At 38.3% G+C, this 144,179-nt stretch overlaps 1 protein-coding gene across 6 annotated transcripts; it reads left to right on the top strand.

Annotated features, from left to right (window-relative positions):
* The first annotated feature begins 40,312 nt into the window (after positions 1 to 40,312).
* strbp (spermatid perinuclear RNA binding protein) lies at positions 40,313 to 140,785 on the top strand. Of its 6 annotated transcripts, none has more exons than XM_084401071.1 (19): positions 40,313 to 40,452; positions 76,645 to 76,712; positions 98,603 to 98,728; positions 107,664 to 107,908; positions 108,025 to 108,214; positions 111,939 to 112,083; positions 117,705 to 117,796; positions 118,214 to 118,309; positions 119,417 to 119,528; positions 121,017 to 121,114; positions 124,407 to 124,512; positions 124,989 to 125,072; positions 126,040 to 126,251; positions 129,194 to 129,343; positions 129,628 to 129,762; positions 130,726 to 130,866; positions 131,129 to 131,261; positions 133,353 to 133,403; positions 137,525 to 138,032. In XM_084401071.1, exons 3-19 carry the CDS (start codon positions 98,726 to 98,728, stop codon positions 137,599 to 137,601), a joined length of 2,070 nt encoding a protein of 689 aa, XP_084257197.1. In that variant the 5' UTR covers positions 40,313 to 40,452; positions 76,645 to 76,712; positions 98,603 to 98,725; the 3' UTR covers positions 137,602 to 138,032. The 6 variants fall into 6 exon arrangements, with proteins under 6 accessions (XP_084257197.1, XP_084257194.1, XP_084257193.1 ...); XM_084401068.1 differs by lacking the exon at positions 137,525 to 138,032 and adding an exon at positions 140,099 to 140,785 and having other exon boundaries at positions 40,351 to 40,452; XM_084401067.1 differs by lacking the exons at positions 40,313 to 40,452; positions 137,525 to 138,032 and adding exons at positions 42,176 to 42,338; positions 140,099 to 140,785.
* Positions 140,786 to 144,179: the final 3,394 nt, after the last annotated feature.

Genomic DNA, 144,179 nt, shown 5'->3' with positions numbered 1-144,179 from the left:
TACACAATTTGTGTTTGTTTTTAAAAAAAATGGGCTGTAATTCACCTAAAGGTTTTTTTTTTCATGTCCCAAAGACATGATTTTTATTTTTATTTATCAAATTATATTATAATAAATTATAGGTTTTAACCACTTGGTGGAATTGCCAGACGTTGCCTTAGGGATGCGCTGTTGCAGCGCGTCAAAGCATTCTCCAGTATAAATACGCAGCTATAATTCATGTAGGTGATTTTGAAGTATATTTTATGTCGATATACAATGGTTACACTGTAAAAACTAATCCCTTTAAGACTGCCGGAAAACTAACTTTACCGCAATCCGAGAGCCCTCTAGTGGTCGGGGGCATTTCAGTTGTGTTGCGGCTTTATTTCGTTGTGTTGTACATTTTCCGTTGTATTGTGGCTTATTTCCGTTGTGTTGTGGCTCATTTCCGTTGTGTTGTGGATTCATTTCGTTGTGTTGTGGCTTAATTTCGTTGTGTTATGAACTTATGTTTGCTTTTTAAATTTTGTTGTGTTGTGCACTACTGGGCCACCGTAGTAGACAGCCCAGGCTACACAAACGGCAAGAAAAACAAACTGGCCCAGCCTTGGCCACGAAACATAACAGTGTTCCAGCCAATAATCGACAAGAATGATTTGGTTGGGGGGTTAGTGCACGTGCACATGAAGGGGGGTGTGGGGAGTGGAGGAGGGAGAAGCATGAAGAGGGAAGTTAGCTAGAGGAGAGATGTCCTAGACAACGACTAACGTTAAAATGGTATATTCTTGAGAATTTTTATACGACGACGACGACGTTACGATGAACAAATAACAAAGAATAGGGAAAAGGAGAAGGGACGCAAAGTCCTGAATTTACATCGGAAAAGCGTTCAAAAGGTGGCGAGAACCCCGCCGGCAGAAGGACTTCCAATCCGACATTCAGGTGGCTCTGTTTTTGCTGGACAGGGTAAATCCAGTTTGGTTTTTCTAAATGGTTCATGACTGTTTCAGGAAGCACGGAAAGGAGGGGGAGGGGACGGGATGAGGAGGAGGGAGGGTCGAGCTAGCCTCCATTTTGTTTGACAATACTTCGAACGTCAACAAGAAGTGACGTCACCCAGCATCGCTTAGAGCACCTTTAATGGAGTCCATGCTAAGTTTTAATATTATGCAACTCTCAGCCCAACAGAAAAACAGAGCTTCTCTCTAATTATTATTTTATTTTTTATTTTTTTTATCTGTGGGAATATTATGAGAATCTATTGGAAATCTAGTACACAATATGCTTTGAGGTAGCCTGGGTTTCCCCATGCTGCCTTGCGCGCAGTGCGATTTTATTCATGCTGCTAGGCAGCCTGGACACCATGGACCAGATTTTCCCCTCAAAAAGGGAACCAATCACAGAACGGGCAGGGAGCAGCAAGACGATGACGACGTCTGTGCGACACACCGAACGTCCATACGTCATCTGGTATAATTGAAACGATTGGCTATGAGCTACGTACAGGCGCATTTGATAGACATTCGTAGTGCCCAATAAACGGCTCTGGGCATTCGTAAACCACGCCTCAAATACGAGAAAATGAACATGTGGTTCCCAGACCACGTCTCACTGAGAAGAGGTCTGACGTTAGCCAGGCTAGCTTTGAGGCGGATTTTGGCAAAGATTTGAGACCTAATTACCTTATTTTTATGTTCCACAGAAGAAATCATATAGGTTTGAATAAAACGGGTTGAATAAATGACAACTTTTCTTTTGGGAAGCACTATCCCTTTAATCATATAGTTATTTTTATTCAAATTTCTTCTCATCAAGTGCTTATTCCAAAGTCACCCGCAATGTCATGATAATAATGGGGAAAAAACGCAACCATGAATTGCGTTCTGAAGCTCGTGATTAAAAATTCATGAGGTTCAAATAAAAAAAGCATTAAACAAGGAAATAATAAAGATTACATATTTATCACAAGTAGCTGTAAAACAGTAAGTGTCAGAAAAGTGGTTACAATGTCAGTCATAAAAAGATTAAAAAGCTGCTTGTCTATATTCTCTCTCTTTCTCTCTGTTTCATTTTCTCGTAACGAGCAGCAGGCACTAATGAATCCCTGGAGATGCGCAGAGACCTTGAGGAATCCGTCAAGGTCAAGCCCTGATAAAGTCATAACCAACACGTGATAGAAGGAGATGGAAAGTTTGGCAGAGAAGGTGGAAGAAGTGGAACGGAAATCAAATCCTCCCGTCTAATGCATTTTACATTAGACTGTCAGAAATACAAGCACTAGACTGTCCAGGTTTTTTTACACTCTTTGCATGGTAAGCAGGTAAAAACAGTCAGGCACATATAGAGTTAAGGCCCGTTCACACCAAGCACGATAACTATAAAGATAAAGATAAAGATAACTATATATGCGTCCACACCAACGACCGATAACGGTCTTTTTATTCTAAGCACGCGCGCGCCCGGATGATCCAGATCCATTTTAAATGCGCGAGACCTTTAAATTAGAATGGATTCTGATTGGCTGTCAGTGTTTTATCGTTCGACAGCTGAAAAAAAATCGTTCTGAAAGTGATCCCAACGATATCGTTCCTCATATCTTTATCGTTATAGTTGTGGTGTGAACTCTGTTATTCTTTAATATGGAGAACGATTTTTAGAATTATATCTTTATCATTATCTTTATAGTTATCGTCCTTGGTGTGAACGGGCCTTTACTCTAAAGGCCCCTGCACACTGAGTCCGAAATTCGGATCCGAAATTTTCGCACGTTAAAAAATAAATACGACCCCACGTTATGTCAATCACGCTTGCACACTGCCTCCGAAACTTTCGTCCGTCATAATTTTTTTTGGATCAGGTTCGATTTTCTGCATTTTTCGCATCCGTAGCAAGCATTTTGAATGGTGTTTTGACAATTCAGAGCCACCGAATCACGAATATGAAAAAACGCATGCAGACTCAGTGTGCAAGGACCTTAACTAAAAATCCCATTCTTTTTCTCAATAAAGAAATTGATTTTATAGATACACCTTTCTATACATTTTTAGTGAGATTTATTTTGTTTGTTTAGCAACAATATACTCAACGGTTATTTGGAAGCGACAAGACAGAGTGATTTCAGCTTAATTTTAAACAAAAAACGTGTTAAATTACAGAATTTCTAGTGAAAAAATACACTACCCATAATCCTAAAGAGAGAGATCCACCAATCAGAGGCCATGGATATAAGAATCGTCCACAAAAATTGCGAATTTAGTGTTTACGCTCTCCAACTACTTGTATAGTTGCAAATATTCTGAATATTTTACATTCTATGAAATGCAATTTGAGTTTGCAGCTTTTAATTAATGTTCGTTAGCTTTGAGGCTAACATCTACAGTATATGCTAATATACTCCGAAATGCTGACAAAATAAGCTTTTGGCAGATATATGCATTTAAAATGAATTTTTTTATACCGTATTAAATTGCTTTGGCCTTTGGGTGTACAGTAGTACATATTAAAGTGCTATATAAATGCCTAATTTTATTTCATCATCGTTTTTCTTATTCAGTTATGGCATTTGCAGTGCTTCACGAGTGCATTCCCTCATAAAGAAAGTTAGTAATGTTGTTTTTCATCTCAGCGCTTGTTGGTTTGGTCCATGGCTTTGACTTATTATTATTAAAGGATGTTTTGAAATCCTTGTGGAGAATATGAATGGGAAAATTGCTAGCAAACCAAGGCAGCAAAAGCAGTGGGTGGATAGTGTTGCGCATCAAATGTCTGTCTGTTTACTTATTTTCTCTCTCTGTAATTTTCAGTCTTGCCTCTTCACAGGTTTTTCACCTTGCGTTTTACAAACCCCGGCTCAATCGCATCCGAGACCTTCGCCAAACCAATCCAACTGATGCTAATTGTGTGAGAGTGATAACATTGGCAGGGAGCAATGACGCCTCAGACTTTAAGAAAAGTAAATGAGGAAGAAGCTCCTGCCGAAAGTGACAACGAGAATCGCAAAAGGTGTGAGATTCGGCAGAGCACTGGTATTGAAATAAACCTAAGGATTTTAAAGCAAAATATCATCTGCCATTGCGCTGGCTCACACCTTAATGTGTGAATAATGTGTTGTGCAGGGCTATAATTAGCCGTCTCACCTCTCTCTTCCCTCTCAGGGAGAAACGGAGCGATAAGGAGAACACAGCTGTTCTCAGACTGGATGAATAAAAGCACAGGGCAGCAGGCGGCCGCCCTCTGACTGCTCACTCCGTCGAGGAATAGTTCAACCCAAAATAACATTTCTCTCATTATTCCTTCCTAGGAACGCGAAAGGATAGATTTAGCAGAAACTTACAATACAAACATGTGAATGATGTAAATGAAGTGAATGATTCATAAATAATGAGAATAAAGCGCTGTCTAACATTCAGCTTTCTGTGCGTGTGCTTAGGGTGTGTGCGCTCGGAGCGTCCCGTTAGAATTAAACTAAGTTCTGTTTCACGTCTTATTGCGCTTAAACTGTCAAAATCACAATAAGTTCACATAAACACAGGTGGTTATGTCCGTGAATGTAAACGGCAAGTAAAGAAATCAAGTGTTTATTAGATCTGGTGTATTAAAGTGAAAGCAGCGTAATATACAGTACCTACTGCTGTATATGCTGGTATATGCTAATAGGGCATAGTCGTGGGCGGAGCCTGTGCAATGTGACATCAAACTGCAGAAACGGCTTATTCTGATGCACTGCTTATGATTTATGGGGATTAAAAAGGAGTGGGTGAATTTTTGCCATTATAGTGTCCACACACTGCCGACACACATTTATGTTCAAACTGAATTTTGCATAATAGGTCCCCTTTAATTACCTCACCTGTCGACATGATGCTGGTGAATTGCAGAACTGGTGCAAACATATCCACGTAAGGGTTAATGCCTGACGAGGTGTCCATTGTCAGGTATTAATGGACGACGGCGAGGCGTGAACCGTCTGACGCGCAGCGGAGGGCATTAACCCGCTTATACCATGGTCACTTGCCAAATAACACATTTTTAAAACATTAGTTTATATTTTAATTAGTTTTACAATCGAAATCTAAAGTTTTTACAAACAATAACTTGGTTTCCCTGGTTACGCCTGGCGGTTTATTTAGCAAGCGGAGATATTTATAGTCCGCTCAGCTCGTAGAACCCTTCAGTTTACGGCCTGTTGCTATGGTTACTCACAGCTGATGTAGCCAGCGCATTTATTTATTAATTTCGAACGGTAAACAGTCAGGTTCACCAGAACTCCTTTACTAGGTGTCCTCTATCACTTTTTAATGGACACCCTGCAGCCAATCAGAATCGAGTATTCACCCAGACCATGGTATAAATCACTATAATCAGATGCTTTCTTAACTGCTGCTTTCTCATCACTGTTATTTTTATTGTGTGTTTATTTTGCTATTGAGTGGAAAGCACGCAAGCACGTGCAATGGCATTTTCAACTTCTTTTTAATAAGCGAAGAACGAAAAAGAACTTCGCCGTGAGTATATCGGGGGACTGAATCACGTTCAGTCTCTTGTATGTTACGCCACGAGTTGGAGGACAAGCAGTAAGTTCTGGCGTCAGTTCACTTAACGGCCACCGGTGTCGCTAATAACACAGGTTTCTGAATTCTACATATAGCCCCTTTAAATCACACACAGAGATAGGCTATAGTAGTGAGGCAAAATTACATAAATTTAAATGAATGAATTATAGCATTTATTTATTTCAATTAATGAGAGAGAGAGAGAGAGAGAGAGAGAGAGAGAGAGAGAGAGAGAGAGAGATGCATCTGTGCAGTGTCTCTCCAAAAATATACAACAGAAAACTTCAACAAAAATTCAATGAAAACAGCGCATTAATATAGACCGGTGATTAAACTGACTGGAACTACACGTTCATTAAAGGGTTTTAATGCACACCTTCCAGCCAATCAGAGTTGAGTATTAAGACAGACATTTTATAATCAACATACCTTCTTGAAATAGTACATATCTGACCCAGTAATCCTCACATTCCTCTTGGTAACATGACTGCACACTTCATTATTTTTAGTGACGCTGATTATTTCCCATGACGCCAATCTGTAAAGCTGCCTCTCTCACCTGTGAAAGTAATATGAGCACAGTTACTATGATATACGGCCACTGAGAGAGTTTGTTTCTTCATTCTGTTATTCTTTCACTGTTTAATGTGTTTAACAGCTGCGTCTGTGCTGTGTCTCGTCCTCCATTTCACTCTGCCTTCCTTCTCACACTTTTGGAGACAAATCATGTGTTATTCTTTGCTCTTAGAAATTACACCCTTTATTCAGTGGCAAAAAATTTGAATAATTGGTGCGCGACATTTGTTTAATTCAGAAAATGGTGCCAGTAATCATTTTATGAGTTTAATTTGGAACTATATTTATGTAAATATAATTTAAAATCTGTATTATCCATATATTATTAGCCATTTTTTTTGTATATTTTGAAATATTTATGATATTATGCCATTATGCAATAGTGAAATCCTATGACATCTGCAAATGGCAACTTGTGTATAATGATTTATGTTTGGTTGATTCAGACTGTCAAAACAATGACAAGAGAGATATTTGTATGTGGGGTTTATAGCAGGCGAAACTAAAATGACTTTACTGTTCTGCCCCATGTACTGTCGGTTACCTGAACAGATCATGTGAAAGTAGATAGCCATTTGCAATTGTGTTGTGACACCAAACACTGTAAAAAATAACATTGGACTTGCTCACTCTTGCCATACTGTAAGTTCTGATGTCTTTGCTGTCTGACATTTTGTCAAGTCAGGATATATTGCCCTGTCTTGAGATGTTGTGTTATTAGGTGTGTTTGACTTAAAGCTGCACTGTGCACACCGGTCGGTGTATGACATCAAATCGCCTGCCATTATCATTCATCAGCCCACAGCCGTGCTTCCCCATAGCTCTCTCATAGCTGTTGTTTGCCCCAACCTTAGCATTCATATCTCCCATGATCAGCAGTGTATTATGTTGGGACTTTAGAAACAAGAGTAATTGAATACTTGCGTGTAATGATGTGTGTTACTCACTCTGCTGTTCCACTTGCCTGGTTAACAAAACATATTTAAGGCTACCAAAGTTATTTCCAGAATGTGCATTATATGACCAAAACTGCTGTGTGAGGTTACACCCATTGTTTCACACCTCTGCACAAATCCTGCATGTTTGCAGTGCAATTATGTCAGTGCCTTTGTCTTTATCTGAAATTCAAATACCTGACTATTTTAAAATATTCTTATGTAGGAGATTGTAAGTAGCATTAAGAAACTGAACTCCCTGTATGACGCAGAAAGCATAACCCAATGCACATGGATGTCATTCACACCGACACACACATTTTCTCTTTTCAACACTCAGTGCCACATTTTGTGTCTGTTTCTGTTAGATGGTGGACCATATTGTGTTTGGAGGTGTAGTGATTATGAGCTGTCTAGGGGTCCTGAGGGTGAAAAGAAACAGTTGAGTAAGAACGCCTACTATAGCAACCAACAGCACAGCGATTTCATCACGTCTGTGTGGAAGCGCTTTGAGGGTCCTCGTGTGACTGTGGAGAGCTACAGCTATGGACCATTTCATGTACGTGGATAGTTTAATTGGATTCGTTCTGATAAATTATGCTTAACAGCCCTCTAATTGACTAATTAGCAATTAATGCTTTTATCCAAGCACTTATAATTGGAACAATCCCTCTGGAGAAACCTGAATTGAACATTCTGGTCCAGACGTCATGAATGGTGCCTACTCAGGAACAATTATATACATAAAGTCACCTTTATTATCTACAGCTCTAAAAGCAAATAGTGTCATTGTTCAGCTGAAGTCAGTTCAGTGTTGATTCAGTTCTGTTGTATTATATAAATGCAGGTGAATAAATAAACTGACGAACACTTCAATCCCAAGATCATTGCACTGCATCAGAACTTGTGAAGGTAACAATGACTTCTTTGGTAAGGAAAGATGACTTTACGGTTTGTTTGAAATAAGCATTCATTTTGACCCAAGCAACATCCATCAGTGATGCTGTGAAGGGAGAAGCATGGACTAGGACGCTTCAGAAAGGGACACACTGTGGGTGTAGATAGAAGGACACACTGATGGTGATTCATTAGTCATCCCTTGCGGGCTTTGAACCTACAACCTCTCGGTTACCAGCGTGGATCTTTAACCACTCGATTACAACACATTAAATATCAGGACACTCTCCACAAAGTTCCCGAGTTGAAAGAATACTGTATATTTAGTCTCACCTTGAAGACGTGTTTTAGCTCAAAACTTTCTCTTTTATTGTCTCAGGAGGTTCTGTGAGACGTATCAGCTATGTCTCAGATATTTCTCCTAAAATGAAGAACAGAAATAGAAAAGCAGCAGACTTAAAAGAATAGTTCTTTGATAAAAATCTTTGTGTTACACAGAAGAAAACAACAACACAAGGGTGAGTAAATTACAGAATTTTCTTTTTTGTAGTATGCCTATAAGCGAAAGTATTTGCCCCCCCTCCCATTTCATCTCATTGCTGTATAGTAGAAACAGTTTAGATATTTAATGGTTTTAATTTGTGATTTTATGTTGTTCCTTATGCAGTTTATATGTGATCAGGTCCTGTAGGTGTAAGCCATAATTAGCATGACAGCCATGTATCCTGTGCTTGTGTTCACACTGTTTATTTATATTAAGCATACTCTTTGCAAATAACAGAATGCACTTTGTGTGCTTGAGTTCTTTAAATTACAGAGATTAATTCATGTTTGGTAATGAGAATCATCAAACACTAAAACATGTCGAATTAATAATAACATTCATGAAGAGTCAAGTCACCTTTATTTATATAGTGCTTTATATACAGATTGTTTCAAAGCAACGTCACAGTAATAAACAGGAAAACAGAATCAATTATGCAAACTTCATCAAATGTGAGACAAGTTATTATTCTGCTGTAGCAGCTCTAAAAAACAATCGTGTCATTATTCAGCTCAAGTCGGTTCAGTGTTGGTTCAGTTCCATTGGGCTGATGAATTTTTGAATCCAGGCTGCATCACAAGTCAGATTTGTGGATTGATATTATTCACACATTTTGCATACAGCTCCTTCTGCATGAAGATCTGGATTCGACACAGCAGCATTAGGTGGAATTATATAATGTCATCTGCATCCTAAAGCACCTAAAATGAGCACTAGATGCCATATAAATTAATTTAGACTAGATTCACACATTTTCTGAAGAATCAATATAGGTGAATCTTGCATAGACAAAACTTGATGCCAGAATAATCTCATGGGAAAACGTAATTTCGTATTAATTAGAATGATGTGAATAGTACAAAAATGTACAGTTATTAGAAAAAACTAAAGATCCCATCCTAAAGACCTGTTCACACCAAGGTACCTACTGTTTGAGCTACAACAATATTTAAGAATATGATATTTGTCTGCCGTTTATTATGCATTGGTCTGAACAGACAAATCGCATGCGAGAATCAGACCGAATGTTCATGCCAAACATTTGTGTTGGTGTGAACAGGCCTTAAAGGGGTGGTTGATTATGATTTCACTTTTATAACTTTAGTTTAGTATATAATGTTGCTGTTTGAGCATAAACAACATCTGCAAAGTTCCAACGCTCAAAGTTCAAAGCAAAAGGAGATATTTGCTTTTAAAGAAATAGCTTTTTAAGGACTACAACAAACAGCTGGTAGGCTGAACACGACATTCCTCCCAGGTTAGTGACATTACTAACCCTAGAATTTACATTAACCCCGCCCCCTGAACACGATTTATAGATTGAGACAGAATATGCTTATCAATGTCTAGAAGATAACTACCCATCAGCTACATACATTCATCAACTAGCCATTCAGAAATGTCTAAATGCATTCTACATGTCACTTCTTCTTGAGTCTCTCCATCATTGTCTGACTCCTGTTTGAACATAAAAGGTGCATGGCTGAGTCCCAATTCGCCTACTTATACTACGACCTAAAAGTATGTACTTTTTTTGTGAGGAAAAAGTACATACTTTTGAGTGTGTAGCAAAAGAGTATGCACGTTCTGGGACATACCAGAGCCCGTCTACGGAGAGCCTGTCCACTCCCTATTAAGCCCTATTGTACCGAATTTTGGTTGTAGTACCACCAGAGTTCCACTGGGGGGGCTCGCCATGAGTGCAAAATGAATGGGAGTCAATGGGGCTAGACGGCTAAATTTGTCTCTTTCACCCGATTGCCGTTGAGAAATCTCAGATGTGATTGTAGATTTTGCAAGTTCAACATGGGTTTTAGGTCGAAAGTTGAATGAACGAGTACTTATGTCGTTTTGATTTCTTACAGGTTGAGTTGTTGTTGCCCATAACACGCTAGCATTCTGCTAATGACGTCAGCATTCTGACGTCATTGACATTTTGAAAGACTTTTTTAAAGCAAATAAGTGACTCTAAAAAATCTAACACCCAGCAATGTGTAATTTCTTTGCATCTCCTTTCGAATACAACATTCAAATTACTAGACAAAAAATTATATCCTGAGAAAAGTGGATTTTGAGGGGTATACCGCCATTGACCTCCATTCATTCTGCACTCGTCCTGTGAGCGCCCTCATATGGAATCAGAGTGGAACTGCAACCAGTTCAGAAGCCGGAAGTGTAGTGAGAGTGAAACTTCTCGCCATATTAGACATTCTCTGGACATACTTCGATGACGTCATGCAACATGAACGTGGTTGCCTAGTTACGCACACCGCGACTACAAAACATTTTACATTTCATTCATTCTTATATGTCCAATATAATTTATTTACTATTCCCATCTTTTTTTCCACAATACATTTACAATGTGTTCTACCAAATTGAGGAGTGAAGCAGGGCGTCGTCGTAGATCAACCAAACGCAGGTCGTTTGTGAGGCGGCTGGTTCTGACGTTCATGTGCAATATGTGTCACGAAAGCTACTTATTTTCTGAGTTAAAATATTTAAAGTTTATAGTATAACTATTGTTTAACGTATTTTATACTTATGTATAATACTCAAAAATACCCCGATGAAAATGAACCATGCTTTTACTATAGTAAAAGTGTAGTAACCATGATTTGGTTGGACTGATAAAGTTAACATTTGTACACCCACAGTATTACTACAAATAAGTCAGTGTGGTTAAACTATGGTTAGTGTAGTAAAAGGTGTTTATTTTCATAAGAGTTTATAGTAAGGTATAAATCTAAGACAGAAACATCAAAAGAAATACAACTTGATGACACTGTACTAGAGCCTTTTTATTTACCCTACAAGATAAACACGGTACTTTTTTGGCACAACATAAACCCATTAATATTACGAGACAATAAAATATAACTTTAATTAGGGTTAAACATTTGAATTCTTACACTTAAAAACTGTGGCGCATCTCCGCTGCTGCATCCAGTGTGTAAAAAAATTGTCGTATTTTTAAATTTCGCGGTCTTTCTCCTCTGCTATTGACGCAGCTCGGACTCGATTGTTCACCACCGTTTATATACTGTCTATGTTCACCACACCGGCTGCCATGTTTACATCACCACAAAGCTCCTCCCTCCCGCACGCAATGGGTTGTGGGCAATATTAGCCGTGAGAGTGTGCATTGACAGAGCCCGTCTACGGAGAGCCTGCCCACTCCCTATTAAGCCCTATTGTACCGAATTTTGGTTGTAGTACCACCAGAGTTCCACTGGGGGCGATCGCCCATGAGTGCAGAATGAATGGGAGTCTATGGGGCTAGACGGCTAAATTTGCCTCTTTCACCCAATTGCCGTTGAGAAATCTCAGATTCGATAGTAGGTTTTGCAAGTTCAACATGGGTTATAGGTCGAAAGTTGAATGAACGAGTACTTATGTCTCGATTTCTTACAGGTTGAGTTGTTGTTGCTCTTAACACGCTAGCATTCTGCTAATGAACGCTGATTGGTCAGTGAAGGACTGATTACGGCCAGAGATACCGCTTGATGGCATCGTGGCATCCGAAGCGGGACCAGAAACAAACAAAACAAAAACTCGTCTAGCACGTGTATTTACCTGTGTCAGCTGTGTTGTCGATGCCTCGAGTGAAAAGAAAGTGCAGAGCGCGAAAGCACCAAAGTGACTGAAGGATTGCCGTTAAGCAGTATCTCTGGTCGTACGATGTGTATGACGTCATTGACACTTTAAAATACTTTTTAAATCAAATAAGTGACTCTAAAAAATCTAACACCCAGAAATGTGTAATTTCTTTGCATCTCCTTTCGAATACAATATTCAAATTACTAGACAAAAAATTATATCCTGAGAAAAGTGGATTTTGATGGGTATACTGCCATAGACCTCCATTCATTCTGCACTCGTCCTGTGAGCGCCCTCATATGGAACAAGAGTGGAACTGCAACCAGTTCAGAAGCCGGAAGTGTACTGAGAGTGAAACTTCTCGCCTTATTAGACATTCTCTGGCATTGATCTGCACTTCGAATTCTAACCGGAAATAGTAGACCATCCGGGTATCTTTGGAATACTCATTTCAACATACTACGATTTGGGACGTACTAATTCTAGTTTCACATACTATTTAGGACGGATAGTATGCGAATTGGGACTCAGCCCATGTATGTTCAGTGCATGTGTGTGTGAGGTAAAAGGACATGAGGTGCTGAAGCTCCGCCCTCTGTGCGCGAGCAGCAGCTCATTTGCATTTAAAGGAACAGACACAAAAACGAGTGCGTTTTTGCTCACCCTTTTAACATGCTATATAAAAATATCTGTGGGGTATTTTGAGCTAAAACTTCACATACACACTCTGGGGACATCAAAGACATATTTCACATCTTGTGAAAAGGGCATTATACCACCGCTTTAAGTCTCTGTATTTTGGTCGCTATGCTTAGGTCCACAAATCATGAGCAACAGTAACAGTGATGCTTGATTTAGCAAACACCACTTACAACAGCAAGCTAATGTGGATAGTAGCCTACATGAGTGTCTGAAAACACAATTATCACCTTTTCACCCTTTGTGATCTAAACAAGTGGTGCTGACAGGGTGTGCAGACTGAACATGTTATGGCTATTCAGCACGACAGAAGTGTGAGAGGCGGTTTAGCAGAGGTGTCACTGAGACTGTTCACTGTCATTATTTAGCTATGAAAATGGCAGTAAATGTTTTTTATTTCTGTCTTTGACCTTCTACGGAACCACAGCAGGTCTATCCCTCGCTGTCTCGTCTGTGGATTCCTGCCATTCCTGTGTATCATTTATGTTTATGAGAGAACATTCTTTGGCTTTCTATGTGTCGATATTCTGGCCGCTCTGCTCTCCCTTGAGAGTATATGTAAAACTTGCCTAGTCGTTTTGGTCTAATAAAAGAATTTCCTCATTAACACTTTCTGTAAAAGCATGTGTTTATGCTGATGGCTTCCTGTATGAGTGCTGTACTCTTAAAAAAGCACACCCTGCTGCTTAGAGATTTGGTTTTGGTGGGAAACTGCTATCGCTGCTTAAATGTGCTTGCTCTTCTTTGTTTTTTGTATGTTTTGGAGACTATATTTTCTTATTGAATACCTTTTGAAATATCATGTTAAATATATGAATATTATTTACACTACCTGATGTTTATATTTGTAAATTACTATGTTTTTTGCACGTAGCATTGCTAATTGGAACGTTCTAGATTGTTGTGCCACATATTTTGTGGTGCACGTAGCATTGCTAATTGGAACGTTCTAGATTGTTGTGCCACATATTTTGTGGTGCACGTAGCATTGCTAATTGGAACGTTCTAGATTGTTGTGCCACATATTTTGTGGTGCACGTAGCATTGCTAATTGGAACGTTCTAGATTGTTGTGCCACATATTTTGTGGTGCACGTAGCATTGCTAATTGGAACGTTCTAGATTGTTGTGCCACATATTTTGTGGTGCACGTAGCATTGCTAATTGGAACGTTCTAGATTGTTGTGCCACATATTTTGTGGTGCACGTAGCATTGCTAATTGGAACGTTCTAGTTTGTTGTATCACATTTCGTTTTTTTGCACGCAGCATTGCTAATCAGGACATTGTAGTTCACCCTGGTTTTTAGTACGGAGCAATCAGCCAAAATTACTTTAGATGAAAACTTAAACGAAAACTTCACTATTAAGATGATAAAAGCTAATTCAAAATATCAATAAATAATATAATAGATTAGAAATAATTCTAAAATATGTAACCATAGGCTTTTGTGTTGCACAGCTCAGTAGATATTAACTTTGTTTTGCTGTCATTTCTTGCATGGCTTGCTAATGGAACCCTCTAGTTACTTAGCATTGTTAATTGAGAGCATTTGCTTTGTCATGTTGTGTTTAATTGGGTTGCCGTTTTTAATGCTGCTTTGTCACTAACTAATGGAATTATCACACTAGTTTGTGATAATGATACGGTAAGCCAATGCTTTATAAGTCCATTTGACTACAAACCAGTGAGTGTACCCATTGGAAGAAAACATCACAAATAAGATCTCCATCATAATTACATTTTTCACCACTGAGGAAATGAGGCAAATATGGCTAAATTTCATTTTACTACATTTTTTTCATTATTTTTGAATTAGTTAACACTTAAGTGAACTGAGATCTCTTCTGGGCTGTAAAGCTCTCCTCTGGGCGCTGCAGTGTGTATGTACTGTAAGCTTGTCTCCTGTCTGTATATTCTGTCCTGTCTCTCATTAGGGGCCAGTGCTCTGACCTCATGGCCCGTCTCTTGTGTTTAATGATAGTTTCTCTGGGCTCTTCCTCAGCAGCCCTGCAGCACAGATGCAGTTCTCAGCACTTCAGATGTTATCTGCTGTCCTTTCTTATCTCACTCTCCCTCTCTTATTCTCAACTTCAGCCTGTCATATTAGCAGCTCTGCACTGAAGTGTATGAGTGTTTCTCTCTCTCTCTCTCTGCAGTACCTAGAGATTGATGGAGCGCTGTTCTCACTGATATTCACACTACCTGTCTATGTATATGCTGAGAAATATAATAAAGAAAAAAAATTGTGCATTTAAAGTTCCGTGTTGTGAATTTTATGAGTGGGTGCCAAAGTGATTTTAACATGCTTTTAGTTGCTAGACATGCTACATTTTCAGATTGTTTTAGTGTGTTGCTAGGTGGTTGCTACTTGCTAGCATGTTCAGAGTATTTTTTGCCATGTTGCTATGCTGTGTTTTGGGCGGTTGCCAGGGGGTTGCTATGTGTTTTTTTCAGTATTCTGCACCGCAATTTCTAAAGCATTGCTTGGTGGTTGTTAACATATTGAGTCACCTAGTGGTGTAACAATGTAATTGATACAGTGTTTATTTGAAGCATCAAGTTACATTCAAATGGTGATTTATTCTATTTTGATAACTACACAGTAGACATCATTGTTTATATCCGAACAATAAACTTTTATCCCAGCACTTCTGAGATAATATGAATTATTGTAATACAGAAATAATGATATTTTGTGGTTGAAAAGATTGTTTGTGAAGCTGATTCATAACTAACATGACAACGTCTCACATTACGCATATGTTCTGGTGTGATTTTGTCAAAGGTTTAAAGGGGTGGTATAATGCTTTTTTTTCACAAGATGTGAAATATGTCTTTGATGTCCCCAGAGTGTGTATGTGAAGTTTTAGCTCAAAATACCCCGTCAGATATTTTTATATAGCATGCTGAAGTTGTCACTTTTTGAGGGTGAGCAAAAACGCACCATTTTGTGTCTGTTCCTTTAAATGCAAATGAGCTGCTGCTCCCGGCACAGAGGGCGGAGCTTCAAGAGCTTCCTTTTACCTCACACCAAAATGCAGTGAAAATTGTAGCCTTTCATGTTCAAACCGGAGTCAGACAATGATGGAGAGACTCAAGAAGACAACATGTAGAAGCAACAGGACACTTCTGAATGGTTAGTTGATGAATTTATGTAGCTGATGGGTAGTTGTCTTCTAGACATTGATTAGCATATTCTGTCTTGATAATCTAGAAATCGTGTTCAGGGGGCGGGGTTTATGTAAATTCTAGGGTTGGTGATGTCACTAACCCGGGAGGAATGTCGTGTAGGTTTGTTGTAGTCCTTAAAAAGCTATTTCTTTAAAAGCAAATATCTCCCTTTGCTTTGAACTTTGAGCGTTGAAACGTTGCAGATGTTGTTTATGCTCAAACAGCAACATTACACACTAACTAAAGTTAGAAAAGTGAAATCTTAATCAACCACCCCTTTAATAGACACAGGCGAATCGTTGTCATTTAGGAATGAGATTGTATGGATTGGGAACGTGATTTTTAACGATTAATCGTGCAGATCTACTAAAACGCGCATGTTGCTACATTGAGTATTGTTACTGCCACGCAAAATCGCATGTTAAGTGTGTACAAAAGTACTTGTTCACAAAGAGTAAATTAAATATATTTTAGAAATAGCTTTAATCATAATAAAAATAATGGGGTAAGAAAAAAACCTCATTTAACATACTATTATTCCCTGAAAACATGTCATCTGACAACTATCCTTCTCAGGTAAATTTATCTTGTGCTTGTTTTAGGAATGTTTCATTCTATATTTTTTTTTCTTCTTGTTTTGCAGTGAAGAAGAGGGCTGAAGCAGATTGTGTCAGAGAGGAAGAGGAGTGAAGGAGAGAGACAGGAACTGATGAGGTAACACAACTCAGTGTCAGCTCCAGATAGAGTCATCACCAGAAGGTGTGAATTGAACCTCAGAGTGTCTGTCCATCTCTGATACTCCACGACACATACGCTGTGTTTCTCTCCCCGCTCCATCTCACTCTCTCCACTATCTCTCTCTCCTCCCAGTCCTACCCGTCTCCCTCTCTTGCATCTGTTTTGGTGCAGCAGGCCAGATGTTGCCCTTGTCAAACTCAATATCAGATTTCCGTAGTTTTCTGTTGCAACAGCTGAGCTAAGTGGGTCACTGCCCTTCCCCATTAGTCTGAGTCTTAATTGATTTACCCATAATTCTTTCAACAAACATCTCACTTAATTTTCATGCTCAAATAATCCATAAGAGGGACATGGGAATAGGAAGACGAGTTTATCAAGCATGAGACAATACGTCAAACTCAGAGATTCCTAGACAGTGGAGAGAAAAGGTGGAGTTGGAGGACGTCAGGATAAGTGAGTTAAGCAAGTGGAGACACTTCTGTGTTGATTAGTGAGATTATATGAATATGCTTGTAATGAACTTTGATTGGCTAGTCCACTCTGAAAAGAAATTGTCAAATTAGTTAGTACATTTTAAAGAATTATATTTAATAATCTTTTGTCATGCTTTAAGAAGCACACTTATTTTGATGTGTTGACTAACATACTAAAGCACATGTACAGTACTTGATCATAATTTCAACTGTAGTGTGTTCGATTTGATATAACATTTAAAGTCAATGTATTTTAAGGAAGAGGCTATAGCAGTATTTCCTTTGCACTTAGTCTAATTAGTTGTTATTTATGCTATTTATACTTAGTGCAAACAGTGACAGATACTGTTTGCACCTCAATGTATTGTAGTACATTATAAGAAAAGTATGCAATAACATATACAGTGTATATGATTATATTTATTAAAATCAAAAATGGATGCCACCTCATAGGGACATAACTTGTCCCCATTCCTAAAGCCCACCCCTTCACCTACCCCTATCCCTACCCGCTAAACACTTTTTTCCCACTACTCGTTTGGCATTTTATAGGAAGAATGAGTTCAGAAAAAGGTGGATTCGAACTTGGGTTTATCATGTCAAATGTTAACGCCACCCACGTTACTTTCCACACCACTGCTCCTGTTATCAGATGGGTGTCTTTTGTCATTTTGTTTTTCTCAACCAGACATTGGTGGGCGGACTATACTATTATATTAGTACTTCTTTTTCATAAAGGCATGTTGCAGCAGACTTGATGCGACCAAACGTTGCCACAATGGTTCTTGTGAGCTTTGGAATCAAGGTTTAAATATGAGGAAGTGCGATAGAGAATTGGGAACTATGGAGGAGAGCAATAACGGCTACAATTTTGGAACAAGGAAATGAGGTCGAGGAAATGATGACCCAATTAAAGTTTTGTTTAACTGTTAAATATTCAATTCAGTTTATTTATAAAGCACATTTAAAATCAACCTTGGTTGGCCAAAGTGCTGTATCATTGTAACCTTCGTTATTTAATATTTATGTATATACTACGAGGCTGTTGAATGCTTGAATCTGATTAGTTGAGGAACGTTCTAAGGTGTGCATCTGTGCAATTGTTTTCAGGGAAACGCTCGGCTAAAGTAGTTCCAGAAAGGTCTTGACCGCATTACAGTTCCATATCACTTCGCCAAATGATTTCAGTCATTTCAAAGGTCTTTACAGCCTACACAGCAAAATAACCAAAAACCCACAACAACTCAACAAATAAATGTAGTACACAATAGGATGAAAAAGACACATTATCTCCATGTTTTGACATGTATGGAAAGCACATACTCTCTTTCTCCCGCTATCTCTCCCACTCAAACACACACACACACACACACACACACAGTAATTCGCACAGAAACATGTCAGCGTTGTTCTAAAGATTTTATCAGTAAAATAGTTTAGTAACATAAAAGCTACATGACATTTCTCACTAGCAAGGTAATTATTGCGCTGTTCTTTGAACAGATAAACTTACAGTTTCCATGCATAAAAACGCATGTACATGATTAGGTACAACAAATATTGAGACTTTACCCTGTTTGGGAGTCTGAAAATCCATGCGTTTCCAAGGTTTCCATGATCCTTGCATTTCTGATCCACCATAACTAAATAAACTGTAACACTTTATTTCGATGGTCCACTTTAGACATTCTACTAACTACAAGTAACTTTGCAACTATACGGCCCTGTTTACACCTGGCATTAAAGGTCCCATATTGTCAAAACTGAAATTTCCTGGCTTTTTTCATGATAACAGAGGTCTGTGGGCTATGTAACTACCATATAAGTTAGGGCTGCACGATTATGACAAAAATCATAATTGACGATTATTCCCTTGAAATTGTAATTGCGATTATTAATTACGATTATCACAATTTACATTGAATATGTATATATATATATATATATATATATATATATATATATATGCATATTATAATACATGTTTACACAAAAATTGCTAACACACAGACACAAGTAGGCTACTGTCCCCCTTTACTTAACATACACATAAATTGTAAGATTATGACTAATAGTAAAGACTACTAATAAATAAACATTAGGCCTATGCTAAAGCAATTAAATAGCAGTCCCAGACTAGTTTTTGTTAATACAATGTTAGTATGAGCCACCACAGTCATTTAAAAATAAAAAAAATAACACAAAGTAAAAATAAAGTGGCATTTTAGGGTTAACATAGAAACGACAGTTACCATGGTGAATACACAATACTAACAAGAACTGTTAATGAAACATGGAAACTGCTCCTCTCAGCTAACACACGACGTACCAGTAATGTGACTTATTGGTATTCTACTTTTATTTCGTGACTTACTAATTTACAACGTAACGACGTTGCATGCTCGTAGTTTCTTTTGCACTTTATATACAGTGAAGCGATACACAGCGCTCGCCGCCGCATTTGCGCGTGCAAATTGAAGAGTGTGCGCTACGAGCACAGTATAACGGCTGACATGACAAGTAAGTCCATTTTTCTGAGGTGAAATACTTTTTATTTCAGCGTACACTTACGTCACTGCCTGGTAGTTCCTATTGTGCTGGGTTTTCTGAAGTAGTCATGATTCGCCTCTCATAACATAACATGCTCTAAACACAATCACTCAGAGTGGATTTTCTTTTGTAATCGCGGCTTTGAACGATTACGTAATCGTGACATCCGTAATCGCGATTAGAAATTCGATTAATTGTGCAGCCCTAGTATAAGTAGAAGCTGTGCCTTTTCACGAGCCGCTGTGACTTCCGTAAAAATGTGACGTCAGAACTGCTCAGTCACCGCCTTCAGTCCCACCCTGAGCACCGCCCACCGTCCCTCTCTCCTTTTGCCCAAACCCAGACAACATCGCATCCATGCCGTTGTGCAACAACAACACACGGACAATTGTCGAGAAAATGCTGTTCAGTCGATGGATGTCAGGAAACTACATCATTGCACAGGCTTCTGAACAACATTAATATAAGAGACGAGTGGCTAATGTTTATTTATTCAGAAATACCACAGCAATTTAGTTCGACCTTAACCATCTGTTCTGCACATTTCACAAGTGAATGCTTCGTCAGTCAGGCACAGTTCAATGCCGGTTTTTCAAAGAAGCTTCTCATCAAAGATGCTGCAGTCCCTACATTGTTGGGTCCGACCTCAAATTCACAACCCATAAATAAACTTTATGTTACATTGTGGAGCCAGCATAATCTGAAATTATAGATTGTAAACGGATATGCAACACTAACGTGTTGCTAAGTTGATGCTGACGTGTTGTTTTGTACAGTCTATGGTTGCCACAAGCTTTGATAGAATATCTGTTGGAAATAAGACAAAATACATTGTTTGTTTTCCTATTCTGTTGTTTTTATTGAGTTAAAGACGGTGAGATTGAGTTCACTCAGCCTGTGTGTCCTTTGTTTTGCTAACGGAAACTAACGTTTAGTGTACTTGCATAAGTCTGAGTTTGTTTACAGACAGTTTAAATTAGCGTCAACATTAAATCTGCGAGCAGCATTGATGTAATGGTAATTATAATACTCTTACAATAACGGCGAAAGTAAAAAAACAAAAAAAAAACATGAATTACCATACTGAACCATCCTTTTGTAAGCGCGTTTGAGGAGGTGGTTGGTTGTCTCCTGTCGTCGCCAATTCGGGGTCTGAGTCTGGCTCGAACATATAAGGCCAGATAACATTTCCCTCAGCAATGTCCATCATTACAGGTGTTTTATTTACCATACTTGTGAGTATCACCAAGCCACAGCAGGCTACAGCATACATGACTCTAGTTACCTGTGGTTGGCCTGGCCGGGCGTCACTCAGAAAACAACAGGCCAATCAGAAGAGAGGCTCATGAATATTAATTAGACAGGCCAAAATCGACCTGTTCTCAGCAGAGCTCCTGAGAAAGGAGCTGTAAAAATATATTGAGATGGTTTTTGGTACTTATACCGCAAATATACAGTGGGTACGGAAAGTATTCAGACCCCCTTAAATTTTTCACTCTTTGTTATATTGCAGCCATTTGCTAAAATCATTTAAGTTCATTTTTTTTCCTCATTATTGTACACACAGCACCCCATATTGACAGAAAAAACACAGAATTGTTGACATTTTTGCACATTTATTAAAAAAGAAAAACTGAAATATCACATGGTCCTAAGTATTCAGACCAGTATTTAGTAGAAGCACCCTTTTGATCTAATACAGCCATGAGTCTTTTTGGGAAAGATGCAACAAGGTTTTCACACCTGGATTTGGGTATCCTCTGCCATTCCTCCTTGCAGATCCTCTCCAGTTCTGTCAAGTTGGATGGTAAACGTTGGTGGACAGCCATTTTCAGGTCTCTCCAGAGATGCTCAATTGGGTTTAAGTCAGGGCTCTGGCTGGGCCATTCAAGAACAGTCACGGAGTTGTTGTGAAGCCACTCCTTCGTTATTTTAGCTGTGTGCTTAGGGTCATTGTCTTGTTGGAAGGTGAACCTTCGGCCCAGTCTGAGGTCCAGAGCACTCTGGAGAAGGTTTTGTCCAGGATATCCCTGTACTTGGCCGCATTCATCTTTCCCTCGATTGCAACCAGTCGTCCTGTCCCTGCAGCTGAAAAACACCCCCACAGCATGATGCTGCCACCACCATGCTTCACTGTTGAGACTGTATTGGACAGGTGATGAGCAGTGCCTGGTTTTCTCCACACATACCGCTTAGAATTAAGGCCAAAAAGTTCTATCTTGGTCTCATCAGACCAGAGAATCTTATTTATCACCATCTTGGAGTCCTTCAGGTGTGCTTTCATGTGTCTTGCACTGAGGAGAGGCTTCCGTCAGGCCACTCTGCCATAAAGCCCCGACTGGTGGATGGCTGCAGTGATGGTTGACTTACTACAACTTTCTCCCATCTCCCGACTGCATCTCTGGAGCTCAGCCACAGTGATCTTTGGGTTCTTCTTTACCTCTCTCACCAAGGCTCTTCTCCCCCGATAGCTCAGTTTGGCCGGACGGCCAGCTCTAGGAAGGGTTCTGGTCGTCCCAAACGTCTTCCATTTAAGGATTATGGAGGCCACTGTGCTCTTAGGAACCTTAAGTGCAGCAGAAATTTTTTTGTAACCTTGGCCAGATCTGTGTCTTGCCACAATTCTGTCTCTGAGCTCTTCAGGCAGTTCCTTTGACCTCATGATTCTCATTTGCTCTGACATGCACTGTGAGCTGTAAGGTCTTATATAGACGGGTGTGTGGCTTTCCTAATCAAGTCCAATCAGTATAATCAAACACAGCTGGACTCAAATGAAGGTGTAGAACCATCTCAAGGATGATCAGAAGAAATGGACAGCACCTGAGTTAAATATATGAGTGTCACAGCAAAGGGTCTGAATACTTAGGACCATGTGATATTTCAGTTTTTCTTTTTTAATAAATGTGCAAAAATGTCAACAATTCTGTGTTTTTCTGTCAATATGGGGTGCTGTGTGTACAATAATGAGAAAAAAAAAAGAACTTAAATGATTTTAGCAAATGGCTGCAATATAACAAAGAGTGAAAAATGTAAGGGGGTCTGAATACTTTCTGTACCCACTGTATATTCTTAAGGAAATCAAAAAATAAAACTCCAGAAAGGTGTACAATATGGGACCTTTAAGAAGCATTTTCAATGCTAAATCCAGGTGTAAACGGGGTCTAAAACGTTTTGAGCTTGTCCCCTTTCAACCACTTCCAGAGGTAGTCGAAAACACATTTGACCAGATTGCTTTCGAAGTGTGAACGCTCATGTGGTCGAATGCATTCGAACAGACACAAAAGACGCCTACTCTCCGCCTACTGACCAAATGCGTAAACATTATGGGAAGTTTATTTCATTCATTAGATTGAAAGATCCCATACATTAACCCACACATAGACCCTCCCCTCAAAGAAATCAGGACAGAAGTGGTCAAAAGTGGACAAAAGAGACGGATTAAAACACCATATGTAAACGGGAATGTGTCTCCATCGTCTACTTGTGATCCAAATAACCAAAACGCCAAATCTTAATACCAGGTGTAAACAGGGCGTACATGTCAACTACCACTCATGAGAGTATTAGCACACTGTCTGCTTAATATATGCTAACACTTTATTTTGATTGTCCCCCAACAGACATTCACTATAAGTAATGTCTAACTACATCACCTTACCCAAACCCTAACTTACTACACTCTACTAACACTGTAATGAGAGTTAGTTGACATGTAGTTGCAAAGTTACTTATAGTTAGTAGAATGTCTAAAGTGGACCATCAAAACAAAGTGTAATCAAATGAAGTACAGTGTAGATGGACACCTCCATCCGGTGTGATTATGGTGGCGTCATGGGCAGAGGGGTCAGACAGCGGTGGGCTGGAGGGCGGCTATGTTTAGCTTCCAGACACACGGCGGGTCCTGAGGATAATGGAGGAGATAGGCACACGTCTGAGAGCGTGTGTTAGCGGGATTACAGTCAATTCCCCCTGATGCTCATCTGGGAATTCGGATGAGTCTGGGAACGTTGAGGGAGCATTGCGTGCAGGTTATGATGGAGAAAACCTATCAGTTGCTAATATGGCACAATATGCTCACAGACAGGCACGAACGCAAGCTTCCTTCTGTTTGCCGTGAGCGTTTGACTGATGGGAATTCATTTGTTTATTTCTTTTCTCTGGCACAGACACTTGAAAGAGGCATAGGATGAGAGCTTGAGAGAGAAGCAGAGGGTAGAAGAGGAAGAGAAGGAGTGTGTGAAAGGGAAAAATGAGATGAATCCCATTTGAATGAAAATCATATTCAAATCCAGGGTGAGGAATGAGCTGCGAAAAGCGAGCGGCCTTGAGGGTTTTGCATAATGGCCGCCAAAGCTAACGTTACAAAGCTGCTCTGCTGGAGTAAACAAATGCTGAAAGAGACTTAATATTGAGGTGCAAGTGTAAGACCTGTCTTACCTGTGTGATCGTGAAACCTGACAAACAAGCTGTTTTCTCTTCTGAAGCGTGCATTTTGGATTCGTGCCTCGCTCAATTAAAGCATGTCTACTGCCGTTTCTCCATCATCGTCAGTAGAGGATATGCACATGCCATTCTAAATATGGGGGTAATTAGCGCGTTTAAACAAGGCAAGCAAGTCACACAAATAAAGCTAGCCGATTAAAGGTCCAGCCACATTAAAAGTGGATTATCTTGTGTATGTAAATATCCATGCTCATTTTCTTCAAAGTGTAAGGGATCCAAAGCCAGAGCTGCCATTAGTGAGCTCAGGTGTGTCTGTGTGTGTGTGTATGTGTGTGTGGCCAGGCTGGGGATAAAAGAGTGTTGAGATATTGCTTTGGCATGAGATTACAAGAAATCATTCTCACTTTTCAATAGAGCAAATGTTGATTGAAAGAACGAGTGCTGTCCAAATACTGAAAATAACCCCAAACATAATTATCGAAATGGGGACATGCCATAGACAAGGCTTGATTAAAAAAAAAAAAAAAAAATTAATTAGGTGAATTTCACAAAACCTGTCAACTTGTTTTGAAAAATAAACAATATTTAGCATAATGCAAATTAACTCTATTTTAGCACCATTAATATTTTCTTCACTGCCAGTTTTTGTAAAACTGCCACTGTGTGTAAATATATATAACTTTGTGTATTCATTATAAAGTATTCATAATATATATTCATTTTATATATTTTTTTATTAAAATATAATATTTTATTTTTTGCATCACAATCATTTAATGAGAATCACATGGAATATAAAGATATTACGGTAAAACTTTTGAGGGAAAATATGCTTAATTTCTCATGAAAATAAATTATATTTAATATAATAATAACAATAATAATATAAATAATAAATAATAAAATAAATGAAAATAATTTCACAGTTTAAAATGGAAAGCAATTTATAGCAATTGATTAGAACCAGTTACCTAGACTAACGCTAACTCAAACCATTCCTTTAAAAGAAAATGTTTTGTGTGTATTCACGTATGCCACGTCAAAACGTGACATGCCCATTTTGGCCCTAATGATGACAAACGCCATTGGATCAAATGTACCTGGCCTGTTTAAATATGCACAAGTACAATATTTGAAAGTTACAGCCCGAGGGGAATATTTTCTGTGAATAACGGCTTGAATATCAGTCTGTTCCTTACATAAAGCTTTCATATAAGAAAACTCAATAATTAAAAATACATTGATAGTCCAGGCAAAGTAACTCATTTTGGAGCCAAAAATAGAACTAATTGTAAAATATTTTTTTTCAGCTTAGATCATTTCTATGAGGTGTCCAGAACAACATACTAAAAGTCCTAAGAAATCCTAGTTGAGGAAATATGTTAAATTCTCATCAATCCGAGATGTGTGCCAATAAGGCCAAGCAACAATACACCCCAATGGGGCTATTTTTTTCCTTTACTCCTATCAAAATGAAACTTTACACAATGAAAGTACCCATGAAAAGTAAAAATTGTTGTATTACAAGTTTCTTTGAAAATGAATTTTAATATGCAAATGAGCTATACACTAATCGAATATAGGCTACCCGAAATACACCCGCATAGGCTTAATTTCTTCCTTTACTCCTACCACAATAAAACTTTACACAATGAAAGTCTACAAGAAAAGTAAAACATTTTGTATTAGAAGTTTCTTTGAAAATGAATTTGAATATGCAAATGAGCAATATACTAATCGAATATGCCCAAAATACACCCTAATGGACTTATTTTTTCCTTTACTCCTATCACAATCAAACCTCACACAGTGAAAGTATACATGAAAAGTAACATTTTTGTTTTACAAGTTTCTTTGAAAAATCTATTTTAAATATGCAAATGAGCTCAACACTAGGCCTAATTGACTTATGGCCAAGAATACATAAAGTGGGAGAGAGGCCGCACTATGCTTAAATATATTTTTTCTTTTTCTTTGCAAATAAAAATAAAATAAAAAATATATTTAAGCATAGTGCGGCCTCTCTCCCACTTTATGTATTCTAATTATCTAGGCCAGCACTCTTAAAGTTGACAGGTATACACATTGAGTGAAGCCTGCTCCTATCCACATTTACTTATGGCCAAGAAACCATGAAGTCACAAGTAGAAAAAACAGGGGCCAAATAACTAACACATTCATGTCCATTCGGTAAGTTAACCTATGCATAAACAGTCACTTGCCACACTTACCTGGGTTACTTGCCACAAAAATACTTATATTGACCTTAAGAATTGATTGCACAATCTTGCCTCCAGTTGCTTTCTAAAATCTTTTTTTCTTTTTCTTTTTTTCTTTTGCGAACAAGCCTTACCTAATGACATTCCCCCACAAATAACATCAGAAGAAAGTCAGAATAGCCATCTTAGTCATTAGTAACGTAGTGAGATTAAATTTTGGGCTGGTAGATTTACAAATGATTGGTATTGTTGGTAAGATTACGAGATTACAGGCAGAAGTCATTCTTACCAACTGAACGTTTCACTCTCACACAGAAAGATGAAAAACCAGATAGACACACTTTCCAGACATTCCGGCTCTTTAAAATAATTTTGCCAGACACCAAAACTGCTTCTCTTTTTGTAGTTAGCCAGTATTTCAGACCAGGCGGGCCACACATCAGACTTCCACCGTTTATAAAGTAGCTTTGCAGTGTTATGAGAAGCTAGCAACAGCAATATCTAGGTTAGTTAAAGAAAAACTAAAAAAAAAAAAAAAAAAAAAAAACACCAAAAAGAAACCTCCCCTGTTGTTGCTACCTTGTCGTGGTGGAGAGGCTTGTGTGCCTCCGTGACCCTGAAGACTATACCGGCGGGGGTTATAGTATACCCCTGGCAGGTACTACCTAGCCAGGCAGTTTTCAGGTTAGAGGCCAGTCTAAAAGCAGCATTGCCATCACCCATTGGCAGTAGGATGATTGAATAAAGATTGGGCCGATGTATTTGTCATATATGAATGGTGTTTCTGCCTATATGCAAATTAGGACATATTCAATAAGTGTGGCGCTCAATTTTTACTTTTCATGGGTACTTTCATTGTGTAAAGTTTCATTTTGATAGGAGTAAAGGAAAAAAATAGCCCCATTGGGGTGTATCGTTGCCTGGCCTTATTGGCACACATCTCGGATTGATGAGAATTTAACATATTTCCTCAACTAGGATTTCTTAGGACTTTTAGTATGTTGTTCTGGACACCTCATAGTAATGATCTAAGCTGAAAAAAAATATTTTACAATTAGTCTGTCGTAAAACACTACTTTGCCTGGACTATGAATCAATTTACACTTTAAGGGTTTTGTCACCAGAAATTTTTGGTAGGTTAAACACCCACGCACAAACACACAGTGTCAAATGTTCCACACCAAAGGTGCCAATTGTCTCTTGTCTTCTTTTCTCATTTCCATTCTAGCTCCCTGTCACTGGATAATACCTGCAGTTGTCCCCAGAGGGCCACAGGATTCACTCCTCATTTGAGCAGCCACACAAAACACCAACACTCACCAGAACTCAATTAGAGCAGGTCTCTACACAGAAAACCTGTGAAGCAACCAGAGATCCAAGAGAATAGGGCAGAAGTGAACATGTGAATCATGGAGCACTTATATAATCCCTATATGAAACACCCCCTAGAGTGCAAATCATTGTTGCTCTTGATTCCTTGATGTGAAATAGGTATTCATGTACGTCACATACAGTATATGCACACGTGGGTGGAGGGCGATTGCTTCCTATATATAGAATATTCTGCTGTATTCTGTTGAAACCTTATGAAATTACCAACAGACTGGCACCAAGTGAGCAATCATTGTCCCACACTCACGTCATTCCAACCCTGTATTACTTAGTAATAGTAGGGACTATATTTGGTTCTGGCGTTCTACATCCACCATGTCATGTGACCTACGGCATCAGTTGAGTTCACAGGTCCTCTCTCCCGGGGCCTCATGGGATAGTAAAGTGTCCATCATGTGCACTTCAGAATCTCGACGGAGATAGTAGGTCATCCGGATACTTTACGCCCACTGTTTGATGAAAATGAATTCAGACACACTACTTGGCTCACACACTGTTTTAAACTTACTATAGTAGGAGGAGGCATAGTCGAAACGCAGGGTCAGTGATTTTTGTCTATACAGTGAAAGTCAATGGGATCCAATCTTGTTTTGGACCCCATTGACTTTCATTGTATGAACAAAAACAGTTCTTCAAAATACTTTCTTTTCTGTTCCACAGAAGAAAGCAAGTCAAACATGTTTTTAATGGCATTTACATTGTGTAAATGGCAATTTAATTTGAAATTTAATTTGAAAAATGTAATGAATTATCCCTTTAAATGGAGATATGACATCATGAACTTCAAGTACTTCTTCTTCACAAGTGCTGATTGTAGCAACCTTGTAAACACAACTTGGTGGCCTGATAAAAAAACGTGCATCATGAAAATTGTGCCGAAGCCAGACAATCAGATCTGAAGATTTCAGTCAGCTCTTGGCATGATGTGTGTAAAAGGCATCAGACAAAGACAGTCTGTGAACTGTCGGCGGGCGGCTCGTAGGCGTCCCATCTGAAGGTGAAGCTAGGTGGAACATAATGTGACCTTGTGAGTGTGTGTCTGTGTATCTGGAAGAGAATTGTTTGATGAGAGTCTGGTGTGTATCTGGCGGATGGATATTCACAGACGGCAAGATTAAGTGCAACACATGCAATTCCAGTTTGGGGTTTACACACACTCACAGCCTGATTTGTGCTCTCAACAGCTTCATTGAGGTTTAAGATAATTGGTTTGTGTGAAGATGTCATCTCATTACAGTAAAGTGGTTGTGCAGTGTGGTTGTACAAACTGGTTTGAGAAAGATCATGAATTAAATTGAACAGAAACGGTTTGTATTTATGGTTGCTAATGGATGAAGGTTAACGTGTGAGGGAAAAATAAAAGAGAAATGGTGGTTCACCACTGACCACATGTTGCCCTCAACTAGCACATTAAATATTTGATTGGCAAAGTAACAGTACAGCTCTAATAACGAATTTCTCCACCTTTAATGCACATGCTGGGGCCGTTTTTAGTGCTTTAGAGGGTGCTAGGGGTCTGTCAAAAATAGGTCACTGTGATTTTGCCAAGACGTTCCTGGATCAACATTCCTGTCTGAAAATTTAGTTCTAACCCTATCCCAACCCCTCAACCTAACCATAACCATAACTTCTTCCAGAAATAAGAGTGAAACGAAAGGTGAATAACACTGATGTAGAAGGACCTAAACCTGGTTGTAAGCCTAAACTTGACATAAACTGGGAACTCCCTTAAATCTGATTGGTTGATTGAAATGTTGTTACAGGATCAACAAAGATGTTGATCCAGAAACATGTTGTACTTGGTGAAATCAGGTTCACCTCAAAAATATAATAGAGAAAAAAATGACAAATGTGTTTTAACTATAAAAATATAAAAACCCAAATATGAATTTAGCTTTAATAATAGCTTTATTATTAAATAATATATTATTATTATTATTATACAAATATTTGTCATAATAATCTTTCATTAAAATGAAAGGCTATAAAACTGGCTATAAAACATCTTTCCTTTTTTTCCAGCCTTTCCCCTCCATTCTGTTGTAATGCCCACTTTTCACAATCCATTAAATTCCCTGGGGATATAATCAATCGCTGTCTAAGTTTTTATTGAATATTCTTTTTGAATATTTGGTTTTAATTAGAAATATGTCTCATTACTGATGTAAAATGACAGGTTTCACTTGTGTTTCAGTGTTTGGCTTTAGTAAAAACACAGATAAGTTGTTCTCTTTGGATTAAGAGTAGATTACGTGTCGTCCACTCTGAAAATTGAGTTTGTTTGTGAAACTAAAGTAATGGGCTTTTTATTGTGCGTTTTTTTTTTATTGTCTTATTTCCGGCATGTCTGTCAGATCAAAATCACTTTCTCTCTCACTCGCCCTCCCCCATCCTCTTCCTCTTTCCTCTTTCCTGTTTACTCTTCCTTTGAAGTGATAGAGTGTGGGCTTGAGGGCCGAAGTGACTCCTGAGAGAAAGACAGCGATGGAGGATGAAAAAGAGAAGATGAAAGGATCTTTTGGTCTTGTAGAATAGGGGAGATGTGAAGGGGGGGTTTGCTGGTGGTCTTACATTTTTGTTCCTTGACAGTTGAGGGTAAGCTAAGCCAAAGGGGGGGGTCAAGGAAATACTGACATGCTCAGGAAAAATCTCTGTCAAACTATGAGCTCCTCAGTCCCATCAATCCAGCACTTCCTGCAGGAAACAGATTCAAACTTTCTCAGTATTATACGCTACTAACTTATCCACAATTTTCAGTAACGTTGTAGTAGCTAAATTTTTTAACAATGGTATAAAGGTACTGTTTATAATATATTATAAATATAGAAAATAGTAGTTAGCTACTTTTTGTGAGTATGACTGTAGTTTAACGTTGCACATTCTTTCCAGGTCTGTTTGTTTCCTCATCTAAACAGAAACTCACCCCTTTAGCAGAATCTGGCCCAACAGGAAAGTCCAGACTACAGTGGATGCCTTCTGGTGTTGTTGTTTTTTTCCCCTTTATTCTGCCCAAGAAACTAAAATCCCAAAATTAAAAGCATTCCTCTAGCACAAACAGAAGAGCATGGCACTATAGCAACAACAAGGTCATGGGTTCGTTTCCCAGGGAATGCATGAGCTGATCAAATGCAATGTAAAGTCGCTTTGGATAAAGGTGTCTGCCAAATGCATAAATTTCAATGTAAATTCCTAGTTTGTTTGGTGAAAACATGTATCCAATATAGCAGAAATGTTGAAAATATATAAACATATAATATGTACATTACCGTTTTAATGTTTTTGAAAGAAGTGTCTTCTGCTCACCAAGGCTGTATTTACTTGATGAAAAATACAGTAAAAACAGTAATATTGTTGCAATTTAACTATTTTTTTTAAATATATTCTATATTCTATTCTATTGAATATATAATTGAATATACATTAAAATGTCATTTATTCCTGAGATCAAAGCTGAATTTTCAGCATCATTACTCCAGTCTTCAGTGTCACATGATCCTTCAGAAATCATTCTAATATGATGATTTGATGCTCAAGACACATATCTGATTATCAATGTTGAAAACAGTTATTAACCTTTTCACGTTACAGGTTTTTATGGCAAAGTTGCACATCAACCTCTTCATTGGACCCTGGTGCATCATCCTATAAATTGCAACCAAGTGGCAAGCCGTTGTGTTTCGATTTTTTTCCCCCTCCAAACCAAGATGGCCAAGGGTCAGTCAGACATGCAAAGTTGCTCTGGAATACCCACCCATTTCTTCTATCCTAGGAGACTCTTGTAGGTAAAAAAAAATATTGCAGCATCAAGCAATATCTAATGAGTCATATCACAGTTAAATTTTCCAAGTTTTGATTTTAGATTGAGAGAAAACTCTGATTAATCACATGTCCACTGTAGTGGACGTCATGCATCAATCGCTATATTTCAGCTACAATTCATAATTATAATGTGAATATTGTTTTTGAAGTTTAAAACTTAAAACCTTAATCTACAGTGACTTTTTTTACTGTAAATTAATGTATTTGTATTATTAGAATGTAATTGTCATTGACATCGAAAAAAGTCATGTGATTACATAATGTATGACACTTGTAATGCATTACTTTACTTGTTAGATCAAAAAGTAATCTGATTTCGTAATGCACGTTATTGTAATGCGTTTTTTTACTCATAACATCAAAAAGTAATCTGATTACGTAATGCATGTTACTTGTAATGCGTTTCTTTACTTATAACATCAGAAAAGTAATCTGATTACGTAATGCATGTTACTTGTAATGCGTTTCCTTACTCATAACATCAAAAAGTAATCTGATTACGTAATGCATGTTACTTGTAATGCGTTTCCTTACTCATAACATCAAAAAGTAATCTGATTACGTAATGCACGTTATTGTAATGCGTTTCTTTACTCATAACATCAAAAAGTAATCTGATTACGTAATGCATGTTACTTGTAATGCGTTTCTTTACTCAACATCAAAAAGTAATCTGATTACGTAATGCATGTTACTTGTAATGCGTTTCTTTACTCGTTACATCAAAAAGTAATCTGATTACGTAATGCACATTACTTGTAGTTAATTACTTGTTAGATCAAAAAGTAATCTGATTAGGTAATGCATGTTACAATACATTACTCGTAACATTAAAACAAATCTGATTACGTAATGCATGTTAATTGTAACACATTACTTTACTTGTAACATCAAAAAAGTAATCTGAATGGGTTATGCATGTTACTTGTAATGCATTACCCCCAACACTGATCATTTCAGATGAGATTGAAAAAACGTATCGCTAGGTTTTCTCAGAGGAGGGCTATGATAGAAATGTGCTTGTCCATCTTGAACATAATCAGAATTATCAGCTAATAAGGGTAAATATCCATACTCTGGTACACTGGAGGGAGCATCTGAGTGGTTTCCACAGTTGTACCTTGACAGGCTGTAGAAAATTCTGATGGAATCACGTCCTCATGTTCTGATATCAAAGATACGCGAAGTGCAACTTGTATGAAGTTGTATGAAGCCTTTGCAATATTTCGCATTTTTATTTTTTGTATATATTTTTCACATGATTTGATATAATTGTATTGATTAGTTTGTTAAATACACATACTTTATCTGTTTGATTATTGGATTATATTTAATACAGTATATCTTCAGTTTAAACCATCACTGCATGCTGTCCAGTGTCCACTCAAGTGGACATCTGAAGATCTCTTTGAAATTTGTAAAAAACAAACAACAAAAAAAATCTTGTTTTTCATGCCCTAGGAGCAATACAATCACATAGGAAAAAATTCCTGACTGAGGTTATCATAATTCATGCATGAAAGGGTTAATAATAAAAAAAATAAAAATCTTACTGACCCCAGACTATTGACCAGTAGTGTATTTATTTCATTCAATCCCATTTTTTTGTTAAATCTAAATAATAACATAGCAACAGGCTAACGTCAAAATATTGATAGCCTCAGCCCCAGACGTTATTGTCCATGATCCTTCAGAAATCACACACTCAGACGTCATGCCCATGGAGTTTTGGTTTTGGTCAGGACATCTGATGCATATGGCACACTTAACTAGAAACACTTCAGGCTTTTCGAAGTCATCATCTGATTGGATGAATTCTATAGGATTTCCATGAGATGTGTGTGTCGCGTTCTTTAATGGTCCGCCTGGAAACAAACCGGCCTTGAAGGCAAACCCCCTCATGGAAGAACGCTTATCATGATCAACTAAATGCTGGATTTTCAACAAAAGTATGTGAAGTTTGTGGCATAGACTCTAAAATACATTCAAGAGTTTTGCACACCGATCTATTATTGTAGGTGCATCGACATTTTCACTCACCTAAACATGATGCTGAACAAAATAAACTGTGATTGGTTGCTTTACATGTCAGTCAGACTGCCTCTTGTGCGGTCCTTGGCCAATGAAAGCTGTGATGGAGTCTGAAGATTGATATCTCTATTGATAATGATATCTCTACTAAGCCCAGCCTCTCAAGTGCTTTTTATAAGGAACACTATTTGTGTTGCTTTTTGCATAGAGTGTTCCAAATCAGAGGTTCAATTCCCTGTTATGATGCTGCCAGTGAAAGCCGGCTGCCTATGTAGACAGTAGACAACAAGGTGGCTCAGTAAGATTTAGAACATAGTGAACATGGGAACATGGGATTGGTCAGTTTGAGATGTCACTCAAATGGGGTCATTGATAGACAATAGGGAGGAGCTAATGAGAATGTTCTGAAATATAATGTCCGTGTTAGAATGAAAGAGATGTGAGAAGATCTGAGCTCTCAACTCGTTTTTATCCATTAATGGTGACAGATGTTCATTATGAAGGTTTACTCAATAACCAGACTGTTTATAAGGAAGTTGACAGGTGTGTTTGTGTGTGTGTTTGTAAATGTTTGAACAGGAATGAAGAAGAACAGAAAGAAAAAAGAGACAGAGAGAGAGAAAGGAGAATTAAATAAGAAAACACAGACAAAGCCGGTATCCAAAAATAAACGTCTCATCTAACACCCACACACAGGAACGCATGCACCGAATAACCCACTAAAAACAGCCCCGTTTCTCTTTCCATTGGTCTTACCACCCTATAAGACAAGAGATTCATCAATCATGTCGAGACAAAGTAGTGTCCGTTTACTGCTGACAGCTGACACTGTGTATCAGACCTGTTGAATGGGAAGGTTGTTGACATTGTGCATCTGCTGGAAATTAAAAACAGAGACTGATGAGGAGATCAGACGAGTGTTGTTGTTTTCTCACGCACACAGTCTGTCTGTGCTGCCCAGTGGACCTTCGCTCCCCCTCGTCCATGTCTCCATCTCAACGCTCCACCACCTGCTGGGCTCGTCGGCACCTCTCCGCTGCTGGTGCCCGCAGCCCGTGCCACGCTGGCCACTACCATCTGCTGAACGTCAGCATGACTCCTGCCGCCCTGGCACAGAGTGGATGGCCAGGTGGTGCTTGTGCCACCCCTCCCCCAACAACCTCTCTTTCTTATTACAAGAATACAGATATGGTTACGGGATTGTCATAAAAGTCACCTTAAACTTGTTTATACTTCTCTTGAGCATATGTATAACTAAAGTATGTTAAAGTCATAACGAAATCAAAATGTACCCTTTTGACTTTTGTATCGCATGCACGTTCCTGGTCTTCTTCCAACTAAATGTTTGTCACTGTAACCTTTCATCGAAATGTCATAACTTCTCCTCTGAAATTACTTTCTTTTCAGATGACATCACCAAGGCCACTTCAGTTTAAACCAACGTGTGCTGCTGATGTTTCAGGAGGAGAGTGGTCTGCAAACACATTAGGTTCTGGCTCAAACACCACAATCCAATCAATTCCTAAAGGATAAAAGTCCCGCTCTATATTTGTCATGTTGGATATCCTGTTTCACGTGGAAATATGTCGCATTATGGAAGTAAAATGAGTTGCAAAATGAATTTATAATAGCATTGGAGTCAAGTTTGAATGTTGAAGCTGGAAATGTCCAAGGCCCTGTTTACACCTGGTATTAAGATACGTTTTGGTCGATCGAAGTAGATGAGATAGACACGTTGGCGTTAACACATGGCATTTTAATCCGTCTCCTTTGTCCCATTTCATCCACTTCTGTCCTGATTTCTTTGAAGGGACGGTCTATGAGGGTCTATCGTCTTCAAACCAAACTTGGGTCTCCAGCCGACAGTTTAAATCCCGTCCGACTATCGCGCTTCTCATAATTTTTACTCATTAGGTCAGGCAGAGAAAAGATGTTCTTTTGAGGCTGTTAAAATGCATTAGACCAAATGAGCGTTCACACTTCTAGTGCAATCCGGTCGATTGAGTTTTCAACTACCTCTGGAAGTGGTCGAAAGTGGACAAGCTCAAAACGTTTTAGATCCCGTTTACACCTGTATTTAGCCTCTTCCACTTGCGATCGACCAAAACGCATCTTAACACCAGATGTAAACAGAGACACACCAATACCCTGCAGGAAAATCCAGCTAAAACTAGCTTAAGGTCAGGCGTTGTCATTGATGATCAGTATAGCAGGTCCAGTCTAGTTTATTTAGTTGATCAGCTGGACTTACCTGGAGGACCTGGTGGTTAATCATAGTCAAGTTGATCATGGCTGGTAGACCATCTTTGGGGCTGTTTACACCTGTCCACTTCATGCGTTTTCTCAGATCGGATAGCTATCCGATCGTGAAAAGACAAGGTGTAAATGCCCTCCGAAACGCATTCGAGACGGATTTGAATCCGATCGCTCAAACCACTTCAGGAGGTGGTCTGGGCCGCATTCCAGACAAAACTGGACAAGTGTAAATGCATCTGGTTGTTGAAACCACATATGTAAATTGTACTCCTCCCAAAAATGCTAAAAAATAAACGTGTGAGAGCGTGTTATAGGCTATATGTAATGTTATAGCCAAATATGACGATGCTACTGGAACATGCATAATGAGAAGCTGAGCATCTATTCATCAAGCCAACGTGCAAACTATCGCAAATCAAAGTGAAAGTAAGTCGCAGACGCTTAAGACACAATCATCATCATTAAAATTAAAGAAACGAAATGATCTTACCAGGGCTGTTGCTGCTCTCTCTTATTGCGGTCTTTGATTTTTAAATTTTAGCTGATGATCAAAAAAATGCAGCTCATATCTGTTGCTTCCGTGACGTGCACTCCATTAAATCTGCATATTGCGCGGGAACTGAAGATCGGATTTAAATCCGTTTCGCAAAAACACATTTATGTGACCAGGTGTAAATGGAATCGTTTTGATAAATCAGATAGCTATCCGATCTGAGAAAACACATGAAGTGGCCAGGTGTAAATAGCCCCTTTGACAAACCAAAAAAAAAAAAAAAAAAAAATTCCTTAAAGGGTTAGTTCACTAAATATGTGTTACACAGAAGAAAGAAAATCAAATGGATCATTTGACATACATAAATGATGACTGAATCTTAATTTTTTGGTCAACCAGTACTTTTAGATCTGTGTTTCCCAGTGGGGTAAGTTGTATGAACATCAGATTTGTCCATTTAATATGTGGAAGTGCTGCTGCTTCTGTTCAGGTAAAGAAGTTGTTGCCGCCTGTATATTGACTTGATTCCTCTTAGATATGTCCTCCAGCTAGTTCCCTGGTTGTCTGAACACTCTCAGGTTCAAATTGGCCACCTGTCATTAAGGTCAGGGGCCTGCAACCCAGCTGTCAGCCTTACCCCTTACTCAGTCTTTCTCTCTCTCTCTCTCTCTCTCTCTCTCTCTCTCTCTCTCTCTCTCTCTCTCTCTCTCTCTCTCTCTCTCATTTATCTCCTCCTCTGAAGGTCTAACATCACCAGTACTTCCAGGCCCCTGGGGGCCAGTCATCTGGAATGGCTCTAACACAACTGGAAAATTGGCAAGTTTGGCTAGATCATCGACTGAACTGAAGAAGACCCTTATGTGAAAACCCTCTTAGTGCTTTTACTTGAACTGGCGTCAGCAGGGGTGCAGGAAGTGCACTAGCACCTATAGCTTTCAAATCCTATCCTCCTCAAGAAGGACAGATAAAAGCTAACTCCTGAGGTCGGTGTTGAATGTCAGGCTTGTTGTGATACGATTGAAGAGAGAAGCGGTCATATTGAGAGAAAGAGAAAGAGGTTGGGAAGGGGGAGGTAGGGGGATGGAGAGAGTGCTGGCCATCTGTGCCGCTTTTGTCCTGCTGTGTTTCAGGTAGGGGTGAGAGGGAGACTGTATGTTCTGGGTTTGGCAGGTCAGGATGGAAGCCCCATAGGGGACAGACAACCCAATTGTCGGTCTTGGGCATCCAGTCATGTACGTGTGGTGGAGAGAGCGGCACTGCCATTCACATATGGATGCAGACATGAACACACACATTCACAGGACTTGCAAAGTAACCAGTTGATTGGATCTTGAACGCTTCCTTGAGGGGAACTGTTCAACTTCGAAAAGGTAACTGGACTTTTATATTGTACAAGTACCTGCAGCCACAATGCCAAGGTGTGGGTGGTTGCAAGAATGCAAGAATGGTTCATGTCAAACCCCAAGTCTCTATTCCTGGTCTCTAGATATGGGTCTGGTCCCTTCAGCTATGTAAGTCTATCAGACTTTCTTTTGTCCACCTGGTTGTTAGTCCGATCATTTCAAAATGTAATAACCCACCTATCCTCCAAAAGCCATGCAATTTGAGATATCATACATGTCTGTAGCACAATGAACAAGTTCATTACTCGGAGTAGGCTGTTACGATATCCGAATTTTCACTACGAGGGTATATCATGGCCAAAATAATTCACTATAATGATATATATTGCAATATCTATTGAAATCTTGAAAAAAAAAATGTAATAATGCTATCTGTCAAATAGAAATTCAATTATTTTATAGTAATATATGGAGTGATAAAGGCTATGTCGATTGGCAATGCATTGGCATAGGATTATACATTATCCTTATGAAAATACCCGAGATGTCTTGAAGAACACAGAAAACTATAATACTGTTGCAATGGTGTGTTCATTTTCTTCATGTTTAATAAGTCAAAATGTCTCTATCTGTGTTTTATTCAGCTACAGCGATCACTGGATGTCTTTGTCCATATTAGGGATTTCCTGGAACGTCATAAGTTTTATTACTCATGATGAGTCTCACTTGTGGACTTTCTGCGCAGTCACCAAGGTCAGGCAAAATGACGAAATCCTAAGAAATCATACGCGTTAAGTTGTAAAAAATAAATAAATGCAGTCATACGTTTTTGTTTAAGCCGAGGCGTACAATATTACGATTTCGTCTTGTCATACAAATTATTTTAAGTTGCCATGAGAATATGGGGCGGATCCAATGAAAGATCATTCAAATGCTGATGCAAATTGTTTGTAATATTCGTGGGGTGATTATTTAGCTGATTCTATATTATCCAAAGCAGTTTACAAGAGGCACAATTTGCATGGGTTACTAGTACCAATTTTTTATCACTAAGCTACCAGCAGCGACATCAACCAATCAGATAGGGATTTAAAAAAGGAAAATCTGGATGATAGGAATGTTGTTCCAGGAGCATATGATAATTGGCAAAATCTTTATGATACTTATCATATTTTCATCAGTCCGTCTTTGTGGACGGATAGTTACATTGTGAATACATTGTGATGCTCTGAGTCAGTTTAAAAGCAGTTTTGGCACTGCAGAGGGAGGATCTGGTGTAACATCTAATTATAATATTGCAGGCTGAAGCTCACTAATGTATGCAAAAACATGCATATTTATTAGATTATGCCACCTCTTATATAGATGACTAGGGACATTATGTTGTTCTAGGGGAGGGGTGTCTGTTTAATAAAGAGTTGTATTAATGTTTAATTTTATTTAATGAAATCCAGCTGTGTACGTTTATGATGAAACATAGAAAAGAGTATTTGTCCTTTCAGGACAGTATGCCCTGTTGTTCTGGTGCGTAAGCAGAGACACTAAGTTTCACACAAACACACCCTTAAAATGAACAGGAATTTACTGTGAGCTGTGTGTGTGTGTGTGTGCGTGTGTATGTGTGTGTGGAGACTGTTCCTGGCATGTTGTTCTACAGGAGAGACCAGACTAATGTGTTCGGCCTTGCTTTGAAACTGGCGTAGAGGTGTTTCTCTGAAAGACTCCTCTTAGAGCCGGAGTATTCTGCATTCCTCGTGGCCTTGGCTTCCATACTACAACAATCACAGCACTGAATTACTGTCACTCCACACATACCTGTTTTCATACCCTTGATTGGATTATACAGTTCAGCTCTGCGTGGAACAGATTCATGCGCTTGTCTGGGAGCCGATTGATAAACATTGAAGTCACACTGTATCTCGTCAATCAGACTCACCTTGCTGGATTGTTATATAGCTATTTGACAAGATGTACTATATTATATATGGCCAGCAACAAAAGAAGAGCGAATCTGAGACCTCTCGTCCAATCTGAGGAGGCTGCAAGAAGATGATAGTGTCTTATAAATTACAAATGTATTTTATATTTCAGTCAATTATTTCAAAAGTGGTGAAGTTCAATACATGGTGTTTCAAATTACATTACAAGATTAAAGGTGTTTCAAATCTATCTATCTATCTATCTATCTATCTATCTATCTATCTATCTATCTATCTATCTATCTGTTTGCCTGTCTCTCATCTATCTATCTATCTATCTATCTATCTATCTATCTATCTATCTATCTATCTATCTATCTATCTATCTATCAAAACATATTGTACCTCAGGTTATCTCTGCATTCTTTGTGGATTCTTTGAGTAAGCTCTGTAATAACTAATCATGCGCTGACAATATTTGATAAAAATAGGTGCAATGACAAAATGGTCTGGGCTCTTCCTATTTGGATATTTTCCAGAACACAAGTCACAGATAAACTTAGCCTCGAGACTTAATAATTCGAAAGATAACACTGTAAGACAGTCAGATGTTTCGCCAGGTGAAACAGTGTAACACTGTATCAGTTATTGCAGAGCAGCAGCCCTCCAATTAGAGCGCGCGCATATCATGACGTGAACGCGCCCGTGGTCCAAATACTTGAGACAGTTGGAAAGCAGAAAGAGAGAGACAGCCGGAGAAAGAAACACTTGACTGGAGGTATATCGGTCCAGCGGGGGATTACGGCCAACGAGACCACGGTAATTAATCTCGTTCAGGACGCTTTAAAACCCTACCATGCCGATAGAAACACCATTATGGTTTTAAAGCGTATCGTGTTGTTGCGATGACTGTTTCATGTGTTCATGAAGGACATCATCTGTGTCTATCCGCATATGTGCTGCTGTTATTAGTTAATGTACAGTATCTGCGGATCCAAGCACATCTATTCGTAGTTTTACCTGCAAATGCCTTCGTATCTTTCTTTGATGCTTTCAGGCACGGCAGTGCAGTCGCCTCTCGGACGATGGGTTTTGTATCGGCTTTCAAATGGATGAATTACATGCACGCGCGTGTATTTAACTTAACCTCGCGCTTTCAGATGCTGCATTTGGGTATATTGAGGTTGTGCTGGTGCATCTGCTGTAGTTGAATAATTTATTAGGCTGTATCTGGGGCTGGAGGAGAGAAACAAACACTGGCTTGTTATGTGAGACTATTTTAATTGAGGCGAAGGAATCAGTCGCTTAGCCAATATAAACTTTGGTTGTTCATTTGTGTAGCCAAATTTTGCTGTGAGCGTGCCATCAAGTGTGTGAAGAGATGGTTTGTTTGCATTAACCGTTTCTATTGTCCTTTAGAAACTGTTACTGCATCACCTGTGATCCATGGTTCAGATCTGACCTGAATTAATTATTCTAGATTAGGGTAAAGCAGACCACCTTATATATTTCAATTTGTTCTTAATGTAGCCTAGTTAAAAAAAATAGAAAATAAACAATTTAATGGAGTAAAACTCAATTTGAGTTCTTTGGGACACAACTGTGACATAAGTGTTCCGTTTTCTCTTTGATTCATGTTTGGCATTTCATAAAATCTTACGTTTTTATCAAATAAGATTTGTATTATTCTGCTTTTAGGGCCTTATCGCCAACCTCTTTTAGTTTGTGTTGGCCTATATATTTTACAAATCTGTATTGTGACAGGAGTCATCAATATGGAAACACTTTGCATATTCACCACATCCAATTTCTCACAACTTATTCAAGACTATTTGTTGCAGAATTTAGGAAGATGATGCAGTGGTCTTGTTGTTATATAATACAGCCTATTAAGAGAAAATAATAATATAAGGGTCTTTTACACCAGGACATTTAGTCCTCTTGTAGGCCTATCCTCACTGTAAAAAATATTTTCATGATTTATCACAACTTTTTATCATTTGTCAAATCAACTTAGACAATTAGTGTGGTTCAGATAACATAATATTTTGAGTTTCTATTTATTAAACAAATCTCCTATTAACTCAAATTTTCTAATTTAAAGCAACCATGTAACTTACCTTTTTAAGTTAAACCAACAATATGTTTTACAGTTAGTATATGTGTGTTGTAATTCCAAGAAAATGTCAAATATTTGGGGGTCAGTTCTTTTTTCTTCTCCCATTTATCATTAATTTATTTTCATGAAAACGTCTAAAAAATCTTGTCATGTTTGTTTAGCTATATTTATCGTGTTTGTCTGTCTTGCTATTTTAAATAGCCTATTTTTCTTACTCTGGGGTAAACAGTAAAGGTTTGGTGTTAAATATGAGTAACGTTAGGTTCCCTAGCTTTAGGCTAGGGCATTTGCATGCAGTTTGATAGCAAGTCAAAACTCCACTAAAATGATCCCGGTAAATATTTTCATGCAAAATATATAACCACGAAAGATCGATGTTGGGAAACTTGGGCAGTTCACTGTCCTCCGCGTGAATAATGAATTGAGCTCGTGCACGCTTCTGCGCGTTCCTCATTCATCTGAGTGCGCGTGAGTGAGGCAGCAGGCGGAGAAGAGCGAGTCCCGCTGACACCACGATATTAGTCTGAACCTCGATTCCTACACATTCAGGATACTCTTGGATTATTTAACATTTCGTCTTTCACCAGTAAGTAGCGCTTCTGAGTCTTTCTGAGCTCGTGTTTGCGGCTTTTTCTCCTCCAGCCCTGGATGTTCGCGTTTAAACGCGTTTGAGACTCGTTTGGCTCAACGGTTGCGACAAGTTCCATTTAAAAAGTTGCTTTCTCTTTCTCCAGCTCTGAAAACAGCTTCCCACTCCCTCGTTTAGATTTTTTTTGCAAACACATGCTTGGTGTTGTTTTATTAACTGCACGTGATTCTTGTTTTGAATGTTGTAAGAAACTGAAACGTTGTTGTTTTATTTGTCTCAGTTAACCTGTCAGTGCGGTGAATGTTACATGTTACATGTGGCATTCATTGATGGTTAGTACTGTGGGTTTGTTTTGTTATCTTTTTCCAACAGACACAGTCATGTAGAGGCGGTTAAGTAAGGGTTGATAATCATCTTGCTGCAGGTGTCTTGTAGAGAGACTTCCGCAGTTTCACGGTCTATTCTGTGATAGCGACGCGAACGAATTGTTCATGTGAGTCGGATCTTTCAATGAATCTATTGAATCGGCTCACTTAACCGTTTGTTACGATACACCTGCGAATCGAATTGAATCGGTCCGAACGGTTCTGGAGTCAATAGCTGACCGATTCATTTGAACCGAAAATAGTCATAATGAGCATGGAACAGATGAGTGAACTGATTAGAGTAAACTGAAGAATTGATTCAAGGGGCAGAATATTAGGCTACTTTAATAGACGAATAGCAGACATGGGACTGCACGTGGGAAGTATCGTTCACTCTATTTGGTTAAAATACTCTCCAAAATATTGATGTTTTTTCTTACACATATTTAGCCTACACGGTAACAACCACAGCCATGAAAAACCTGGAAGTATCACGAGTCATGGACGTTTATAAATGTATTAATACAAATATAAAGATGAATAATGAACTATTTAGATGTAGTTAATATATTTATAATACTATTTATTTAGCAATAAAATCTCCATAAAATTATTAGTAGTAGTAGTAGTAGTATTATTAAATAGTACAGTACATGCATGAACCACTGGAACAATTATGGAAAATTCATGGCAATTCATTGACCAAAAAGTGTGGTAACCAAAGTCTTTAGCTTGCCAAAATACCATACTTACTGTAAAACCATGAATTTTGTTATATATTTAGAATTCTGTTATATCACTTATTTTTATTACTTTGGATAAGTTACCACAATTTTATTTTACAACTGGAGTAACTAATATTTTTACAGAAATACCATGGTTACATTTGTGTAAAGGTGTAGGCTACATAAATCTGTTTTTGCTTCCTCCTAATGTTAACTTGTTAGGCTACACAAGTATGGTGAAGTTATGTTTGACTTCATCTATGTGTGATCTATACGATCCTGAATATCCACTTTCCTTTCACAAGAACAAAGAGCATAACTGATGCTTTTTTCCTCATGCGATCAGCTCATGCGTCGCTTCCGTCCCTCACACACATGCACACACTGTTCTCCCTCCGCGACACACACTGCTGTGAGCCCAGCATCTGAAATGCTTTGGAAATTGCTTGGCACATTGTCTGAAAATAGCTTGTGGCTATCACATATTGCCTCAGGTTGAAATGCGAAAGATTGCACTTGTTTTGTAAGGACTGAATTCCCTTGAGAGAGAGAGAGAGAGAGAGAGAGAGAGAGAGAGAGAGAGAGAGAGAGAGAGAGAGAGAGAGAGAGGGTGAAACGTATAACTTATTTTTTTTTCATTTCTGTGCGGGTCCAAGGTGTTTGTGCCAAAACAAAAGGATGAAAACACATATATAAACTGCGGTGTGTGTTACCTGGTGATGTTCATTGTGTTGACCATAAGATGTTATGGAGTCTAAAACGGTGTTTCTCAACCAGTGACCCAGAGTGTGTAGTCAAAGAACTAAATTTAGGGTCCGTTTACACCACACTGTTTTCAACTAAAAACTGAAACCTTTCTAATTAATTTTGGCCATTCATTCACACAACAACAGCATTTTCGTGGCCTTAAAACGCAAACTAAAAAACGTTTGAAAACGTCTAAAACGTAATTTGTGAAAACTGTGATGTCATGCGCATGTAGCCTATATTACTTGCTCAGTCTATAGGGGCGTATAGTGTTTCTTTACAAAGTGACATTGTCTTGACTACGTTGTCGTCTGTACACGAAAAGCGCAAAGAAAAACGTTTCCGTTTTAAGTATTGTCATGTAAGTGTGCTTGACAGCTGTTGACTCTTTGCTCTTCTGTCAGACAGAATGTGCTTTTTCTATTCCACTGCACTATTTTGACTTAGTTTTCTATGGAAATGCGTTAAACAAACGTGTTTGACTGTTGCCTTTGCATCTTTTGCAGCGTCTCACGCATGACATTGTACTCTATAAACAGGGCACTCAAGTTAAAAGAAGTTCAATATTTAAAAAACTTATCAGGGCCGGTTCACACAAAAGCCGTTTTTGCGGTTAAAATATGAGCATGCAACGTTGTAGTTACGATGTCCCAAAAAATACCAATATATTACTATTATAGGGATGCAGGATATATCGGCCACCATATCGGTATCTGACAATATATGTTCATTTTTAATGTTATCGGTCCAATAAGAAAATTTGGCCGATATATTAAAGCCGATAAATAATGGATTATTCCCTTCGGATGTGCACTGATTAACATGATGGTTTTGAATGGCTTGAAATATGATTGAAATTACTTCAAAAAGGAAAATATGGTTAAGTGTAACATGCAGTGCAGATCTGTCAGATAATTAGGCTCTCAAAACTTATATCAAAATTTGGATTTAGATTTATCGGCCAATAAATCAGCTTATCGGCTTTGAAATATAGGCTAAAGAATTATCGGTTACGACCAAAATGTTAATATCGGTGCATACCTAACTATTACTGTTAGTGTGGTACGTTGTGTGTTTGCTGGGAAGGATTTGCATATCCATGAGTTATTGTGGGTCCCATGGCCAAACTAGTTTGAGAACCACTGGTCTAAAATATTGTTGGTTTAAAATCTCCACTGTACAGTGTGACATACGAGACAGATGTCGCACAGTCTGTCTGCCTTCTTCCCCAAGATGTTATGGGGTCATATCGTAGAGGACAGAACAGAAATATAGACCTGTCTGAAGATATATTCCACCCAGAGAAGAGATGACAGATGCTCGGGTCGGGAGGTCAGAGTGCGAATGTCTCTTGTCTCTGGTCACTCTTTGTCTTTGTTTCTCCCAGGCTTAAGGCCCGTTCACACCAAGGACGATAACTATAAAAAAAAACAATAGAGATATAGTTCTAAAAATCGTTCTCAATATTAAAGAATAGTTCACACCACAGCTAACTATAACGGCACAGAGAAACGACATCTTTGTAATCACTTTCAGAACGATTTTATCCAGCTGATGAACGATAAAAACATTGTCAGCCAATCAGAATGCATCCTGCTGTCACGAGCTCGAGCATTTAAAGTGACAGACAAACACGCGCTTAGAATAAACAGAACGATATCGTCCGCTGGTGTGTGGACTCTAATATATTTATCTTTATAGTTATCGTTCTTGTTGTGAACGGGCCTTAAGTCTCTCGGTTATGGCCCACATCGGCCCCAGAGGCCTTAATTTGACTCTCACGGCCTGTTGCAAGGATTTAGCACTTGAATAATCGTTTAAGAGTTGTGTGTGTGGCATTTCCTGAGGGCATAGGGAGTCAACGGTGGCAGATGTAGCTGACTTTCAGCATCGTTAGGTCACACCGGCTGTCTGTGGAGATTTAGAGGGGTATAATAAACCTGAGAATGGATTTTTCTTTCTCTTTATGGCTTTATTGACATTCCTCCACATGCGGTCTTAATCTTACAATCAACATCAAATCAGAATGGACCTTGTTTAATTTCTTAATGCATGTTCCTGGTCTCATTGTGCACAGTTAATTGGTGCATGTTGTTCCGAATAAAAAGAAATTGTTTGTCTATGTAATCTTTCATAACTCGCTCTGCCTCTTTGTCCGACACCACAGACTCAAACACGTCCTCTCAGCTTATTTATCTTATTTGAAATGGATACATTTCATTTCTAGTGATTATTCACTTTGCCTGCTAGAGTTTGAGTAAGGTGATATTGAGAATGTATGGTTTGGGATTCTTTTTAGTGCAATTTGCTTTGTTTTTAAATTCTCTCACACACACACACACACACACACACACACACACACACACACACACACACACACACACACACACACACACACACACACACACACACACACACACACACACACACACACACACACACACACACACACACACACACTATCATGCAAAATCAGATTTTTGTTGTATGTTTTTTAAATAAGTTTTATGAAATGTTCACGAAGGCTGCATTTATTTGACCAAAATATAGGCCTAGTAATAAAAGTAATATTGTTAAATATTATTACAATTTAAAATAACTGTGTTCTAATGTGTATATATATATATTTAAAAATGTAATTTATTCCTGTGATCAAAGCTGAATTTTCAGCATCATTACTGGTACGTTGATCATCACACTATCATTAGTGTGGACATGATCCTTCAGAAATCAGTCTAATATGATTTGATGATCAATAAAAAAACATTTCTTATTATCAATGTAGAAAACAATTAAATATTGTGCTTGTTTTTTTTTTTTCAGCTATAAATAGCTATGCATGCATAATATACAATTACTTAAATTGATTGGAAAAGTCTTGGAAATTGGTCAAAAAGATTGTAAACATTTCATTATATTTATGTATTGGTATTTTTGCCTGTATATTCTATAAAATGCCAATATAGTGCCTAATAGATTTGCAGAATATTGGCCGTTTGACAGAATGAGGTGATATTCAGCTGATGAAGTGTTTCTTCATCTTTCTCCCTTGTTCTCTCACTCTTTCACCTTTTTCCCCTCCATCGCTCTCCAACCGATCGGAGCTATTCTTGGCCTGCTCTCTTGCTGATGGGAAAAGCTGACATTGCTAACAGAGGGGGAATTTGAGCTCGACTCAAGCCAAAGCCCGCTTCCTCCTCCTGAGCCTGTGCACCCGTCTGCCACTGCGCCATCAGGACATCTGATTTACTGTCTGCTGTTTGCATGACAAAGAAAGCCTTTCTGGGGAGAGTGTTTGAGAAAGGGAGAACCACACAGAGAGGAAGAAGCTTTCCTTTTTCCCGAAAGGAGAAGTATTTTAAACAAGTTTCTTGAGGTCATTACCCATTGTACATTGTTTATTGCTGGTTTGGCAATAATCGAATATCAACCAGTTTACAGGCATTACGTCCCACTGTGCCAGCTGATTTTGGCCCGTGACTTGGTTGCATCTTGGCCGCCGAATTTAACTCTGTCTGACTAATGAGAGGTGAACAATCCCATAAAAGAACTGGCACGTTGTGCAAAGTCAGAATCTAGCAAACAGCAAAGCAACTACAAAGACATCTGTGCTGGTTTAATAATTTATTTATTTATTTGGTTTATGCCTTTATTAGGCAACAGTGGGGAATTGACAGAAAAGTACAGGACGAGTGAAGAGGGACGGGTAAAAGATAGACCAAGGCCAGACTCGGAGCACAACAGACCTTCATATGTCTGTGTACATAATAGTGTACATAATTGGGCTAAACGAAGGCAATTTTAAACAAAATTATTTTACTATATTATTATACTTTTAATATGTGATAATAGAAATAGAAACATTTGAATGGTTTTATAATTAAAGGTAGAGATGCACCGATTACAATTTTCTGGGCCGATTCCGATTTCCGATTTTTCATTAAGTTTGACCTGCCGATACCGATTTTAGCCGATTCCGATTTCATTTTTTCTAACCACTTTACAGCACACACAAATATTTATTTTATATCTTTTCTGTAATAGAACATTTTACAATTTGCATAGTACATCTTTTTTTGAACAGATAAACACTATAAAATAGAACTATATAAATTACTCCAGGTGTGGGTAATTCACACACATCTAAAGCGCAGTGTTATGGAAGAACCATTTCCTTTTCACATTCAATATCCAATAATTTTTTTATATATGTATTTAGCAAACTAAACGTCTGTATGAAAACAGGGAATGGCAATAAAATAATATATAAATAAAAAATCAAATAAATATAGCCTTGCAGTATAAAGATATTTCTCAAAGTACACACACACACACACACAGGCCTATTGCAATCACTTGTACAAACTGAATAATAAAACAAGTTTAAATGGGTACATTTTCTATAAATATTAGTCTTCGGTTTCTTTTCTGACATAGCCTACTCCAGTTCTTGTTAAAACACGCAAATTCTGTGCATTTTGTGCACTTTTTTTGTGAAACCCTATTTAGGCTATTTTGTCCATCAAAAGTGTGTTTTCCCTTTAATTGAGCGTGAGCAGTGCAGCAAATAGACTCGGCGCCGAAACACGCGCTTCACTGCTCGCGACGCTCCTGCTTGACGCTCACGCGCTGCTCCTGCTCCCGTTGTGACAATGCACTCATTGATTAACATGCATGCCGAATAAAAATACGCGCTTGCGGTCTGAACGGACGTAATTCATGAGGTTTCCTACATGTGTGTTCCGTGTGATGCTGATGTTGCGCGATGTTAATCATGCGGCGCCCGAGTGCATTTGACCGGCATAAAATCGGCATTTGTCAGACTGACCGGCCGGTCGCCGGTCACGGCCGATCACGTGAAAATCGGCCAATTCCGGTCACCAGCCGATCAATCGGTGCATCTCTAATTAAAGGCCCACTGAAGTGCCTTGGAATGCGCAGCTTTGTTTGATGCGCTGACGTAATTTCCACTGAAACAGGAAGCTAGGGCGGGACATATTGAATGGCTCCGCCCCCTTTTCAAATAGCCAATAGCGTGTAGTTTACCGCACAGACTGCAAGTCGTACTTGACAGCACCATGGAAGCGAATCCGAGCGCTGATGATACGTTGGATTCAATAGTAGAGGTGTGAATAAATTCTAGCTATTTCATTCTTAACAACGTTGGAAAATGTAATAAATCTCGAGGGTTTGAGCAACCGAACACACATCTCCAGCTCATATTGCTCCGTGACGTGTCAGTGGTCGCTTTGGCCATTTATAGCATAGGGGGCGGAGCTTTAGATTCTAGAGAGCATTTGATTGGACAGAAGATGTGATGAGAAGCGGAAGTCCGCGGTGATGTCATAAAAATCCGTGATCATTTTAGTGGAAGTGAGAAGTTTTAGATGCTTATATCTCCTAAATGCGAATTTTGTCATTGTTTTGGAACACACCAGCTTATTCATAACCTTAAGGCTAACATTCGTACTAAAAGCTAAAAAAATCGTACATTTTTATTTCAGGCGGCCTTTAAAGTGCTTGCAAAAGTTTAAAATGTTTTAAAGCACTTGATCCAGTAATACTAACACTTTCTCTTCTCTTCTAAAAAATAAATTACATGCACTACGTTAGGGAAGGGTGATAGCACTTGCATATTGTCGTCCTACTGTTAGTTGAACTGCTTCTATTGTTCTCATTTGTAAGTCGCTTTGGATAAAAGCGTCTGCTAAATAAATGTAAATGATTCATTAAATAAACTTGATCATTAAAGTGATTTGTTCATAAATCATACTATATGAATCGTAAGAATGTCTTTGAATTTGTGCTTAATCAAACCTTTATATCGCACTACATTCAGACTGCAAACTTACAACTAAGGTCAAATGTATCTTTCTAGCATGACGCTGTAGATCTATAAGCGGCAGCACTAACAGCAGGAAACGCTGGTCCATGCTCAATTTGCTAGATAATTGTTAGTTGTCCAATCTAGTAAGCTGCACTGTTGCAAAAGACCTTAAAGTGACATTGTGTGACCCTTGTCTGATAAATGGTTTGTCTGTTTTGGGGTCGAAGGGAGCAAGTGAAGAGCTGGGTACAAGTGTGCATTTGGTTGTGAGTGCATACTGGAGGAAGGGCACCATGGGACTGGAACTCCTGAGGGGGTGTGCAGTGGAAAAGTGCCCTGCGCTGTGTCAACAGGCAGTTTGTGTAGACGTGCGTGCGTATGTGGTTTTATGGCAGCTGATGTGCCGACAGGAGCGGCGGAAATGGATCCAGCGATGAGCAGAAACCAGATCTAACGCACACACAGGGAAGGAATGGCCTTGTAAGGCATGTGAGAGTCAGAGAGAGAGACAGTGGGTCACCACCATTTCCTGAGACGGACACACACAGACACACACATTCAGTGAAACAGCAGCATTTCTAAACGAATCATTATATGCACCACACAGGCTATAAAATAATAAATGTAGCATTATAAAGCTATCAAGGTGTTTAAAACCAAAGATGATTAGTGTTGATAGGAAACCATGTGCTGTTGATTTTGATTTATTGAATTTGGCAAGCGTAGTAATTAAACGCTGACCTGGGAACTGTTCCTCTTATAATTTAATCTTACAAATCCTAATCTTTTATGGAAAGTATTGTCTTACAGTCTTAAATGGTCAGAATTGAAACACATGGACACATTGGACAGTGTCTTTTATGCTCTTGGGAATAATTGAAATTCTGTGGTTTACGGTGCAGATCATGAATTAAAAAAACAAAACAATTATTTGGGAGCTATTTTTCAAGAGATTGTAACAAGTTTTTGCTTTGCCTATTGTGCTTTCTCATTCAACCCTCGTTGCCTGGTGGTTAAAACGTTTGCTGGTTTTATCCTGCCAATTTTGCGGTTCTCGAGTCGGTACCAGTTTTAGTACCAGAGCAAAAGCTGTTCAATTAAGTATACGTAATTTTTTTGTTGTTGTATCGTCTGTTGGTTATCATTGCAGTTTCCGATTCAGTCGATTTAAATGTGGTTGTCAATCCAGAAACTTTGCAGTGTACTTATTAAGCCCTATTCGGACGAGACTAGTTTTCCAAACGACGTTTGAGTTACAATTCTTATCAACCTACGTCTGTGATTTCATGTACGGATTCGGACGGGACTAACATCTCCGTGTTTATTACCGAGGTAGAAGTGTCTGTGTTTTACATGTGGGCATCGCAGAAGATCACGTGTTCAGAATGCGTGGATTGCGTATGAAATTTGATCAAATGTATTTTGAAATTAAGTACTTTTAAAATTAAGCACTTTGAAATATAAAGTAAAACGTTTAGTGTTTTGTAAACATTTTATAAAAATTGTAGTATAAAAAAACATACATTTATCATCATGATTTTATAGAACTGGGTTCTTATAATAAATAAACCCACTGGAATAAAAAGTTTTAACTTATATAATTTGCACGTTATGTAATTAAGTGCAGAAATGAAAGTAATCTTACCTGAAACTGATATTACAGTAGCCAGTCTTAACAGTTTACGTGATTTGGCTCTTCTTGTTGAGTGTACCGAACACATCTACATCCATTATCGGAGCGCACAAAGCAGAAACTTGAATACCGGCGCGATAGCGAGAGATTGTACGGTAGTTCACGTTGACCAAAACACACAAGAAAAAGCGTTTTGGAAATTTTTTTTTTACCAAAACACACAAGAAAAAGCGTTTTGGAAAAAAATTTTTTCCGGCAATCACAGACATTCGCATTCGGACGGGATTAGATTTCTCTGAGGAACGCCGAGTTTGACGAAAAACAGTAGGTAATTTGCTCTGGAATTTTTACAGAGGTCGTGTGACGGACATGGCAGATTCGGACAGGATTAAAATCTCAAAGTACGTCTATGAAACAGAAATTTCTCTAACGTCCCCCTGTGAAACTAGTCCCGTCCGAATAGGGCTTAAAGGGATACTCCACTTTTTTTGGAAATAGGCTCATTTTACAACTCCCCCAGAGTTAAACAGTTGAGTTTTACCGCTTTCGAATCCATTCAGCCGATCTCCGGGTCTGGCGGTACCACTTTTAGCATAGCTTAGCATAGATCATTGAATCAGACAAGACCATTAGCATCTCTCTCAAAAAAATGACCAAAGAGTTTCGATATTTTTCCTATTTAAAACTTGACTCTTCTGTAGTTACATCGTGTACTAAGACCGACGGAAAATGAAAAGTTGCGATTTTCTAGGCTGATATGGCTAGGAACTATACTCTCATTCCTGCGTAATAATCGAGAAACTTTGCTGCCGTACCATGAGTCCAGCAGGTGTAATGATATGACGCAGCGCCTGAAAATAGTCCCCAGCTCTGTAACTTCCAACGTGACCGGGACTAAGTTTGTCTAACCTATTAGACCTATTTTCAGGCGCTGCATGGATTCGAAAACGGTAAAACTCAACTGTTTAACACTGGGGGAGTTGTAAAATGAGCCTATTTCCAAAAAAAGTGGAGTATCCCTTTAAGCTGCATAAAAAACTAAACTTATGTTGAGATTGTGAATAGGTTATAAGCAGAAAGCAAGAGAAGAGCCTCCCTTTAATCATATATATATATATATATATACAACCAGTAATTATTATAATTTTTTTGTTTTTTTACTTACTGGTAGTGTATGGCGACCCTAGTATGAATAGTAAAATAGTAATGTACTGTAAATGCATTTTAATGCGCAGTGATGAATGAGGCAGAACTTGTGTTCAAGGATGATGTCTGCCTCTGCAAGAGGATCACAAATACACACAAATTCCTCAGTGGATTTGGTCTAAACTTATTCGAGTATTTTAGGATGCACATTTGTTTCTATCAGGAAGACAAACTAACTGCCTCTCTCGAAGCACCTGTGTTTCTATTAGTCTGATAAGATTTTGCAGATTATAAGATTTGTATGGTGTGACAAATATCCTAGGAGGCATGCGTTCGGGATGGGTTTTTGCGTTAAAAACATCTAGGCAGAGCACAGTGGGATCAAAAAGGCACTCATGTACACAAAATCTAATTTTTAACTTGAATAAATTAATTGCAATAGAGTTTTATGTTAGCAACAGCATGTTACAAAGCTACCAGAGACTCTTGTAGTTATAACACACATTTATACTTTTCAAGATTGAATAAAATCAATAAATTTTTTGAAGCAGTGCATTGTGGGATTGCATTATCATTAAGCATGCATGCTACGTTGCCTTTTATTTTGATTATTTTTTGCTTTCTAGGTGGGCAGCTCTAAGTTTTGAACAGCGCTCTGGTCACTTGTGTTATTGCATGTAGCAATTAATTCCTATTTGACTTCCTTGTCATGGCTGAGATAGATATTCAATTAAAGACTGGAAGGCAGAGTGCTTCCCCATCTGATAGTGTGTGTAATTTAATAAGGGAGGTTTCCAGCACAGTGGTATCACCGTGATGATTTTTATGAGCGATATAGAGAGATAGAAAGAAAAAGAGAAGGGTAGATGAAGAGAAAGAAGGAGGGGGTGTAGGACACTTTGATTTGTTCTGCCTTGATGGTCATCACCCCTTTGCCTCCACGGAGAATTAACCAATTAGACAGTGCCTGGTGCGTATGCTGGCCACACACTATTAGATAGATGAAAGGAGCCCTCTGTTTAGCCTATAAATGAGTGAGCAGAATATTGATAAAGACAAGTGAGGGTTATTACGTTCGCCCCGCCACGTTTGTTCCTTTGTGCCGTAATACAGTACTGAACGGTTCTTTTTAACCCACAATGGCGTGTGTGTGTGAGTTATGGTAGCGATAATTAAGCTGCCAGACGTAATTGTAGGAAGCGACTCCCTCTGAATTGTACTTTTGTGACAGAACTGCACTTATCTGACACCGATCGTATTCACTGTTCTCAGAACGGTTGTAGCGGCTGTTGAAAGCCCCATAATGACTGTCGGTCTGTTCATTAAGGATAATTGGTAATGTTGCTCAGGTCTGGGCGTGTGTGGGTGTGTTGAAGTCATAAGTGTATGGGTTATAAATAAAGACTTGGCTTTCAGTGATGTATTCTTGATATGAAACCCTATACAAAAATTCCATCATAAAGCAAATGCATGTGTGTGTGTACTTTAGGGCTGCAGAATTAATCTTATTAAATATGAATGCATTGGCGAATCAGAGGCATTTAAATGAATCCGTATTCCAGTCCTAGCTGGTTGTATTGAGTCCATTTTTTTTATTATTTCTTACAGTGTTATTTTACTTTGTGGTTCAATTGTTTGGGTGGTGGCAATTTGCTCCAGTACTTAGTAAACATGACCAAAATGCACATTGTTAATTTCTGTTCCTCCTGCCAAATTTAGCCAACAACCCCCTCACTTACACTCCCATGATTATTAGTCTGTGTGAACGTGTTGATTCATAATTACAGATAGAGCCTTCATGGATTCAGAGTTTTCACAAAGCGAGTGGCATGTTACCCCTGCAAAACACAAACCACATTTGGAAAACACATTAAAAATAAATAAATAAAATTCTTCTGTAATTATTATTTTTATTTCACATGCCTAATATAGTCCTGCAAACAATGTTCATTTTGAAGGTTTTGGAAACTAATATATTTAATGTACCCATGTAGGCTATTCTATATATAATGTGCAAATCACATTATAGTCTAACATTGTTACAACATTACAATTTAAAAACAAAAACAATGCTTTTATAGAAGATTAAAAATAAAAGCACAGACTAAATGTTAGCTGGTAAGAGAAACACACATTCACTCATCTGAGCTTAGTGATAATATTAAGCCGGGTGCACGCTGTACGATTTATTATAGTCCTTTACGATTGTTTCTTGTGAGACTGTACGAACATGATCCCCACTGTAAGCCTTGTCACACTAAGATCTCGGTTGTCATCAGACTGTACAGCATTCAAGACGGGTTAAAAACGGACGTACACAAGAAAACTCTTTTTTTTTTACTTCATCAGTCAGTGACAGTGAGCTGCGTTACACGTGGGATTGAACCGGTAAGCTACAAAGAAATCTCTAACGTTAATTTTGGTCATGGCTTGTCTTGAAAAACGAAGAAAATTTGACAGTCGTCATGTAGAAGTCACACTGCAGGAGTGCGAGTCAAATCTTCGGACGCTGACAGAATTTCGTCGGAGGTCAAATTTGATCGCAACGGTCATTAATCTTCTGTTGGTGAGTCAAACTAACGATCAAAGATTTTAGTCTAGGATTAGAGGAATCTTTTAGGATTTGCTAAATTTGTCCCAGACTGTGAAATCGTACAGTGTGAACCCGGCTTTGGCCTACATTTGATTACCCCTTTACAAGAGACACTTTGCAGTTACTACTATCAAAAAATATATACTTGCTTGTGACATTTAATGTCCATCATATAATTTATCAATGTTTATTTGAGTAAGAATTATTGCGCTCCGTCTGTTTGTCGTGCCATGCATGTGGTGGCTCTGGTTCAGTGAAGTCTGGGAAGTTTAGCGGAGACTTGTTTGCATGATGCTGGTCCAGTCCTTACAGTAAAATTAAGATATTTGCATGGCTTTCTAACACGTTATCCTCTGATGAAAACACCACATCTCAAACGCATTAAAAAGCACAAGTACCTGTTAGATCACCTGACGGGGTAAGCCACGTTAAACTATACGCGTTAACTATATCTTAAGAGTTATTTTGAAAGCCTTAATATAAATCATGTCTCATGTTTAGGAAAAATTGTATTTCCTTACAGCAGCTCACTGTGTGTCCTCTGCTGTTTTTCTGATGCGCTCGTAAACTGTGTATCGATAAACGGTATTGCTTCATCCTATGTTGTTTATAAAAATACATCAATATATTGTACAAACTCGATATACCACCCAGTCCTAGTTTTTGCTTCGGGAGAGTGACAAGAAATGACTGGTAGAGTGGGAGAATGTGAACGTATTGCAGGTCAGACTCAAACCTGCATCACCCACATGAGCACCACAGTTAAATATATCTTGAGCACATGTGTAACCTGTTTTATATTTATTTTTTCTTTTAGTTTTTTGGATAGAAGTAGAGAATGATGAAACAATTTTTTTGAAGATGGGCTGAATGGTATTGGACCTGCAGATGTGAGACTTTCGAGAAAGCTCTAGCAAATAGTGAAGTCAATTTAGCTTTGTCATAAAGTGATGATTATGTAATTGCTTTCTCGAAGCAACAGCATTTAGATGTGTGCAAGAAAGATGAAGAGACAAAAGGGTGAATTGATTGAGATTAGCACCAAATGAATAATCTTTAATGATGTCCAGAACCTCACGTAACATCTGTCCAGCGTGAACTTTCCACCGTGCTCATTAACACCAGCCAGTGTCCACCGAACACACTGTCACCTGCTGCTCTTCATTACGATAATCATTTCTAACTTCCATTTCTCAGTTGGATTTTTGGATTATTTTTTTTTTTTGGCTCTTGAATATTGATTTCTCTAAAAAGAGCATTCTCCATGCTGAAGTTGTCTTTCTTACCCTTCATGGCTGTGGCCGCCTGCTAAGCTCTCAGGCGCAGTGAGTAATTGGAAATCTCCTTTGTGCCAAGGGACACCCTGTGCTGCATATCTTTCCTTCATTCCTTGGGTTTGACAAATCCCAGAGATTTCTCTCTGCTTCCTTGCACTCATACAGTATTGTAAGTGTACACATACCTCCTGGCCTTCAGCTAAGAGAGTTGAGGGATGTTTTCAGGATGAGGTGAACTAGGAAACTGGAGGACAGTGTGAGTGTCAAAAGCTGCCTGAGGGTCTTTGAGGGATGGTAATTGAAGTTACACTCACACTGACACAAATATGCAATGCCAAGGTGACCAGAAGTCGTTCATTTTTGATACACTTGGATACTGAGTTTGAGTAGGATGATCTACATTTACTTGACTGCAAATGATGACAGCAAAAAAGCAATTTTCAACGACAGTTGACGATTCTTTGCCAACATCAGTGACGGCAACAGTTGAGGATATATAAAGTTGCACAACTGTAAATAGTGTAGACAGTGATCCGCTGCAGGTTAGACACCGAGGTCATGTATGAAGGACAGAACAGAAGGTGTGTTTGACTTCATGCGGCGCTGCGCTGACCGATCGGAGAGAGCTGCCGCTTGCTGTCGGGGGCGGAATTGAAAACGAAGCCGTCAAGTTGGAGACTTTCTGCTTCCCGTAGTGACGCTTGCAAGGTGTTAGCGTACTTTATCACAGACAAAGTGGATTAGATGCAATATTTATCAAATACACGGGCGTTTCAGACGTTTTCATGAAGCAACAGAAACACTTTTCATGCTTAATACAGCACCATCTGTTCAAGAATAAAGTTCTACATAAGCCTATATATTTAAATACCAATAAAGTGGATATATTTTTATGGAAAAGGGAAGCGTGATCTCCGCACACTGAAAATAACAGCTCCAAACAACTTTTTAATTGAAAGCGCTACATTTCGACCATCTGGCACAATTCTCTGATTCTAGCTATATATTTCTTTGTCAGTGTTATTTTGATAAACATGATGCAGTATAACATTATGGTTAAATGAAAAGTTTTTACTGTTATAAAATCACTGTTTAAACACGTCACTGATGTCAGCAGTGAATCCGGCCAATCGGGAAACGGCTGCGCTGTCATCAGGGCTTGTGCAGCCGCTCTCGCTGTACTTTGATGCCGTACGTCACAGTGACGTGTCTCGTCTTCTAGTCGGTCGGTCTGCGCGGCGCCACGTGAAGTCGAACACACCTAGTGACTCTGTAACCTCAGCGATTTACTCGCAGTCAGTGCGAGCGTACCTTAGAGCGTTGAAAGGACTCGGCACCCTTAGTCCTTCTATTTGCTGAGCCCCATGTATTGATACAGCTGTGTCTCTTTCTCAGCCTCCTCAATGCCACAGTTGCTGCACTGTAAATCTTGGCTGAATTGGCAAGTCATGCCTTCCTCTCTCTCTGGAGACCAGAATGTCTCTTTCCCATAAGACTCTGGGGTGCTCCCTAACAACAGGGATCTAATGATGTATCACACTGTGTTGTCTGAGCTAGATTATATCTTTACAGAGAGAATCACTATTTCCTGGAGGTTTTTTTTTGTAACCAAATTTTTCGCAGTGCTGCTAGATTGGTCCTTAATTTTTTTTCCCATTGTGTATGTTTGCACCCTCCTATATGCATAAGACGGTCTGACCCTGACTGACCCCACGGGAACACCCTTTAATCTGTGCGGTGGATGTGTTATATCCTGGCTGGATTACTTTTAAGTCTCTTCTGATTAGTATTCACTGATCAGGCTTAACGTGGGCAGCAGTAGCCGGGTTATCTTTGCTAGCATGGTAAATCATCTGTGGCTTACTGTATGTAGAGCAGTAAACCTGGCTTCGGCCCTCAGTTTTTTTTCAGGTCGAACCCTGATTGCGTCACAGATAGCTTGTCAGCTGCTGCTAATTTTGACCTGCTCCCAGTCTCTTGTCTATTTACAGAGCAGAGCAGTCTTCAACTGGCTGTCACTCTCAGGAAATAAACAAACATGTTGGACGTGAACAGCAATGCCAATATAAACAGCAGCTCTGTTATTGCACCTATAATTGATTTAAGAGGGTAAATGCACATGTTAGCCATTCTTTTGGGCCTTGGTTAGCAGAGGATTTAACAGAGACATCCTCCCCTGAACATTCAGATTAGTCGCTGACCAATATGGACATTTCAATGGTTGAATCTTAAATTAGTCCCCTGAATCTTGAATATGTGGTTACATGTACATGATACAGTTTTTGGCTAAATTTGATTCAGTTGTAGTAGATAAATGTTCAAATATTGGAGATGACTTTTCTTAATATGAAATTGCCATGTAAATTTAACTCATTCAATTTGACTGGGTTGAATTGAGCCAATAAAATGAAATGTCAATGAACTGAAATCTTTGTTCACTACTAGTTAGCGAGAGCCATACTAACAAAAAAATAAAATAAAAATTAAGATGGGATTTGCATAATAATGGCTTATTGATTAAAGCAACAACGTACGGTATAGCCTTTTGTGCTTGGGTTGAGGATATAAGCTTCACTCTTCAGCACAGTGGTAACCCCCCAAATTAACAATATAACATAAACGGTTCTAAATCCCAACAGAACATTAAACACTAATGGCTGTTTTCACAGACAAGGCTTAAGCTAGTCCCAGACTATTATGCATGTTTGAGCTGTCTGAACTGAAAGCAACTTGCACTGACAAATCTTAAAATATGTCAGTGTCATTGTTTTTGTCTCAATATGCACACCAGTAATGTGTGTTTTTCTAAGGCAGTTTTATAAAAGCTACTTGAATATCCTATTTGAACTAAGGTCTAATCCTTCCTGGCTTAATCTAAGCCCTGTCTGTGGAACCGGCCCTCAGTTTACCCCTTTTTTTCCATCCTTCTGAAAAACACACAAAATATCACTTAATTTCAACATTTACTCTCTCCATCCAGTCCTAAAGCATGCTGGGAACTAGAAATCCCCTGCCCCAGGTTAATGCCAACAAAAATGATTCATGTAGTCTCATCACAAATGGTTTGAGAATTTCTATTTTGCATATATAAGTGGATTTCACACAATTTTGCATATTTAAGTGGATTTCACACTATTTAAGTTGGGACAACAAAAAAATCAAGAATCGTTGAATTAGCTAATTTTAAGTTAACCAAGCTAGTTTCGGTTCAGGCTGTTTTCCTATACTTTATCTTTGTCTTCTGTTTGTAACTGACCTCTAATGATCATCTGACCTCCATGTACCAAGATAACTCGCATGTTGGTCATCAGAATGGACTGTGGCATAGGTATTTACTATTTACTTTTGGTAACGCTTTATTTTTTTAGGTGACATAGTTATACATTACTATAATAATAACAGTAAATTATGCATAATTACAACTAACGCTAAACCAAACTGTAACACTATAATAAGTACATGTAGTTAATTAATATTACTTAGTACTTATTTGAGTAAGTACAATGTAACTGTCACCTTCAAATAAATTGTAACCTTACTTTTTTTGTACCCTATTTTCTGTAAATGACCTTGATGGAGTCGGTAGGAAGCTTTGCATTTTGAGAACCGTAGAATATATATAGTATCATAGTAGACTGTGCAAAGAAGATCCTGTTTTCCAATATATGCCCCCTTCAACAGTAATATTCACTCGAACAAAGCCTTTAGGAATGACCGGTGTGTAATATGGTTTCATATACTCATATGGCTGTCTAGGTCTGAGAGCCTCGAGCTGGGATGGGCTGAGCTCTGTTTCTGCTGTGAAACGACTGGCTGCCTCTCTGCGGTACCTGGGGAATTCTCTGACCCACTTTGCCTTTCGGTTGGAGTTATTTTTTACATATTAGAAGAATAAAACAATGGCAGGCCTCACAATGTCTTTGCCTCTTTCTTCTTCCTTTGTCACTGTCTATTTTGCACCAAATTTGATGAGGTGCTGGTGAAGGGGGAATGGAAGGAGTAGTTAGTTTCCTTTAAAAAAAAAAAAAAAAAAAAAAAAGCTGTGAGGAAGATGGGAGTCAAATGCTACTTTAAAACGTTGCTATTTTGTCAGCCATCCTGCAACGTGACAAACATTGCTCCACGTGACGATCCAAGATTGCAGTGAAACTGATCAATTGCACTGACAGTAAGCTCGCACGCATACGTAAGCTTGCACACACAGTCGCATGCGCACAAAAATTGTCTTTGTCAGCGGATGCTCTCTCAGCAATATTTGTAGAGGATAGTGCAGTCTCTGGAGATCCAAGTCTGAACTGATGCAAACCTCGATCGTTATTCCTCGCATCCTCTTTCACAGAGAGGTCACAGGGGCTGCATTCGCCCTGGAAGGCCACGTTCAGATTCGATATTTTGACACTCGTTCGATTTTTATATTTTTTTCCTAGCTGTTTACATTTACTTAAGACATTACTGACTGTGTTAACTTGAGTACCCTGCCAAAATGTGCAGTGCTGGCGCCCTAATTCGATTGGTCAAAACTAGTCTGCGGCACAGAAATGAGAATTGTATGACCAGGTGCACGCAGCCTTTGTGGCCTCGTGTACGGGCCTCGAGCATCTCAGCAGGCGGTTTAGGACACCGAGACCTCACTGATTATAAGCCTTTAATGTTAAGCTGATTAGAGGCTTTTGGTATCTCCGTGCTTTCTGCTGGTAATGCCGGTGTCAAGTACCAGAATCGCAGAAACTTGCAAATGTTATCCGTTAGAGAGACAGTTGCTCTCACTTTCTCACCTTAGGCAAGCAAATTTCATAACGTAGTGATGCTACTCAACCCTCAACGCACAAACTGTAGCTCGAGTCGCCATTGGCTAGTAAAAGATTTATTTTTCACTCCAGACTTTTTACATGAAACACAAGAACAGTGTAAATGAAAACATTCTGCATAAATATAATATTAAATCTAAACATTAAATACAAATTTCAAACACTATTAAAGGAAACCGTCTAATAAAATGAAACAAAAATCAAACTACAAGCAAAAGCACAAACACAATAGAACAAAGATGCAAATGAAATAAACAGTGCATTTCAGGTTTTTCCGGTAGATCTAAGAGTAGAAATTGAATAAAGTAACCAAATGTAAAATAACATTGCATAGTCTTCACTGTAAATGAAATATACATGAATCCTTATTAAAGTTACAAAAGTTATTCAGCCAAGAGCATTGAGTGAATTTTATTTATTTATTTTAGGGTTTTTTGCATTGAGTTAACATTAAAAACACTGGTGGCAGCAGCAGGTATATTAGGCTGCTGTCACTTTAAGACAATGCACGGATCATAATGATACTATACACAAGTTTTATTTCTCAACTGTATCACTCAACACATAACCAAACATGTTTATTGGGATTCTCGCCAAGACGGGCATTTTGACATCATTTTGTGTGAAATTGTCAGATCAAGCAAAAAAAAAAAAAACAAGAGAAAAGAAATCGTCGTCTTGCCCTTCAGTGTTTAAATTGTCAAAGGCTTGAAAATGATACACTTTCATGACAATGCAGCACTGGTCCGATTGGGTTCAGTCAACGAGCCCTGCATGTGCTCTCTCTTTCTCTCACGGTGAGTGTGTGTGTGTGTGAGAGAGAAAGCATCAGAGGGCGCTCTCAGCCAAGCGACAGTGCATAAAGCTCAACAGGCAATGAAACTCTATCTGCGCTAAACTTATTTTTTGCTTCTAACTCAATTACAGGCGACAGTAATCGTACAATTTACTAGTCATTGCCTAGTTAGAGACTTTTTTTTTTTTTTTTGTCGTCTCTCATGAAATTTGGTCGCATATGCGAGTGATTTACTCACGTTGTAGAGGGTTGCTACTAACTTAACTACTGTGTGACTATAGCTCAACAATTTTCATAATAGTGTAGTTTTTCTATCAAATTTCCCCATCAAGTATGAACATAGCATTACTCCTTCATTAGTGAGATGGAGAAATCGATTAATTTTAGTGACAGTTCAGTTGAACCGTTTGTGCAGTTGAACAATAAAAAAAAAAAAAAAAATCAGGATCTAAAGTCTTTTTGTTGTGAAATGTTTATAGTTAAACTCTGATGTCTGACAGGGTTTTTAAAAATAAATGAAGGTGTTTATAATTATTACTTGTATTTTATGTAAAAAATCTGTGTTCATGTTTAATACTGTCACCATAATTAAGATTAACTACGTTTTGTTAGAAACTTGTGTTGTCACTGTAACAAGTTTTTCAGCTGGGTAGTTTTGACCAACTATTTTACATTTTAAAATGTTAGCTTTCAAAGTTACAAGCGTTTGTACAGTGGTCCAGTGTGTCTCTTAAGTCCAGGACCCACGAAATAGATTTCACGGTGTCCATTACCACTATCTGTCACCCTCCGTACACCTCGAGATGAGCTCAGCTTCTCGTGGATCTTTTGAAAGAATAAGGTGCCATTGACCGACTCAACCTATGCTTATTAGCGAGTTTGCAGTTAAAAACAAGTGAGGTGACAACACAAACTGCACTGCGCGTCAGGCTTGGCCTCCGATCGCAATGTCTCTTAAAGGAGTCATAATGTTGTGTTACCTTGGATACCCAAATGCTCTATTATAGTATTTTAGGCACTTCTAAAAAAGAAAAGTGGAAAAAAAATCAACACAGAGCCCCTCAGACCCTTATTTCTAAAGGCATTATTGTCTCGCGAGATCTGATGCGATGTTTTGGCTGTCGTGGACGGTCATTATAATAATGCAAATGAGGGGCGCGTTGATTGGTTGCAGGAAGGAGGGGGGTTGACACCGCAGCTAACTGAAAGCTATTTTCAAACTGCATGTTTTGCATGAGTTTGGCTAATAATGTTTAGTGGTATATTGTTTTCATACTTGCATTTAAACAGTTTTAGCCACTGAGCATGGACTCCTGTACCGTCACTACTGTAGCTGCTAGTGTAAAACAAAGTCGAAAGATGTGGCCAGTGTTGGGAAAGTTCACTTTCTACATGAACTAGTTCAAAGTTCAGTTCACAAATTTTAAAATGAACTAGTTCAGTTCATAGTTCATATACTCAAAATTTTGAACTAAGTTCACAGTTCCAAAAATCAACTAGTTCATAGTTCTTTTTTTCCATGTTGTTGCGAGATATTATTTTTCAAAATGATTACCACAGCCCCCACAGACAATTATTTTATCAGTTTTAACCTTCATATGCGTCAGATTTTTTCCCATCTTCACCGACCTTATCATAAAACTCGTTTAAATGATCATACGACGCCTCCTTGCTGCTTTTTGTTTTGATTTGTAACGTAAGTGATGAGTCGTTCATGAAAGACTCGAGGTTAAGTAATTATTTATGTTCCCTGTAAACGATTTTTGACTGCATTATAATGATTTCTTAATTCAGAATATGATCAAGATTGCGTAGGTGGATGTGTTCGGGGAATTTGCCAGTTAATAGTAACATTTAAAGCCCCTTAAATGAACGAAATGACTCGAAAAAAGATTTGTTCATTTTGATGAACGAGATCGAAGAGGTCGAACACGGGTGGCTGGTGTTGCCAGATTGGGTGTTTTTTCCGCTACATATTAAGGGCGGTTTACGGTGGGTTTTAGGTGGGTTTTCGCCTGGAAGGCTTTATAGAAATCTGGCATCATACTGAACGAAGTTAAACTGAGAGAGCGTGGCGTTCACAGACACCAGAATGAACGAGTTTACAGTAACGTTCATCAGGCAGTAATGCGGTACGTTCAGTTCACGTTCGCCCAAAATATGAACGAGTTCATGAACTATCGTTCAATGAACGCGTTCAGGCACAACACTGGATGTGGCTAGCATTCGTAGAGTCCATTCCCCGTGTTTACCTCGAAGGTAAATTGTTAACCAGTAGAGCAATAAAAACACAGTCTTACCTTTTCAATTTCTGGCAAGTCCCTGATGGTTGGGATGGCACCTTTTCCCAAACGGAGCTTCGAGGCCAAGTTCGCCTGATACTGCCCCAAATTTGTAAAAGATTCCGGTGTAAAATGTTTAGCACACACACCTAACGATACGCCACTTGAAAGAGTTGTTGGGACAGCGTCATTAAAAATGAATTTCATCCACTGTTCCCTGATAGTTTCGTCCGTTTTTGGTAGATAAAACACATTTGCATGTTGTTTGTGGCAGTCACCCACAGAGCATCTCAGGTGTGCACTCGATTTCTCCATCTTTCTCGAGTCAACTAAACCTGACTAAACTGAATCTGAGGGGGAGAGGGGGAGAGGGGCGGGCTTCCCGCGGCATAGGTTTGCGGTGTCCATATTTGGTATATCCTCCCCCGTCTTGACGTCAAGAAGGGGAAGAAATCAAAATCTCGTTTTTTCGTGCGCGTGCACGTGGCCTATTTTACAAACCCCGAGGTAAACAAACGCTTCACTTTTAAATATCGGCTTCCCGGCCAGTGTATAATCATTATGCAATCATAACATACATTGATTCTCATGGAAAAGTGAAATTTCTACATTATGACTCCTTTAACACCTAGGAGTGGGAGGGAGCCAGTCTCCATGGTAACTGCAGGAGTAAAATGATTGGGCTTGGCCCAGATTGTGTAAAGAGTGATGAACAGAAGAGGGGCTTTTCTCCTCCCTTTCTCTTCTGTTTTGTTCCTAACTCTTGCATTCTTTGAGCAGTGGACATCTATTATAAATCTAATCACCAGGTGAATAACTCTTCAACATCACAGCTGTGTCTTTCATGACTAGATTAACTGCTGTAATCTGTATGGCAGAAACCCTGCCTAGTGGCGTTATTACATCACATTTTAATTTAGTAATTTGTCTTTATTTCAATAATCGAGTCAAAGCCCTCACATAATACCCATAATCTTTGCCCCTTTTATTTGCCTGACTTGGATGTGTGTGTTAAACCCGTGTATGATTTCTTTGGCGCTCAATGCAGGATGAGAGAACATGCGAAGGTAAATATTTTGGCTCTTGGGCAAATGAGACCCGGACGTTGAGTGTTGGCTTGTTTTATGGATGGTTGAAGCTGGAATGAGCTCTGTATTGAGCAGGGGGCCGTGTGGACAGAGAACTCTTTGTGAGGGGAAAGCTTGACCCGTTCAGACTGGGTGTCTGTCTATCGATTTCAGCTGCACTGTTCCTGTTCAGGCCTGACTTGAGTAGCTTGTTCGCACTCTCACACTAACGAGAAGTGGACATGAAGTTCAGCTTTGTGTTGTCCTACAGATGAGGAAGTTCATTCAGCTACTGTCACTGAGCAGTTGGTTATTTGTTAACTTATAGTTAAGTAATGTTAACAAAATGTGACCTTAGTGTAAAGTCTTATCTTTTCATTATTGTCAAGTCTATTTTCATATTTAAAATAAATAGACATTTTAATGTAATGTATAAAATGTTTGGTTGTTTTTCTAGGATATAATATACCACTTAAATACACTGTGGTATTTAATTACCATGAAAATTATACATCTGTAATAAATCATTTTGATCCCATTGGTCATCCCTCCTATTTTCCTAGTGAAAAATCATGAATGAATGCATGCCCGCCTTTACTAAAAGTCAAAGGCACTTACATCGTTTGGCAAGATAAGAGGTTCTATTTGAGACGCCTGAGCCGGATAATCTCTGGGCTGTTTTCATGTGAAAACTGTCTTCAGAGCAGCTACGGTTAAACACTTCGACCCTTTTGGCGCACTTCACCAAATTGCTAGCTTCAGGAACCAGCATTACTATACTTCTCGAACAGTGTTGTGGCTGAGTTAGGGTCAAAAGTCCTGATCTGTCTGCTAAAACATACTGTTGAGGATTATTTTCCTCTCGGGCAGGAAGAGATCTGGCTCTTCGCTACAATAGCTTTGTCTGCGGGAGTCTGGGCTAACAATCCTGCTTTGGCAGTTAGAGGACTGCCTTATTGCTCAAGCCGGGCTGGACGGCTCTTGTGCGAGATCTCTGCAGGACGCGTCTGGTCTCATGGAAGGCGTCTGGAACCTGGTGAGAAGCTGTATTTGTTGAATGGCAGAGGAGAATGATTTCATCATTCGCGAGTTATCGAGGTTTCCACAGCAGAGGCCAGCGGCACGACTCCGACCTTTCGTAGGCGAACCAGAATGAGCGTGCAGGTGCATGTGTGACTACGCCCGTCTCAGTCCTTGCTTGAACGGCTGAGACTCTGTTATATTTAGCACAGGAAATGTGGTTTATAAAACATTATATAAAAGGGGAGTTTTATTTTTTGGTTCAGTTTTTTTTTGTTGTTGTCCGCATTCAAGGGGGTGGTAGAGTCACATAGCTAGCTGAAGTATATCAACCTTCACTAACTTGCTAATTTCTGTCATTGCAGGCCCATTCACTATAACTAAAAATCATTCTAAATGTAAAAGAATAGCAGAGTCACCACAACTATAATCAAAGTCAATCAGAATCCATCCTGCTTTAAGATATTGAGCATTTAAAGCGGAAGATAAAAAAATAAAAATATATCATCCACTGGTGTGGACGCTAATGTAGTTATTGTTATAGTTATCATTCTTGGTGTGAACAGGCCTTAAGTGACAGGAAAGAAAACTGACCATAGACGACGGTTTATGCTAATGTACTATAGCACCCCTTGTGGCAAAACTGAGAATGTTGTGATGCACTAGGCTTGCTGATATAGTCTGTGTTTCCGGTGTGACATGGAGTTCAGCCACACACCAGTTACATCACTTGCCCACGGCGGCATCGCCCCCCCCAACGTCGTTTTGATTTTAGTAATAAATTATAGTAATAAAAATGTAGTTCACTTCAATTCACTGAACTCGTCTGTTCATTTAAGCATGAGCCGAAATTGTGACGCACCATTATGAGAATGCAACACGTTTGCATTACAAATGGTTGTCTGACACGTTGAGGAACACTAACACAAAAGTGAGCTTCCAAAGCCAGAAGCGATTTTGTCGATGCGTTGCCTTGGAGTATTTTTAGGCTTGTTTTCAGTTTTTTCATCTTTATTCTCACTCTTGATCCTTGTGCTGATCCGTCTCTGTGTGTTCAGATGCAGTCATCAGCTCTCTGAGGAGAACATCTGGACGTCTAAGGCTGGCACTGTTAATTAGGGCTCTCTGCAGTCAGTCACTCTGTTCACACTGACGTGCTAAAGTCTTTATGGATTTTCACAGTCATTTGAATTAACACAGAAAGGGATCTGTTCAGTCAAATTCATAAACGCATTCAAATTCTGAAAGGGAGAAATATATATTGGCCAAAAATGAGCTTGTTTTCTTTGCAAGACTGTTGTAGTGTGTCCAATCTTTGTTGGCAGTCAGGTTTAGTCTTTGTTTTTGAATCCATATTTTATGCTAATGCCTATATATATATATAAGTGCTGCACGATTAATCGTATTGCAATCGCGATGTCAAGCCTACGCAATTATATGATGCAAAATGCTGCGATTTTTTATATTAAATAAACCAATTAGCGCTGTTAACGCAGCATCTGCTAATTTTTGGCATCCTTTGGCTATAGTGTTACATGATCCCGCTCTTATTCATGCAAATGCTTTTAAACCATTCATGCGCGATAAGACAAAAAAGAACGCGCTGTCAGTGAATGTCCTCTTGACACACACACACACACACGACCCCCACAGATAGACGCGCGCCAGTATCGTACAGACAGCGCGCCAGTATCAAGTTCTCTTTCGCGGTGGAACGAACAACACACATGTATGCCAAAATGAACGCGCTGCCTGTGAATGTCCTGACTGTGACACACAGAAAGACTCGCGCTAATATCGTGCGTGCGCACAAAACAGCATGCCAGAATACAGCTCTCTTTCGAGCTTGGACGAACAATAACGCACACAATTATGCCAAAATGTCTTTTTGTCGAGTATCTTCATAACATAAGAGTAGTCTTATGATGAACGTGAAGAGTTGTGACTCGTGAGAGAATGAGGCGTGTGAGATCCGCGTCTCTGTCAGCAGCGGCTGGTCTTAAAGGGACAGTACACAGTAGCCACTAATTATATCTGTCGCTAAAGTTAATCAAAGAACAAAGGGAACAGAGAAAAACACTCACTGCTCTTGACTAAAGAACTTTTTTCTTTAGGCAGATTATCACTAATCTGTATCTGTATGTGCATTTATTTTCCTTGAGAACCAAGCAAGTTGACTCATGAAACCATTTGTGCAAGCGTCCCAACCTATATACTATAGCAAAAAACCTTAACTTATACTATACTTAAAAAGCAAAAGGCCAGATTATTCGTTCTTCTCCCACAACACATCAGGAGAAGTGCTCTGCTAAAACATATATAGTGTGTATGTAGTCGTATACATGTGTATACTGTACACACACACTATAGATATGTTTTAGCAGAGCACTTCTCCTGATGTGTTGTGGGAGACGAACGGATAATCTGGCCTTTTGCTTTAACCACCTACTAGAGTTTAAGCAATAAGAACAATCAACTAAAAACTGCTTAGTGCTTACAGCCTTTTTGTAGGAAATAATTTAGATGTTAATTCATTTGCTGCTGAATTATTTTATTGCGACATTTTGTGGCAAATTCTTTTAAATTCCTCTGTAAAGCATGTTAAATAATGCTAATGGAACAGCATTTCCTGGAAGCTAAAGGGCTCTGGTACTTCATAATAATGGCATCCCTGACCTTTACAGCTGCTGACAAGAGTAAATTAGGGTTTGGCCAGCAGATTCTCCCCGATGCTCTGTTAAGTGACTTGCAGTCAGACTGGTTTGTCGATTGGCATTCAGATCGTAGAAACTCCATTCTTTGGAATGCTGAAAGTTTTTGTTGTTTTTACAAAGGTCTGCCACAACATGTTCAGGAGGGCGTTAGCCTTTTACAGGAAGAACGTTATCTGACAAGAAACAAGTTTGTCCTGAAAAAGCTGTCATGAGCAATAAACCAATCAGGGGACTCTAGTATGCGTGCCTTGTAGTGAGTCGGGGCTTTATAGCTCAAAGGCAAAGATGCCGTTTATATGATATCTAGTGTCCTAGCTTAAGTAGGCGTCTGTAGATTACATCGGCCTTTATCAATTAAAATTTATAGCACAGACACCGTCTGCTTGACATGTATCCCACAGTAGAGCTATTCTCATCTGGAAAGCGACCTTTTCTCCAGCATTCAAAGTGGAGCGCTGTGTGGGAGACGTTGTCTGAGAGCGCTAATTGAATTTCACTTTTCATCATCACCACACGCTCCGCTTAACTGACGATCCCGCTTAGCTCATCGCACGTATGTGGAGTTCGACCGATTTAGACGCAGGAATAACACTCCTCATTGTGACAAATATTTAGACTCGTTTTGTGTAGACATGCCGGAGTTCTTGGGATTGCTCTCATACCTTCAGAGCTTATTCATTATCAACTTTATTTGGAAACATTATAGGATTTCATTGTCTGTTGTTCTGCTTATGGCTCGGTGTCGTGTTCGAAACTTTTTAGGCACTGATTAAATTGCCTCGATGCCATCGAGTATCAAAAAATGTCTTGTCGTTCGGCACCAAATTTTTATATCTAAGGGGTTAATCTCGTCAACGCCAGTGAGCCGATAAGCATGCAGCATGATTGGCTGTGGCGATTGATCAAGGGAAAAACATTGTATGTGCAAAAAGTTGTTTTTCTTTTTTAATATTTTGGTGTGTTTGTGTTTTTGAAGCTTTATTAGTTTGTAAACTTGACAGAAAGCAATTAAAATTAGAGATGCACCGATTACAATTTTCTAGGCCGATTCCGATTTCCGATTTTTCACTGAGTTTGACCTGCCGATACCGATTTTAGCCGATTCCGATTTAATTTTTTTCTAACCACTTTACAGCACACACAAATATTTATTTTCCATCTTTTCTTTAACCCTTTCACGCGTAAGTTTAAAATATTCTAACTGACACCCCCACCCCCAGAGTGAGTTTTTTTCGCGAACGTTCCCTTTAATGTTTCCATGGCGACGCGTCACGCGATACACCGCAGCCACAATAAAACTGTATGACAGATGTGTCGCTTTTATTTCACTTTTCCTTTTTTATTCAAAATATTCACAAACTTGCTTACCATGTCATCAACTAGCCTATCTGATATTCCGATTCTCAAATACGTGTAAGTGAGTGGTCGTTTAAAAACCTTTAATCTTGATCTATAATGAGATGGGCAGGACACACCTGTCAGTCGGATTTACAGCACGTGAATTCATCAGTTTCTCCGAAATAAATGCAAGAAAGTGGCCGGTGAACTGAGAAGAATAGAGTAAACTTTATAGTTACTTCCCCTATGTTTGTCTGATATGAATAACACACATGTCGGCAAATTATATTTGAATAGATTGTTATTGCTGCTTCCACAGACATCAGTGTGTGTTTTACAAACTCCAAATGTATTGTTTTAATCGTGCTTATGTGTATTTAAATATCTGAAACCTAAAATAAACATTATGAGGTTGAAAACACTGCTTAGTTGTGCCATAACAGCGCTGAACGCGTCCGACTCTGGCTCAGCGCCAGGCAGCCAACGCGCGAAAGCACAGTTTGAATCTGGCAGTTATGCGACGTCACTGAACATCTATGTGGCACCGCACCGTACTCTCATGGGCACAGACATACACATCTCATATATGAGACCGTACCGCTCAAAAGGTTAATCATGCGGCGCCCGAGTGCATTTGACCGGCATAAAATCGGCATATGTCAGACTGACCGGCCGGTAGCCGGTCATGGCCGATCACGTGAAAATCGGCCAATTCCGGTCATCTGCCGATCAATCGGTGCATCTCTAATTAAAATTAATTGTCATGGCCTCCGTGTTCATGAGGCAGCCATTATTCACTTCTGACTTCACATTTGTTTCGCTGGATAATTGAGTGTGCAGCACTTTGTATCATAGCAGCTCACATAAGAGTGTAATTATTGATGTTTGAATTAGAGCTCTGTGCATTGATCACACTTCTGCTAATGCCTCTATTTTAGTGCAGCTTGATCAATGTGGCACTAGGACTTCACATCAATAGTCTTACAGAACAACTGCAGTGTGCTTCCATGTATCGTCACAATATTCAGTCGTAAACACCATTGAGGTTTCTTGGTATTTCATGCGTCTCATTAGGTCTTCTGCAGATCATTGTAATATTGATGATGATGTCTGACTAAAAGCATTTACAGCCGTAAAATGCACAAATGTTTCATCTGCACTTTTTTGCCCCTTTTTCTGTCTATTATGGTTCTTTCCTTCCTGTTTTTCATTTGCTTACTTCCATTCCTCATATTCACCCTTTGTTCCTGTTTTTGTTCCTTCTTTTTCTCTTTCCGTCCTTCCTCCAGTCCTTCTATCCTCTTTTCCCGTCTTTCCTTTTCTTCATACTTTCTTTTTGTCTTTTATTCTTCCTTCCTTCCATACCTCTTATTCTTTCTTTCTTTCTTTCTTGTTACTATGCTTCCTTGCTTCCTTTTTTCCATTTCTCTTTTATGTATTTCCTACATTAATCACTCTTTCTTGTTGTTATTCTTTAATGTTATATTGCACTGTGTCCATATTTTGTTATCTTTATTTGCCTCTTTTGCTTCCTTCCTTCGTGTTTACCTTCTTTGCTGTTTTCTTTCGTAACCTTGCGTCCTAATTTTTCTTGCTTTCCTCCGATTCCCCCTTTTTCATGGATAAAAAGACACCGTGTGGCTCATGAACGCAGTTACTGGCGGATTAATTTTTCAATTGGGAAGATTAGAGATGACCCATCGTCACCCGTCTCCCGGCAAAAACAATTTCCAGTGCCTGCTTTATCATCAAACAATCAGGCATGCCGCTCCGCCAGTCACTGCAGTGATACTGAAGCGCAGAGAGACCTCGCACCACTACCAGTTTAGTCTTGGCAAGATGCCCATCGATGGAGGTGTAGCATGAAACACACGCTCGGTCAGTTTCAAGAGTGCTCAGACGCAGCGGTTGAGTGCCCACTAGAGACTGAATTATAATTTTGGAATGGGAGAAAAAGAGCTTGTGTTTAACAGTGATTGTTTTCATCCATTGTGCTTCCAAGACTAATAAATGGTAGATTTGTATGACCCACAACTGCTTTTATTTTCACTTTCCTCACTTGATCCTTGACTCGAGCATTGTCAGGGTTTCAGAACAGATCGCTGGCTGCTTTCAATCGGGCCAGGTGAAATTATTACATAATTGCCTTCTCTCAACTGTTTGACAACTGTGATAATTGTGCACTTAAAATTCCAGTCGCATGGTGCAGTTTAAGATAAGGGCTTTCAATGAGAAAAACTTGCCTAAAGCCCTATTCGCACGGGATAAGTATTACCTGGTGACCTCTAGTAATTTGTAATAATTGCGGAGATTGTCTGTGATCTTAATCCCGTGCGAATCGGCCATGTCTGTAATTTGTAAAGTAAAAATTCCCCCACAAATGGTCCTGTGATAATATTAGTCCCGTGCGAATCGGCATCTCTGTGATTTGGCGGGGTCGGCAGGTTTTTGTTTCCTGTGCGCTTTTTTTTTATACACCATGATACGATACAAGTACAACTATACAATTTGCAGAAAGAGAAAGCTGAAAACCATCAGAAGAGCAAAAACAAAAATAATGATTAGATGATGGATGACATGTGTAGCAGCATGTGGTAAGGAACATTCTTCTGTTTATGTTATATCATACAGCTAGACCTATAATAACGACAAGACATTTCCAAGCAATAGCCAATTGACATCATATCCGGGAGATATGTCAGTAATTTTGAGTAAAATCTCAGGCTTCGTTTATCCCGTGCGAATGCGCCACACGAAACTCAGATGTAGGGGGGGTAATTTCTAAATCTCACGAGGTCCCCAGATAATACTAATCCAGTGCGAATAGGGCTTATGTCTGTAATATTTAGAAAATTACTTTTCTAGATATATTTAAAACTGTGACCACCTGGAAAAACATGCTTTTTATTTATATTAAATTAAAAGACATGTTATGTATTAGGCTATAGACTCGCATAGACAATGACATGAACAAAATAGACAGTTAAAAAGATAACTGTTTAAGCTAGGGCTGCATAATATTGGAAGAAACTGTCATTGCAATATTTTTTTCTGCAGTAGCCTATATTTTGCTGTGTGAAAAATAGAGGTTTTCAGCAGATGACTTAATAGCTCTATTTAACAATAAGAAACAATTATTCATTCTAGAATGATTGGAAAATGACTTTTTACTCTGAAGATTTTTAAGTGCTTTTTAGGACTGAATGAATTGGGGGAAAATCTTGAGAGAGAGAGAATAGCCTAGTATGTCTGTAAAATATGCATTATTCACTTTACAAACCAGTAGTGTTTTGTTCCTACTGATCATGACAGCTCTAGCTTCAATGTGTTAATTACAGACGTTCATGAAAGATGAAAAAAATGCAAGGCAGCTGCTTTGCGAGATTTGATGACTTTAGAGAATATTAATAAAAGCAGTGAGGTGCTGCATTCACATTGCAAGTTCTGTTTTATAATAACGCCAGCGGCCGAACTGTATGTTGTGTTTTCTTTCCGGCCAGTTAGAGCATTCACTGCCTCACATGATTGAATTAAAACATCATTGCTTGTTGAGGTGTGTTACTTCCAGCTCCAAATGCAGATCATGGGGCAACGGTCTATTTCTTATTGGTCAAATGGTTTGCCAACAGTGAATGGTGATTTGATGATCATGGCAGCAGTTATTATTAGGGGTTGGAATAGGCACCTCGCGATTCGATTCGATAACGATTCAGAGGGCTGCGATGCTAAAATGATTATCAATGCATTTTTTGTTTTGTTTTTTTTGTGACTACTTGGTACTTTTAATATATTAATGTGAATACTAAACAAGACCTGTTAATGCGCACACCACAGACTGTCCGGGTGCTGCACTTAAAGGGATACTCCACTTTTTTGGGAAATAGGCTCATTTTACAACTCCCCCAGAGTTAAACAGTTGAGTTTTACCGTTTTCGAATCTATTCAGCCGATCTCTGGGTCTGGCGGTACCACTTTTAGCATAGCTTAGCATAGATCATTGAATCGGACCGGACCATTAGCGTCTCTCTCAAAAAAATGACCAAAGAGTTTTGATATTTTTCCTATTTAAAACTTGACTCTTCTGTAGTTACATCGTGTACTAAGACTGACGGAAAATGAAAAGTTGCGATTTGGCTGATATGGCTAGGAACTATACTCTCATTCCTGTGTAATAATCAAGAAACTTTGCTGCCGTACCATGAGTCCAGCAGGCGTAATGATATGACGCAGCGCCTAAAATGAGCCTAATGAGTATCCCTTTAAGCGCTCCGTCAATATAACGTTGTTAGAAAGAAAAAAACATTTAAGAAATAGTTTTTTGACATTTGTGTATCGATTCAGAATCGTCCGCATCACGATGCTTCTAAGAATCGATTTTTTTTTTTTCTTCCCACCACTAGCAGTTATTGTTTACAGAGCTGGGAGGTTGTGCCATTTCCACTGCGCACCGGCTCGCCCCCCGCCCCCCGCAGCGATGGCGTTCAGGGATCATATGCTAGACTAGTGCAGAGCTGCTGTGTGATGCTGAACTGCTCCTGTTATCTGTATTACTCACTCTCTGCCATCTGGATCTGGCGTGGCGGACAACATCCACAGGCTCTGTGCGATTAAAGCCAGCGCTATGTTGTTGTTCTCCTGCTGGAGCCCATTGAGGGAATGATAGATGTAGAACAGGGCCGGATCAGCAGTGATTCAGAGAGTGCTGAGGTGATGCTTAAAAGCAGCCCACATTTGTGCATTCAAACACACTGATCTCACACCACAAGTCGAGAGCCACCGCTGGATTTGTTAGAAAATGGCTTGTGGCGTGGCCTATGGCTTCGCTAATGCAGCGAAGGAAACATCTATTAGTGTTCAATAAATAAATACAGCCTTTACCGTTCAAAGGTTTGGGGTTGATACGGTTAAAAAAAATCGTAAGTCTCTTCTGCTCACCAAGGTTACATTTAATTTGATTAAAAATAAATTAAAAACACTAATAATGTTAAATATTATTACAATTTAATATATCTGTTTTCTACTTTAATACATTTTAAACTGTAATTTATTCCTATGATCAAAGCTGAACTTTCAGCATCATAACTGCATAAATCATTCTAATATGATGATTTGATGCTCAAGAAACATTTATTAATATTATTATTATCAATGTTAAAAACAGTTGTGCTGCTTCATATTTTTGTGGAAACTGTGATGCATTTTTTTCCTCAGGATTCTTTGATGAATAGAAAGTTCAAAAGAACAGCATTTATTTGAAGGTTTTTTTTGTGCTAAATTTTACAACAAAAAAATTATTATGTGTGTGTGTGTGTTCTGCATTTTTATTCATATATTAGGTAGGCCTATTTGTTTTGCTTAAGGTAAAACCAACTTTCTACTAATTGTGACTAAACATTTCAAATGAGTTATAATATTACAGAAATACCTCTTATCTGTTTGCTTTATTTGACGTGGGGTTTATTATTATAGGGTTATTATTATATTTGAAACTAAAACTGAAACAGTAAAATAACTCAAATGAACAAAAATTACTTATTTTTTCAGCTATTGCCAAGGCAAAATTTCTCATTTTCATTTAGTTTAACTTGATGTACTAAAAAACTAAAACTGAAATAAAAATGTATAAAAACTACAGTACAGTATCTCAATGATACTAAAATAGCATTGGGAATTAACCAACCATTTTCCACCTCTCTCCGAACAGTTTTTGTTACTGCGCCTTTATGTAAATGACCTCTATTATGATAAACGAGCTGGGAGGACGGCGGAGAAACAGTTATGTTCTGATCGTTGTTGACAATATGTTTTCTATCATAAGAGCAATACAAATCCTCTTTAGCATGATATGGCCCCATTAAAACTTGTTAACGTGACAGTGAAGTACAGTGGCAGTCATTGAATGCAGCACTTTTGTGTTTCTCCAGCCCAGTTGTCATTGTTTTATAATGATCCTCTCTTTCGACAGGTCCAGAAACGACAGCGTCTGTCCTCCGTGAGCAGGTGCTGGAGAGGGCCAGGAAGAGAGCGCTGACGGTACGTGACCTCTCTCTCGACCTCTCAAACACGGCCGTCCTGAGCGGGTCAGGCTGGGGTTAGGCACATAAATCAGAAGTTCCTGAGACCACCGGACCATTCTTGGATCTGTTTGCTGGAGTTTATTTTGAGTATGTGCTTTATGGGTGTGGAACGCTTCCCCCCCCCCACTGCTTATTTTGGGAATAATTAGTACAGGGTGGTCTGGATGCGGTTCAAGTGTTGAAGACTTAGTTTGTTAGAATGTTTTCCCCCTCACCGCCTCTGGTTTTTGTCGATGAAACATAATTGTGTTCAGATATGCCGTGTTTTAAACCCTTCACAATCCTTATGGCCAATTGGATGTTTCTCATTGGACATTGAGGAGGATTGTAGGTTGACAGGCTTGTTTTTTTATGCACAACTTTGTATCATGAAGATGTTTAGTTGAACGTAACGTGTTTACTCCTGAGAGTCTCTCTGAACCTTCGCCTATCCTGTTGACGTTTATTGTAAGGACAAATACAGAAGAAACATCAAAAGATCTTTTATGTTTCTTAGAAAAAGAAAGTTTTAAAGGTTTGGAACAACATGAGTAAAATGATGATACAGTCTTCATTATTGCATGAATTGAGTGTCGGTGTGCTGGTCAGACAACAGATATCTTGAAGGTACGGCTGCATGATTAATCATAGTATAACCGTAATTGCGAATTGACTTAGTGTGATTATCAATTCGCAAAGGCTATGATTTAGTTGATTAAATATATGCGCTGCATGTTTCAGAGTAAAGCGTGGCACTGTGTTCATTTACACAGGAGCAGCTTATTATCCACCTGTGTTTTCAGTGTCTCAGAGTGGCTCGGTTCACAGTAAATGCTACTTCACACAATCTCTCTAATCTGAAGAGTTGGGGTCACTTTATCGTACATGTGTGAACGCAACATGCGCCATCTTTCCGTCTTCCATACTTGGATTAAGAAGCGCCTATCAATAGGGGTGTGGCACGAGATCTCGCGAGACTAAAATGTGACGAGATTTCTCGCCGAGTGAAATATAATATAATTTTTATTTTATATTTATATTATATTATTATTATTATTTTTGTTGTTATATATTGTGAAGATCTACAAACAAGCACAGCAAACCTGTTTTTTAAATCTCGTTGGGATCACTTTAACGTACAACGTACATGAACGTAACATGCGCCATCTTTCCGTCTTTCCATATTTGGATTTAAGAATCGTTTATCAATAAAAGAGCAGCTGTGGATTTTCCCCAAAAAAGTTTGATTGTTTAACATTTGAAAATTAAGAAAAATTACTTGAAGAAATGAAGACAGCCATAAACATTAGTAATGTAGTTTTACAGTTGTAAGGTAAAATAAAAGTATTATTATTTTTCTTAAATGCAATTTATTTTACAGTGAAATATTACAATAGTAAAAAGTATATATTATATTAGTTTTATTTAATATTATTCTTCATAATATAGCCTAATATAATATAATATTTATTTATATTATATTAATGTTATTGTTATTATATATTGTGAATGTGAAGCCCTACAAACAAGCACAGCAAACCTGGTTTTTAAATTGCCATCGCATTTCTTATTAGAAAAAAAATGGCAATTTGTTCCCCATCTCCAAATCTTGCAGCCCTAGCGGATGGTTTAATTTCCAGAACAATTACGGAACAATCTCAGATTATTCCTTTCTGATGGGTTACGGATGTGGAGTCCTCAACACCACTTATGATGTACAACTGAAACCTCTACTAGAGACCAAACATAGACTACTGGCAAAGTAATCACACACCTTTATGTCCACACAGGCATGATGGCTCATTCTCAAGCATCCACTGACACAGGAGGAAAGGCCAATTTATCATGGTTGTAATTGTGAAGTGAATGTGTCTGGGGCAAAAAAAATAAGCAAGTAATGGTTGTGGCTGGCATTGATCTGGTCTTGGCATGGGCAGAAATGTACCCATGAAAATTGTATTCAATCACACGTTGTCTTTTAAGTCTGCTCTCTGTGGCTCTTTGTGCAGTGGAGTGGATGCTTAGGGCAGCTCTATTGCTCCTTTCGGACTTGGTTCAGGTAATGGAGTGTATCGCTGTTCCGACAGAACAACATGCTCTGACTTCCTGTCCAAACGGTTGCTAATCGTTTCCGCTGGCTTGAACTACTTGGGTGAGCAAGTTGCAAAGACTAACAACTTGTGTCCGCTTGAGTCCACTTTGCTCTTCTCTCTTGTAACCCTCGATTCATTAGCCGTAGTCCCGAACCCTGCCGTCATCACTCTACTCCCCCCAGGATGCTTTGCGGCTCGGATGCCAAGCCCCCGCTCTCAGAACCACACATTGACACACATGCTCACGGTACGGCCAATCCAAGTGAGTGTATTCCCAGGCTACCTCTCATATTCCTGCTCGCTCGTCGTCTCTCTCTCGATCAAACGCACACACACACACACTCTCTCTTTCGCCGCAGTGTCCTTGAGAATCCAATGACTTTGTCAGCCCACGCCTCTCTGCGGTTTTAGGACATCTGACATGTCATTGCTAATTGTTAATCGTGCATGTAGCATCTGATTGATGTTGGTTTATTCTCCACACATTTTTTTTGTACACACATCAATTAGCATTTATGACGTCTTTTAGAGCTGACGTCGTAAATTAATTTATTATTATTATTATTATTATTATTGTTTTAAAAATGATTAATAATAATAAACACTAATAAAAACTAACAGAAAACTTGTATCATATAATATTATTTAAAAATGATTAACACATAAAAAAAAACAAAGCAGTAAATACTGTAAATTAAACAAACATAATAAAATAAAAGTATTATTATTATTATTTTAATTAAAACTCAGTGTAGTAGTAGTAATATTCATATTGTCCTGTTTCACAGTATTTTTCCAAATCCTCATTTAATCCGAGATCAGCATCTGACGTTTGACATCATTTCCTTGAAACCATCTCCCTGTCCTTGTCATTTCCTGTGAAGCAGTTTGTGCTACTGTTAGGGCTGTGCTGGTAAACTTGACGACCGCACCACCGCGGTGGCTGAGTAGCACCGGCGGTCTGACAAAACATTTTTTATGCGAATGCTGTTTTTCATGAATATTATGACAGGAGTGAAGCAGAAAGCTTTGTTTACAAAATAAATGATTGGTTAGCAAGTAATTACATCGCAGCCATGGAAACATTTGGATTCATGACGAATGAGAGAGTTGTGCGCGAGTCCATAAATTAAAGCTTTTTATTCTGTTTTGCGATCTGGTCACCCCGATTATTAGCGCATTTAACAATATCCCATTAGTTATTCCACTGGACATGGAATCTCTTGTTTCTTTTCCCAAATCTTCACTCACGTCTCGATTATAACGATTATAAACGTTTCTTCCTTGGTTCGCTTTTAGGCCTATTATATCTGCATTCTTTACTGTGGTAAAGTAGAAAAACCTTTTTACTTGCACGTCAAACATTTAACACAGTTTGTGCTTGTTATTATGGTAAGGCTTGGTGTAGTTTACGCCAAATTGGAAACGTTTTTAAATAGATGCACCTCTGTATTTCTTGTGTATATGTCTACCATCGCCAAATCCTGCTGTTGGAGAACAAAGCTCAGGAGGAATAAACGAAGGACTGCGAGACGAGCTACGAGACCTTGGGCTACTACGCGAACCAGGCCTGGTATGGGACTGGTATTGCTTGAAGCCGCTGGCCGGAAGAGAGGGTGCCGGAAACGGTGTGCGAGGCTGCGAAAGCAGGGAAAGCGGGCCGGTATCCGTACTAAGCTAAAAGCTAACCCAAGCCGTCCAGCTCTACCATACATTCTCCTCTCCAATTTTCGCTCTCTCGATAATAAAACGGACTTACTCCAGCTACAGCTAACTTCCCAGCGTGAAATCAGGAACTGCTTTGTTTTCAATGGAACAAACGTGGAAAGAAAGCTTCCTCCTCCCATTCTCACCTCCTTCTGTAGAGGGACGATAGAGAGCGTCCTGACCAGCTTGTCTCACTGTGTGGTACGGGAACTGTACAGCCTCCGACCGCAAGACTCTACAGCGGAGAAAAGATCATCGGGATCTCTTTACCCTCTATAGATGCTTCATTCAACAACTGCTGTCTCCGCAGAGCATATAGCATTTTTATTTGTTTTGTTTATTGTGTATTTGCACTTATGTAGTCTTGCGAAATGTTCCGTGTTGTACCATGGTACTGAAGAATATATATATCACCCCCCAACCACCGCGCCATCACCGTCCGCGGTGGTAAAAAGCTGCCACCGTCACAGTCCTAGCTACTGTATTTTATTGTGTAGTCTTTGTCCTCTGCCAGGCTTTGTTCTTTGCATCTCATATCTGATGTGTTTTGGACTGGGCTGAATAGGTATGTCTTGCAAGGGCTGTTCAGTGGGAGACATAAACATGAGGCGCTCTCAGAGAGAAGGACACTGCTCTGCCTGAAGCCACTTGAATTCCTGATTAAAACTGTCTGCCGCTGGGACTCCTGGAGTCTCCGACCGCTACTGGTGAATACAGATAAACACTGATACACGAGAGATGCGCGCTTCCTTAGCTGAGTGCTATATGAATTATAAGCATGCAACTATATTTTTTAAATTCGGCTAGAATTCTTTGAACTGATACAGCTGTTAACCGTAGTACTGAAAAATACAGCGCGATGCAACACAATGGCGAAATACATCACATGTATTTAAATGTGATGCAAAGCCATTTCATGCTGTCTTTAATCTTACTGTGTGAAGTCGCTGGTTGTGTTGGAGTGTTGGATTGAGTTTTGTTGTGTCAGAGGACAGACAATGCTTCTGTCTGTTTAACCACGTGGTAATATACCATCCCAATCCTCTGCAATAAGAGCTGTTCCATCTGTCTCTGTCTCTCTCTCTCTCTCTCTCTCTCTCTCTCTCTCTCTCTCTCTCTCACTCCTCCTGTCTTCCGTTCGTCACTCTCTGGGAATCAGGGAGCTGCTGCTGGAAGGATGTAGCCATGACGACAATTCCCGCGGGATGAGTCGGCACAGAGCCTCACTTTTTTTTGCCCATCTTACCAAGTATTCTTTTTTCTCTCTCTCTCGCTCTTTTTCTCCCAGTTTATCTTATTGACCTGACAAGAAATAATGTATTTGTGTTACCCCAAAAAGAACCAGTTTTTGACAATACATATAGGAACAGTGCAAAAGAAAGAAAAAGGAAAAATATAGAATTAAAAATAAAAGAAATGAATAGATAAATATATTGATGATGAATAATTATTAATATAAATAAAAATATAACCGTGCAAAACTAAGGAAGTAAACAATCAGTCCTTCAGTCCTTATTATAATAATAAACGGTGCAAAATAATTTATTTATTTATTTATTTATTTATAAAAATGTAGAAATATTGTAAGTTATAAAGTACATTTTTTTCTTGATATTTTGACGCATAAGAGGTCATTGTACTATAAAAATATCCTGTAAGTTTCCTAACCCAATGCATTATGACGTCATAGTGCAATGAAAGACAGCCTCTACAAAAGACCACGCCTACTTCTACATCGTTACCTCTTTAGCCCCGCCCACTGATTCACACGTGTCATGTAGTGGTAAATACGAGAGAGTCGCAAACACATGAATTACTCCAGCAGCAAAACCACAGGGATTCATTTAAAAAAAGACAGTTTGACGCAGACTTTTCAGAGACTGAAATAAAAATACAGTGACAACTACAGTCCGACATTAATGTCACAACACACAAGACTGTTGCTTTGTCTCTTACAGATCGTTTGATATGTACTCGCATTACTTTCACTTTACTGAAAATGATGAGCGATGAATACAGTGCGTGCATAATTATTATGCAAGTTTATATTATTCTGATCATATTTTATTTCCAAGCAAATTTTACCATTTCCAAACACATCAATCTTAATAACTACAATTAATTTTTGTATTTAATCATTTATAAGTGATAGGCCTATATAATTAAGGAAGGCTGGAAGTGAATAACTGCTTATATTCAGGTGTGCATAATTAAGCAAGTTTTCTTTTACAGGTAAAATGGGCCAAAAAAGAGATTTAACTCGCACTGAAAAGTAAAACAATATTAAATGCTCATGTAAAGGATGCAATACTAATGCAATACTAGAAATTACAAAATTAAGGCGTGAGCAATGGACAGCAAAACCGCTCGTTGGTTCAGCTGGGTCAGACAAAAACAGGCCAAGAAGAAAATTTCCTAAAAAAATTAGGAATTAAGGCGAAGAATTAGGCGTGGAACCATCAGGAACCCTTTAGTCTCCAGTGCCGCCATTTTCCAGAGCGGAAACTTACCTGGAGTCTCCAGAAGTACAAGGTATCGAGATCTCAGAGACTTTATTTGCCACAAAGACTTTTAAAGCATATGTAATATGCATTTATTTTTCACAGTTGACAGTGTTTACGAAATAAACATCTTTCTGTAGTGTCTTTGTTTTAACACTAATATAATGTAATAAAATCAATACTACCTCATATATACGCAATAAATAAATCTAAATAAAGATGATTAATTACCATGCTGTCTCAGACTAGACAGCATCCTCTGTATTTGAGGTCTTTGTCTTCTGATTCGGGATCAGGCTCTGGCTCAAACATGGGAAGTTCAAAGCAAAACAGTTCCACACGTGTAGCCGGGATGTGTATAATGCTCTCTGAGGGATACTTGTGATGTTATCAAGATGTTTGCATCAAAGAACATCCTAATTTAGAATAAATAGGCAATAAATAAAAAAAACTAGTTAAAATTTTTTAAACATATAAAATAGTTATACATAGAAAGAAAAAAAAAAGAACAATGCAAAGCTAGTAAAAGTGACAAGTGAACCTTTTTTTTTTACTAAGTAAACAAGAATTAAATGGAAAAATAAAAAATGAATTATAGTTTAAAAATTGTTGTAAAGATTATGCATATTAAATTTATGAATAAAATATAAATGGATAAAATAGAATAATAAAAATCGAATCATGTAAATAAAACTTAGTGAATTGACAGTGAAAAGTGTATTACATTTGATCATGAGATTCAACATGGTATCAGGCCAAAACAGCAGAGAACTGGAACGAGTTGTGCTGCAAACACACGGACTGAGAACTGAGACGCGTCTCTGATCCATCGCATTAATCTCTGTGCTGGATCATCACATCACGGAGTCGATGAACTCAGAAATGCAGGATGAGAGGTGATGAAAAAGTAACGAGGACAGTGGTGCGCGCTGGGAATGGGGTCAGGGGTCAAAACTGCAGCTTACGCACAGAGATGAACACATCTTCCTGTCTGATGGTGCTGGGCTCACTGAACTCTGTTAGGAATTCAGCACTTTGCTGACAAGCCGGTTTTTCACCTCCTCACACACAGCGCTTTTCGTCACCGCACACACACACACACACACACACACAGCGCATAAGCCCCATCTCTGTTTTCCATTCACACTATCATTGAACCCCCAAGAGCTGCACTTCTCCACGAGAATGATGTGACGTTTGTAAAGGCTTACTACCAGCGCTGGGCAGAACATACAGTATTTAATATATTGAACATAAACTACTTATAGGAATGTTTATTATAATTACAATTATTTTTTTATTAGATTTTTTGTCAATATAAAATGAAGCATCATTGTTTGTGAATACATTTTTAGCATGGTATTTTTTTTTATGTATAAAAATATTTTGGTAAGAAAATATGTAAATATTACTGTTAGTTAAAGGGGACCTATTATGCAAAATTCACTTTTGCATGGTGTTTGGACATAAATGTGTGTTGGCAGTGTGTGTACACAACCACCCAATAGTGATACAAATCCACTCACTCCTTTTTTATTAATCCCCATAAATCATCAGCAGTGTCTCCCAACGCCCTGTTTTCAGAATGCGGCTTTAGTGACGTCACTAAAGCCACAGGCCCCGCCCACGAGTGTTGACAGACACTGCCGTTTTAACAAAGACCCGCCCTGATCGAGTTCTCAGCGAGCTGTCCACATCCGCCATTTCTGAACTGATGAGAATGTCACCCAAGCGTTGTAGATGTTGTGTGGCTGGATGTATTAATCCACGTAGCTCTCTATTTACTTCCGAAATCTGAGGCAGCCGCTGAAGACGAGGTGGATTTATTTTGTTTTCAAAGAAAATGCTCCCCCTCAACTCTACCGAAATTCGTTTATGTACTTGCGCACTTCTTATACTGTGTTTACTGAGCTCTTACGGTGATTTTCTGGAGTAAAACTGACGCTTCATCTTTTGTGTTATGTACAATAAACTTTATTAAAATCATCAGTTAATTTTTTTTTATCATCTTTCGGACCTGGTCCGAAACAGCAGACTTGTAGGCTATTAATAGTGGATACATACAAGCAGATGACAAATACGTTATAACCGTAATTAAACTAAACTATACCTGTTCCATCTCTATACAGCACTCTGACTCTGTAGGCATTATTGTCCGACTCCGGGTTGAAATGAACACCATTACTGTGAGTTTCTGATATTATCATCATTCCGTGAGATGAAATTGTCCTGGCTCTGAGCGCGAGCTCATGAAGCTCCGCCCCCTGTGCCGCGCAGCAGCAGCTTATTTGCATTTAAAGGGCACTCACTAAAACAGCGCATTTTTCAAATATTTATATTTGATCGTAAACATTAAAACATCGAAAACATTTTAACACATGAAAAATGGTATGCAGAGATTATTGCACATTTAAATATTGCTTGAATCATTGACACAGTTTAGTCTGTTCATTCATCAATTTATTAGTTTGATTCCCAAAACGAATAAAGAGAAAAGGAACGATCACCAAATATTTCAAATGGCATGTTTTTAGTTAATTTCGAAAACAAAAAATGTAATCACTGCAATATTCACAGTAATACTTTATTATATCGCCAATATTTAATCCATCTCTGCTCCCTACAGAATAACTTAATCACATACTGTTAAAAAAGAAAACCAAGGTGGCAGTCTTCATTGATACCGTGCAGTGAGCTTGTGCTTTACTCTGAGCACGGAGACAGACGTGACCTCAATGAACTTTTCACTCTGTTTCTTCCACTTCCCTTCGAGGTTCATTCAAAAGTGATGTTTAGTTCTTAATCTGGCATCATTCTCCCCCTTCCTGTGCATTCAAACAAACCCAACACAAGCGAGAGGTGCGACGAACTCTTCAGACCCGTTCAGCCTCAAGGCCCCTGCGTGAATTCCCTGTGTCTAATTAGAGCGCTTTATTGAGAGCGTCGGAGCCGTGCACCCGGGGTCAGCGCTGCCCGTGAAAGTGCACGTGTGGGCGTCCTCCTTTGATAACCCAACCTCTCTTTTTATTCATTTCCTTTCAACACCGTCTAACTTCAGAGGCTCTCTGCAAACCAGGCCATTCTGATTGAGGGATTAGAGTTTTAGATCATGTTCGGAATCCAAAGGCTCCTGGGTGGACTGAGAGAAAAAAAGTTAACGGATGTTTGAGACGGAGAAGGAATGGAGAAGATGGAAAGAGACAGCCACTGAAATATTTACAACATCGCTCAATCTGATTGAGCGTCGACTGCTTGTCCCAGTGCATTGTGGGTCGTGGTTACTGCTGGATACCGAAGGGAATGGGTTATTCCGAGAGAGAGACGGCGAGGGATCGCGCTAATAAATTGGTGTTGTCGGGTAACATGCCCAAATTGACCTGGAATGAATGAATTCAGTGATCCGCTGTGTCTTGGCAGCCGAGTCGCGAGGTGCCGCGGCTAATGCGTGCGCACAGACGCGCTCTGTTTTCCTCTTTCGGTTTTCCCGCACTTGTTTCTAAATTCCTCTTTCTGCATAAATGCAGCCACAGACTGAGTTTGTTCTGCACTGTCTCGCCGCTTTCACAAATATACCTCGCTTCCTCAGGTCTCACACACACACACATGTTGGCGGTGCAGTGTGGAGGAGCAGGGGGCAGCCCGCTGTGCTGAACAGATGGTGCCCGTGATACTGAGCCACGGCGACCCAAGGTTGGATGCGACTCTAGCGGGGAGCTGGCGCACCGAATTGCCCTGCGTGTTGCTAGAACGTGAAGCTGAAGTGGAGAGAGAGAGGAGTGAGAGAGCCATTATATAAGAGTCCTTTCAAAGGGTCAAATGATAGAAAAATGTTTTTCTCTTGCTAATGCAGCGATTCTCAGGTGGTTTCACTTCAGAACTGACACGAATGGTGACCAAATCTAACATTCTGGTAATGAAACATGAAATTAACAATATATTTCAATGAGCTGCGCAGGCTCAACAATATGCAACATTACTAACATGAAAAAAAGTGTGAAAATATGTAGTTTAATTAGATTCGTAGTCTGCGACAGCATGGTGCACACTTCTTTTAATTGTATTATATAAATGATATAATAATTTTTAAAAAGCATTTTAATATTATATTTATGGTTTTGGATCTGATTCTTTTCAGTGAACCAAATGAGAACTAAATCAGTTCACAAATCAGACATAACACCTATTTGGTATTTTGGTAACACTTTTCGATAAGGTCCCATTGGTTAACATTAGTAAATGCGTTAACTAACAATAAGCAAAACATTTGTTCCAGTATTTATTCATATTCATTAATGTTAGTCAATAAAAATACAGTACAACTGTTCAATGTTAGTTCATGTCAGCTCAGGTCCATTAAATCATATTACCAGATGTGACTTGATTTCAGTCACGTGTTAGTAAATGTTGAAATTAACACTAGGTGAGATTAATAAATGCTTTAGAAGTATTGAGTGTCTAATTAATGCGAACAAAATTTTGCCTTATTTTAAAGTGTTACAAATTTTACTTCTAATAGGTTAGCCATCCTAACAGAGGTCATTTACATACAGTATAAAGTACCAAAAACAGCCTGTTTAAGGTGCGGCGAGAGGGTGAAAAATAATTGTGTAAAAGAACAAGACACTTTGACTATTATAATAAGGCTTCATGGAAAGAGATCAAACAAGTATGTCCCCTTAAAGTTAACTTATCTGCTGCACGTCTGAGCTGTGATGTGTGTGTCTGAGGTCTGTCTCGAGGAAACCGGAAGATGATGATTTTGAGGCTGACCGCTGTGCTGTGTTTAACCGTTGCCTTGGCTCACTTCTAAGAGCCTCTTTGATTTATCGGCGGGATACAAGGTGTTGAGTGGGCTGAATCCACACACACACACACACACACACACACACACACACACACACACACACACACACACACACACACACACACACAGAGAGCACGCACATTATTTCTTTCATCTGCTTTTCTTTCTTATCCAGCAGTGTTTTCAATGATTTTCTCGTTCTCTTTCCTGCATCTATTCACCTCATTGTCCTGATGGAGTTTCCCTCTGCCCTGCTCAGTTTCCTTCTCATTTTTTTGTCCTTCCTTCCTTTTAATAAAGTTTTTTCAATAAGTGCTAAACAAGTGTTGTATGCGTTTCCTCTCTTTGTCCATTAGGACTTGTCTAAAGATTTAGTCCACTCTAAATGGCTTTCACTTTAAGCTGTTGTGTTGTATCATTGGGCAGCTGTATTTTTAGCACTTTCGCAGTGTTACCGAAGCAACTGGAAGCTCAAAGTATCCTGAGGAGAGTCTGTAGACGTCTTTTATGTCACTGTAACCTCAGACTGCACAAACAAGTCCAGCTTTTGAGAAACTTGAGAGAGGTTTATTTTTTTTTGGGCTTGTGAACTGTCAACATTATTTGACAAGTGATTAATTGTCTTTTTTGTTTACGTCATTTACTTAAACTTAATATTCATACGCAGTACAGAGATGTTAAAAGATGTTATTGTAAAGAGTTGGATTATGGTGTAAATGACCCTGATGTGCTCAGACGCTCAGTACTTTTATGGGTAATGTTGTGCGGTTACACTTTATTTTAAGGTGTCATTGTTACAGTGTAATTATATATTTAAGCACTGAGTAATATTAAGTAACTACATGTACTTACTATAGGGTTAGGGTAGGATTAGGATTTGTTTGAGGGTTAGTTGCATGTAATTATGCCTAATTTACTGTTATTACTATGGTAAGTACATGTAACATATGAAACAAGGACACTGTAAAATAAAGTGTTACCTGCTATAGTGTTTGTTACAATGTAGTTACACTGTACCAGGTAATACTGATGAACAATGCACTTTAATAGGAAATTATTTTGTTCAGCAACTTGCGATGATCCATTGCTTCAATTAATGTAATTATCTTACTGTACACTGTAAAGTTATGATTAGCTTGTGGCTGATTACTTTTTGTAGCATGACTGCTGTTTACCTACTTTCACATTTAAGAGTAGCAGCATTCTGTGGTTGTTTGGACTTTTTTGAGCCTAAACCAAGAGAAAAAAATAGCATACTGTTGATTTCTGTGAAAGCAGTCATAATCTCTTGAGTTAAAATATATTCTCTGTCTGATTTTGTGGCTTTATTCCAGGGCTACTTTACCAGCCATTAAATTAATAGATGCTCAGACTGACTGTAGCTTTAATACCACAACGATTGTTCGCATTTTTCATTTGTGTGTGTGTGTGTGTGTGTGTGTGTGTGTGTGTGTGTGTGTGTGTGTGTGTGCGTGTTTATGCAGTTCAGGGTTTTAGAATAAAATGCTATTGGGCAGAGCATGGGTGTTTATATGGGGATTTAAACGTGTGTGTGTGTGTGTGTGTGTGTGTGTGTGTTATTGGAGTCCTCAGGCCACATTGAAGAGGATGTCAGTTTGATGCATCTCATTTAATAATTCCAGGCCATTATTTGTGGTTCCTCGTTTGAAATATCCTAGCTGGATTTCACGAACGAGTCAGCCAATACTGTAGATCAGGTTTATATCTGCTCTAATGTCTAAAACCCAAGCCAATGTGTAGTTTTATGTCAGATGTATAAACATTAATGAAGTTACATAGTTTAATTTGAACAGAAAGATTATGATTGATTCACTCACCTCACTCAGTAAATTTCACAAATAATTACAAAGAAATGACAAGTAACACATTGAATTAAACATGAACATTTGAAGTTGGAAAAACTCAAACTATTTTCTCGTAAAACTTTTAGCTGCCACATTTTTGCTGCATCACACGACCACCAGCTGCAAAGATGTGGCTTTTCTGATGTGGTGAACTTGCTCTGTATCTCACCTGGGCCTGCAGTGCACTAGCGATGCGATAACTCTCTCAGACAGGTGTAGTGTAGAGTATGTTATTTTCAAATGAACTAAAAATGTATCTTTTAGTGCCACTGCCACATTTTGTTTACTGCCAAGATATGTAGAATAACCAACATAAAATGTTGTCAGATTTACGTTCATCAGTTCACCTGAACGGGCTTTACTGCCACTCGCTGGACATTTCACTTTGAAAGAAGCGACGTGATATCATTTTACAGAAGTGAAAAAGCCACAGTGCCCATTAGTATTTACAAAGATGATCAAGTTAGGTGAATTTCATTGATACTGATATTAACTGTTTTGGTATTGTTATCTAATCTTCAGGGAAAACTGGGATAGAAAGTATATTAACATGGTAGAATTACACACAGCAGCTCAATCCTGTCATTGTAATATTGATTTCAGTTTGGGAACCATTTGCTTTGATGGATCTTTCTGTCTGCCGTGTGTCTGTTAAGGCTGATTTATACTCCACGTGCGTACTGGAACTTTCCACGCGTCTCCGCTCCTGAATATGTCTCAACACACCGGCGCCCGGTTTGAGCTTGTCTAAATTAATTGCTTACATTTACAAAGCGATCCTACGAAAGCAGAAATAAGCCCTTTTGATGAAAAAAGGTCCATGTTTAATAAAAAGAAAATTCGCAAAATGAAATTAAAATGTTTAGTGAAATTAGAAAATATTTAAGAGATTGTTGTTTAATTTCGTACATGTTCTCACATCCATATTTTGTTCTAATGTCAGAAGTAATAATCTAAAGGTTTACTGGGTTTTACACAATTCTTTTGTAGTGTAGTTTTGGTGAAGTGTACTAAAACATCGTCACGTACCTTACAGCTCAGAGTCACTTTCACATTAGGCCATCAGAAGTTGATTTGAGGAAGTGGCAAAACTGTAGAAGTGAGACAAATGAGAATTGTGTGAGGAAAAGCGAGTCTAAGTGAGATTATGATGTTTTTGTAGAAACAGTGAATGACAACAGGAAGTCACACACACACACACATTAGTTGCTAGTCTCTTATACTTTGCCTTCGAAATGCCTATATCCTTGTTATCCTCCTCTTCCTCGCTTCTGTCCCTGCAGGGTTGACCTCCAGTCAGCAGGAAGCACCCCTCCATCTTAAATATCGACAACGCAGTTATTCGTTTATCGATCACCCATTCTCCCTGTAGCTTGTTCAGCATTTTCTTTCACTGCCAAATCAACAAATGCGTGAAGCTGCACTTTCACTCGCATTTCCGCTTCAACGTACAGTAAGTCGTGTTTTAATCAAGAGATTCCACGAAGACAAGTCAGCATTGCAGATAACTGTGTTGGAAGATTTTTGGGAAGATTTGTTGCATTGTGCAATAATCGGCGTTATATTACATCCTTTACATGTTTTTCCGTTGCCTTTGAACAGAGCAGGTTGTAATGAGATTTATGCGTCTGTTCAAGATGACAGGGTGTTGTTTCTGTTCGGCTAAATTTACCTCAGAGCGCTGGTTTGGATCATGGGAGATTTTCTTATTGACTCTTAAATGCTCTCACCCTGAGAAAAAAAGGTGAACGGTTGATATATTTCTTTTTATTTATTTATAATAAATGTATTTCAAGTGGTACTGATGCTTCATTGATGCGTTTAGAAGTGTTGGAAGGACATTTCTGACATTTGCCTCAGTTCTTTTAGGTCTTTGTTCTGCCTTACAGTTTTATTATGAAAAATTACTTTCATTCACATAACTTTATTAAATGTAGATATTATCTCACAGCAGGTCTCGACAATTATTAGTAGGTTTTCCTCTTTTTGGCTTTTTTGTTTAATTTAACAAAACCTTAAGTAATCATTTATTATTATTTATAAACTTATGTTGACCAAATGAGTGCCATGTAAAAATGCCAAAGAAAACACATTTTCTCTTATATCATAGATATCTGCCCTTGCAGAACCTCAAAATTTTTTTTTTTTTTTTTTGCCAGTATATTTAAAAACAAAATCAATATACATTTGAAAATAAGGATTATAATGATTTTTGTACCTCAGAGAATTCAAGGTGTAAAAAATTGTAATGGGTTAAAAAATGTCAACGGATTAGCCTACAATAAGACGTTCTGTTTTAAGAATCATATTTTTATACAAGCATCTGATTAACGTCTTAAAGGAGCCATTTCTGCTTTGACCAAATGAATGTAATTTGGTTATTCTTCAACTGAGCACTTTTGGCCATTTCAAACATTACTTTTGAAACAAAGGAGTCAGCCACAGCCAGTATAATTTCCACAACCGTCATTTCCAGCATCTCAAATGATGTGCAGTATTTTGTTTAATAGCATTTTGTGATGGAAATGACGGTTGTGGAAATTATACTGGCTGTGGCTGACTCCTTTGTCTTGCTATCAAATATTTTATGTCCTAAATACAAACATTTAAATAATATTTTAACACTTTTGTTTTTCATAACACAAAATTAGAGCATGATTAGAATTTTTTTTCACAATTGTGAATTGTGAATTTCACAACTTCAAATCTAGTTGAGTTTGAGCGGTAAAAAAATTGTTCGTATCTTTGTCGAACTCTTTGTGTACACGCACAGTATTCAAGGTGTAATTTTTTTTTAAATATATTATAAATATTCTACTTTTTTTTTTTTTTACTTTGTTACACTACATAACATTTTCAAAACCTTATGTAACTTGAATACAAAGATTACATTTCTAAGAACTAAAAGGTACATGCATTTTAACCCTTATGTGCTGTTGGGGATGTTTTCATCCACTATGGGGTATTTTTGAGTCTTAATTTGGCCATAACTTTCTCCGTGTTTCAGCAAATGGAATGATTTTTGGTGACAAATCGTATTTTGACACATATTTTGGGAAAATGCTTTGAAAATTTTCAAAAACTCAACAGTACACTGTGGGCAAATTCACTACCCTTTCGTTATGTTCGTGGCTGAAAACAGCATTAAAAAACAGCATTTTTTGGCATAAATCTATTAATCAACCTCAGTCCTGATCAAAACTACTAAATGTTTAAAAGAAATTCAGGATTTTAACTCTTTAATTCCCAAATTCATAAATGATGTCACTGATTTGGGGAAAAAAACACACAAAGTGACTTATTTTCAATATAAAATGTGATTGTGGACTGGATTTTTTTTTTTACCTTTTATCACAGTCTTGGACATGTCAAAGATTAGAAACAACATTGGTTTTGATGCAATGTTAGTTTTTCTCCCTCATTTACTGTTCGTGGCTGTTTTTGCCCCATTGACTTCCATTATAACCACATTTTTTGATTGCAAAGCCATGACACCATATAATCATGCATTTTTGATTGTTGGTGGTTTTCCCTGTTGGGAAGAGGTAATTTTTTTTTTTTTTACTGTTGATAACCAGGTGGCACCATTAACCATTTAGATAGGCCTGTGCAAAAAAAAGCTTAGTTTTAGTATAATAGCATATTAGTGTGTGTGTGTGTGTGTGTGTGTGTGGTGAATTTGAACAATGCACAAGGGTTAAACAAGACTTTATCTTAGATCCACATTGACACCCCCGCTCTGCCAATTTCTTTCCCTGGTAACTCATGACAGCTCTCTTGTAAGAATGTTTGCTGAAGGTTAGAATATGTAAAGAACAAAATACTTTTCTCTTTCATCTGTCAGATTTTTCTTCTCTTTCAGAATGTCTCATTGTTGAGCATAAGAATAGAAACTTTCGCAGGTTTGACTACTTCATAATTATAAATTAAACTCCTCATAGTAATGAATTATTCAGCAACATCTAGAAACCTTGGATTTCGGATAGAGTTCAGGAAGTTTCATGAGAAGGGCATCCTAAAGTGCATTGTCTTTCTGGGCATGTGCATTCATGTGTGCTTCTGTTTGGGTGTGTGTAAGACGGCGCTCGCTCAGCGTGTCAGTCGGCAGATTTGAGTCCAGGCACTTCCTCCCGAACACACTACTGAGGGAATACTCAAGTATGTGCGTGAGCAAGTTTGGAACGATTTCCTTCAGTAAACATTCTCAATATATGGGGTATGTTGAGATTACCATTAATAGACTTAGTCAAAGAGGTTAAAATGGCTCTGAAGTAAACATTTTGATGAGCAGTGGTATTTAAACTCATCCGGGCGTCAACACCGGCCCCCATATTTAGCAGTGAAAATAACCCACCACTCACCTAAACATAACTTGTATTTACATGGGTTGCAGTTCGAGTTGGAAATAACATTAGGATAACACGGCATTCCCAGACGGATGGTTTGTATGTTTGGAGCAACACAATTAACATGTGTTTATTGTGCACACCCTAACCAGCGTCCAAGTCGTTTCCAGTTGCTCTGAGTGGGAGCAGGTGTGGTTTGCCTTGTGTAAGATTCATTAAGTGTCCGTCCAATACTCAGTGTGCAGAGAAGTGTGTCGCTGATCTGGCAACCTCATACTAATGAGATGCCATCCGCCAGAACGCTTTTCCTTAGAGGAATCTGATGAGGTGTTTGTAATGAGGAAACAAAAATCAACACCCTCATTTTGAAATTTTAGAAGGTTTTCGGCAGGAAATAAATGCCAAACTAGTACAGAAAACATCAACTATTAATGAAAGTCCCTCTCATTAATGCCAGCTCAGTTGATTACCCTAGAGAAGAAATTAACAGTTTTCCTCAAAACACTGAGAAGAATAAAAAGAAAATGAATGCATGTAATTAGTAGTACTGGGGGCAAAGTCATGATAGTAGTAACCCTCTTCACCCACTCCCCTCACGAAACCTCTTTCTGTCTTCGGCTTGGTCGTCGAAAACAATGTCGTTCCTTTCTAGCTCCCTGTTGTCTCAAGTCTCAGGTGGATTGATGTGGTTTAATGAGGTTTGCCACTAATTAAAGTATGCAAAAGAACTGCACATTTTCAATGAATCCCAATAAGAGGTTCTGTTTCTGAATGTGCTGTACCATCCGTTCGGTTTTAAGGGTCGTATTTTTGTACAAACATCTTCAAAGGAGCTGACTCCTAAATAAAAACATTTAATTAATATTTTAACTCTTTATCAAATCAGAATTAGAGCACGATTGGAAATATTGTTTGCAAGTTTAAGAAGAGTAAAAAATGGTTTATATCTTTGTTGACCTCAATATATCTCAGATTTGTTAAATTTGTTCTATAGGTACCTCTGTATATCTATACATTTCTACTTGATATGCTATAGCCAATGTTAACTTGTGCACTTTTCATTTTTTTGTAGGGCTGCCCCTCACTAAATATATTTCTAGTCGACTCATTTAATACATTAGTCAAGTAGTTGGATGGTTATGATGTTAATTTTATTACTTAAATATATACTTGGAGAGTGGCATCGGAAAATGGTTTCAGTTTCAGGGCTGAGAAAGAATATTATATGTAACATTGTAACATTACAGAGAAAAAAGAAACCATAATGTGCATTAAAATATAAATTAAGCGCTTTGTACCGGCAAAAGCAATGATTATGAATGTGTCGGAAAAAACAGCAAGGAGACTGAACATTGAACTATTTATTAATAAGCTAGTGTTTTCTGAGTTAGTGTCGGCTGCAAAGATGAGGTTGGTGACGCTGACTCTCACCTCTGCAGTAGGCTTATAGGGGATGCGCCTGTAGAGAGAAATGCACATTAGCTTAAACATATCATGCAGTAAGTGCTAATTTAGCTTCCGCACGAACACTTGGATATGCGCCTAATAACAGCGCACATTTATCTAGGTTAACGTTAGAGCGAGCGGCCATGCAAAGAGGCGACTATCCGACTTAAATTAGTCATTTAAAATTTGGTCCACTGAGCCTCTTCTCGTCGACTAAAGTTTAGTCAACTATTAGGACGCAGCCCTGATATTTGGCATACAAATAGACGCATATTAATTATCACTGGAAATACCATGAGCTGTTCACATTCTCGGTTTTGCTGTTGAGATGTTTGCTGTCTGTTTAAACATTTACATTAAATTTGATTCATAGAGTCTGTTTTACTTCAGAAACATTGCAAAAATATGATGCCATTCTTACGTTCAACAGGAAGTGTTTAGTGATACATTTCAAACTAGAACTGTCAATGTTAAAAAGCTAAAATCTTGATACTTTATTGAAAACGTTGGCGAATAAGGGACTGTACGGCTCGCTATTTTGGTTTAAGGTCTGGCAGGGATTTGGAGGGCGTGAACTAGTTTGTTTGCCCTATTATTCTGCAACAAAGTGAGACTGTAATTGTTTGCAGGGCAGTAATGTCGCCGCTGGCTGTCTTCAGGAAGGCCAGACTGTCCTGGTGACAGAATCCAGTTAAACCCAACATCCCACTCTTGCTTTTCTAATACCTCTATTATCTAAAACTGCTAGAGGGAACCAAAAAATGATTAAAGGATTGGCATCAGTCAGAAAGAAGGTGAAGGGGAAGGTCTGTGAAGGGGGCAGTGTTGCGGAAGGCTTATCTCGTTCTTTTCACTTGTTTGTTTGAGGATGTGTGTGCATTTCTTCGTGTCCGTGGTGAAATATAGATGTTAAAGGTATTTTCATAATTTGACCACTCTAGTTGCATGGTAATCAATGATCTCCTGCTTTTTTCAATGATGAGTTTGTTGAACCTCAGCTTGATGAATAAAATTCCTCAGATGCATTCATTTATTCTCTGTGGCTCCCTAAAAATGATATTTGATTTAATTTATATTTTTAAAAATAAAAAAAGACCTTGAATAATACAGTATATATAAAAAAAAGATGTGTACATACACTCATATATTCAAGATGTAAGGAAAATATGTTATTGCTTTTTACCTGATTGATAAACCACGTGATATTTTTATAGTCGTTAAATGTCTTTGGTTGAAAATGGCATAAAAATATATTTTTTAAACCATATGAAACAAACATGAATGCAAAGAGTAGCCTACATTTCTAAGAACTTAGCATATAAAGATTTTCCTTTTTTCTATATTGTGGCATCTATTATTTGACCCATATTAACACATTGCAGTTATTTTGGGAGTTTTTAACAGAATTATGATTAGGGTCATCAGGTGATGAAAACATTTAATTTAATTGCATGATATGGTGATTAATTAATTATCTGTATCTTCTGAGAAAGCCCACCAATGAAGATTATTCAAGAACATTGTTATTCTGCCAGACAGAATAAAGTATAGTAAATAATCAAAGTCAGTATATTGAACATTGTGAGTTTGTTGGTTTTTTTAGGTAAACCAAATGTAAAAATCTACTTGTATATTGCAATCCATCTTAAAATGATATCTTAAGTAACTAGACTGTATTGTAGTTTGAATAGGCTATATGTGGCATTTGATGATCAGTCTAGTGATTTCTTTTTTAAATGTTCGTCAGTTAGTTCTGTCTGGGCTAATGATCTCTCTGAAAGGTCTGATACGTGTTGTGTTTTCAGCAGATTGTGCCACTGATAACGAGGCAGTGACAGCAGGGACGCCAGCGAGCAGACTGTGAATGTCTCTGTGTGGACACACTCCACTGAACATTATTACAGAAGATCTGCAGGGCTGCATTTGAGCGTAATTACGCTATTGGCAGCGGCGTAGGGTCCCTCGTGAGATACAGTTGTTCATCTCTTAAAAGGATGTCAGACCTAGAGGGTTTGAGCATAAAGGGACTTGGGAGATAAGCTGTGGCTTATTAGACAACACTATTTCTTCCTGTTTAACATTATCTTGGTTATGGATTATTGGATAATGTCCATTAGGTGAGAACGTTTTATATTATATGCATTGACCAGAGCATGGAAATAATCCTAGTATGTGGCCCTGTCCCAAATGGCACACTTGATATTGGCTTATGGTCTTTGCTCCCAGGACCCAGGTGTCCCATTTGTCATTTCTGACATTCAGGACGGTGCTCAGGAACGGACACTTTTTTTGTGCACTCACTGTTTTGAAATTCCCAGCAGACTATCAGCCAACAGCCCATTTGCAAAATGTAGACACACTAATATCTGGTTACATATGATGTAATGAGTTTGTTTCTTTAGCATTGAATTATGACTGAGATCAGCTCAGTCCCCCTCAGTGTTTTTTTTTTTTTTTTTTTTTTGGCCTGAAATCATTTTTTGAGAGTACATCTGTTCAGCTCTGAAAGCCATAATCCAGAGAATGAAATTATATTCCAGGGAAATTGCATTAATACAGGGAAGATTTGGCCAGATAAGAAGGGATTAAGTGAGGTAAAAAAAAAAGTACAGTAGTTCAGTGTTTGATCCACAAATTATGATTATTGCCAGCACTCAAAACGATTCTGGTCTGTGTGTTCTCTGCAGTCAGGTGAGTTTCACTTATAGTCATGTTTATCTCGAGCAGTGGAAGCACTTTGTGAGATAACCCTGATAAACATACCCGGATAAGTGCTCAATAAAACAAGTATACATGCTAAAACCTCCCTGTGTCGGGAAATAAACAAGCGGAACAATGGGCCGCATCTCAGTTGTGCAGCAACACCCAGATCATGAAATATGTATAACATTCATATACTGCATTGCTCATTTTCAAACAAAGAGTCACTGATACCTCCTGAGGGAAGAGTGTGTGAGGGTTTGTGATGCTACACATTTAGTCCCCTTGATTACAGTGCTGTTTTTCCATCTTGTGCCACTGACACTGTTGCAATGCTAACAAGAAAAATATACCCAATACATGTCGGAATGGTGTAATTAATGTTGTTCTCTGTCTGTCTCTTAGGTTTGGTGCAGCGGGGTGGGCAGAGAGGCGAGCGCATGAGGAGAGGGCGTCCTGAGACCCCCATCTCCACCGCTCGCACGCACACGTTCACGGACACACCGCGCCTACAGCCCTCCAGCCGCCATGGTAAACCCCTCATCTTCTGTTTGTGTGGCTGATTGAGTCTCACGGTTTTGTTCGTACAAGGTTGATGTCTAAATGACGAAATCTCCCTTACACGTGTTTCTGTCCAAACCGCTCTAATCTAAAACGAGTTAAGATGTGATCGAGAAAATGTGATGGGGAGCTTGAGAGAAAGAGAGAAAAGGGGGGAGGAGATCAGCGTTTGATTAATGGGCCTCACCTCCGGCTTGTGGAAGCAGGGTCTCATGGGAGAGTAGGGCTGTGCTGTTTGAATTATTAAAGTCTGGGAGTTGGGGGGGAGGTTCATAAATAACCCAACGTAATGAGCGCCCTGCTAGTGCGAGCTCTAATGCTAACCCAGCTTTGCCGCCGCAGCCGGGGTGACCTTGGATATGCACACGCAAGCGCATACACTCATACACACCCAAGCGCTTCCCACTGCTTTCATTCTAGCAGCTTTCTGTGTCTTTTGATTCTGTATCTGTATTGATTTATTGTGCACATAACGAGGTGACCTTCCTGGTTTCACTCGACTTCCTGTCAAACTGTGGCCAAAGTGGCAGAACACACACACACACACACACACACAGAGAAAATTCACTAACACATACACTGGCTGTGTGTCAGCTTGACCCTACACTATCTCAAAGAAATTGACTTTCAGAACATTAAAAAAAGCTCTATTTTGCAAAGCTAATTGCAGTCCGAAAGTAAATGCACAATTCTTGAGTATTGTGTTTCTGGCTTATAGAAAGGTTCTGCATGTAAACTTTCAAAAAATGTGCAAGAATAAGAAAATAGCCTTTTACCTTTTACAAGCTAGAATTACTTCGGTGATGACCACTTTAAAGCCTAAATAAAATTAATTTAGGGAAGAATTTAAGTGCTTTAACAAAAATGCAAGCTTCTCATTTTAGCTTTTTAAGCCCTCTACTTCCATTGTATGTGGCTTTGTTACCATGTTTTTAAACTTACAAAAATTTGAATTTAATAAAAATGATTTTCAGTGCTAATCAACATGTTACAAATAGACCATCTATATAAAGCATAAATTGCTTGCTTTTCTGTCAAGTTGTGTGTGTGTGTGTGTGTGTGTGTGTGTGTGTGTGTGTGAATACATTTTTAAAGCGGCATTCTCCAGATCTATGTTCTGGGGCCGCTTGAGATTTACACAATTTGGGCATCAGAAAGCTGCTCACGCACACTGTCACAGTCTGTTTGTGTCAATCTCACCACACACACATACACTCTCTCACTCATCAAGAAGACCTGCATCAGTCAACAGCTTTTTGTGGTTAGCTCAAGTCTATGCCTATAAGTCTATAATAAGTGGCCACAGAGCTTTGCCGATCATTGCCTGACTGGAAGACATTTTAATTAGGGGTGTGTAATTAATTTATTACTGAACACTGACCTCAAAATACACACAGAGATGACACAACATGCCAGTGCCCTTGTGCGGTTATCTATTCCATCTGATTGGCAGAGCAGGAGCCATAAATAGACATTGCTACAATAAAAACTGCACTATAACAGTGACATTTTTAATAAATAAACCATGCAAAATTTACATTTCCCCTTCAGTTTTAATGGGCTTTATCTTTCTATGTGCATGCATTTGTCCATCTTACTCCATCCGATTTGAGATTGGTTTATCTGAATGTGTCCCCAGTGTGCCATTTGTTAATCCAGTGGTTTGATGAAACTCTCCTTTGCTTGATTATACTTGATTTCTTTGTCTCTCTCTCTCTCTCTCTCTCTGTCTCCCTCTCTCTCGCACAAGCATGCTTTCTTGTTGTCTCTTTCTTACTCTGCCCCCCCAGGTTCCACAAATACATACAAATTAATGTGTACAGGATTCCTTGTGGAATTTTAGTCATAATTTGGAATACCGCCTAAAGAATCCTAATAGAATCTGCTAAGAATCAAATAATATCTTGCTCTGTGATATTCAGATTTTTCTGTTTGTTTGTAGAGTAGTATACTATTATGCTGTTCTCAGTTTAGCCTCTGATTAGTTTAAGAATATTGGGTTTTGGTTAGTTTAACCCTCTGATGGTCCTCGGTCATTTATGACCGAATAATTTTCTGTTTTGAAATTTTAAAAATCACAGCTTCATCGGAAGGTTATGAAACTTGGTTACTTTTCTGCAACGAGTGCAAAAAATTAACACCCACCCACACACACACACATACAAACACACGTTTATACACATACACACCAATAAATTCAGATTAAAAAAATCTGTTTTGAATTTTTAAAAATCACAGCTTCATCAGAATGTTACGAAACTTGGTGACTTTTCTGGCATTAGGTATGTGAACACCCAAAAAAATTGAGTTCATGATCCGAGCATGCTAAGTGGTCGTAAAAAAATTAGTTATGATTTTGGTCTTCGGTCAAAATTACCCCCATAGGAAATGAATGGGAAATTGACAAAAACACAAAAAATCTCTACAAATCAGCCACGATGCAGAAAAAAAATGCTCAGCAATGAAGGGGTGAAGCTCTAAAACATCAAGAGTGAAAAACATAACATAATTAATAATTATAATTAATATATGTATATATAATTAATATAATAATTATTAAAATTATTAAAATAATAATTAATAAAATGTTATAAACCTTGGCAAAAAGTATTATTTGAGAATTTCTAAAAAAATACATTCAATCCACATCTTAAAAGTAAGTAATTTGGTCCAAAAACAACTAGAATTCACAAACATCTCCATTTAGAGCTATACAGGCATCTAGTGGTAAACCCATGCAATATCATGTTTTATTTAATTTTATGATTAATAAATTGATGAATTTTTTTTTATTTATTTTTTTTTCTGAAAGCCTAGTCTCTATTTTACCCAAAAATACTGCATAGAAATTTTTTTTTTTTTTTAATCAAAAAAAAAAAAAATCATTATTTTCAATGGCAAAAAATGGACTATAAATATTGCATAAATATTAATAAGTTCAATCAAATTGTCTCAAAATTCTAAATTAAAAAGAATAAATATTATAGAACAAAAATAAATTGCATTGGTTTTTACTGGGATGGAGGAAGTTTCATTTTTAGGTGTCCGGTCATTTATGACCGGGAAGGCCCCCAGTGTGACTGCTAAAAGAAGACCATCAGAGGGTTAAGAATGTTTGGTTCCAAATTACAATAAAAATTACATTTGCAATTCTGTACGAAAGAACGGACATGAAAATGACTTTTCAGAATCTTTCTAATGTAAATTCTTTTTAGCAATAATTGGCACTTTATTAGGTACACCTGTTCAACTGCTCATTAACGCAAATATCTAATCACATGGCACTCGATGCTTTTCATCTTCAATTTGTTCCATGAAGCATTATTTTGCTTCTCTTCAGCTCTGATAAAGAGACATCCACCCTTGCATAGACCTTATTCACAGCAGCGCCATGCTTGATTTTTAACGGGGGAATGAAAGCGAGGCTGTAAGGAATAGACATGCATCTCGTCAGTGGGTTGTACTGTTATTTAATGTGTTTTTGGATTGTTCTGCTGACAAAACACTGCAAAAATACCTTTCCAAGAAATTTCAGTTGTCAAAAAATCCCAGACAAAATGAGCTGTGGAAAATGAATGTGATCTAGGACCTTTATACAGCGGATGCCATTAAAAATACGATAAGTCTATCCCTCGCAGCCTCGCTTTCATACCGGTCATGGCGCTGCTCTGAATAAGGTCTATTGTGTGTTCATGCATTTTTGGGGGTGGCGCAATAAAGGGAGAGTGTGTTTGTTTAAGTTGGTGTTTCTCAGAAATCACTTACTGCACCTTTTTTCATTGCAGCCCAATGTGTTTTACGAGGTAGTTGAAGATACCCAACAACACTATCGTAATACTGTATGTAATCATTATTCTGTGCACAGCTTGTACGTACTAAGCATCTTTCTATCCTTATCCATCCTTTCCCTCTCTTCGGTATGATGTGTGATTAAGATGCAGTGCTCTCTGCTCCTCCTTAGCTATTTTACACTCTTTTACACTTCCCAGTATGTTTTACGGCCACTCGCAGGCAGCCATTAGGAGCGCCTCATAAACCCTGTTAAATACTGGCCTGATGCCACAGAGAGGCCGTTGTCACTGCTGGTAACGCACACGCACAGATATGCATCTTTATACCCAAGCCACCCACTGCTGCAGATGCTGAAAGACACATGCTCACCAAGGCTGCTTTAATGTTCTCAAACACGTGTAGTTTGTATAGCAGTGTCAAAGTGTTCACTCTGCATCACAGTAATTGATCAACTCCATTAAAGGTTGCAGCCTTCAACCATCAGTGCCTCGCACTCGACAAACAAGCCCGACTGTCTTGTTGAAGCCTCCAGTGTAAAAATGTCACTCTGTGAATTCCGATTGAAATAAATGAATCTTGTATTTCTTTTCTTGCTAGTTAAACAACAGCTGGCGTTCAGAAGATGGATGCGTCGTGTCGTTTTTATGTGTATATTATGCGAAAGGTCACCCCCCCCCCCCGGGGACTGCAGTGGCGCTGATATGAGCTTTGATACGCTATTGAGCAAGTCTGCTGTCGAATGTAGAAATGGTGCAGGAAGAGCGACAGAATGAAAATGACGGGATTAGGGAATGGAACTCGTGTTGAATAGAGCTGATATCATTGAGATTCAGTGCTGTGAAGGATGATGAATGAATTGATGAAAGAAATGACTGGTAGTGCACACCTACCTTTTTATTTCCATCTTTTTTTTTTTGCTGAGACTAGCTCTCAATGCGCAAAAATCTGAAAAATCTTTATTTTTGACATTATCCTTGTTGGTTTGCAAGATAATTTGATCATATTAAAAAGGTGCGTAAAATATGTTAGCTGGTAAACCACTTGAAACATGAAATACCATGAGATTCATCTAATTTTCTACTTTCTATTCATCAAAGAATCCTGTGTCGTGGCTTCCACACAAGTTGTACAGCTGTTTTTTCAGCATTGATGATGATAATAATCAGAAATGTTTCTCAAGCATCAAATCTTTGAATGATTTGTGAAGGATCATGTGACACTGAAGACTGGAGTAATGATGCTGAAAATTCACAGGAATAAATTACTTTTTAATATATATTCAAATAGAAAATTTCACAATATTAAGTTTTTTTTTACTGTTTTTTTTTGATCAAATAAATGCAGTCTCTGTGAGATTGAGAGACTTCTTTCATTTAAACTTCTTTCCTCTAACAACCAATTTTTTATAGCCTAACAAAAACACAATGCACATTTTACAAAATGCTAATAAAACATGCAAAGCAGTGGCCAAAGATGCACGTGAACATCCCAATTAAAGAAAACAAAACAAAAACAAAAATAGCCCATACTGAATCCAAGAATGCACAGCTCTCCAAAAAATCAATAAGCTAAATAACTATCTGTTTTTACACCATTTTCTTTTTTATTGTAATTGTCTTTAAATTGGTTGTTAAAGGCTTGTAATTGTCTTGAATTTGTTACAAAAGCGCTGCTTTGATGGTTTTATTGGGTACCTTCCAGCCAATTAGAATATATCATGGTCTGTCTGAATACTCGATTCTATTTGGCTGGAAGGTGTGCAAGAAAATTGTTTAATGCACAGGTAGTTCCAGTCAGTTTAATCAAGTGCGCACCCACACCCCACTTGAACACAGAGATCATAGATCACGTGCGCACACACACAGAATAATTTTTACCCTTTCGGTCAAATATTGCGCAGCAAACATCAATAACAGCTTTAACTTGTCAATGCTGGCAAATGACCATGGTGTAAGCGGGATAATCCACAGCGAGCTGTGCATTAAACTATTTTAAAATGCACTCCACTTTAAGTCGGGTGGTTATTTGCCTCCATGCCATGCATTAAAATAGTTTAATGCACATCTATTGTAGCTGTGGGTTATCTCCCTTGTACGCACGCACGCACGCATATGTGTATGTATGTATATATGTGTGGTTAGTTGCATTTTATTATACATTTAGCATTATTTCACCACTTTTAGCACCATTTTTTGGTTGCGTCCTGCCAGCTGAGAAGCGTCTCCCTGAATTCTAATGCAGGAATTGAGAATTTGTTGGTTATTAGATCTAGTCACGAAGTGGACGACGTTACATGAGACTGACTGAAGGTGAGAGACAGTGGTTGATGAAAGACTGTAGGATTGTGGGTAAGTGGGAGCAGGAGGGCTTCATGTCTGATTAGAAGAGGTTGTTGGGTGACTGTCACTGAGCTCAAATTGATTTCCACCCGTGAGGATGATGTAGAACACACTGACACCTGCAGACATGGGTTAATACAGCACATCCGTGTCTGATGTAGTGTTCCCGGTGAGTCGGGTGTGAGACACGGCTTCAGACACACATATGTGAACCTCTTTCTGTAAGCTCTGTAGATGTTACTTCCATAGACGTTTGTTTTGCCATGAAGGCAAGCAGAGGTGAGTTTGATTGATTAAAGTTTAATCTGCCGCTAAACGCTTCGCTCTAACCTTGCATGTCTGTCTCACGCACACTTTACTTTAGAAGATAAATTGAAGAAGTCAGCCAAGGTGATCTTCTGAAGTTGTTAACATAGTGGTGTGTGTGTAACGCATCTTTATCAGTGCTACTGGTATCTAGTTGTTTCTTCAACTACGGGTGCTTTTGTCCTGTTGACTTAGAAATAACTAGTTTGTTTGATTTGTTTTGTGACCTTCACATAAAAAGTCTTGAACTCCTGAGACATAACGGGCCCTATCATACGCTCGCGACACAAGTGTTTTTTGCTAGCTTCAGCCCGACGCAGTTATCATTTTCACGTCCTGCACCAAGTTGTTTAAATAGCAAATGTGTTGGTTCCCATTTGTGCTGCCATGGGCTGCTGGTCTGAAAACGAGGTGTGTTGGCGCATTGTTGGTGCGTTGTTATTTTGAGGCAACTGAAATTTTAACTGCAGTATTTTTATTTATTTAACCCTCTGATGGTCTTCGTTTAGCAGTCACACTGGGGGCCTTCCCGGTCATAAATGACCGGACACCTAAAAATGAAACTTCCTCCATCCCAGTAAAAACCAATGCAATTTATTTTTGTTCTATAATATTTATTCTTTTTAATTTAGAATTTTGAGACAATTTGATTGAACTTATTATTATTTATGCAATATTTATAGTCCATTTTTTGCCATTGAAAATAATGATAATTTTTTTTTTTTTAATAAAAAAAAAAAAAAAATTCTATGCAGTATTTTCGGGTAAAATAGAGACTAGGCTTTCAGAAAAAAAAAAAAAAAAAAAATTAATCAATTTATTAAACATAAAATTAAATAAAACATGTTATTGCATGGGTTTACCACTAGATGCCTGTATAGCTCTAAATGGAGATGTTTGTGAATTCTAGTTGTTTTTAGACCAAATTACTTACTTTTAAGATGTGGATTGAATGTATTTTTTTAGAAATTCTCAAATAATACTTTTTGCCAAGGTTTATAACACTTTATTAATTATTATTTTAATAATTATTATATTAATTATATATACATATATTAATTATAATTATTAATTATGTTATGTTTTTCACTCTTGATGTTTTAGAGCTTCACCCCTTCATTGCTGAGCACTTTTTTTCTGCATCGTGGCTGATTTGTAGAGAATTTTTGTGTTTTTGTCAATTTCCCATTCATTTCCTATGGGGGTAATTTTGACCGAAGACCAAAATCATGACTAATTTTTTTACGACCACTTAGCATGCTCGGATCATGAACTAAATTTTTTTGTATGTTCACATACCTAATGCCAGAAAAGTCACCAAGTTTCGTAATATTCAGATGAAGCCGTGATTTTTAAAAATTCAAAACAGATTTTTGTAGTCTGAATTTATTGGTGTGTATGTGTATAAAAGTGTGTTTGTATGTGTGTGTGTGTGGGTGGGTGTGAATTTTTTGCACTCTTGATGTTGTAGAGTGTCACCCCTTTACTGCGGTGTACTTTTTTTTAGAATCGTGGCCGATTTGTAGGTTGTACAGTCAAAAGTTCAGAGAATTTTTGCGTTTTTGTAAATTTCCCATTCATTTCCTATGGGTCGGTCATTTTTGACCGAAGACCACGAAAGGGACTATTTTTTTTACGGCCACTTAGCATGCTCGGATCATGACCTCAATTTTTTTTTGTATTCACATACCTAATCCCAGAAAAGTCACCAAGTATCATAACCTTCCGATGAAGCTGTGATTTTTTTAAAATTCAAAACAGAAAATTATTCGGTCAGAAGTGACCGAAGACCATCAGAGGGTTAAAGAGCGCGTTAGTAATGTGTGCCTATAGGCGGGTTCATGACGCGCGTACACTCTGCTTATTACACACACAGGGATGCGCAGCAGCACACAAACATGGCCAGTATTCAAAATAAAAGGATTACAATGTAAAAGATTAATATTGTGTACATAAAGATATGGTGGAATCCGGCTTGTCCCGTAGATGACCTGCTTGAGCTTTAACCTCACGCACGAGCAGATCCGTTTTTTTGCTAGAGAATCGTTCAATTTGTCCGCTTGCAAATTCCGCCATGTATAGCAATCCGCCATGGCGCGAGCGCAACTGGCTTTATAAGGGAATGGGAGATGAGACCCTGATTGTTTTATTGCACTTTACGCCCAAAACGCACCCATTACTCATTAAGAGAACAGGGACAACCCTTTTAGACCGTGTGCCGAACGCGCCAACCATTTTTTTCCGTCGTTAAACTAGCAAAAGTGGATTCAGACATGCCCTAAGTGCACTTGCGCCGTGCGATTTAGACCATGTGCTTAGATCGTTAAAATAGGGCCCAACGTGTCCACAGCTGAAGAAATGCTTTTTTGGTATGTGTACAGTTTTTGCATCTACAACTACTCAGCGTTATGTATTGTTTCTTACTATGTTTATTTTTCAAGCTAATGAGACTTTTCTCTCTCCGTCAGAGGTCCATTCGGTCGTTCGGGAACGATGACCGTCACGTCATGGCTAAGCACTCCACCATCTACCCTTCCTCTGAGGTCCTGGAGGCAGTGCAGAGCCTCGTCTCCACTGTGGAGTGCGCCCTGAAACATGTGTCTGAGTGGATGGACCAAACTCAAGCCAGCCAAACAAATCAGTCAAATTCACCCAGCACACAGGAGGAGGAGACAGAGGCCAGCGCCGACGAATCACCAGAAGGCAGCACAAAGTGAGTGTTCCCAGTGCATGCTGGGAAAATGGACAGAATCTGTTAGCTGTTGATTTATTGGCTAAAAATCTTTCTGATCCAGAGACGGTAGTCATATTTTGTGTGTTCTGTCTCAGCGAGGGCAGCAGCTGTAGCAGTGGTCCCAGTGAAGGAGGGGTGTTATGTGGAGTGATGAGGATCGGTCTGGTGGCCAAAGGCCTCCTGATTAAAGATGACATGGACCTGGAGCTGGTGCTCATGTGCAAAGAGAAACCCACCAAGACACTGCTGTGCACCGTCTGTGACAACCTCCCGTTGCAGATCGAGGTAACGACACATGCTCACACTTATCACACCTGCTGACAGAAAAGCCATATGAGCTACCAAAATACACACTTGATAAGTGTCCTTGACAACCTCCTTTACTGGTGGAGTTTTGATCTGCCGTGGCTAAATATACACTCAAAAAGTTACTGTTTGCGTTTCATCTGTTAAAAAACTGCACTGCGGTACACTGCGACTAGTTTTGCCCCGAAGAACAATTGAACACTTTTTCCTCTGGATTTGCATTTGTTGCTTGCTAATAATGAAGCATGTATTGTGGTAATGCACTCATTAAAATATCCTTGTGAAGGTGATTTGCAATTATATGTTACCAAACAATTGTTGCAATACTGTTGCAATTTCTCCTGAACATTTGCAACTGTAACAGCTTCTGTAATTTCTATTATTTGCAATACATAAACACAAATTGCTGCACAACAAACACTTATTTTTTTTATTCTTTTCAAAAATCTCAAAGGTGCTTTTATCGCTAATTAAAACATATCATTTTCATTCATTGAAATAAAGCTGAAATAAAACTTAAATTTTAGATTAAAACTTAGAAATGTTTCCTTGGCAACTAAATGAAATAAAATGTTTAATTCAAAGTACTAAAATTAGTAAAGCTAAAACTAAAATAACTACAAAAAACGAATAAAACTGACAAGCACGTAACAAAATTACAAAAAATTATCATTTAAAATAAATAATAAATAGCATAATAGTATATAAATAATACTAGAATTACACTGAATCTCAGATCAATTCTGTCAAAATTTGTTTTCAGTAATTAATTTAGACTGTAGGACAATAATGGGGTCAGTCTCTATGGGACAAGACATCCCAGAGGGTTTAAAATCAGAAAGCGAAAATGTAAAATGTGCATTTTTGCACTTATGAATTCTCACAAAACAAATTATTCAAGCTTTAAAGCTGTAATAATAGTCCTGGTTTATGCAGGTGAACTTTTGGTTTTACATTACCAATGTAATTCCTGTGGGAGGAATTTGCTCCATGTAAACAGTACTGTAGATGTCATGTCCCTTTCTGGTTTCTTGCCCCTTCCATGTGGAAGAATATTGTTTACTGATATTACATGGTCATAACAAGAGTATTTTGATGTAACTTTTACAAGTTCAGTAAGTCAGTCTATCAAGCTAGTCTCAGTTTAATGTGTATGATGTTTTGTGACTGTATTTTAATGGAGACGGCATGTTTGAATCTAATTTAGGGTATTTACACTTATAGTTTGGTTATCTTCGTTCTTTTGATCCAGACCAAAAAAAAATAAAAAAAATAAATTTAGTCCTGGTTCAGTTAGCATTCACACTGTCGTTTTTAAGACCGAACCAAAAAAGTAAAAATAAACATAGCTCCTTAAGCATTCTGTCCTCTTTAGGTCACATCTTGTGATATCCCGTCCTGTTTTTGGAGCGTCTCGGTCCGCTTGTTTGATGGCACCAGGGTTCAGATGGCAGTGTTCACACTTATTCAAATGAACCACACTAACAGAGCAATCGCACAAGAGTTTGTTTTGCGACACATCACACTGCCAGGGTTGTGGACTCAAAAGTGTTTTGAGGGAAATGAAACTGCTGATTTCCATACAGAAAAAAAGCTGCAACATACGAAACAGACCTGCTCTATTTATATGCATCATGTGTAATTAATCTAAACCTGCCAACAACCGGTTTCCCTAATTAGACACATAGGATAGGCCGGGAGGGTGGGGTGATCTGCGGTGACCCAGTCTGAACCCCCCCCCATCCAGACAGAAATCCCATTAAAGCAGACTGCACTGCCAGCAGGTCAACTCTCCGTATAATGGATCTGTTCGTAATGGAACGGCAGTCCCCTACTTTACCTTTCTTTACTTTCTTCCTCTTTCTCTCTGTAGCAGTCAGCGATTGAGTGATAGACATGCACATTTCCTGTCTCAGCTGTGTGCTCAAGCGTGTGTGTGTGTGTCACACTCACACACACACACACACACACACACACACACACACACACACACACACACACACACACACACACACACACACACACACACACACACACACACACACACACACACACAAGGGTCACTGTTGTGGGACTGGGAGATGTAATTGATCCTCTGGTTTACATGAAAAGACCAGACGGATTGGAAATGTGCGGCTGGAATTAATTGAATGGATTACAAACCGGTTCCCCACATCAAACCGGATTACGTTAAACATTATAGTAAGCATCTGTGCTGTCTGGTTTGTAAATGCATTGTGATGGTGTGACCAGCTGTGGTCATGTGATAACAAAAAGCCTTAAACATTAGATTCTTGTCCAGTTTGATTTCAGTAGGTGTGTTCTGCACTTTTAACCTTATAAAGCCTTGGGCAAAACTTTGCTGAAAAGACTGTAGTACACGATGAACTACAAGCCTTCTGTCGTCTGATAGTTCATACTTTAACAAGTAAAGTAAATTGTAAAGACGTCCCCCTTCAGGTGGTGGTACACATGTCTTTTTGATCTGATATCTTTAATGATTTTTTTTTTTTTTAAGTAAACATAGGAATAACTTTTATAATGTTAGTTATATTTCAAGATGAACATTTACTGGACTGAAACAACTTTTACTTGATTATCCATCATCACATTTGTGAGAATCAAAAATTATACATCAGGCTTTTGAGAAACATTTATTTGTACATAAATCAAAGAGAAGGTTCTCTGCGCTTCTGTAATCCACAAACAATCCGGTGCAACCAGGGCAGGACAATACAACCAGACAAAAGGAATCGCCGGTGCAGCACAGATGTCTACTAATTAAAAATATTTATTTAAGGTGCATAACAATAAATGACTAACGTTTCGATGTAATGTTACATCTTCATCAGAGTCCTGATGTTTTGCCCCCCAAAATAAAATCTACAGAGCTTTGATCATAAAACTAAAGGCATTTAAATATCATCTTACTAAACATATTACTGGGAGATATAGAGTTACGAGTGATATTTAGATGCTTTTTTATATAAATAATTTGTTATACTCTCACTGAATTTACATACAAGCTCACTGATTTACATTACAAGCAATCAGAATTTCATCTTACTATTTAGCCATATAAATATCAGCAACTGCACCAATTTGCATATTTTTGCTCAGTTTGGGCCTCTGGAAATATTTTTCCTCCTCGAGTATGAGCTCAATATTCTCCTATAGCATAATATATGAGCCATAAGAGCCCGATGTGCGCAATTATACTTTTTTTTATTTATTTAGATTTTGTCTAAACATTTCTCACAATTTTAATGTGGGCAGTTTTGCAGCTTGGTGTCAGTAAGTGATATAGGCTCGGGGAGGAAAAAAAAGTTACTTTGTCGACATTGGAACTGTCATATTAACACATTTTTGCTACATGATTATGGTGGCCAAAATAATTCTCTAACAATATAATTGCGATAGAAGTTACTATATAATGATACGTGTAGTTTTAACATGAAATCAACGTTTCATCTTGTTACTATCGTGGGTTATTGTCAATACCAGTATATAGAGACACCCCTTGTCTATATTAAACATCAAATAATTTCCAAATAAAAGAGCAAGAAATTAAATTTTTCTTTGAAATTATCCGTTTAAATAGTTCACAACTCTACACTATTATAAAGCCATAGATATGATCATTCATTCTGGGTTATTTTTGCATGTTTTTGACCCTTTGGAATTTAAACTCTGACCCCTACAGAAATTGACAGAAGAGAAGTATGAGATACAGCACTGTATTCCCGAGGCCGCCATCTTGGTCTGCACCACGACAGAACCCAAACTCACACTGAAGGTGATGCTCACCTCCCCGCAGATGAAAGACGACCTTGAGACGGAGGAGCAAGGTTTGAGCCTGCATGTGACCTACTTCCTTTCTTTTTTTCTTTTCTAAACAGGAGGTGAAGGGAAGGGAGGGAGGGATGGATGAATGTTTGTGTGTGCATTTTTAGCGATGGTCCATTTGAAGAACGAGCTTTAGTCTCTTCCTTACTCTGCATCCAGAACTCTCTTAGGGCCGTGCACATAAAGCACACACACCACTGGACTCATCTTATAGTCAACACACACACACACACACACATAGAGCTGATTCAGCAGCAGGTTGAGTGGTCTGCGCACTGTCAGACTCTTGACCCGCGGGGCCGCTCACAGGGGGTGCTGAACAACAGCGGGAGGAGAGTAAGAGAGTAGACACAGACATAAGAGACAACATGAAACACTTCTGTAATGGGACACTATGAAGTGAAGCCGAATATTCAGTCAAGAACAATGCAGGGTGGGACTGTTTATCCATTATTTCATCCATATCACATACTCAACCTGGACCGTAAGAGCAGCCCAGTGCACTTTGGGTAGAATTCTGGTAGGGGTTGTGTTGTTTTTCTGCCTTTCATCTGATAATTCTCTGATAAATTAAAATTGTCTTCATGTCATTTCAAACCTGTATGACGTTCTTTATTACTTTAGCAAAACACAAAAGAATAACTGCTGAAGTCAAAATAATGAAAGTCAATGGGGTCCAAAATTACACTGGACCCCACTGACTTTCATTGTATGGACAAAATAATTTATTTTGTGTCCATAGAGGAAAGTAAGTCATGTTAGTTTGGAACAGCATGAGGTGAGTAAATGATGACAGGATTTGTTTTTTTAGGTGAACTATCCCTTTAACTCACTTTCGTCCTGTCTTTAATCCACACTTTTTATCTCTCTTTAAGTCTTGACATTAATATTGAATGCGTTATGTCAAGTCTAATTTGAGCTTAGGGTCAGTAATTCCTGATGCAGAGGCATTTGAGCTCAGAACACGAGTTAAGTCAAGATGGAAGTCTGTTATTGGAGTTTCTGGTGCCGTGACCCGTGACTGACCGCTTTGACAGCCGAAGCGGTTGTATCTTTAGAGGATGGCATTTAGGCTATAACAATTAGAGCTGCAGTGGTGCGAAACGGGCTGTTTCTCTCTCTCGCTCTCTCTCCCTCATACACAGGCTCCTTGCCTCTTTCACACACACACACACACACACACACACACACACACATACACACTGTCATACACATTCTGTCGCTCTATGCAAATATGCAAATGCTTTGCCAACGAAAAGGTTGCAGCCCTGTTGTACATGCTTGAGTGCTCTTTGGTTGCAGTGGCAGTAGCAAACCTCAATACCTAAGAGGGTGATAGAGTTACCTAGATGTGTTATTGTTATGACCTTCATGGATTTCCATAAGTACCACCACAGATTTCTGCTGAATTTAACTATGATAATTTGATTACCAAGTAATGAAGTATACTTGGTAACTGTGTTGAACACTGTGTTGAAATAAAATCAGCATAGAAAATGCAAGAAAAGTCTCGGTCTTAAGGACCAGTCACATTTGCCAGTGTTTGCGTGAATTAATCCAGACATTTCAATAAGAATACACGTAATCTAGAGTTTTGCATGAGGGTGAAAGATTTTTCCCAAGCAGATTTTTAGTGAACTGAACTCACCATGTTGACCAACAGAAAGTTGCTTGGTTTGAAAGTGACTTCTGTGTGAGCTGTGATATCGCTACACTATTGACAAAAGACAATGGACCTCTTGTGACTGCACCTTTAGTTTATTTATTTATTTAGCTATCTATAGATATGTTAACCATTTAACCAACTTGAATCAATTTACTCGGCAAGAACTGTTGCTTCAGATTGTTAAAAAACTAACTGATCTTATAGCACCCCTAGTGGCAGCACAGAAAATGCAACTTATACTTGCGTTTAGTGATACTGACCAATATTTGGCCATTTTGAGATGATCAACACTGCCAAATAACAGATAAACATTGGCACTGTTAATGAATAATGCTCAATTCTCCAAAGTAAATATTGTTAAAAAAAATGTTTTACATGTTCAGCCTTATATCGACTACCCTGCTCTCTATTCATTGCTATCAGCATTGGGAAAAAATACTATTTTGGTCAACTGCTATGTTTTTTTTTAATGAATTTTCGAAAGCAGTGCCACACAAAATAGCATTTGTGCTGCATCAAGGCCAGCGTGCCTTAATCTCGCTCTCTCTGACATACACACTCTCATTGGTTTGCTCGCACCGCCATCCTCTTTGATGTGAATTGTTAGAAGCAGGGGGAGGAAAATGAAAGAATGTATCCGGATTGAAGAATCAATACCTGTGCCAGCACACACCTCATCCATCTAACAGATGTGTCAGATGTGGACACTGTCCCTGGAGTGTGGGATGACAGATGTCAGGAGGGAGGGAGGGACGAAGAGATGGAGCGATGGGTTGTAGATCACCACAAGAGCACCTCGTATTTTCATGACCAGGTCAAGGGCCCTGTCCCGTTGAGAAACTGCTCAATCTCAGGACCGGCCCGAATGGGCAGTTCTCATCAGCTCGCACACAGACATACACACTTGCAATACAGTACATGACACTCACACTCACACACTAGGTGAAACTATATAAGATAAGAAACTGTATTCTTCAAAAAGACCATGGAGGCTGTTTTTAGGACCATTAAGATATTTTACACTTGTGATGTTATTTCATGACATTTACGGACTGTATTAAACCATAAAAATATCATAGCATATCTCTGCAAACATATTAAGTTCACATACTTCATACTTCTCTGAAAAGCAATGCTACAGCGAGTTATTCTACTTCGAAGTGTGTGTTCCATGTTGGAATATCTGTTTTATCCCGCCCACTGCCAATTTACACAATAGTATTTAGACTCCCCAGGTTGCCAGTTGGCAGAAAACAATACGATGGAAGCCAGCAAAGGAACTGGGTCACAGATTGCGAATTCTACTTGACCTAAAAAGCCTTGGTATTGAAAACATTGAAAACATTGCAAACGTATACATTAGCTGATTAATTTACACTGTAAGGCTCGTTGCTGCTTTTGCGTGTCCTTAATCTGGCAACCCGAGGCTGAGGAAGAGGGGGTGGGGAAAAATCTATACAATATTTTGAATTTGCAGTACCCTGTTCAACCACTAGCTGTCAATATTACAAAGTGCCCCTTAAATGTTTCCCCTTTATTTGTTGTTTTAAATACAGAATCATTGTATTAAAGTAATTTTTTTACTGTAATACATCAAAAAGAATCACCCTTGAGGTCATAACAATGTCACAATTAAAAAAATTAATTGTCTTATTTAGCTGAATGGCGTCATTTTATTTTTTATTATTATTTAAAAATCATATATTTTATTTTATTTTATTTTTTGGGGGGTGAAATATGGTGGAGTCCAAATGTCTATATTGTAAATATGTGATTCATTACTTTTTCAATTCAGCTTTTTGTTTTGCTGATAATGTAACTTGTATATAAAAAAAAATCTATTAAACCTCAAAAACATAAAATAGAGGCAGTTTACTCGATGCCTCAGACTTTTGGACCCCTCTGTGTGTGTTTTCCACCCGTGTTTGTGTATGATCAGATTAATAATGCACTGAAGCATTTGTCTCATTTTGAATGTGTGGAAGTTTGTGGGGTGATCAATGATGGATTGATGTTGATTTTTGCGGTATGTGTGAGTCATTGATTAGAGGGCGGGCTAAACCTTTCCATCACTCTGACAGATCGTCCTCTTTAAACCATCCTCAGCTGGGCTGCTCTGATTAAAATCCAAATGTATTATGAAAGAGTAATGGTTCAGTTATCATCATATAATCTCTAAATAACCCCCGTACACCTGCACGCCTTTTCCTGGATTTACACTGCGGCAGCATTGTCTTTTTTCTTTTTTTATCTATTTGTTTATCTGCAGAGGAACACAATGTGATGGTCTCACTGGTACGTAGATGCTCACCTACTGAGCCAATATAAGAAAAGATTAGCAAACGTTGTTGAAGAAGAATGAACCTTATGTATTGTTTGGGTGGGAGAGATGAAGAAAAATGGTCTGACAACTCAAAATGTTAGTGTGTGTTGTGTGCGAGCGATCTCTTCTCTTGTTGTGACTGGTCTATAACAATACCCACTGCATGTCTTCATTACTCCAGTGTCAATCCAAGCACAAACTGGCACGGATTCGCCGAGGGTGTTAGCGTGCGCTGATGCTTTTGACATTTACTCCTAACCAGGCACGACGCAGGAAATTAGAAAAATATTTTGAGATGCAGCCAATCAGAAAGTATTTGATGTTTTATTCAGTGTGCAGATTTCTTCAGATATAGACTTTTAGAAACGAAAACATGCTTTTCACACTCTCATTAGTTTAGTTAGTCTTTTAACAATGTCCAACACTGTATACGACTGTTCAAAAGTTTGATTGAATGGAAAGACATTTATAAATCTACCAAAAAATTATATTTAAAATAAATGCTGTTCTTTTGAGCTTTCTATTGGTCAGATCCTGAAAAAATGAAGACTGCTGAAATTTCGGCTTTGCATCACAGGAATAAATTACATTTTTAAAAACATTCAAATAGAGAATAGTTCTTTTAAATTGTAATAATATTTCACAATATTACTATTTTTATTGTATTTTTAATCAAATCAATGCAACCTTGGTGAGCATGAGAGACTTCTTTCAAAAAACTTAGAAAAATCTTACCAACCCCAAACTTTTGAATGGTAATATAAATGTCAGAGGAGAATGTTGTCTTTTTTCACTGTACTCATTTATGAACCAGCACATGTAACTTGCACCACATCTCAAATTAATAATTTTCACATGCAGAATTCTTTAAAAACAAAATTGTTTTGAAAAAGTCTTATACTCTAGCATTTTATGTTTAATTGGATGTATAAGATAATATCTTCACACTTTTTGAGTAATTTTGACTGGAAATTACACACTGTAAAATATGAATCAAATTAATTTTCCAAGAGTTCTATTGAGACCTTTATGTAACAAAGTTTAAATCTGTTGGTTTTCACAAATAAATAAAAAAATCAACACTTTATTGTCATAAAAGTGCCGAAAGTTGAAGAAATACCGATGCATCTGTGGGTACTGGGATTTTGGCCCAATCTGAGTGCTCTGTGGGCGGAGCTATTCAGCATAAAACAAAACAAAAATATATATAATAAAGTGACTCAAAATGTATTGTTGCTTGTGACTTTTGCAGCTCATTGGCACAAAACATTCACACATTAACTCACATTAAAATTAAAATTGTATTACGGCGTGCCTGGTTAGGATAGTGTGTAACGCCAATTGAACAGCCTCATTTGCCGTGTTTTAGGCTGGGTTTAGTATTTCATTTGGCCCATGCTAACACGTTTGGCGAATCCTTCCTCCAGTTTCCAGCCAGCCAAGGAGATGCACTGAGGTTTCATCTCTTCTGGATGCACTGGACCAGCTGAGCCGATTGGCTTCCTCCTTTCTCCCTCCTGCTGTGCCTTAACAGCCCCTCCCTCATCACGTGTGTGTGTGTGTGTGTGTGTGCGTGTGCGTGCGTGTCTACGCGTGTGTGATTTGATTTCCTGTCCCGTTCTTCTCACCGATAGAGAGCGTTGAGTCGAGCGAGCCGGCGGACCTGTTGGATAGACAGAGGTGCCTGGTGGCGTTGGCCTCTCTGCGACATGCCAAATGGTTCCAGGTTGGCGCTCACTTCTTCTCATTGTTATTGTAGCCTTATGACCCAAAACTACATGCCATTTTCCTCAATTTCCTCCTGCTCTCCAAACGCTCAACACCTCATCACGAACATTTACGTATCGTAAGGCTACAAAAGCAATTGTTACACTTTTAGTTTTCTTTTGCCTGTTTTTGTTTGTCCATAACCTGCTTGTCATCATAAAGGATTTGTCTAGTGCTTTCCTGCACCGTATCTTCCCTTCTCCCACCCCACCGACATAAGCCCCGCCCCCTCCTTCATCACCCGCACAACACGGACCAGAGCTGAACACACCTGCACACTCACACACACATAGTCAAGATCTAGAGATTCAGGGGTTAAAGGTTGAGTTTGATTGTTGCTCTCAGCTCATTGGCCGATTCCCTCTGGTTTCCTCAGGCTAGAGTTAACGGCCTAAAGTCGTGCGTGATCGTCTTACGAATACTGAGAGACATGTGCAATAGAGTCCCGGCGTGGGAACCTCTGAAAGGATGGGTGAGTAGTCAGATTGACTTTATCACTGCAAACACTACAGTGATGATACGGTAAAACTTTAGGTGTGTAAATCTGCCAATGAGAGTTCAGTGTTTAATAAGGATTAATTGACGTTGAATTGTTGAAAATTGGGGCTCAAGTGTGTAATGGAGCCACGGCGTGCAGCAATATGGATTAGTGACAAATATTCCCGTATACATTTATTTTTAATCCCAAAAGTCTAATCTGTATACTGTATAAAAAAAAAAAAAAAAAAAAAAAAGAATGATCAGTTGTGACAACATATGTTTCTACATTGTTTTAACTCAACTAAGTTAAACAATTTTCAATTTTATGTTATACAAGATTCAACTCATTTTTAAGTCAGTTTAATGTGTTTTAAATTGAAATGACTTAAACATCCAACATCTGTTGATTGTATTTAAAAAAAATGAAGACAGCAATTTAAAATGCATTCTTGCATCAGAGATTAAATATATAATATTAATATCTTGTTTAAAAATACCTCAAGCTGCCATTACAGTTCAACATCATTTTTTAAACTGTTAATGTGACTGAAAAAAGTTCTTATTGCATATAAAAATTACACAGTACTTTGTCATCCAAAATAAAAATTGAGCTACTGAGCAAATTTTGCACTATTGTATTTTAAAATTTTCCCCCCACATAAAAAAAAAAAAAAAAAAAATCAGAAACATGTCATTTTTGCATATCTAGTGGCTAAAAATGGTATATATATGTATACAGTGCATCCATACTGTTAAAAAATACAGTTAATAACTGTAAAATTGTGATTATATTATTACAATTTCATATAACCATTTATTATTTGAATATATTTGAAACTGTAATTTATTCCTGTCATGGTAAAGCTATTTTGTGTATTTTAGCATGTCTAAATCAATAGCCAATCACCATCCAGGACTGGATCTGTCCACTTTATAATTATAAATAACTTGTACATTGAGTGATTTAAACTGACTGGTTTTTACAATAACCACAGATTTAATCTCTCATCCCAGTGGCCCATGAGCACATTTTGATGACTTGATAGCTCTTTGTGTAATAAATCAGTCTTTGAAAAGTGATTTGCTCTTTTGTCCTCAGCCTTTGGAGTTAATATGTGAAAAGGCCATCGCCACGTGTAACAGACCTCTGGGAGCTGGAGAGGCTCTGCGCCGGGTCATGGAGTGTCTCGCCTCTGGCATACTGCTTCCAGGTATGAACACTTCCACAGAGAAGCCATAAAAATGAGTAAAAATAAATAAATTTGTTTTGGAAAATCCATTATAAATAAAAATAATAATAAAAAACAAATATTAATAATAAAAAAACCTGGTGAAGGGTCCTAGGCGCTTCAGACAATTTCATTTTTATGAGCAACAAATAGGGGGACTTTTATGGTTTTGTAATGTTTAAAGTTGTATTTTTTGGGCATAATTAAATCTATATGTGGAAGACATTTATATATACTATTATAAGCGAAATTATAAACATCTAACATATAGGTCATTATATTTCATAATATACTCTGCAGTTTAAGTTTTGGGTCAGTAAGTCTCTTATGCTAAATGAGGCATCAAAATGCAGCAAAAACATTAATATTATGAAAATATGTATTACAATTCAAAATATCTATTGTAATATATTTTAAATACATGTTTCTATTGTAATAAATGAGAAATACAAATACATGATGTAAAGCTGAATTTTCATCATTACTCCAGTCTTCAGTGTCACATGATCCTTCAGAATTCATTCTAATATGATGGTTTGATGCAAATTTCAGTTTTTTCAGCATTCAAAAGAACAGCATTTATTTGAGAGAGATTTACTGCTTTTGATCAATTAAATGCATATTTTCTGAATAAAAGTATAATTTTTAAATATAATGTATCAGCTACAGTACATGTAAAAAGCTTGTTTACCAGTGCTGTAGGACATTTAGTTTTAACCTTTTTAAAATTAAACATTATACTAAACTGTATATTATAATCATTTTATATTATACATTATAATAATTTAATTCCTGATTTTTCAAATGTAAACTTAAAGCTTGTTAGACAGTGATGTCAGAGTTTTAATATGAATGCTGTTTGAAATGAAAATATTGAAAAGAGTGTAAATTTATTTATTTTTTTTATAAAATTATCTGTTGTGTATCAATGGATCACTCATTATAATAGACTATAAATACGCCTGAATATGCGAGATAAGTGTGGGCATGTCCTGTACAGTGTGAGTACTGCAGCGGTGTCACTATCAGATCTGGGTTTCATTTGCAAAGCTCTAGTTCCTGTCTGAGGCCCAGAGGAATAATGATGCCTCATTTATCTACTCTTGACACAACTAGTCCATCCCTCTCTACTCTTATACTCTTTTCTCGCTTATTCATTAATAACGAGATGCAGGCATTAACATTTGATTGGCTTGCATAGAAAATAAGCCCGTCCCACAGTGATATATAATCTTATTTGAACATAAAAAATATATATCTGTATTGTACCTATAGGGCATAATTTAAACGATAAGGGTTCGCTTAAAAGTTTAATTAACTCCTGACCTGCAGTGACGGGGGGTAACTAAATAATGAAACGCTACAGTTTCCAGTAGCTTCCACAACGCTCAACTGTGTCAGTTATATAAATCATGTATTTTGTTATTATATTTCCCGTGTGAATAATGATCCTCTTCTGTTTCCTCTCAGGTGGGCCAGGCCTGCATGATCCCTGTGAGAAGGAGCCCACAAACACACTGTCGGCCATGATGGACGAGGAAGCAGAGGCCGTCACGTTTAATGCACAGGTACTGCCAGTGTGTGTGAGATGCAGGTGTCAGTGGATGACAGAGAGGCGCTTATCTCATCTGTGCTATCTAGATTACTGCCATGTGTCTCTCTCTCACACACACACACACATACACACACACACACACACATACACTGGTCCTATCAGTGATTCCGGCTTATATGCACACGATATTACAGTTGGCAGTGAGTCATGTCTCCTTAAATGAGTTTAAACTGATTCACAGAATTGAATCCACCAGCTCTAACCCCATTTTTGCTACTGAAGTTTATCAGAGGTAGTGTTAAAACCTGTCATAACACTGTCGCAATCATGGCTCATGGAGCTAGTCTAACAAAACGCTCTTCAGAATTAAAATCATTTGATTTTATATCATCAGCAAAATCTTCTCAAATATATTGTGAATATTCTGCATCACCCAGCCCTAATGCACACACACACACACACACACACACACACACACACACACACACACACACACACACACACACACACACACACACACACACACACACACACACACACACATCCTGATTGAGTACCTTGATGATTGGCTCTCTAATGAGCGTGGGAAAATGATACAAAGTCTGCCTGTGAATCTCACTCCTGCTCTGGGGACTGTGTGTGTGCGTGTGTGTGTGTGTGTGTGTGTGTGTGTGTGTGTGTGTGTGTGTGTGAGCTGCATCTCTGAGTAGATTTCTGTATTGCTTTTCCTTTGAACGCTCATGCAGTCGAGATCAGAATCACAATGTGTCTAATTGTTTTGCAGCAGATCAAAGAGGTTCACACACACACACACACACACACACACACACACCACTGATTTTTTTTATTTTTTTTTTATTGCTTAACATTTTTATCATATTGTATTATTTCCTTGTTAAAAAAGGAAAACAGCAATACTTTTTAAGGGTATAATGCTTTGGGAAAAAAAAAAATTATTCAATATATTTGTTTTATTCATCATCTACTTTTGTGAATGTGATGCTTTATGGGAGTATTGCGAGTGTAAATGAGGATATGTTTTTACTGCAGTTAGCCGTAGTCATAAATGAGATGCATTGCGGTAATGTGCCATAGTAACGCCTACCTGCAGAAGTACTGCATTCAAGAGAGAGTTTCTATTGTCACATGAGACTAAAAGATGGTGCTCATAGCTGTAATTTACTCCGTGATGACGAGTTCATGAGTTAAAGATAAGCTGCGTGTTTAATCACTGAATTTAAAGAAAGGACAATGTAAATTTTGCTTCATTAAAATGCCATTATTGCTCATTAACCTTAAATGCCACTTAAAACTTTACATTAGGAACAACATGTACTTTGTGAAACTTTCTGAATGTTTACTAACTACAGACTAATCATCTTTAATCTCAGTGCTAAGCTTGGGAAAGTGGGTAAATAACTATGTATCCAATTTAGCGGATCAAATAAGCACATTAGTATGTTTTCTGAAGGATCATGTGACACTGAAGACTGGAGTAATGATGGTGAAACATTACAAAATCTTACTGAAACCAAACTACTTTATGCTAGTGTATATAACAATTATTAATAACTATTATAATTGAGTAAACAATAAAAATGATATTGAAAAACTGCAAGGAAATTCATATGTACCGGTAGTTAGTTTTAATTTATCTACAAAACTATAACTTGAAGCATTTAAGTGTGAACCTTTTAAAAAAGTCAAAAATAGAAGTGAAGGCACATCGGCCACTAGCAGTGCGGACGGCTTTGTGGATTTATAATGGAAGCGATCTAGTTTTATGGGGTTTATCTGTCCGTGTTAAAAGAGCACGTTCAGCCCTTTAGTGAAGCTGATTTCTGTAGTCTATATCCAACTTAGGCGTGGAGTCTTCCTTTATTTCTTAATTTGTAGCTGCTTTTCGAATGGTAACTCGGTCAATATGTTGGCAATCAGATATTCAATATGTCTTGTACTATCCATAATTGGCCACTCTCTGTGATTGGCAACGGAGGCAAAAGACTCCGGCTATGGATGTGCCTCCCCCTCCAGTTCTCTGTCCCCTCAGACTCGCCTCAGCACAGTTTCCGAAAGATTGTAATTACATCGGCAGATTCTGAGCGCTCGGGGAAGAGCAGCAGTGCTTCCGACTTCAGTGATATTTTATGGTGTTTTATACTGTGGTGAATTTACAAGCAAGAAATGCACATTCTGACACATGAAATGAATAACTAGGAATTTTATTAACATTAAATCACCCTTCTCACATTTGCACCTCAAAATATTGTTTAGGCTGTGCCTCCCTTGCCTCTTTGGGACAATACTAAAAAGACCACTTCAATTTGTGAACTGTTCTGTGATGATATTCTTACAGATGCTCTGATTACTGTAATTAAAGGTGTTTCTCAAAATGGGCTTTCAAATCTTTCTAGAGATACTTTTGGAACCAAAGTTATGGAGCCTGCTAATGGGCTATAACTAAAGTAAACAGCTTTGTCAATATCTGTTGAGATGAGTTAATGCGAGTTAGTTGTAGCATGAATTATTTGTGAGGCAGTCTGCCCCATAATTCCTCTGAACATGGTGATTCAGTGCCCGATGTTCCACACCTACAGGCGCTATCTAGGCTGAAGCAGAGTTATTGCTTTATTATTAAAAGAATAAGCAACAAGTGTTTGTGTGTGTGTGTGTGTGTGTGTATTCAGGGTATGTTTTGAGACCATTTTTTCTGGAGCAGATAATTTAGGTTTGCTCTTTGATAACCTTGATACTAGAGATGCGCCCCGAAGCCTAAATCAGAATTCGGAAAGGCACGGAAAATGAGTAACGCATTCTACGGAGCCCCAAAAGGGACATGGTTAGGCTTGCTGCGGTAGTTAGATTTCACTGATCACGTGAAGAGGGTAAGGAGAATGATTGACAGGACAATGGCAGAGGATTTGATGCGCAACAAATCCTAAGTGTTATTGACAAATATCTTGTCTTGTATAATGTGCGGTTAGTATCGCCGCACCCTATACACAGAGTACGCGTGATCGTTAAAGTAAAAGGCAAGCGCTCATTCAAAAGCGATTTCAATACCCTGCATATTGATAGCTATTGCTGATGACCGCAAATTATATACAATATAATTACTCAACTATATTATTGTGAGAGAATGCAATTATAGAAGGACTAAGATATATATATTTGTCCATCACCATGTCCCTTTAAGGGCTCCATAGAATGTGTAATTTCCTTTCTGAACATAGTATTCTGCTTCGGCACATCCCTACTTGATACCTTTTTATCATATCTAATCTTTGTGTGTGTGTGTGTTTCAGCATGCTCTGCGGCTCATGGCCTTTGGGCAGATCTATAAGGTCTTAGAAATGGACCCTCTCCCCTCAAGTAAACCTTCACAGAAATACCCCTGGTCAGATAAAGAAGGTGAGCAAACATACCTAATTCATTACTTAAACCTGAAGTGTGTCTTTTTTTCCAATATTTAAATACTCATAGTCTAGTTTCATTTGTAGATATAACTATAGTCGCGTCATTCATATGTTGATATCTGTGAAAACTGGCGCTCTTAAAACATTAATCTATTTGTTTGAACATCCTGATCTGCCCGACAACAGTAACTTTGACTCAACCAATGGTGTTGGAGTTTGAGGTGGGCCTGTCTGATTGTCCAATCAAAGAGAGGAAGTTTTGAGAAACCCGTTTGAACAGTCATATTTTTTGCAAATCCATTCAGTGCCACTGAAATTACATACTTTACCTTTTATTTGTTTTAATAATGTACATAATTTAGAAATTTTACACTAACATACAGCTCTATGAGTCTGTTTTCGATGTGGTTTAGTAATTCGTTGTCGGTGTGTTTTCATCGGCACATTAACTTTACTCTTGTGTTGTATCAGGTCTAGGGCTGAAGAGACCTTATGAAGATGGTCTGCTGGACGACAAAGACATCATCAAGAAGATGAAGCGCAACCTGAGAAAAGGTCCGTCTGAGTAATGATAGGCAAATATATTGTCCAGACTAGTTCATTTACTGATATTTGTTGAGATTGTGGGCATCTGCCATTTTCAGTGATTTTTTTTATTTTTTTATAGGTCTTAATTTATGCAAACTTTTTTTGTTATCATTAAATTGCATTGTGTTTTATGTCTATGTATATTGTATATTGTCATTCATCAGCAGATAACGATATGCTCTATAGAGAACAGCATCAGCACTGGGCATTAGAAAATGTTCTTATTGGTCAGGTTTTCTGAAAATGTATAATATTTATGAGTAAGTAATTTTTTTTATTTAATATTTAATACAATATTTTTGTTTAATTTTTAAATGGCATCTGTCAGTTAACTGCATGAATTTAGTACATTATATAATGTGGGAAAATGTGCCTGCCTTATCTCCTATTTAAAACCAGCAAGGACACGCTCATACAGTAACCTGCATTCTCTAGTCGTTTATTCTTTATTATTCCCCTGTTTGGCCGTAAAAGCTTTTGTCCTCTTTCTAGAAAGATTACCGCATAACACGTCTCATTTGTCCTCACCTCAGAATTATTATTTTCCTTTGCTGTATTGTACCTCTAATCTCTCACCTGCTTTCTCTTCTGTAAGCTGTAGAGCTCTCACTCGACTCTTTTATTTGCGGCGTCCCTTCCCTCTCGCTCCACATCCTCCTGCACCTCCATCTCTTGCTCTCTCGTACAGGAAGCAGACAACCGTTGGGAAATCAATGGCATTGATTCTTAATTTCTCTTGGAGCCGCGCTACTGTCCCCAGCCTGTGCTCCTCGCTGGACTCAAATAAATTGCTTTCAAAGCAGCAGAATTTCACAATTAGCCAGCTGACGGAACGAAGAGATGCTACAAAGTTAGAGGACGACCTGTGTGTCTAAGGAGCGTTTCCTTTTCGCTATAATTGCTAACGCTTATTTCTCTTCTTTTTCCCTTCCAGCAGTTCTTGACAGTAAAGCAATAGACTCGAATCAGCCCATGAACGCTCTGATGCGCTTGAACCAGATCCGGCCGGGGCTGCAGTATAAACTGCTGTCTCAGTCAGGTCCGGTTCACGCCCCCGTCTTCACCATGTCTGTAGACGTCGACGGCACTGTCTACGAAGCCTCTGGCTCCTCAAAGAAGACCGCCAAGCTGCACGTGGCTGTAAAGGTACATCTGGACTTTAGTTTGAGGCGTGTGATTATAGGCGTGAGCATTACGTAAGGAAATAAAGGATTAATTCACTCAATTTAGTATTTTGTCATCATTTACTCACCCTTGTGTTATTTGAAACCCATATACGGACAAAAAAATGTCCGAGCTGCTCTCTTCCATGCAATGAAAGTGAACGTTGACTGTAAAGCATCAAAAAGGACAAAAAAAAAAGAAAAGCACCATAAATGTAGTCCGTGTGACCCATGTGGTATTTTATTTATATTATTTCTAACCTTCTGATACTGTAGCTTTACACACTTGTATGGAAAAGAGCAGCTTGGACATTCTGCCTAGGGTGAATAAATAATGACAGAGCTTTTATGTTGGGATGAACTATTCCTTTTAACAATATCCACAATAAGCCACAGTGCTGATGCATTCTCCTGATCCCGTTCTCATTGAATAAATGTGGCAAAAAGGTTTAATAATTAGTGCCAGAGCTAACAATTGTTTTTTATCGATCTGTTGATTTTGTTTTCTTGATTAATCAGATAAAAATGCAAACCTTGTTTAGTTTTTTTCTCTGTGCACGCACAAAAGGTTTAAAGTCAGAATTAAATGCTGTTTACAGCCCAATTTACATCCATATTATGTATTTTCAGAGTTTCCAGGTGTTAAATTCAGGACTTTTTAAAAGCTCCAGTTTGCTGTGCTTGTTTGTAGGGCTGCACAATTTTGCCATTTTGAAATTATGTATCAACATGACTATAAAATCATAATAATAATAATAATAATAATTATTATTATTATTATTATTATTGCTCAATAAAATATTAAACAATACATATTTAAGTAAAATAACAAAAAAATTATTATTTAAATTTAAATGACAATATTTGTATCTCAATTTCTTAGTTTTCAAATGTTAAACCATTGAGCTTTTATTTATGAGCGACCCAAACTCATCACATGCAGACCTGGAGTTTGTGTGGAGCAACATTTACTGTGAACCGAGCCGCTCAGAGATGCTGAAAACACATGGATCATGAGCTGCTTGTGTGTGAATGAACACAGTGTCGCGCTTCATTCTGAAACACAAAACACATATATTTAATTAATTGAATCGCAGCATTTGCGATTGCTCTATGCCATATGTCAGTTTCATTTCGATACAATTGTTCCATTACAATATTCATATACTACACTTTTTCCAGTGTGATCAGGCCAACATATACAGACCTAGTTGTTGTGCTAGTGTTAAGCTCTTATTAGAAGTACACTCGATCGCGTGACCGTGGTTAAATCCATCTGTTAGCGGTATAGATGACCCGTCACTGGATAGAAGGTTACAGCTATGTGTGCTTCTCTTCAGGAAGACCAGTAAAGCTTGTTCCCACACACTCACACCAGTGATTCCCAGGATGCAAAAAGGGCTCAAATCTATGTAATCCCAGAGTGCTTGTGAACAAAGGCTCTGGAGCGTAAGACCACACTAATCCTCTTTCTGTGAGCGCAGCCATTAACAGTACCAGCAGCCCCAATTTGGGTCAGACTGACAAATGAACCCTGGCGCTCTTATGATATCCTTTACCCTGTGTAAACACACACTTAAAGCATGCATTCACCCTAACTGTGAGATATGAGCCATCAATAGCAGTACAAGTGATCAAGTGACAATGTTTTCTTTCTCTATTCATCAATCTTTTGGTGTATTGACTGCTGAAAATTCAGCCCTGCTATCACAGGAAGAAACACATTTTAAAATATATTAAAATAGAAAACAGTTATTTGAAGTTGTAATATTTCATAGTATTAATGTTTTTACTGTATGTCTCATCAAAAAATAAATACTGCCTTGGTGAACATAAGATACTATAAGAGCATACGAGAGAAAAAAAATAATTATTATTAACCGACCCCAAACTTTTGAACCGGTAGTGTATATATAATTAGAGATTTAATTTATCAGTATTTTCAGTATTATTGGCTGACAACTGATATTGTACTAATAGACTGTGCAGTTTATGTATAATATATTTTGTGTATATTTCTATAATATAAGTTATTCAGGATTTTGTTTGGTTAAACATCCAGCTTAATTTGCACAGATCTGTAACTCAGCTTTGTGCCTTTTTTTATACAAGCACAGTCTTTTCGAGGTGATGATTTCTCTCTCAATAATGACCTCAGTATCCAAGAAACGGTCTTCTTTTGATTCAGCCAGCTCATGCTGATGATGGCCACAAAGATGAACTGATCTTTCCCAGCATGTCTCTTCATTTTGTGATACTTTCATAACTAAACCTCCAAAACGAGAGACTTTAAAGCTTTACTTTTTTGGGTCATTGTGTAATTTTCGATAAAAACTTTAAGTAAAATAAGGACTGATGTGGCATAGCCACAGCCTAAATTGAAAGTTTTGAAGAAAAGGGGCACTAAGAGCTTGCAGTTTACACACTACTAAATAGTTTAATGGTGCAACACTAAAAAATTGTTGAAATGTAAATCTACGTATAAACTAAATATTTACGTAATCCTCCAACAAGGAGTAATGGTTAGAATAAAATTGAATTGACTGAATTACATCAATAAGCCTTTGTTTTATCTGACAGACTTAAATCCTTTAAACACACATATACTGAAATAGTTCAATAATCTGTTTTATTTACAACAAAATCATTTTTTTACAGTGTATAAACGACTAGCTACGTTCTGCCTTGAGAACAAATGGTGCAACCTAATAAAGTACTGAGTTAGTTCCAAACTAGTAGTTACAGCACTAAGCCTCTAGTGTGGACTTTATGTTCCAGTGTAAGTTATTAAAGAAGGCTGATGCAACCCTACCCATAGGCGAGTAATAAATGACAACTTACTAAGATATAACACTCTCATTATGTCCTGTTGGATCTCCATGCTGGATCTGTTGTGTGATGATGTTTTGTGGACGTGTGGTGTAGGTGCTACAGGCGATGGGTTACCCCACGGGCTTCGACACAGACCTGGACTCCATGAGTGCAGATGAGAAGTCAGACGGGGAGGGCAAGAGCGAATCGTCCACTCACTCAAGCAATAACACATCACACTCAGACAACTCCAACACGTTGGAGGTACAAGCACACAAACTGCAAACTCCACGTTTACTCAAGCGTTTATTAAATGTTTTTACTGTTCCAGTCAAGTCACATTTATTTAGAAAGTGCTTTATATAGGCTACAATCCAATTGTTTCAATGCAGCTTCACAGAACTAAACAAGAAAATAACAGTGTTAATGTTAAGGTCTTCGATTCTGAAACACGATTTCAGCTCTAAAGCAGCTCTACAGAGGACAATAGTATCATTATTCAGCTCAAGTCTGTGTTGATTCAGTTCAATAACATGTTCTGCATCTAGGTGCGAACTCAGGGTCCTATTTTGACGGCCAGCGGGAAGAACCCGGTCATGGAGCTCAATGAGAAACGTCGCGGGCTGAAGTATGAGCTCATCTCAGAGAGCGGAGGGAGTCACGACAAACGCTTCGTCATGGAGGTGGGCCTCGAACACACATGTACCTCTTAATCCCTATTCGGCAATACAATACTGTTTATTTGCTAAAACGAGCATTAACGCTATTATTATTAGTCATATTTGGAGTTGAGGGTTTTGAACAAACCTCTAGCCCAGATTTTAATGTTTGTTGTGTAACATGCAGATATGAGTGATGCCTCAGATTGAGAGGTGTGGCAGATTGAGAATTCTCAATTTTGATTTTATGGTGACTTTAACAAAAGTATAACAAAAAGTCTTGGTATAACAAAAGTCTTAATTATAATTTCAAGAGGTCTTGCTGCATATTTGTGGACGTAAAACAGGAATCGCAATATGGTTTGATGTGATTATTAAACTTCAAAAGGCTCTAATTTAATTGTGAGTGATGTGAGTTTCAAAATCAAAAATGGTATGCTAAGTGATTCCTTTTGATCTGCTATTGATGAATTCTGAAAATGATTATGGTGTTCATATTTTAATGTTTTGTAAGTGGCTGTAAGAGTGCTTATCTCTCTTATCTTTTTGAATGAGCCGGGAGCAGTGACGCATAGACATTTCAAAATAAGTGTCCCAGTGTATTTTAGGCTTGTTTATAATTAAGTCTTAAAGTATTATGCATACAGTATTTTTTTCTGGATATTTTAGTATATTATTTATGAAATAAACTTTTCTGGTTTACTCAAAGTAAACTCTTGCAGCCTTTCTCAGGGCCGACCTGTTACAGGAAAGACTAAGAACATTATATAACACATTTAATATATGGATTTTTCTAGTATCAGCACAACAATCTTTTTATTGCCTTTCTTTGAAAACATTGTCATCATTTCAGCAAAATCCAATTTCAATCGACCTCTAAAAAGAAAGCACCTTATCATACACATCATCTCACATTTCAGTCATTGATGGCGGATGTATGATGTAATTTCCTGTTCAACCCTCCTCATCCCGTGCTCTCGTTGGCAGGTGGAAGTCGACGGGCAGAAGTTTCGCGGCGCAGGGCCCAATAAGAAAGTAGCCAAAGCCAGCGCTGCCCTCGCAGCTCTAGAGAAGCTCTTCTCCGGGCCTAATGCTGCTGGAAACAAGAAGAAGAAAATAATCCCTCCGGTAGGTCGTCGGTTGCTTCCATTAGTGATCAATAATGTCCAGATTCGGAGTGTCTCTCCAATAACTGGGGTCAGCGCCTGGTGATTCATGACTGCTGGATTAGATATTCAGTGATAAAGATATCCTGGATGAAACTGGGACCTGCAGACTAACTCATCGTTTTTCTCCAGAAATCAATCTGTGGCAACCTTACACATAAAACACTGTGGCATTACTGTAGATTCTCAGTGCTCATTAAAGCCTGTGTGTGTGTGTGTTGTAGAGTAAAGGGGCATTAGCTGCAGCTGCTGCTGTGTCTGCCGCTGCGGTCCAGGCCGCACGAGGACGAGGAAGACCCACTCTCACGCGAGGAGCTTTCGTCAGCGCTGCGGCCGCACCGGGATACGTCACGCCAGGTGTGTGTTTGATGACAGTCTTTCTATAGTGACTAAAAGCCTGTTTACTTCAAGTTGACTTTTTTGACTCATGTAAAATTGCATGCAACAATGCATTTCTATAAAAGAAGCCCCAATTTACCTATAACCATCATTCAAAAGTTTGGAGTCAGTAAGATTTTTTTTTATTATAAATTAATACTTAACTTGATTCTTTAAATTGATCAAAAGTGATAGAAATCTTTTGTAAAATAACAATTTGTCTTTACTATTTCAAATAAATGCTGTTCTTTTGAACTTTATATTCGTCAAATTATCCAGAAAAAAATCACTGTATCACGGTTTCCACAAAAATGTTAAGTAGCACAATGTTTCCAATATTGGTAAGAATTTGAGCACCAAATAAGCATTTTAAGTTGAAATAATACTTCACTGTTACGGTTTAATTAAGTTTTTTTTTTTTTATCAATTCAGTGTAGCCTTGGTGAGTGCAAGAGACAAAATAAATTTTTTCAGACCCCAAACTTTTGAATAGTAAATGGCTGAAACAAATTTTTGTACTATTTTGGTTAATACACTGAAAACTAAAATCAATTGTTTTAAATGCTATTGACTAGGAATGCGCCCTGAAGCCTAAATCCGAATTCGGAAAGGCACGGAAAATGAGTAACGCATTCTACGGAGCCCCTAAAGGGACATGGTTAGGCTTGCTGCGGTAGTTAGATTTCACTGATCATGTGAAGAGGGTAAGGAGAATGACTGACAGAACAATGGTGGAAGATTTGATGCGCAACAGATCCTGAGTGTTATTGACAAATATCTTGTCTTATACCATGGTCTGGGTGAATACTCGATTCTGATTGGCTGCAGGGTGTCCATTAAAAAGTGACACAAGAGGACACCTAGTAAAGGAGTCTGTTTACCGTTCGAAATTAATAAATAAATGCACTGGCTACATCAGCTGTGAGTAACCATAGCAACAGGCAGTCAAAGTATCTATACGGACTATAAATCGAGCGGCCTATAAATATCTCCAGTTGCTAAATAAACCGTCAGGTGTAACCAGGGAAACCAAATTATTGTTTGTAAAAACTTTAGATTTTGATTGTAAAACTAATTAAAATATAAACTAATGTTTTAAAAATGTGTTATTTGGCAAGTGACCATGGTATAAGCAGGTTAATGCCCTTCGAGGTGTCCATTGTTTGTCAGGTATTAATGGACTTCGGCGGAGGTCCTCCGCTGCGCGTCGGACGGTTCACGCCTCGCCGTCGTCCATTAAAACCTGACAATGGACACCTCGAAGGGCATTAACCCTTACTTGTATAATGTGCGGTCAGTGCCACTGCTCCCTATCCACAGAGAACGTGTGATCACGAAAGTTAAGTGAAAGTAAAAACCGAGCGTTCATTCAAAAGCGATTTTAATACCCTGCATATTGATAGCTATCCCTGATGCCCGCAAATTATATACAATATAATTACACAACTTTATAATTGCAAGAGAACGCAAAATCATTGGAATATATATATTTTTTTATATAAAAATATTATATTTTTCCTCCCATCTCGTATTTTTTTTCCATCACCATGTCCCTTTAGAGGCTCCATTGCATCATTTCATTTCTGAACATAGTATTCGGCATCCCTACGATTGACCGATACTATCAAACATTTTAATTTCGCTGATATGGAACTGATATATTGCGCATCTCTAAACTCCAAACAATATGCAGAAGTATTTTTTATTTTTTTATTCTTTTTTTATATTTCCTTCAGTTATCTGAACATTTTTAGGGAATGATGAAAAATGTTTTCAAATATATTCAATGGCTTTAATTAATAGCTTCAATAGCTTTAAACAAATGATCTGGTCAATAAGCTTTCATTTTGATGAGAACACCAACTCATGTTGTTTTTAACATGGTATTTTGTCACAACACTGTTTGCATCCATATTTGCTTGTTCATGAGTAGATGTATTTACATATAATCAGTTTATAGTTTATATAATAGTATTCAGAAAGGCTCTTTCACATGACTCATGTCAGTAAGATTGTGAAGGAGTCTTAACACTTACTTCCCCGTCCGTCATGAATCCTGTGTTCTCACAGGCTTTGGAGCCCCATACGGGTACAGCGCTGCGGCCGCCACTCCTGCATACGGTACGTACCCCTTCCTTCCCGTCCTCCCTTCCTCCAGTCAGGGTCTAGGGTCCAAATCTGCCCCCACTTACTCCCCCATTCAGCTCTCCAATTGGGCTTTCAAACCCCCACAAAGAATCCCGTAGAGAAACGACTCCCTGGACGATGGAACTGAACCATAACCTTTTGGTTCTTAATTGTGGTTGGAGCAAGACTTGCTGCACCTGGCCTGAGTGTGACTTTGCTCGTCTAGTCTGCCTGCTCGACGCTTGGCCCGTTTCTCCTGACTCTGGGCGGCTCTCGAAGCGTCAGCGTAGTGCTACTGTCTACAGCACACAGTTACACCATTCAAAGCAGCCGCTGGGCATGATGGCCTGAGAGGAGAGATCACGCTAAGCACAGTTTGAAGACTAGTACTGCGACTAGCTGGCAAATAAGGGACAGTTCACCCAAATATGAAAATTCTGTCATCATTTATTCACCCTCATATCATTTTCAAATCTGTATTTCCTCACACAATTAAAGTCAGCGGGTTCCAAAAAACAACATTGGAATCCATTGACCTTAATTGTAGAGACAAAAAAATGGTTGGAAAAAAGGCTTAAAAAACATCAAGGTGAGTAAATGATGACTGTTTAATTTTTTGGGGGAACTATCCCTTTAAGACACCATTAAATAACACTTTAATAGTTCAACCCTGCGCCATCTAAAAGTATGTTCGCACCAAGAATGATTTAACATATACTATATAAGCGTCCACTTTAAATGCTTGCGCTCTTTAGAGTCGGGTGGATTCTGATTGGCTGACAATGGGGGAAAAATTATTCTGAAAGTAATTCCAGCAAAATTGTTATAGTTGTGGACTTCACTGTTTTCATGGAATTAGTACAATTATTAAAACTTTATAATTATAGTTAACATTATAGTTATCATCCTAGGTGTGAACAGCCCTTTACTATTTGCTTGAATCGCTCCGTTAGTAGCAAAATCCCTTATTTAATTTCTGTACAGGTCAGGGGGCATGTTTATAAAATCAAAAATGAAATTATTATCATTGCTCACCCTCATGCCATCCTCCATCTCTGTGAGTTCATATAATGAAAGGCTGCCGCAGTCTATAATCCATATGACCCCAGTGAAAGAATCAATGAAGCCAAACAATAGGTGTAAGAAAAAAAGTTATATTTTTAACTTTCTGTAAATCATTGTGTCTGGTATGAGCGTTCATGAGAGGGACGTTGTGTCGTGACTTTAATGCGTTTTGAAGTTCACTTGAGAAGTAACGTGGAAGCACGGAGGACCGCTTTTTCTCGCGTGAACTTCACAAAACATGTATGTCACGTGTCACATTGTCCCTCTCATGACCGGAATACAAATGTACATTTAATGTGTTATATTTTTTACACACACCAATCATTTGGCTTCAGAAGTCATTGGTTCATCCACTGGGGTTGTATGGATTACGGTCACGATTGCGGTGTGTGGTTTTTCATGCGTCAACCGAGCAGCAGGTGTTCAGAAATCAGTGACTCTCAGAAATCTTCTTTGTGTTTATCTGAAGGTGGCTTGAGGGTGAGTAAATGGTGAGAGAATTAACAATTTTGAGTGAACTCTCCCTTTAAATTGATCACTTAATTCTTTTAATAATAAATCACATTAAATCAACTTTCTAAATTGGCATCCCCAGTTAATATTCTAGTAAACACAGTATAATCTTCAAACTTGAGTCCACCCGCCTGTACATACTAGACTAGAGAAAGCTCTGACTGATGAGAAGAGTGTTAAGTGTTCATCAGATGTACACTTCAAAATCTCAGCAGTGTTTCAGCCTCTGTTTTATAGAGTGATTTCGGACATACTGTACTGCTATACAGCAGAGAAGGCACATTCAGAACAGTTCATTTGTACTATTTATGTAGTATATTTATTAATGTTTTAAATTATTTCTTTAAAGTTTAGTAATTTTGTTATGTGCTTTTGTCATTTGTTTTAAAAAAGTTTATTAGTTGTTTTATTAGTTTAAAAAATATTTCTATTCAGCTTTATATTTGTTTCAGTTTTAGTCGTTTTTTTTTAAAGCAAGTTTAAAAAAAAACATTTCACATTTTTTAATAAATAAGTTTAAGTGTAAGTTTTTCATTGAATATTTATATATATTTTTTTATTTTAGCTTTATTTCTATTAAGAAAAACCAATAAAGGCTTTAATGGTTTTAATTTCAGTTAATAATTTGACTGACCTCGAATAACTGCCGTTTTATGTTTAATATTCATCACGCGCCATTGTCATAATCGGCTGAAACTGCTGCTGAGTTTTGACACAGTTTATTCCCGTTATACTCCACGCAAGCACACCGCTCAGGGACGCCCATTCACACTGCAACTTCTAAACACACAAATAGAGGAATGCGCACACAGTAAACAGATTTGTAAGCGCCTCTCCGGTCAGGCCCAGATGAAGATGCTTTGAATGAGCCTTATGTGCAGGGGGGACTAGGTGAGGTGGGCTCAGCGGGAACGAGGGTTTGTGTGTTCATTCCTCGCAGGATGAGGGGGGTGGTGGGTATGGGGTTGCTCCCAGCGGCCTGGTCTCTGCCTGCCACATAAAGACTGTTCCTTTAGGTGGAAGGTGAAACCTGGTATTGTGCTGTAAGAGAACAGTGCGCCCCTCTCTTTGACGTCTCTCCGGTTTGGTGCCTGAGAGCTGTGTGCATGCAGTAATTCTCACCAGTCATCTTACGCTGTCCAACCCTCTTCCTCCTGTTGCTGCTTTGGGATTTCTAAATGGGAACGACTGTGAGACTACGACTACAGTTCTATTCACACACACATGCACTCACACACACACACACACACACGGCACAGAATGAACACTCCACATAAGAGCGCCAGCCAGCAAATCACTCCTGTAACCCTCCATGTGCCCCGACCCACAATTCAAATATATGGTTCAGACACCACTATTAACTTTATTACTTTCAATTAGATAGTTCTGTCTAGTTGTCAAAACTAGGGCTGGGTGATATATTGAATATTTATGGACATTATTAAGTATGGACATGAATATCACGATGGCATTGTGCTGTTTTTACATTTCTTCAAGACTATGCTAGTAAACGAACCTGCTTATATGTACTGAATGTCGCAACTTAATGCAATAGTGATAAAGACAGATATTTTTATTAGCGTCTCGGATTTAAACCTTTCGGAAACAAAAGTTCATCTTGTCTCTGGAAAACAGTTCTCTTAAAATTAATGAACAAAAACAAGTATTAGTCCACGGAAATGTTACTGTATTTTATTGTTTGATTTCTACACTGTGAATACAATTTAAAAAAATCATTTTAGTGTGTTAATTTCATAAAAACGGTGGAAAACATACCTTGAATATTTTTTGTTAGATTTATACACTGTGAATAAAATACATTTTATTTTAAGTTTGTGAAAAAACTAACTAAAATGTCACTGTATGTTATTGTTTGTTAGATTTATATATTGTAAATAAAGCCAAATCGAATAGATAATTATTATTCCTTTAATTTAGTGTGTTAATTTAGTGGAAAACATACCATAATTTTTTTTAAACTATAATTTAACTGTATTTTATTGTTTGATTTATACAATACCAAAATTGGTGATTGTTTGGTTAAAGTCTTGGGGACTTTAGAAAAATCATACTTTCCAAGCACAAACACAAAGGCTGGAAAATATTGAAATTATTACACCATCATTCAATGTACAGAATATCTGCGACAAGTAATTGAAATATCAACCAATCAAATGAAAGATCTGGAGCTGTTAGATTCTCAGATTATCTACATTATATCGCCCAGCCCTACTCAAGAGCCATTTTTCATAAGATGACTGAATATACCATGTGGTTCAGCAGGTCAACTGTATGTGTATATCATATCACATGACATTAGCCAGCAGGTACATGTGTGTCATCTCCTATCTGAATGAATGCTTGATTTCTGCCCTCTCTCTTCACCTGACCTCACTCTTCTCCTCCCCTCTCTTGGGCTCATATCCCCATGCTAGAATGAGACTGAATTGGCTCTAGCTTCATTTAAAACAAAACACCCTCAGGTCTTTTATTTTATCCTGGACTTATGTGGAGTGCTCTTTTCATTTTCTCTCTAGGTTTGCCCAAGAGAATGCTTCTGTTGCCCGTCATGAAAGTGCCCGCCTACCCCGTCCCCCACTACTCTTTCTTTTAGCTCAGGAGCCTACCTTACACACACACACACACACACACACACACACACACACACACACACACTGCGTAAATGTACGTGAGAAGGGAAGGTCAGAGAGCACATCCCTATCACACGCAGGGACAGCTATGAGGGTATATTTGTAAAGAGCTTTTTATTTGATCATTATCACATTTGTCTTCTGGTTTTAAACAAATACAGGTTTTATGTTCTTCAGAAAGAAAACTTGAAGGATTTGTACTGTGAATTGTTACCTCATTCTTGGACATTTTAAATTATATCAGCCTCTTTTGTTATCATGGTTTTTCTTGTAGAATGGGAATAGGCATGACAGGCTTTACTCTATGTACGGATATCAGGAGCTGTGCTTAAGATGTATAGATCTAATTCAAACTACTGCTTACAAATAAACCTTTATCTTCATCAACTGCCAAGCACTGACTGTTGTATATTTCAGACCTCTTTAGTTACTCGTGTAGCAGTTACATGTTCTTCTATAGCAGTTTTAGCCGCTCTGAATGAACATTTGGTGTAGCTTTCAGATACTTAAAGAAGTTTTAAGGCATGTTCCAGGTTCAATGCGACTTGTGCTCGATGGACAGCATCTTCACATTCTGTTGATGACCACAGATAAAAGCTTTGATTTGTCCCTCAGTTTGTAAGTGAAAACTGCTGTAATGCACTTTCTGTGAAAGTCTATCCTAAAGGTTTGTTTTTGTTTTGTACTTCGTTTTTTCGTTTGGTTTTGTTGGACTAAATCGAAGTCTATGTAAGTCTATTCTGAAGTTGTTTTGTTTTATGTTTTAGTCTTTTCGTTTGGTTTTGTTAGACTAAATCAAAGCATTGACTGTGTTAACATGTATAATGTCAAAGCGATATTTTAATGTTATCTGTTTTAATATAAAAATTCCAGTGCAATAGACTTCCATCAAGTACATTGTGCACACGATTTGTTTTTACAAACTGAGGGACGAGTCCGTTCTCTTCTGTGATAATTGACAGCGTGTATTGAACCCGGAACATGACTTTTTATTTCATTCTAGCAGCTTGTGTTTCCAGACAGAGCTTGTTTTAAAACGTTGGACGTTTAAGAATATCAGCCTGCAGTTTAGTAGCTTTTTTGGGCAGTTAACGCATGTCGAGATGGCCTTTGAACCCTTTCTGCTGACCTGACCCCTTTTGCTGTCCCAATGAATGAATGGTGACCCTGTCTCGAGCTAGTTATGAAGCTGATTATTCCATTCGTAGTCATGAAACATTACGTTGCTGTCTCCTCACAGAAGGTTTGGTTGATCAGGCTCTAGATGAGGACTGAACAGGTAGTAGTAGAGTTGAACCATACAAAGACACACATTACACACACAGCTCAAACACGGCCCCTCACATGGACACACACCGGAGCCTCCAGTCACAGCCTTACAGCGGAGAATCGAAAGCAGCAACAAGGGATCCATGGAGACATGCTACTGAAATGTCTTTTTGTCCTTTTTTGTTTTGACTTCTTGGTGAGTGTCTTATTGTGTGTGAGATGTTATTTCATACTCCTCCAAAGGCCAGCACAAGCGAATTCACATTGAGGTTCACGTGCGCTCACTTTGCTCGGGGGGTCTTTCCTAACCACTGCTATTTTAGTATCAATACTTTTAATGTTTTTTTTTTCATGTTTATTTAGTTTGTTTTTGCCATTTTTATTTGATTTATTTCAAAATAAAAAGTTATTTTTTTTATTCATGAACTTTTTACAAAAATGGTTTCAGTTATCTGTAATAACCCTGTTCCTGACCCTTTGAGCTACAGACGATGCCGCACACCTGTAATATAACATTGGCTTCTGCAAAGACGCTAGTCCCTGTTTCTACAAACGTTCTGGATTTAACGTTCATGAAACATTGACTCCATTGGTTCCCCTTGGATCATGTGGATCAATGCTTGTGCTGGCTTATGGCTGGGTCATGATCATCGCTTACCAAAGAGGAACTCCATCTCCATGGTTAAACGAGTGGTCACTGTATTCCCATTCATTGTAAACGGATCCCTCCCATTCGTCATGGTCATCCTCAAGTGTCCACTCAGAACCAATGGCCCGTCCTCTTTGGTAGTGATAGCAGTCATTGTACTATACTCTCTCCAAAATCACAACAGATCTGATTTGTCAGAGTTATGTACTAACTACATCTGTATGGAAACCTCAGAGGTGCCACATACGTTTCACATTTCCTCTGCCTTGTATCAAAGGAATGAGCTCCAAGTTTTTTTCCGTTTTGTCGGAAAGTTAACCGTGCAGCTTAAGTTGTTGATGTCTTTTTTATTAACCTGAGACGCTCCCAGTGCAATGAAAACCCCACGTACAGCCCGAAAGAGCAGAGACCCTAGTATCCACCCCTGTGGCACACCCTAACCCCGTTTCCCTCCTGCCATCAGAATGTATATATATATACCGCTGCCTCCTGCCGTGCCGCATCATTAATCGCAGCTCTCTCTGCTCTTGTCCTCACTGTAGGTGGTCTTTTCATTGACAATCCCTTTTACCAGCCGCGGACCATCGCTCCTTTTTTTATTCACTTGGGTCCTCAAGATCTCTTCTCTGACTTCTAGAACCATCAGGTTGTGTGGCTCTAAACTGTCGTACCACTCCAGGCATGACCAGGCTGTCTCCACCGCACAGAGACGGCCCAAACTTCATTCACAAACCCATCCAAACCCAATCTAAGGATCCAAAAATGCACCACTCTTACAAAAGCAATACTCTATTTGACTTGCTCGTCCCCGAAAACCGGCTGGGGACCTCGGTTCCTCCTTATATAGCAATACACTTGAACTCTTTTGGGCTTTAAGCTTACTTGAGATGTGAATGTTCGGTTGAGTCTTACTCAAACTTGGCATTGCAATATAGTCATTTTCATTGTATATTCACCACATGTGTATGTGTGGCTATATTATAAATACATGCATATATATGTATGGTCTATGGCACTATAAATATATATGTGTAGATATACCGATGTACTTATGTATATTTATATGCAGTATATATATATACATATACATATTCTTGGTATTAATTATTTTAGAATTGGAAAGTGATATGTAACCATTATACTAGGATATAACTTTCTTCCAGTTTTATATATACAGTATACATATATGCTAAGCAATTTAATCTAGTAAATTATTCTTGTGAAAATGCAATATGAAAGCCCTTTTCTTAATCTACCTGTAGTAGATTAGTGATGCTTCCTTCTCTCCGACTCGAGCGGCCTCGCCGTGTCTTTTCGTCAGATCTGCGCGCGCGTGCGTGTTTTTGCTCAGTCGACCAAAGTCTGGCGTTCTGGTTGGGTTGAGAGGTCGTCCTCCAAACATCTGGCCACCGTGCCGCCTACACCCACACCTCACAGGCGAACACGCAGGTCTTTCTAAAGCACATCCGACGGCAGATTGGTTTCCTCTTTCTGGCCGTTGACTGGGGTGCATACTCGTACACGTCATCACGGTATGAGGGGCAGCTAGTGTGACCCGGTCACTCACTCACTCACTTCTCCCTGCAAAAGCACAGGTGACTCTCTTAACGCGGCATAGGTGGCCCTTCATTCGCCTTTCCATTCATTCTGTCATTCGTACTTCTCAGGCCTGTTTCACACTGCACACAAAAGGCACATATTTGGACACATTTCAGTGGCCATGTTACAGCATTCACATTGCCTGCACAATCATAGCAGAAGCGTAGCTGCAAGTTTCTGTGCTCTGCCTGTTCTTGCAGAAAACATGCTGAAAATGTGCTATTTAGCAACACAATATTTAGCATTAAAGGCTTTTATGCAGTGACAGGCACACAAACAGTAGTTTCTATTCAGAAAGTCGGACTGAATCCAGATCACTGAAGGAGTTTATAGCTACACTTTGTGTTTGGGTTCAGTTCCGTGTAGAGCAAGTTTTCAGTAGCTGACTCCCGATAGCTGTTTAATAGACTCTGGTTGTTATTAAAGGAAATGCTCAATTTAGTCAACCGGAAATCCCTATTTTTCTCAGTAGTACTGCAGTTCTGTGTGTGTGAAAGCGCAATGCATGTTTTACCGCCGCTCACACGTGTTGTGAAACAGGCCTCGGGTTAATGCAGCAGCAAGCAGTCGCTTTTTACTTTTGTGCGTTTTTCTTCAGCAGGTCTGTTGTAGCGCAACTGTAGGCCAACTAATTAATAACAGCTCTCAAAAGACTCCCAGATACAGTACCAACCACAGAGCACAGAAATGGGAATACGCTTGATGATATCCTTTTAGCTGTGCTATATTCAGATTTACAGCTATTCGAAGAACCGTCAGGATTGTTTTACTGTACTCTGAATGCTTATCGTTAAGTAATTTTTATATAAAAATGTCCTTCTCTTGTTAGCTTCACATGTACAAGTAGATAATACAGCCAATATCACTAGGAATGTATTGATGTTTGTATGTCAAAGTAGTTTTGATATTTTACTGTGCTTTCAGTAAGCAATTGAATGTCACGATTTCTCACCAAAACCCAAATGTATAAGGCAACAAAAAAAAAATTGGATTTCACAAAAACAGGACACAACCCAGCTCACATATATATTGAATGTGTCCTCATATATAAATTTCCCTCATATTTTAGCTGTTGTGTTTGAATGTGTAATAGTGTAGCTTTCAAATAGGAAAATATGGGATATAATCTCAGAAACAATACAGAATAGTCGTAGAATAATAGTATAGTATAGTTCAATAAAAGCAATAGTACAAAATGCATCATATGATCATAACAGTTTAAATATACTTGTTTGTCATAATGCATTTTTTTTTTTTTTGGTAACACTTATTTTAAGGTGACGTAGTTACACGTTACTACATGTACTTACTATAGTAACAACAGTAAATTATGCATAATTACAAGTAACTAACCCTCAACCAAACCCTAACCGTAACACTATAATAAGTACATATTTAGTACATAAGTAAGTATTTGAGTAAGGATAATGTAACAACGTCACCTTAAAATAAAGTGTAACCTTTCTTTCTTTTCGTTTTTAACTTTTTGGAACATTTTTGAAAACAAATTAATTTTTCTGTTCCCCAACCAGACGAGACTTCGGTCAGTTTTGAATTAAAGCTGGTAAGTCTTGTATGGGTAAGTTTTGTATGGAAATGCAATAGAGATTTGAGAGAAAAGCGCATCAAAAGACAAAATGGCCTTTATTTTTCTTTGAGCTTTATGAATGATCGGCAAACACACAAGGCCCTTTCCTGGATCTGACGCCACACCAGCATTACGCAGTTCAAAAGACTGACAACTGGGAGTTAACACAGTTAACCTTATATTGAGTTAGTCAAACAGAGGGCTAGCAAAGTGAGGCAAAGAATGTTCATTTTTACATTGCGTCGATTCAAAGTCTTCCATGTTATTTGTGTCTATCAGTTTGCAAACATAAAACTCATTAACGATAAAGTCAACATGAAATGAAAATTGGCCCGATTTACTTTAATACACATTCCTTGGCTTATTATGAACGATTCATCACTGTAAGTTAACCTTTTTTTTTTCATCAAACTTTAATAAAATAAATGCCTCCGCAATGACTTTTGGCTGAATTCAACAATCCCTCTTATTTTTCAACCGCTCTCCTCTAATCATCTGGTTCGCTTATATGTAACACTCATTTTCATAATCCAATCAATTTTCAATGTAAAACATTCCGCCTTTGCAATTTCAAAACAGGAATAAACTGAGCAATTCCAAGAGGGTGCTCACAGCATCGGTGCTTGGGCCCTAAAAAATGTAGGCCTATTTCATTTGAAAATACATCATGTTGTTTACAGACACGAGTTTAGAATGTAGTTACATGTTGACTTTAACCAAGATTACCTCGTGATATGATTTCCCACACTCACAAATGCGCTGTAAAATATGACGTATTTCAAAACAATGTCTCATAGTCAATAAAGATATTACAGGGATGTTTCATTAATACAAATATACAAATCCAGCGTAATAGCCATATAGGCTGCGTTTACACTGCAAGGCTTAATGCACAGATCAGATTTTTTGACCATATCAGATTTTTTTTTTTCTTGCCTGTTTACATTCACTTTAGAAAATAATTACATTAACTCCCACCCAAATCGATTCTGTTATTTATTTATGATTAATTCATGTCGGTTAGAACCATGATTACTTTACAGCGTGGATAAGTTAAAAGCTGTCATTGAATGTTAGCGGCGCAAAATTTGACTAAACGGATACCGGTAAGATAACGGTTAATAGCGGTTCACTTAGATCTAGAATTCTGAAGTGAAATAAAGAAGCGTTGAAAGAGTACGTTTATTTAAATGAATTTGAATAAATTAACGAGAGAGAGAGAGAGAAATTACAAAAACTGCAAAGTTTTCTCGTTATAAAGTGATATTCAGTATAATTCTTATCTTAATTCTAAATCTTAATAAAAATAAAGCTGTCATCGGGTCACCCTCACCTAGTGGGAAATCCAAGGGGAATCGGATATACATGTTTAGGTCAGATATTGTCCATATATCAGATACATATCTGATTTAAAACCACATTTGGAAGTGGCTCAC

Source organism: Rutilus rutilus (genome assembly GCF_951802725.1).
Source record: "Rutilus rutilus genome assembly, chromosome: 25".
NCBI classification, from domain to species: Eukaryota; Metazoa; Chordata; class Actinopteri; order Cypriniformes; family Leuciscidae; genus Rutilus; species Rutilus rutilus.
Note: the sequence above shows the minus strand (reverse complement) of the source record. Positions and strands in the feature narration are given on the sequence as shown.

What these genes read in the sequence shown, in the direction of transcription:
- strbp (XM_084401068.1), top strand. An exon ending in CCTTGAGACGGAGGAGCAAG is followed by an intron (nt 112,084 to 117,704) that starts GTTTGAGCCTGC and finishes TCTCACCGATAG; the next exon opens with AGAGCGTTGAGTCGAGCGAG. An exon ending in GACATGCCAAATGGTTCCAG is followed by an intron (nt 117,797 to 118,213) that starts GTTGGCGCTCAC and finishes TGGTTTCCTCAG; the next exon opens with GCTAGAGTTAACGGCCTAAA.